General features: G+C 36.5%; 3 protein-coding genes and 1 long non-coding RNA gene across 4 annotated transcripts; 3 read left to right on the top strand and 1 right to left on the bottom strand.

Moving 5' to 3' along the window:
- The first annotated feature begins 74,684 nt into the window (after window positions 1–74,684).
- LOC149215137 (uncharacterized) lies at window positions 74,685–105,897 on the top strand. Its single transcript, XM_089389630.1, has 2 exons — window positions 74,685–74,705; window positions 105,238–105,897. The coding sequence occupies exons 1-2, from the start codon at window positions 74,685–74,687 to the stop codon at window positions 105,727–105,729; spliced, it is 513 nt and encodes a 170-aa protein (XP_089245756.1). The 3' UTR covers window positions 105,730–105,897.
- Window positions 105,898–109,794: 3,897 nt separating this feature from the next.
- Window positions 109,795–110,330, top strand: LOC149215136 (uncharacterized). The gene has a single exon (XM_089389629.1). It carries the CDS (start codon window positions 109,795–109,797, stop codon window positions 110,314–110,316), a length of 522 nt encoding a protein of 173 aa, XP_089245755.1. The 3' UTR covers window positions 110,317–110,330.
- Window positions 110,331–110,611: 281 nt separating this feature from the next.
- On the top strand, window positions 110,612–119,441 carry LOC149215135 (uncharacterized). The gene is made up of 4 exons (XR_016250453.1): window positions 110,612–110,677; window positions 118,793–119,048; window positions 119,138–119,199; window positions 119,286–119,441. It is a non-coding gene; the product is annotated as an uncharacterized LOC149215135 (long non-coding RNA).
- LOC149215134 (uncharacterized) lies at window positions 115,917–119,755 on the bottom strand. The gene is made up of 2 exons (XM_089391041.1): window positions 119,474–119,755; window positions 115,917–117,070 (listed from the first exon to the last, which is right to left on the bottom strand). The coding sequence occupies exon 2, from the start codon at window positions 116,742–116,744 to the stop codon at window positions 116,202–116,204; it is 543 nt and encodes a 180-aa protein (XP_089247167.1). The 5' UTR covers window positions 116,745–117,070; window positions 119,474–119,755; the 3' UTR covers window positions 115,917–116,201.
- Window positions 119,756–144,179: the final 24,424 nt, after the last annotated feature.

Raw genomic sequence — 144,179 nt, 5'->3', positions numbered from 1 at the left:
AGAGGGCATTGATCACACAAAGCAAGACTATGTTAAAAAATGCATGAATTTTACCATTTGTGATGCACAACAAAGTAATTTTTCGTGTTCCTCCTTTCTTCTATTATTAGGATGGACTACCACTAGATGTTCCTCCTTTCTTCTATTATCTATGATATTTTAGTTATTAAAATTTCTTTGTCCTATGATAATTACATACCCAAAATAATTTACTACATTATATCAAATTTATTCTTAGGAAAAATTTTAAGAATGGAAATTTATATACAAATTTAGAAACTTTGGTGAATCTTACTAATCCCTAATACGCAAACTACAAAATGTTTAATACATGTGTCTTTCTTTCAACCTTTCCATGTTTTATCAATAAACAAGTTACATTCAATTATTTGTAGTTGTGAGCAACACACTATTTTTCTTATTTCAAGATGATTTGAAAAATTGTCCATGGGGTTTTGGATAGACGGTTATTGGGTGCTCTGTTCAATTTCCTGCCTTTTCATCAAAGACACTTTGGTGAATGGTTAGCATAAATCCATGGCAAATTTTATAGAAATGTGGATGGAACTTAGATTCCCACGGTATGTCATGATAGATATGGATAGGTTTAATGTCCTCTATGGTCCATTTCCATCATATAGATGTAAAATAGGAGGTGAAATATATGGCATCCATTATATAGGCGCTCATATAAAAACGAGGAAAAAGTTCGGGAAAAAAATAGTATTTTCTCCTATAATTTAATATTTGAGTGGCTAAATTGTGAAGTAATATGTTTCCCCAATCCATAATATAACCATTAGATGCAACATCAATTAGTGGTACCCATTGGTCTGAGAATTTCTGGGTATTAGGGTAACCATAGATTCTACACATCATAGTAGCTCTATAACATAATGGTCCAGCAAGGGAAGCAATAACATACATACCCTTTTCCTCATGCTTGTGTTTGTTGGGATCTCTTCTCCATTCTTTGATGGGTTTTGACTAATCCTCATGTTCACTCATGAATATATATACAAATTGCTTGTTGTATTTTTTCTAAGGCTATGGCAAGATGATACATCTTGCTCAAATCACTATTGATAAATGACCCAATGATCTTCCTCTGAGTCATGAAATTTCTATCTACAATATTCATATGTTCAATAACCTATTTGACCATATTTGTATAGGGCATGATTTAGGTCGGGCCACAATCCTATGTAGGAATGAATTGACGACGTCACTGTAGGTAGTTTCCGAAACAGGGTTATAATCATCAGTTGTGGTTGTTTCTCTTTCACCCTAGGTTCTTCATCTTCAAAGAGTTTATAAATGGCTTCCAAAGAAGAGATTCCATCATCGGGAGTACAAATGTAGGCATTTTAGTAGCTTCAGGGGAAGGAGCGACTAGTTGTTGAACAACGAGTTTCTTCCTGGGTTTAGTTGCCCTAGACATTTCTGCTGAGTTTTTCTTATCAGGGATGGCCTGCAGAGGAAAACACAGGAATAAGTAGAGACTTCCTTAACTGAATAATTCCTTAGAGTGAATAACCAACTTCATATCAATTCATATCTTTATGAGCAAAACGTAGTGATATCAAGCTGCAATAATCAAATCGTTTAGAACTTCGAAATCATAAATTCTTTACATTTGGAAATTAAATGATAAAACGTGGGTTCAAATGGGCTTTTGTACATCATATCAGAGGATTATATTTGAGAAATATTATGGTTGTATATTTGAAACATGCGATATTATTACTTTTTGATAGGCTTTTATTATTAGAACATAACGACTAAAAATATAACTGAGAAGTAATATCGGAGGTCTTGTATCGGAGGTTTGATATCGGGGGTTGAAAAGAGTGACATTCGGTAGGAAATTCAGATATGAAAATTATGATACATATAAGAGGGGTTTATCAGAGGATTGGAGGCTTAAGAATAATGGAGATCAGCAATATGAGGATATCGAAGTATTAGAGATGTCATATATCGGAGGATGGGTGAAAAGAGATATCAGAGGATCAAGATATCAAAGTATTTTGAGTGATGCTTCTATGAAAAGTTCTGATATTCAAAAGTTGTGATAATTATACGTGGAAATCCTATGGGGTCAGGCCTTTTATTATTATATTCACAAAGAAGCGCTTTATTACATTTAGACTTAGAATATTTGAAAACTTTAATCAGGGAGGGATTTATCGCAACGTATCCTATGGGACATGTTACAATATTGAAATACTCCGATAAAGTTCTTCCGATAATACATTTTAAACAAAATCCTATGGGTATCTTATTTATGAATATGTGTTATGAGCCTTAACTCCGATAAGGGAATTTTCTTATTTAGTCAAGTTTTTTTATGACAAAAAACTAATATTGTCTTATTTTTATTAAAACTAAGGGATTTTATTTAAATTTAAAAGGGTCCCCATTATTTATTAGTTCTACTATTAACCTTAATGGGGGGTTGTTGAGTAGTACAACACATCCTTATCTAGAAAAATTTGTTATTGTATTCAATGATGACATCTTGATATATTCTAAGAATGAGGAAGAACATGTAAAACATTTAGCATCATTATTGAGATATTCGAGAGAACATCAGTTTTATGCTAAGCTTAGCAAATGTAGTTTCTTACAGAAATAGGTACATTACTCGGGGCATGTGGTTTCCAAGGAAGGCATAACAGTGGGTCCAGAAAACATAAGGGCCATCATTGAGTGGGAAACTCCTAGAAATGTGGAAGAGGTAAGATCATTCATGGGGCTAGCGGGTTACTATAGAAGTTTCATCAAGAAATTCTTTCGCATTGCATATCCTATTACATCACTGCAGAGGTAAGGTAAGAGATTTGAATGGACAGAGGAGTGTGAAGCAATTTTTTAGTAGTTGAAGCAGTCATTGACGAATGCTCTAGTGTTAAAGATTGCAAATCTTGACAAAGAGTTTGTGGTATGTACAGATGATTACAAGAGAGGACTTGGTGGAGTCTTAATGCAAGAAGGACAAGTAGTGCGCTATGAGTCACTGAATTTGAAAGAGCACGATAAGAATCATCCAACACGTGATCTTGAGTTGGCAACAATTATCCATGCATTGAATATGTGGAGGCAATATCTTATTGGTAGGAGGTTTGTATTGATGAGAAATCACAATGTGTTGAGGTACCTATTTGACCAACTAAATCTGAATGTCAGGCAAGCTACATGGTTGGTCACGATTAGTGAGTTTGAATTTGAGATCAAGTTCATTAAGGGAAAGGAAAATATGGTTTCATATTCTCTTAGTGGGAGAGTACATGTGAATCACATAACCACTATGAGTTCTTATGGGACAGACTTATAAGATCGGATCTTACAAGCAAGACAATAGGATGACAGGTACATGGAGCTTATGCACATCTTACAACAGGTTATAGGTGATCGGGGTGTGGACTATCATCTTGCAACATATGGTTTGATCAAATTTAGGGATAGGATATATATGTCGGACAACAGTGAGCTCAAGAAGACTATCTTGAGAGAGTTTCATGCAAAACCGTATTCAGGTCACCCAGGATACCAAAATACATTCACAACAGTGAAGACATTTTATCATTGGCTGAACCTGAAGATGGACATGGTAGAGTTTATGGCTAGATGCTTAGACTGTTAGCAGGTGAAAGCAGAGTGTAAACATCTAGGTGGACTGCTACAACCGATTACATTTCCAGGGTGGAAATGGGAGGTCATTTCCATGGATTTCATTACAGGTTAGCCATGACATATAGACAATATGATTCCATCATGGTTTTGGTTGATAAGTTGAAAAAGGTAGCACACTTCATTCCATTGAAGTCTACATATTCAGTTAATGATGTACCACAGGTCTTTATAAAATATGTAGTGAGGTTGCATGGTGTCTCGAAGAAGATTGTGTTAGATAGGGATGCTAAGTTTACTTCTAGATGTTGGAAAGAGTTGTTTGTAGGTTTGGTTGTAGATTTGTCCTTCGTCATAGCTTATCATCCGCAGACAGATGGGCAGACAAAGAGGGTCAACAAGATATTGGAGGACATGTTGAGGATGTATGTGATGCATTAGTAGAGGAGATGGGAGGAGTACCTTCTGTTGGCTGATTTTGCTTACAACAATGGGTACTAGGAGTCACTGAGGATGAGTCCATTCAAGGAACTGTATGGGCAAAGTTGTAACACTCCCATTGGTTGGAGTGATACAGTGAAAAGAGTGTTGAGAGGACCATACATGTTGTAGAGATGGAACATGAAATACAGGTAATTAAGAAGAATCTGAAGGTAGCACAAGACAGGAAGAAAAGTTATGCAGATCGAAATAGGTTATCTAAGGAGTTATAGGTTGGGGAATAGGTGTACTTGCGCATAAAGCCCAAGAAGAGATACTTGAGGATTGGATCATGTACCAAGTTGGCACCTCGGTTTTGTGAACCTTTCAAGATTTTGGAAAGGATTGGATCAGTAGCCTATTGCCTTGCATTCCCACCGATAATGAAATTCCATGATGTTTTCCATGTGTAATTGCTTAAGAAGTATGTTAAAGATGTTGATCATGTCATTGAATGGTTTGTATCACAGGTGGAGCCAAAAGGAGAATTTCAGCTAGAACATTAGTGTATTTTGTAGAGAAAGATGTTCATGCTTCGGAACCGAGCAATCAAGCGGGTTTAAGTGTAGTAGAAGCACTTTGGGCCCAATGAAGCTACATGGGAGATGGATGATGAGATGTGGGATACATATCCTTCTCTATTTGTTGGTTAAGCGAATGTTTTTGGCATATGTTTGGTGTGATGTTTTGGTATATGTAGATATGTATATGAATGTAAATACCACCATGAGTTGCGTTATAAAGCTCCCATAAGCAGTATGGATGTCATGTCATTGGGGTTGTCATGTTATTATATTTATCATGTTGGTTTTCTTCTCAACAGGTTGATGATTGTAAATACTGCATCGAGTTAAGTTATAAAGCCCCATGGGTAGTATGTTTTTCTTTTCAACGGTTTTGTTGGTTGTCGGTGTCATTGAACACCAAGGACGGTGTTCCCCTAGGGGGAGGGTTCTATAACAACCCTGGTCAAAATTTCATATAAATAAAGTTAATAAAGGAAAAAATAATAACCAAGGTCATGGGACACGTATTCCAAGATGAATTTTGGGTAAAACATATTAGTGTGGGTATTCATTTTGTTTATTATGGCTAAGGGAAATTGGCAAAGGCAATGGAGAAGGCTTTGGAAAGGAAAAATGGAATTTTTGGCCATTTATTTTTGAAAATAAAGGAAATTAGGAGAAAAGGAAGGTGAAACATCACAAGTTTCATGTAAGGAGGAAATTGAAGGAAAAAAATGGAAAATTCAAAAAATAGGGGCTTCATTGAGAAAAAGTCTTCTGAGGATCAGTTCACAACCTTTTGTCAATTCAGTTTTGGAGCTCACTCTCTATTCTCTCTCACACACTCTTGGACACTTAGAGCAATATTGGAGCACTCTAGCATTGGAGGAAAGAAGGAAAAGGAGGAACAAGAAATCAAGAGAAATAAAATATTAAGCAAGGACGAGCAAGATCAAGAATCTATAATGAGATTACTTGTAGGTTTCAATTTTTATGTCTGATTTCCTTACTAGTTTTGGCATGCATGGCACATACATGTGTGTTTTGGTTCTCTTGTTGTCATTGACAGATGAAGGCGAAAATACATTAGGATTACACAAAGCCTTAGCTCTCACAGCTAGCCAGCTCTTAGTGCAATCCTCCTGGATGCTCACAGGCAATCAAGACTTCTCCTAAGCCTTCTCCTCTGCCCTCCAAGCCTCCTATTTCCTTGTGCAGTTTTTCCTGGGTGATCCTCTTGTTACCAAGTGTAACACTGATCTCTCACGCTGATCTCACACCCTGTAAAACTGCACAATCCTCAAGGAACCTTAATCCTTTTGCTTGGATGATTTTCCTTTATAGGAAAAATCCATCCAACTGATAGTACACTGTCCCTACTCTGATCTCAACTGGGTCTTTCTCTGAACTAACATGCATGAGTTATTTATGAGAGAATATTCAGTTATCTAAAGTGCAACAGTTACATGCATGCAAGCATTAACGAACTGAGCTCACATTAATTTAAAAAACTTGTTAAATTAATCTAATTGGACTTGACTAAGTTAAACTAAGTCAACTGATCCTCTCAATATAGAACTCATCCTTAATTCCTCAATCAGTGGATCAATCAAGGACACATTCCCCAATCAGTGGAGAAATTATTGCATGTTCTCACAAAGACCTCAAGTTTGATTTTCCTTAACTAATTAACTCAACCTGAATTAATTAATTAATATTCAACCTGGTGGTAAGACCAAATTCGAATTTTACTTCCTATTTCTAGTCCAGAGACTGACTAAAATAGGAATTCACACTGCACTGCTAAAAATAGGATGCTATTTTTAGCGCTTCCATTTTTCATTCCCTATTGCCCAATCCAACACTGGTACCCAAACTGCTATTTTTAGCAATTTCTTGTTACCAATTTTCAACACTAACACCCAGATATATTAGCTTCTCAATTCCTTTACACCCCATTATGTCCAAAGATTGAAGCATTTGATCTGAATTTGAAACTACTTGAAATTTGTTTGCAAGGTATTCAATTCAGAATTAAACATGTTTAAAAGATTTCCATGTCTTGCAGAAAGAAAACACATGAAATTTTCAGCTGTTCATGACCCATTTAAGCATAGCAGAGTTATTTCCTTTTACTATTTAACACATTAAAATGAATTTGTTCTGCAAAATAAATCAACCACAAATGAAAAAGAAGTTGATAAAGCAGTTCACCCCCTCCAGGGCTACATCTGCTGGGTCCAAAGCTCCCAACCGGGCTTGTCCTTGTTTTTATTAAATGATCAAATTGAAAATACAGCTGAATAGAAGCATCTACAGGAGAAATAGATGGTAAAAATGGATTCAGAACACTTGAATCCTTCAAGATTGACTATTGGATCACCTCCAATGGATACCTGCAACCCTATACAGTCTTCACAAAACTGGGCCCTGGTGGCTCCTAGAACTTTCACAGCTCCAAAACCTCTGCAAATGACCTCAAATGGCTGTAATACCTACACCAATGGCTTCAGAAGGTCGAAAATACCTAAAATAAAAAAAATAAAAAAATTCATCCAAAACCGACTTTCCTAGCTAAAGTTATGGCCATTTAAAGTTTCTCCAGTTTGCCCCTAGAAAAACTCGAGCTAACTTTACTTAACTCCAAATTTGGCGCTCCTGCCAAAATTCTGCCAACTTAACTGCAGTTACATTTAATGTTTGGTGGTTGCCTCGGATTTCGTGCCCGGTGGAATATTCCTTTTTTAATTTTTTTTTGAAAAATTAAAATTTCTAATGTTATGGACAAATTCTTCTTTTTGCCATAACTTCCTCATACGGCCACCGTTTTTCGAACCGTTTGCGACGCTGGAATCGAGAAGATGAGCACTTTCCAGTCATTCAACTTTGAACCAATTCTAAGCACTTTAAATTTTAAGCATTTTACGACACTTAGGACATGAGCACATGATCACGCCTCCCCATTGGGAAGCTTTTGGACCCCAAAAGCCTTCAACTACCTGTTAAAGAGGTGAAGGTACAACTCCCTCACTCTGTCTACCTCCATCCACTTTGCCTTGTTCGGTTTGCTGCCTTTGAAACCAACCCGAACATAATCTACACTGCCCCTTCTTGAAGTGCGTGTCCTTCTGTCAAGGATTGTATCTTCTTTCAGCTCATCTAAGAATTCTGGCGAGAAATATTCTATAGATGGCAGTTGAATAGCATTTTCATGATCAGCAATCAAAGGAGGTTCATACAAACGTAAGTTCTCCACATTGACAACAGAATACATTTGCATGTAGGAAGGCAAATCTAATTGAAAAGCATTATTTCCAACCTTCTTGAGGATTTTGAATGGCCATAACGAATAGGCTTCAACTTTTTACCTTCTCCTTGCATGCTTTCCTTACTAATGTACAGCCATACCTCATCTCCTTCTTAGGAGGCAAACCTGTTGGCTCCTGAAACATCTCATGATATGCATCAACTACATCATACAGATCTGATTTAAGTTTTGGATCACAGTTGTCAAATGACTCATGATTCACATCAACCTTGGGCTTAATCATAAGAAGAACAAAATTCTTACTTGAATTGACCAGCGTTTTTACCTGTCCTGCATTCACCATCGCTATATTTGTCTTTTTGCGATGAGCTCTAACAATGAACTCCTTGCCATCTTTGAACAGATGATATTTGTTTTCATGGCAATGAAAGATAGCTTTCCTGTCAAACAAGTAAGGACTTCCCAAAACAATTCCTGCTATATCAAAAGGTACCACATCAAGTTCAACTGTGTCAATAAAATGTGCAGTAATTGCAAAGCGCAATGTGCACTTTCTTGAAACTTGTAAATTTGCATCCTTGCAAATCCATCCAAGTGGATATGGCTTCGGATGTGGAACGGTCTCAAGTTTAAGCTGCTTGACCAAGTCCTCTGATATAAGGTTTGCTTGTGACCCACTATCAAAAAGTGTGTCAATTTTAGTATGTTTTGAAATCACCCTCACATGAAACAGTTCAATTCTTTCTTCCTCATTAGGAGCTTGTACATGGCAGTTTGAGGTACTAGTGCTGGCTTGAGTTTCAATTTCTTTTTCCTTCAAGTTTTTCAAACCCATGGCTGTAATTTTGGTTTCATCACATGAATCTTCCCCTAAATCTTGTGGTGTAGATGTAGTAGCAGCAGTTTTCTGTTTCCCAATAGATTTGTTAAATTGAGGTCTTTTTTCAGGATATAATTTCCAACATTTTTTCTCCTCATGACCTGGTTTAGAACAGTGTTTACAGATCACTTTCTCACTCTCCTGTTTGTCAGATGCATTCTTTTTGCTCTTTACCTTGGAGGTTTTCTCTTTGTTTTTCCCCTTGGGGGGCTTGTTTCTACCCTCTTCAAATGTGTTTTTTCCCCTTGCCTCTAAATGGGTAGCTTGGACACAAACCTCGTCCAGGCTAGTAGGGTTAAACATCAAGATGGTGTGTCTAAGGTAGCTATGCAAGCCACCAATGTATTTCAGCAAGGTTTCCTGGGTTTGCAAATCTACCCCTAACAAGAGAGCTCTTCTCCTGAATTCTTGGGTGTAGTCTTGGACACTCTGACCCTTAAGTTGTCTGAAATTTTGCCAATTCATAATGGCCTTCTGCATGTGAGCAAGAGGATAAAACTGTTTTTTAATGGCTAACAGAAATTCAGGCCATGTTAAGGTAACCTTACCAAATTTTTTGATCTCCTCTTTAGTCTTGGCCTCCCACCAGACCAGTGCTGCTCCATCCATTCTCAAAGAAGCCAACTGAATCTTTGTGGCATCATCATGCATATTTTGGATCCTCAAGTAAACTTCCAACTGCCTAATCCAGTTGTCAAGCTTTTCTGCATTCACTTCACCATTAAACATAGGTAATTCGAATTTTACATCAAGCTTCAAAAAAAGACTTTTTCCAGAGGATCTATGCTTATGAACAGAAGAAGACAAGGATGAAGAGGAAGAAGGTGAAGATGGGGGTGGTGGATCACCATTTCCTCCATGTCCTTTCTTGGAATGATCATCATCCTTCTTACCTCCTGAAGAGCCCTCTCCTTCATGTGGATGTTTGGACCCTTCTCCAGCCAATTTCTCATTTCTTTCTTGGTACAATATCCTCACCATTTCAGTGAGGTCCAAGAAAGCCTTTCTGAAGACTCTTTCTTCTTCTCTTGGATCTGTCTCTATAGGAATTTCTCCTTCATGTTCAGACATCCTTGAAGCTTCTGCTGAGACTCTTGAGGGTGAAATTGAAGGTGGAGGTGATGGCTCTCTGGCCTTCCTTGACTGAGGATTCTCTCGTTCTCTAGTCAACTGTCCTTCCCCTCTTTTGAGTTTCAACCTGGTAAGCATCAATACTTTGCAAGACAGTTAGAAGATCTTTGCACAAAACCCTAAGCTCTGATACCAACTTGATTTGAATTTGAAACTACTTGAAATTTGTTTGCAAGGTATTCAATTCAGAATTAAACATGTTTAAAAGATTTCCATGTCTTGCAGAAAGAAAAGACATGAAATTTTCAGCTGTTCATGACTCATTTAAGCATAGCAGAGTTATTTCCTTTTACTATTTAACACATTAAAACGAATTTGTTCTGCAAAATAAATCAACCACAAATGCAAAATAAGTTGATAAAGCAGTTCACCCCCTCCAGGGCTACGTCTGCTGGGTCCAAAGCTCCCAACCGGGCTTGTCCTTGTTTTTATTAAATGCTAAAATTGAAAATAAAGCTAAATAGAAGCATCTACAGGAGAAATAGATGGTAAAAATGGATTCAGAACACTTGAATCCTTCAGGATTGACTATTGGATCACCTCCAATGGATACCTGCAACCCTATACAGTCTTCACAAAACTGGGCCCTGGTGGCTCCTAGAACTTTCACGGCTCCAAAACCTCTGCAAATGACCTCATATGGCTATAAGACCTGCACCAATGGCTTTAGAAGGTCGAAAATACCCAAAATCAAAAAAAAATTCGTCCAAAACCGACTTTCCTAGCCAAAGTTATGGCCATTTAAAGTTTCTACAGTTTGCCCCTAGAAAAACTCCAGCTAACTTTAGTTAACTCCAGATAGCTCCGCCAATTATGGAGAGTCCGCCAAATTTGGCGCTCCTGCCAAAATTCCGCCAACTTAACTGCAGTTACATTTAATGTTTGGTGGTTGCCTCAGATTTTGTGCCCGACAGAATATTCCTTTTTAAATTTTTTTTTGAAAAGTTAAAATTTCTATTGTTATGGACAAATTCTTCTTTTTGCCATAACTTCCTCATACGACGATCGTTTTTCGAACCGTTTGCGGCGCCAGAATCGGGAAGACGAGCACTTTTCAGTCATTCAACTTTGAACCAGTTCTAAGCACTTTAAATTTTGAGCATTTTACGACACTTAGTACATGAGCACCTGATCAGCTTTAGTAGGCCATGAAGGCTTATTACTTTCTTTAATGCACAAAAAATCGACAATTTCAAATGTTGTTAGTGTTGTCGGAAATGCTAAAACCTCCATTAACTTATCACAACCTACGAGATTGCGATCTTCAAGGCTAGGGAAAACACCTTCACCAAAAGTTATTTCAGTTATTCTCGCCATCAACGGGTCAACCTTTGTGCAGACAACAATTATATTTCCGCCACAATTCCCTAAACAACCACTTTATTGATATTCTTAAACCCCTATAGGGAAAACCTAAACTTTAGTTAACCCACTATACTAGGTTCACAAGTTCTACAATTGTCCATAAACATATGTGTACACACAACATTCTACATGTGATGAGGTAGTATTTTTTAATAAATTTATAAACAAAAATTCAGCGACAAATCTATGCATGTGTATATATTGCACATATTTTCTTGTAGCCTAGACATATTTAAACATGTTTAATATTTAGGTTTAATTATTTTATCTTAATTTTTTTTAATGAAAATAGATTGAATAAAATTATATTTTTAATCTTCTAATTGAACACCGAAAAATAAAAGATATACCAAATTTTATTGTAACAAATCCTTTAAGGTTTTGATACCAAAAATGTTGGATATCTTAACCCCATTAAAGCCCTCAAACCAAGGGTTTGTTCACAATCAAATCTAACAAAGTAAAATTAATTTAATTTAATTAAATCCATATCTTTAATTGTCTTATGTCCATACCTTAAATTTGTTTTCCTACTACCTTTCCTTTCGATAAATTAGTTTGGTATCTATTCATTGTAGTGGTTTAGTAGCTCTACCCTCTCTCCTTTGTGTTATAGATGGGATCTCATGAGGGTGAGGGTGAGGGGACATCTACTTTATTTTATTAACAAATTTTCGCATTCCCCTCCCATTAAGGGAGGCATGGAGAACAAGGATTTCTCACTCATACCATTAAAAATATCGTTAATTATTTTAGGGAATCACTACCCATATATATATATATATATATATATATATATATATATATATATATATATATATATATGGAGATCATTTTACAATTTTAACCTTGTAATTGTTTCTAACAAACCAAACATGAATGTTAGAAACAATGCACACACTCATATGATTCCCTATGGTAAATATTCATCAAAAATACAAATATTTATATATCTATTTCACATTTCAAAATTGATTTATATTATCTATTTATTTTCCCATCAAACCTACAATACTCTCCAACAATCCAAGTTTATGAAACTAATTTTCTATCTTCTGATGACTTTAGTTTCAAATATGTAAAGCACATTTACACAAAACAAGCTGGAGAACCACACATTAGATGATAAAAATAAAAGAAACCGTGTACTTCCCAAAATAATTGGATATATGAAACTTGAATTTTCTATCTTCTGAAGTTGTAACTCTAGTTTCAAATAAGTAAAGCACCTTCATATGAAACAAACTAGAAAACCACACATTACATGAAGCGCAAAATAAAGGAAACCCTACACTTGCCAATATAATTTTTAGTGAAATAAAAACTAAAACCAAGTATGTTGGTCTTACAAACAAAATAACTATAAAATAATATACACAAGGCTCATTTCTTTGAGAGAAAATGCTAACAATCAAATACTCATATTGTAATAAACTAAAATAACAACAATTATAATTGTGGACATAATAGGATAGATAACATATGAATTGAAATCAAATTAAGAGAAAATCAAGAATTAACAACACTAAACCAGAAATCTTGCAATCCTTGAAAATAAGGTACACCTCTAATGATGATAATTGTACACTAAGCCTAATCAATTTCTAAATTGCTAGCCTAGGTATACATTAAAGTTCAACAATAATCTCCCTTTAAAACCTACTTGGCAGGATTTCTCTAAGAACACCAACAACTTGACTAAATAATTGCCAAGCATGTAAACAAGATATAGATAAACTATTTTATGCATTTATGACTACAAAACTTGAAATATTTAGACAACTCAACTTAATATTAAAAAACACAAAAAAAAATCATTAAACTTCTAAAAAATGTTAAAAAAGAAAACAAACAATTACTTTAATGTGTTCAGTATTAATGAACAACAATACATAAAATTGACTTTATTTGAACAGCATCTTAATATTTTCAGTTGTTGCTGGGACGAGACTTTAGAGACCCGGTATCTCCGAGAAATCCTTTTTTATTTTAAATGTTATAAAATGATTATTTTTAAAAGTGGATTGAGACTTTAGAGATGCGGTATCTTCGTGAAATTCTTTTTTTAAATGTTATAAAATGATTATTTTTAAAGGTGGAAGGAAAACCATCGAGTGGAAATTACCTGAGAAGTGGTAAGCATTTCACCACCGACCCACTACCTTTCGTGGAGCCCTCAAGCCACCGACAACGCATGAGGGATTGAGTAGACATCACAGGCCTTTGATCGCCTTCCACCAATCTTTTCTTGTCGTATCATAGCGAACAAGTGTCACGCATGGACAAAAAATATTAAAATTAATATTTTAATAAGAATTTGGTGGTGATATTTATTAGTTTCGGTTTATAAAGTGAATACTCATCCAAATAAAATCATAGTGGCATAAATGAATTTTTAAATCTCTTCAAAATTTCTTATAATTTTTTTCCAATTCACACTTTCAAAACCTTGGTAAACAAAATAAATTAAATTATTATAAAGCTTTGCTTCCTTCAATATTAAATGAAAAAATAAAATAGAACTTTAAAAATTAAAGTATAAGCCAATTCCTTATTTATAAAAAACTTTTCAATCGTTCATTTTTAATACACATCTTCAAAAAAAAAAATTATAATAAATAATTTGAAAAACAGTAGAATAAAAAAATTCGCCAACACTATTTTATAAAATAAAATTTTACTTCAATTTAAGTAAATATAACTTTTTCTTCCATATATAACTTCCTAACTCTTCGGCCTGGAGTATGCCGTAAAAATGCTTCTGCTTGGCTAAGAGCTCATCTTCCTCAGACGTAAGGGAACATGTTAACGGCCCAAGACCTAAAGGCATCTCGCAGGAGTGAAAGCCTGCTCCCTTACGGACCACTAGCGGATTATTACAAGTGGCGTGGTTTTCCTTGATAACAATGATGAGTCAAACCGACATTCGCGGATAGCAACCAGAGATGTTGTCCTCACTGTTGGTTTGACACCTAAATTTGATAAGTTTTACCACCTTTGGAAAAAAAAAAAAAAACTAAAAACTAAAAACTATTTACAACATTAACAATAAACCAAACCTTAACTTTATAAATGGTGAATTTGTTTTCTCATTAAATTGAACACATATAACATTAATCTGACCATTCCTTTGAAAAAAACTACTTACAATATTAACAATAAACTAAACCCTTACAATATTAACAATAAACTAAACCCTAACCTAATAAATGGTGAATGTGTTCTTCTCATTAAATTAAACGGGCATAGTAGTATTAATCTGACCATTCCTTTTCAAAAAAACCACTTTTGAACCCTGCATTAAGAAAAAACCTAAACAACGGGTGCTTACTTATTTAAATATTAAATTAAATAATATTGAAGAGTAAAAAAAATAATAGAAATACGTATCGAAACTCCACCTCCTATATATGCAGGAGACTTCACTTCTTAGAGCTATATTACTCGTAAAATTAATGCTCTTTCAAAATAAAATGAGGTAAGATAAAATAATTTATCAATGCCCATTTGTTGTAATCAAACCCAAAATTTTATTAAACATTTTATAAAATATTATTCATCACTTCTTCTGTAAAAAAAAATTAGTAATTAAATAATTAATCATATCAGATCACATGGATTTATCATATTCAAATTTTTTATAATAAATTTAATATTTTTTAACTATAATTTAATATTTTTAATTTTCCAAAACTTTAAAACCGTCTTAATTTAATTTATAGATAAGAATGGATTTGGCTTCCGATTAATGACTACGCTCATATGTTTAGAGCAAGAATAGTGCTGTCCCTTTCCACATCTGAAATGTATCTCTTTTATTTATATTTTCAATTGGATATAATGTTATAAAGGAAGTTGTTTTTAGTTTGATTTTTTTTAGAAGTTGTTTAGGTGGGCTTTTCTGATCTAATTTCTCTAAAATTTGAGAAGAATTTATTGAAATCACAAGTTTTATAGATAATATTTGCACAACTGAAGTGGCTTAAAAGGGTGTTGAATCTATGTATAGTAAAAAACAAGTTTAAATAACACAAATCAAAATTTCACCGCAAAATTTTCACCAAATTCCAGCGCCAAAAATTCCAAAAAATTACACGAAAGACAATTCCATTATAAAAACTCATAAACATTGAGTTAAGTTAAATATCTAAACATTTAGAAAATAAAATTTTGAAAAAATTATTATAATGAAAAAATGTAATTATAAACTAATCTTGGATGAAATTTAACCCGCAAATTGACAGCTTAATTTTTATTTTATTGCACATAACCCCACCCTCGAAACGTTATTTGAATTCATTGCTATGGTCAAACCCAAACACCTCAAACGCGTTTGTGGTCTCTATTTCATACACAGCCGTGGATCCCATTACGATCCTTTGGCATATTTTAAATGTTTAAAATTTTGTTTTTTTGGGAATATTTATTGCAAATCTGGTTAGGAAGTGATAAAATCGTAATTTTAATTATTGTTTTTGTTTTTTAGTTTATCGCGTTAAATTTATTTTTATATTAAAAAAAATAAATAATAAAACATCTTAATTTTATTAAGAAATTTAAGAAAAAAATAGTTTTTAGACTTTTCCAATTTCTTTTATTCACTGTATTTGAAATTTCCAATAGCATCTACCTATCAGTGGTTGTGTACATTTCATATGTATTATTTTAAATTTTATAGAAATTTATAATCTCATTATTTTATATAATATAATTAATATTATAACTGGTCAATTTATAATATCATTATTAGATAAGTTTTTATTTGCATTTGGTATCAATTAAAAGTTAAATACAAATGGTAGTCATGTGTAAGTTGTTTTTAGTTGCGCAACTTTTACGAAGTTTTCATTTAATTTTTCGACATTCTAGTAGTTTGGGGAGATGGAGCAATGGATTGTTGGATTATGAATAAATAGGTAGTGATGATGCTTTGTGATGAACATAAATGAATACTTGTGTTTACGATATATGTGATGTCTATGTTTCTTTCATATGGGTCACTCTTGATCATCTTTCGCTTCAATATTTTTCCTAATACTATCACTACTCCAAAATTCTTGCTTGTTTATGTGGGAAATCACTATGGTACTTAGCCTATAACATATGTAAGAAAACTTGGGTAAAGTCAAGCTTAAATTTGTTATAATATGGCATGAGATGATACATCAAGAGGGTGTGAATCCTAAAACAACATGAAACATGCTAGAAAATGCATGAAATAACCAGAACCATAAGAAACAAGACATATCTATATCAAATGCGAAAGATTGAAGAGGGCATTGATCACACAAAGCAAGACTATGTTAAAAAATGCATGAATTTTACCATTTGTGATGGAAAACAAAGTAATTTTTCGTGTGCAACCCTTCTTAAGGGCTTGTGCCAACATATTAGGATGGACTACCACTAGATGTTCCTCCTTTCTTCTATTATCTATGATATTTAGTTATTAAAATTTCTTTTTCCTATGATAATTACATACCCAAAATAATTTACTACATTATATCAAATTTATTCTTAGGAAAAATTTTAAGAATGGAAATTTATATACAAATTTAGAAACTTTGGTGAATCTTACTAATCCCTAATACGCAAACTACAAAATGTTTAATACATGTGTCTTTCTTTCAACCTTTCCCTGTTTTATCAATAAACGCGTTACATTCAATTATTTGTAGTTGTGAGCAACACACTATTTTTCTTATTTCAAGATGATTTGAAAAATTGTCCATGGGGTTTTGGATAGACGGTTATTGGGTGCTCTGTTCAATTTCCTACCTTTTCATTAAAGACACTTTGGTGAATGGTTAGCATAAATCCATGGCAAATTTTATAGAAATGTGGATGCAACTTAGATTCCCACGGCATGTCATGATAGATATGGATAGTTTTAATGTCCTCTATGGTCCATTTCCATCCTATAGATGTAAAATAGGAGGTGAAATATATGGCATCCATTATATAGGCGCTCATATAAAAACGGGGAAAAACTTCAGGAAAATAATAGTATTTTCTCCTATAATTTAATATTTGAGTGGCTAAATTGTGAAGTAAGATGTTTCCCCAATCCATAATATAACCATTAGATGCAACATCAATTAGTGGTACCCATTGGTCTGAGAATTTCTGGGTATTAGGGTAACCATAGATTCTACACATGATAGTAGCTGTATAACATAATGGTCCAACAAGGGAAGCAATAGCATACATACCCTTTTCCTCATGCTTGTGTTTGTTGGGATCTCTTCTCCATTCTTTGATGGGTTTTGACTAATCCTCATGTTCACTCATGAATTTATATACAAATTGCTTGTCGTAATTTTTCTAAGGCTATGGCAAGATGATACATCTTGCTCAAATCACTATTGGTAAATGACCCAATGATTGTCTTCCTCTGAGTCATGAAATTTCTATGAATACAAATTGCTTGTCGTAATTTTTCTAAGGCTATGGCAAGATGATACATCTTGCTCAAATCACTATTGGTAAATGACCCAATGATTGTCTTCCTCTGAGTCATGAAATTTCTATCTACAATATTCATATGGTCGATAACCTATTTGACCATATCTGTATAGGGCATGATTTAGGTCGGGCCACAATCCTATGTAGGAATGAATTGATGACGTCACTGTAGGTAGTTTCCGAAACAGGGTTATAATCATCAGTTGTGGTTGTTTTCTCTTTCACCCTAGGTTCTTCATCTTCAAAGAGTTTATAAATGGCTTCCCAAGAAGAGATTCCATCATCGGGAGTACAAATGTAGGCATTTTAGTAGCTTCAGGGGAAGGAGCGACTAGTTGTTGAACAACGAGTTTCTTCCTGGGTTTAGTTGCCCTAGACATTTATGCTGATTTTTTCTTATCGGGGATGGCCTGCAGAGGAAAACACAGGAATAAGTGGAGACTTCCTTAACTGAATAATTCCTTAGAGCGAATAACCAACTTCATATCAATTCATATCTTTATGAGCAAAATGTAGTGATATCAAGCTGCAATAATCAAATCGTTTAGAACTTCGAAATCATAAATTCTTTACATTTGGAAATTAAATGATAAAACGTGGGTTCAAATGGGCTTTTGTACATGATATCAGAGGATTATATTTGAGAAATATTATGGTTGTATATTTGAAACTTGTGATATTATTACTTTTTGATAGGCTTTTATTATTAGAACATAACGACTAAAAATATAACCGATAAGTAATATCGGAGGTCTTGTATCAGAGGTTTGATATTGGGGGTTGAAAAGAGTGACATCAGATAGGAAATTTCGATATGAAAATTCTGATACATATAAGAGGGGTTTATCGGAGGATTGGAGGCTTAGGAATAATGGAGATAAACAATATGAGGATATCGAAGTATAAGAGATGTCATATATCGATGGATGGGTGAAAAGAGATATCAGAGGATCAGGATATCAGAGTATTTTGAGTGATGCTTCTATGAAAAGTTCTGATATTCAAAAATTGTGATAATTATACGTGGAAATCATGTGGGGTCAGGCCTTTTATTATTATATTCACAAAGAAGCGCTTTATTACATTTAGACTTAGAATATTTGAAAAATTTAATCAGGGAGGGATTTATCGCAACGTATCCTATGGGACATGTTACAATATTAAAATATTCCGATAAAGTTCTTCCGATAATACATTTTAAACAAAATCCTATGGGTATCTTATTTATGAATATGTGTTATGAGCCTTAACTCCGATAAGGGAATTTTCTTATTTAGTCAAGTTTTTTTGTGACAAAAAACTAATATTGTCTTATTTTTATTAAAACTAAGGGATTTTATTTAAATTTAAAAGGGTCCCCATTATTTATTAGTTCTACTATTAACCTTAATGGGGGGTTGTTGAGTAGTACAACACATCCTTATCTAGAAAAATTTGTTATTGTATTCATTGATGACATCTTGATATATTCTAAGAATGAGGAAGAACATGTAAAAAAATTAGCATCATTATTGAGATTTATGAGAGAATATCAGTTGTATGCTAAGCTTAGCAAATGTAGCTTCTTACAAAAATAGGTACATTACTTGGGGCATGTGGTTTCCAAGGAAGGCATAGCAGTGGGTCCAGAAAACATAAGGGCCATCATTGAGTGGGAAACTCCTAGAAATGTGGAAGAGGTAAGATCATTCATGGGGCTAGCAGGTTACTATAGAAGTTTCATCAAGAAATTCTTTCACATTGCATATCCTATTACATCACTGCAGAGGTAAGGTAAGAGATTTGAATGGACAGAGGAGTGTGAAGCAATTTTTTAGTAGTTGAAGCAGTCATTCACGAATGCTCTAGTGTTAAAGATTGCAAATCTTGACAAAGAGTTTGTGGTATGTACAAATGATTACAAGAGAGGACTTGGTGGAGTCTTAATGCAAGAAGGACAAGTAGTGTGCTATGAGTCACTGAATTTGAAAGAGCACAAGAAGAATTATCCAACATGTGATCTTGAGTTGGCAACAATTATCCATGCATTGAATATGTGGAGGCAATATCTTATTGGTAGGAGGTTTGTATTGATGAGAAATCACAATGGGTTTAGGTACCTATTTGACCAACTAAATCTGAATGTCAGGCAAGCTACATGGTTGGTCACGATTAGTGAGTTTGAATTTGAGATCAAGTTCATTAAGGGAAAGGAAAATATGGTTTCATATTCTCTTAGCGGGAGAGTACATGTGAATCACATAACCACTATGAGTTCTTATGGGACAGACTTATAAGATCGGATCTTACAAGCAAGACAATAGGATGACAGGTACATGGAGCTTATGCACATGTTACAACAAGTTATAGGTGATCGGGGTGTGGACTATCATCTTGCAACATATGGTTTGATCAAATTTAGGGATAGGATATATATGTCGGACAACAGTGAGCTCAAGAAGACTATCTTGAGAGAGTTTCATGCAAAACCATATTCAGGTCACCCAGGATACCAAAATACATTCACAACAGTGAAGACATTTTATCATTGGCTGAACCTGAAGATGGACATGGTAGAGTTTATGGCTATATGCTTAGACTGTTAGCAGGTGAAAGAAGAGTGTAAACATCTAGGTGGACTGCTACAACCGATTACATTTCTAGGGTGGAAATGGGAGGTCATTTCCATGGATTTCATTACAAGTTAGCCAGGACATATAGACAATATGATTCCATCATGGTTGTGGTTGACAAGTTGAAAAAGGTAGCACAATTCATTCCATTGAAGTCTACATATTCAGTTAATGATGTACCACAGGTCTTTATAAAATATGTAGTGAGGTTGCATGGTGTCTCGAAGAAGATTGTGTTAGATAGGGATGCTAAGTTTACTTCTAGATGTTGGAAAGAGTTGTTTGTAGGTTTGGGTGTAGATTTGTCCTTCTTCATAGCTTATCATCCGCAGATAGATGGGAAAACAAAGAGGGTCAACAAGATATTGGAGGACATGTTGAGGATGTATGTGATGCATTAGTAGAGGAGATGGGAGGAGTACCTTCTGTTGGTTGATTTTGCTTACAACAATGGGTACTAGGAGTCACTGAGGATGAGTCCATTCAAGGAAATGTATGGGCAGAGTTGTAACACTCCCATTGGTTGGAGTGATACAGTGAAAAGAGTGTTGATAGGACCATACATGTTGTAGATATGGAACAGGAAATACAGGTAATTAAGAAGAATCTGAAGGTAGCACAGGACAGGAAGAAAAGTTATGCAGATCGAAATAGGTTATATAAGGAGTTCCAGGTTGGGGAATAGGTGTACTTGCGCATAAAGCCCAAGAAGAGATACTTGAGGATTGGATCGTGTACCAAGTTGGCACCTCAGTTTTGTGAACCTTTCAAGATTTTGGAAAGGATTGGATCAGTAGCCTATTGCCTTGCATTGCCACCGATAATGAAATTCCATGATGTTTTCCATGTGTAATTGCTTAAGAAGTATGTTAAAGATGTTGATCATGTGATTGAATGGTTTGTATCACAAGTGGAGCCAAAAGGAGAATTTCAGCTAGAACATTAGTGTATTTTGTCGAGAAAGATGTTCATGCTTCGGAACCGAGCAATCAAGCGGGTTTAAGTGTAGTAGAAGCACTTTGGGCCCAATGAAGCTACATGGGAGATGGATGATGAGATGTGGGATACATATCCTTCTCTATTTGTTGGTTAAGCGAATGTTTTTGGCATATGTTTGGTGTGATGTTTTGGTATATGTAGATATGTATATGCATGTAAATACCACCATGAGTTGCATTATAAAGCTCCAATAAGCAGTATGGATGTCATGTCATTGGGGTTGTCATGTTATTATGCTTATCATGTTGGTTTTCGTCTCAACAGGTTAATGATTGTAAATACTGCATCGAGTTAAGTTATAAAGCCCCATCGGTAGTATGTTTTTCTTTTCAACGGTTTTGTTGGTTTTCGGTGTCATTGAACACCAAGGACGGTGTTCCCCTAGGGGGAGGGTTCTATAACAACCCTGGTCAAAATTTCATATAAATAAAGTTAATAAAGGCAAAAATAATAACCAAGGTCATGGGACACATATTCCAAGGTTAATTTTGGGTAAAACATATTAGTGTGGGTATTCATTTTGTTTATTATGGCTAAGGGAAATTGGAAAAGGCAATGGAGAAGGCTTTGGAAAGGAAAAATGGAATTTTTGGTCATTTATTTATGAAAATAAAGGAAATTAGGAGAAAAGGAAGGTGAAACATCACAAGTTTCGTGTAAGGAGGAAATTGAAGGAAAAAAATGGAAAATTCAAGAAAATAGGGGCTTCATTGATAAAAAGTCTTATGAGGATCAATTCACAACCTTTTTTCAGTTCAGTTTTGGAGCTCACTCTCTATTCTCTCTCTCACTCTTGGACACTTAGAGAAAAATTGGAGCACTCTAGCATTGTAGGAAAGAAGGAAAAGGAGGAACAAGAAATCAAGAGAAATAAAATATTAAGCAAGGAAGAGCAGGATCAAGCATCTATAATGAGATTACTTGCAGGTATCAATTTTCATGTGTGATTTCCTTACTAGTTTTGGCATGCATGGCACATACATGTGTGTTTTGGTTCTCTTGTTGTCATTGACATGGGTTTTTCAAGGTGTGGCAATGTTCTTCAACCTTTCCTTTCCATTTATGGATAGCCATCGTGTGGTGGGTTCGCTTCTATTTGGTTGAGATGGATTTCCAGATGGATTTGAAGTTGAGTGGGGTGGTCTTGGATTATTCACAAGGCCTAGGAATCCCGAGATGGGATAAACGTTAAAGCCTGGATATGAACAACTCCATTGAGCCTAGGAATCCCTTGACTGATGAATGGCGGGATACACAGTAAAGATCAGTGGTGAATGCCCTTGATTAGGACTATGAATCCCTTGACCGATGATGGAGGGATACACGATAAAGCCAAGAGGTTGAGACAGAAAAATTCTTCATGGTTTAGGTGGAGAAATATGGAGCATCCATGCTTGTCTAGGGCCTAGTGATCTGGTGGGGATTGCAGTAAAGCATGTTTCTATTGATGAGGGTTGAGGTGGTTTGGCCTCAGGAAGACCTGGTTGATTTTTTTGTAGGTCCCACATTCATGCTTGGAATATGGCACGGGGGTGATTGGCTAAAAGAAAGATTTGGTTTAGGCAATCTATGGTCAGGTGGTTCATAGAAGTCCCAAACCTGGTTGGATTATGAATTCATTAATAAGATCTCCTTCTCCTTGGTATTTCATTTGTAAATTTACTGGTTCATATATGGTCTTTTAGGATGTTATATCATTGTTACTTCTGTTGGTCATATGTTGGTTATAAGCATGTTTTATGACATTTATGATGTATGGCTCTCATCATGTTTTGATTAGAAAATGAATGTACAATGAATATATTACCTAATAGATTATAATGCAACTATTGGGATAAGGCATCAATTCTTCCTTACGAATATTAGATAAGTATGAGACCCCTATAATCAAATATGTTGTTATGACTTGCAGTTTACATATTTGTGACATGTTTGACAAAATGTATGTCATGGCTAGTAGGGGTCAAGACAATTTATTGATCACAAGTTTGCATTAATACCTTTTTTTCAATTTTATTTATCATTTCTGGAAGTTTCATGAAGTTTTGGGCAGTGCATGAGTTATAGGCCTAAAAAATTGGCACAATATCCAGGGTCCTTGGCTCAGAACTATCTAGAAAAGGCCCTAGTCACTGCCATGCCTTATTGTGGGAGAAATTGGAAGGCTTTGGTCGCTTGCATGCCTTTTCATGGGAGCGACTGACACTCTAGGATAGTGAAAAGGCAAGTTTCCTCAGGGGTTGGGCACCTGGAAGGGTTGGTTACCTCCTGAACGGTTTGTAGCTCCTTAGGGACATCAAATTGGTTTTGTTTTGTAGGTTCCACTTTGTTAGCTTTACATTGGTAGTTGAATCACATCATAGTAGCTTCTCGTCACATGTTTACCCTAGTGGACTAGTTAGCTTGGGTAAATGTGGGAGGAGGGTGTTACATGCTCCTTCCATATTAAATGACGTAAAGACTTTACTTATTAGAGCTATATCACTTATATAATAAATGCTATTTCCATATAAATTAAGTCAAAATATAGGAATTTATCAATTCCAAATTGTTAGAATCAAACCCAAAACTTTATTTGTAAAAATATTAAACATTTTATAAAATATTATTAATTTTATCTCACTTTAAAATAGTAATTAAATAATTAGTAATATCAAACCACACCAATTAATAATATTCCAAAATAATTAAAAATTTTATAATTTTAATGTGATATTTTTAACTTCCCAAAACTTAACTTTGAAATCGATTTAATTTATAGTGAAACCTGTATTTGGCTTCCAATTGATGACTACACTCACTTGTTGAGGCAACTAGGATATTGTTGTCCCTTCCCACATTTGAAATGTACCTCTCTTATTCATATTCAACTAGATGCAAAGTTTTTTTCTTTCTCTTTTTAAGGTTTGGTCGATGATACATGTTTGAGGGGTTTGAATTTCTGATCACTTGGATTCACAAGGGCTTTCCAACATGCTTTTTGCCAATTGTGCTACCACATGTGGACCAACTAGATGCAATGTTATGGAAGCATGTAAATTTCATTTAATTTAGAGTATAACTCAGAAGCTTTGAATTTAATTAAATGTATTTAATCTAAAAACATCAAATGGAAACAATCAGAAAAATAAATTTATATATTAATTTTTTGAGAAAATTCATAGTAATGGAATTTGATAGGAAAATGTTGTGACAAGATGATTTACACAATTGTTTAAAATGAGATAATTTAGTCGATATGTTTAAAAAATTTATAACATCGCCAAGATTATTCGGGCCAGGGAAAATCATGAAGTTCGATGGATAGTTTTGTTGTAAAATTCCAATCCTTTGAGTTCGAGGTGCTCCAACTTGGCATTTCACTCCACGATCTTTGTATGAGTTGAATAACCTTTTTTAAAACATCGCTTTCAAGATTTGTTGCCTCAACCAACAACAATATTCTCTTCATATTCTCGCATGCAGATGTCTAGAACTTCTTAAATGATATCAACATTTCCAAACATGGCAGCTCTTCGACTGCATAATGCCTTGTCATGTACAAATATTGAAGCTTTGCAAAGCCAATAAGCCCAATTATTTCCTTAATGCATTTCAACGATCCAAGCCCAATGATGTTAGTGTTCTTGGCAATGTTCCAACCTCCACTAGCTTATCACAACCTGCGAGATTGAGGTCTTCAAGGTCACAAAAAACACCTTCACCAAATAATTGTTATGTATTAAAATACAAGGTAAATAAGACAATCATTGACACGATATGTAGAATAAATCACACATAAAGAACACCAAGAAATACCCAAGGAAAACCCCAAATCTAAGGAAACACCCAGCATAACAGAAATCCATTAGTCCTTAAACCAAACCCTAACCAAGCTTGTTGAGGAGCCCTACTCAACCATTGGCCCCTTACATTGGATGAAGATACCTGCTCAAACCTTGGCACCTTTGCCCGTGGCACATTAGAATGGAGATAAATAAGCCTATTTATAGGCCTTTTTCCAACCAAATACAACTGTCATAAAACGACGGGCCACAAAACCATGTGCCTGAAACCACTAGTTGTAGACAATCATTCTTGAGTCAAGGTTAATCCTAACTATTATGATCAAAGATCACCAAGAGAGGTGTTGTCTAAATCCCCCAATTTTTTGTTCTCGGTGGCCACTAAGATGATTTAACATGAGTATGATTGGCCTTTAAATAGGCTACATCAAATATGAATACCCTGGGAAAAACCATGGGTTCCCATAAACTCGAAGCCCAAAAACCACTAGTAGCTTGACCGAGTCAACTTTAAAAGGACCACCCTAATAATCCCCTCCTCCTTAAACTTGAAATCACAGAGATTGACTGAATCCAAATCACTTTCTATTGAAGTCTATACAAAAAAGTTTCCATCTACTATATTATATGGGTAACTACTCATTGTATCCACTAGATATCTAGGACACCTTTTCATGTACAATAACTCTCTTCCCATGTTCATGCATTCCTTATCCAAATCTAAAAAATTATAAATCTCCATAACCAAAAGCTACACTAACATATATGGATCTCTAGAACAGTGAATTATGCATGAAGATGTGTTGTTGGTCTCTCTTAACAATAAGGGATTTTCCTACTCAACCCAATTCATCCTTTACACTCTTCACACCTGATAATTTCCTGCCATTTTTTATGTTTTGGCTCTAGCACAATAAACTAGAAAACACCTAATAATATTTATTCTCATGCACTTCTCAACATAAAACAAATACATGTCAAATCAATGGTGAATAATAATTACTCCTTGAGCCTCAGCTAACCAAATTGATGACGGCTATGATCCTCTCTAATGCATACACCAACTACAGGTACTTTCGCTTCTCGGCCAACTTGTTCAACGTTGCTTCGAAAATAGTTACCTCTATTATCCATCCCCGTGATCATATCCTTTCTTCTGCAGTCGATCACGAACCTTCTATAGGCATTACTTCTTAGTATTTTTTGCTTGGTCGCCACTTTGTCTAGGGCTTTCCTTCATATAAACATAATCATACATGAGGGTGTCTCACCTTTTTTGACATACTGCCACCAGAAATGTTTTTGTGCGTTAGTGTGAGTTACGTCACCTTACCGGGTCTATGAAGCCAACACGACCGATCAATTGTTTGATAGACTTCAACACATGTTATATCACCACAATGTTTAGGCAGTGCCACGTAAAACACCCTATTGGTGATGTTTTCATATTTGTCGGCCTTAGATGCCTCCATCCTTAACTCACTCAATATATCATGTGTAACCTCCTCACGCATTCAACACTTTTTGGATGAACATGTTCTTGCTGCAAGCCTCCATGTTGTTTTTTCATGCAGTGAATCCACTACAACAACTGTAGGCTCCTTTATTTTATGATTCCATGAGAACTCCATCACACGACCTCTACCTCACCACTCATTTCGATCACTATTATGGAGCTTTCTCTGCAACATCCCTATTGTCCTCATTATTTTTTCTACATGCAACCTACTTAGCTACTTCCATTCTCTTAGACCTCACACAACCCAAACTTTATACTCTTATATCATTGAGCACCCATCCATTATATACTTAGTGGCTTCTGCTTTGCTACTTTGAGTGCAGCCTCATGACCTCTTGGTCAAACTCTGTTTGAGATGTGCTTAGAAATAATTTCTTGTGCTTGACTCTCCTCGTCCTAGCTTCAACCCAGCTTTTTCGGCACCTTCCATAACACTACCACCCATTCACTTCGCCTCCTTATGGTCTATTTCCCTTGATAGATTATTGTTGTCACTGGTTTGAAAGCTCTCATTGCCAATAAGGATACGTTGTCACAAGTATATAACCACACACTCCATTAGGACTCTAATAACTGCTTCTAACACCTACAAGTCTCTTCTCAAGCTTGATATGGGCATGACTCTCACTCTTTTCCATCTCACCATTCTCGTATTGAAAAGTTATATCTTCTAAGGGCAGAAGGATTCCTTTAGTGCCCCCAACTTTTTTTCTGCCAATATTTTGATCTATGCATCTATCATTACTCACGAACTCAATGAATGATCTATGGTTTCTGGCTGCACTATGTCGTTGGCTCTAGCCTTTCAATATTCTCACCATGACCATAACGAATACACATCTGCATAACTTCCATGGATTTTTACATGGCCTAGCCCGGATCTGCTACGTCAGTTTCTCCTCTATCGCCCATCTCTCATCATTAGCCACTTTCTTCCCTTTGGTGGCTCTCGTCTCCTCTATTATTTCATGTTATTCATGGTTATATGTGCCAAGTGCCTTATCTAATCAAATCAAGGCAATCTCTTTCACCGACTCACCATTGTTGTGCCCTCAATACGTCTTTGTCAAGGCTCCACAACGTAGCCATCATGGTTGTTAGCAAGCCTGCAATCAATTTCATTGTGTTCATTAGGGCTTTGTCAAACATATTTCATCTCCCATGCTGCTCATCCACTTGTTTTGTGTTGGAGAAGTCCTCAATATAATATAGTTTTTGGGTCAATCTCTTAATCCACACAAGTCGCTTATTACATCATCTCACACCTTGGCTGCCAACACCTTGGGCCTCATTCTCATCATCCTATCACAACATTGCACCTTATTCCAAATCACTACTCCACCATATTGACTTCTTCCAGAGACCACTGCATTACTTATCTCAGACATGTTGTCATTACCTTGGACTCTTATACTTACCACTCTAGCTCTAATACCATTGTTAGGATCACAAAGCACCAAGATAAGCAGTGGTGTCTAAAGACATTGTCGTTTTGTTCCTAACAGCCATTAAGATGATTTAACATGAGTTTGATAGACCTTTCAATAGACTACATCGAGGTGAATACCATGGGCAAAACCATGGGTTCCCATAAACCTGGAGCCCAAAAATCACCGTTAACATCACCGATTCAAATTTAATGAGACCACCCTAACAATGATATTTCAGTTATTCTCGTCTTCAACATATTTAATCATCCAAGTTTAGCCATGCACTTGTCAGTAAAAGAGTCTACCAATCTGTGACCTCCTTGAACCTTTTCTACACGAGCAAATGGAAGTACACCACCAATTGGGCATTCTTGTACATTCAAATATGTATGATTTTGCAACACGCTGATGTCAAAATATGATGGTTTCTCTATTCCTTTACACTTGCTCATGTCTAGAGATTAAAGCTTTGCAAGACCACAAAGCCTTGTTATTTTCTTTAATGCACAACAACCCTTCAAGCGCAAGGATGTTAGTGTTGTCAGAAAAGCTCCAACTCCACAAGATCATCACAACTTGAGAGATCCAACCTTTCAAGGACTGGCTAAACACCTTCACCAAAATGATATTTCAATTATTATCGTCTTCAACATGTTTAACTCTCTCTGTCTAGGCATGCACTTATCAATAAAAGAGTCCAATAGTCTACGAACTCCTTGAACCTTTTCTACATTTGCAAATGGTAGTACACCACCCGTTGAGCATTCCAATAAATTCAAATCTCTAAGATTTTCCAACTCCCTGACACCCAGATATATCATCTTCTCAATTCCTTTACACCCCTCTATGTCCAAAGATTGAAGCTTTGGTAGGCCATGAAGGCTTATTACTTTCTTTAATGCACAAAAAATCGACAATTTCAATGTTGTTAGTGTTGTCAGCAATGCTAAAACCTCCATTATCTTATCACAACCTACGAGATTACGGTCTTCAAGGTCAGGGAAAACACCTTCACCAAATGTTATTTCAGTTATTCTTGCCATCAACGGGTCAACCTTTGTGCAGACAACGATTATATTTCCGCCATAATTCCCTAAACAACCACTTTATTGGTATTCTTAAACCCCTATTGGAAAAGCCTAAACTTTAGTTAACCCACTATACTAGGTTCACAAGTTCTACAAGTGTCCATAAACATATGTATACACACAACATTCTACATGTGATGAGGTAGTATTTTTTAATAAATTTATAAACAAAACTTCAGCGACAAATCTATGCATGTGTATATATTGCACATATTTTCTTGTAGCCTAGACATATTTAAATAGGTTTAATATTTAGGTTTAATTATTTTATCTTAATTTTTTTTAATGGAAAATTGATTGAATAAAATTATATTTTTAATCTTCAAATTGAACACAGAAAAATAAAAGATATACCCAATTTTATTGTAACAAATCCTTTAAGGCTTTGATACCAAAAATGTTGGATATCTTAACCCCATTAAAGCCCTCAAACCAAGGGTTTGTCCACAATCAAATCTAACAAAGTAAAATGAAATTAATTTAATTAAATCCATACCTTTAATTGTCTTAAGTCCATACCTTAAATTTGTTTTCCTACAACCTTTCCTTTTGCTAAATTAGTTTGGTATCTATTCATTGTAGTGGTCTAGTAGCTCTAGCCTCTCTCCTTTTTGTTATAGATGGGATCTCATGAGGGTGAGGGAGAGGGGACGTCTACTTTATTTTATTAACAAATTTTCACATTTCCCTCCGATTAAGGGAGGCATGGAGAACTAGGATTTCTCACTCATACCATTAAAAATATCGTTAATTATTTTAGGGAATCACTACCCATCAATCTATATCTATATCTATATATATATATATATATATATATGAAGATCATTTTACAATTTTAACCTTGTAATTGTTTCTAACAAACCAAACATTAATGTTAGAAATAATGCACACACTCATATGGTTCCCTATGGTAAATATTCATCAAAAATACAAATATTTATATATCTATTTCACATTTCACATTTCAAAATTGATTTATATTATCTATTTATTTTCCTATCAAATCTACAATATTCTCCAACAATCCAAGTTTATGAAACTAATTTTCTATCTTCTGATGACTTTAGTTTCAAATATGTAAAGCACATTTACACAAAACAAGCTAGAGAACCACACATTAGATGATAAAAATAAAAGAAACCGTGTACTTCCCAAAATAATTGGATATATGAAACTTGAATTTTCTATCTTCTGAAGTTGTAACTCTAGTTTCAAATAAGTAAAGCACCTTCATATGAAACAAACTAGAAAACCACACATTACATGATGCGCAAAATAAAGGAAACCCTACACTTCCCAATATAATTGTTAGTGAAATAAAAACTAAAACCAAGTATGTTGGTCTTACAAACAAAATAGCTATAAAATAATATACACAAGGCTCATTTCTTTGAGAGAAAATGCTAACAACAAATACTCATATTGTAATAAACTAAAATAACAACAATTATAATCGTGGACATAATAGGTTAGATAACATATGAATTGAAATCAATTTAAGAGAAAATCAAGAATTAACAACACTAAATCAGAAATCTTGCAATCGTTGAAAATAAGATACACCTCTAATGATGATAATTGTACACTAAGCCTAATCAATTTCTAAATTGCTATCCTAGGTATACATTCAAATTCAACAATAATCTCCCTTTAAAACCTACTTGGCAAGATTTCTCTAAGAACACCAATAACTTGACTAAATAATTGCCATGCATGTACACAAGATATAGATAAACTATTTTATGCATTTATGACTACAAAACTTGAAATATTTAGACAACTCGACTTGATATTAAGAAACACAAAAAGAAATCATTAAATTTCTACCAAAAAAATGTTAGAAATGAAAACAAACAATCACTTTAAATGTGTTCAGTATTATTGGACAACTATACATAAAATTAATATATATATATATATATATATATATATATATATATATATATATATAGATATATATATATATATATATAAAATACATTTTCAAATTACACTTCTATCTATATATATATATATATATATATATATATATATATATAATTTGAAAATGTATTATATATATATATATATATATATATATATATATATATATATATATATATTTTCAAATTACACTTCTATCTCCAAATAAAATCATAGTTGCATAAATGAATTTCTAAATCTCTTCAAAACCTCTTAAATTTTTTCTCAATTCACACTTTCAAAACCCTGGTAAACAAAACAAATTAAATTGTTATAAAGCTTTGCTTCCTCCAACATTAAATGAAAAAATAAAATAAAACTTTAAAAATTAAAGTATAAGCCAATTCCTTATTTATAAAAAACTTGTCAATCGTTCATTTTTAATACACATCTTCGCAAAAAAAATTATAATAAATAATTTCAAAAACAGTAGGAAATAAAATTTTACTTTAATTGAAGTAAATTTAACTCTTCCTTCCATACATAACTTCCCAACACTTAAAAAAAAACGAGACCACTAAAGACGAGTGCTCTGATACGTACTATCTCTTTCATCCAATAAAGACGAGTCCACTAGCTGGTCGACATAATAACTTTATTTTTAATTTTATTGCATATCACCCCACCGACCACAGGTAATTTGAATTCATTGCTATGGTCCCAATCACCCAACCCACCTAAACCCACCACAGGTTGTTTGAATTCATTGCTATGGTCCCACCCAACCACCTCAAACGCGTTTGTGGTCTACCCGATAAATGTTTCAGACGATATGACCGTGAAGGGATTATTTACCCGATAAATGTGTGTCTTACTTTGAAGGCAACGTCTCATCTCGAAAAATTCTCTGCGTGGAGATCCGGAAGGATCTTTTGCTCTGATACGTACTGTCTCTTTCATCCAATAAAGAGATAGTACGTATCAAATAATATGTTTCCCCAATCCATAATATAACCATTAGATGCAACATCAATTAGTGGTACCCATTGGTCTGAGAATTTCTAGGTATTAGGGTAACCATAGATTCTACACATCATAGTAGCTGTATAACGTAATGGTGTAGCAAGGGAAGCAATAGCATACATACCCTTTTCCTCATGCTTGTGTTTGTTGGGATCTCTTCTCCATTCATTGATGGGTTTTGACTAATCCTCATGTTCACTCATGAATTTATATACAAATTGCTTATCGTATTTTTTCTAAGGCTATGGCAGATGATACATCTTGCTCAAATCACTATTGGTAAATGACCCAATGATTGTCTTCCTCTGAGTCATGAAATTTATATCTACAATATTCATATGGTCGATAACCTATTTGACCATATCTGTATAGGGCATGATTTAGGTCGGGCCACAATCCTATGTAGGAATGAATTGACGACGTCACTGTAGGTAGTTTCCAAAACAAGGTTATAATCATCAGTTGTGGTTGTTTTCTCTTTCACCCTAGGTTATTCATCTTCAAAGAATTTATAAATGGCTTCCCAAGAAGAGATTCCAACATTGGGAGTACAAATGTAGGCATTTTAGTAGCTTTAGGGGAAGGAGCGACTAGTTGTTGAACAATGAGTTTCTTCCTGGGTTTAGTTGCCCTAGACATTTCCGCTGAGTTTTTCTTATCAAGGATGGCCTGCAGAGGAAAACACGGGAATAAGTGGAGATTTCCTTAACTGAATAATTCCTTAGAGCGAATAACCAACTTCATATCAATTCATGTATTTATGAGCAAAACGTAGTGATATCAAGCTGCAATAATCAAATCGTTTAGAACTTCGAAATCATAAATTCGTTACATTTCGAAATTAAATGATAAAACTTGGGTTCAAATGAGCTTTTATACATGTCAGAATATCAGAGGATTATATTTGAGAAATATTATGGTTGTATATTTGAAACATGCGATATTATTACTTTTTGATAGGCTTTTATTATTAGAACATAACGACTAAAAATATAGCTGAGAAGTAATATCGGAGGTCTTGTATCGAAGGTTTGATATCGGGGGTTGAAAAGAGTGACATCCGATAGGAAATTCCGATTCTGATACATATAAGAGGGGTTTATTGGAGGATTGGAGGCTTAGGAACAATGGAGATCAGCAATATGAGGATATCAAAGTATCAGAGATGTCATATATCGAAGGATGGGTGAAAAGAGATATCAGAGGATCAGAGGATTAGGATATCGGAGTATTTTGAGTGATGCTTCTATGAAAAGTTCTGATATTCAAAAGTTGTGATAATTATACGTGGAAATCCTGTGGGGTTAGGCCTTTTATTATTATATTCACAAAGAAGCGTTTTATTACATTTAGACTTAGAATATTTGAAAACTTTAATCAGGGAGGGATTTATCGCAACGTATCCTATGGGACATGTTACAATATTAAAATGTTCCGATAAAGTTCTTCCGATAATACATTATAAACAAAATCCTATGGGTATCTTATTTATGAATATGTGTTATGAGCCTTAACTCCGATAAGGGAATTTTCTTATTTAGTCAAGTTTTTTTGTGACAAAAAACTACTATTGTCCTATTTTTATTAAAACTAAGTGATTTTATTTAAATTTAAAAGGGTCCCCATTATTTATTAGTTCTAATATTAACCTTAATGGGGGGGGTTCTTGAGTAGTACAACACATCCTTATCTAGAAAAATTTGTTATTGTATTCATTGATGACATCTTGATATATTCTAAGAATGAGGAAGAACATGTAAAACATTTAGCATCATTATTGAGATTTCTGAGAGAACATCAGTTGTATGCTAAGCTTAGCAAATGTAGTTTCTTACAGAAATAGGTACATTACATGGGGCATGTGGTTTCCAAGGAAGGCATAGCAGTAGGTCCAGAAAACATAAGGGCCATCATTGAGTGGGAAACTCCTAGAAATGTGGAAGAGGTAAGATCATTCATGGGGCTAGCAGGTTACTATAGAAGTTTCATCAAGAAATTCTCTCGCATTGCATATCCTATTACATCACTGTAGAGGTAAGGTAAGAGATTTGAATGGACAGAGGAATTTGAAGCAATTTTTTAGCAGTTGAAGCAATCATTGACGAATGCTCTAGTGTTAAAGATTGCAAATCTGGACAAAGAGTTTGTGGTATATATAGATGATTACAAGAGAGGACTTGGTGGAGTCTTAATGCAAGAAGGACAAGTAGTGTGCTATGAGTCACTGAATTTGAAAGAACACGAGAAGAATTATCCAACACATGATCTTGAGTTGGCAACAATTATCCATGCATTAAATATGTGGAGGCAATATCTTATTGGTAGGAGGTTTGTATTGATGAGAAATCACAATGGGTTGAGGTACCTATTTGACCAACTAAATCTGAATGTCAGGCAAGCTAGATGGTTGGTCACGATTAGTGAGTTTAAATTTGAGATCAAGTTCATTAAGGGAAATGAAAATATGGTTTCATATTCTCTTAGCCGAGAGTACATGTGAATCACATAACCACTATGAGTTCTTATGGGATAGACTTATAAGATCGGATCTTACAAGCAAGACAATAGGATGACAAGTACATGGGGATTATGCACATGTTACAACAGGGTATATGTGATCGGGGTGTGGACTATCATCTTGCAGCAGATGGTTTGATCAAATTTAGGGATAAGATATATATGTCGGACAACAGTGAGCTCAAGAAGACTATCTTGAGAGAGTTTCTTGCAAAACCATATTTAGGTCACCCAAGATACCAAAAGACATTCACAACAGTGAAGAAATTTTATCATTGGCTGAACCTGAAGGACATGGTAGAGTTTATGGCTAGATGCTTAGACTGTTAGCAGGTGAAAGCAGAGTGTAAGCATCTAGGTGGACTACTACAACCGATTACATTTCCAGGGTGGAAATAGGAGGTCATTTCCATTTTTTTCATTACAGGTTTATCCAGGACATATAGACAGTATGATTCTGTCATGGTTGTGGTCGACAAGTTGAAAAAGGTAGCGCACTTCATTCCATTGAAGTCTACATATTAAGCTAATGATGTACCACAATTCTTTATAAAACATGTAGTGAGGTTGCATGGTGTCTCGAAGAAGATTGTGTTAGATAGGGATGCTAAGTTTACTTCTAGATTTTGGAAAGAGTTGTTTGTAGGTTTAGGTGTAGATTTGTCATTCATCATATCTTATCATCCGCAGACAGATGGACAGACAAAGAGGGTCAACAAGATATTGGAGGAAATTTTGAGGATGTATGTGATGCATTAGTAGAGGAGATGGGAGGAGTACCTTCTGTTGGTTGATTTTGCTTACAACAATGGGTACTAGGAGTCACTGAGGATGAGTCCATTCAAGGAACTGTATGGGCGGAGTTGAAACACTCCCATTAGTTGGAGTGATACAATGAAAAGAGTGTTGATAGGACCATACATGTTGCAGAGATGGAACAGGAAATACAGGTAATTAAGAAGAATATGAAGGTAGCACAGGACAGGAAGAAAAGTTATGTAGATCGAAATAGGTTATCTAAGGAGTTCCAAGTTGGGGAATAGGTGTACTTGCACATCAAGCCCAAGAAGAGATCCTTGAAGATTGGATCGTGTACCAAGTTGCTACCTTGGTTTTGTGAACCTTTCAATATTTTGGAAAGGATTTGAACAGTAGCCTATTGCCTTGCACTGTCACCGATAATTAAAATCCATGATGTTTTCCATGTGTAATTGCTTAAGAAGTATGTTAGAGATGTTGATCATGTGATTGAATGGTTTGTATTACAGGTGGAGCCAAAAGGAGAATTTCAGCTAGAACGTTAGTGTATTTTGCAGAGAAAGATGTTCATGCTTCGGAACCGAGTAATCAAGCAGGTTTAAGTGCAGTAGAAGCACTTTGGGCCCAATGAAGCTACATGGGAGATGGATGATGAGATGTGGGCTACATATCCTTCTCTATTTTTTGGTTAAGCGAATGTTTTTGGCATGTTTGGTGTGATGTTTTGGTATATGTAGATATGTATATGGATGGAAATACCACCATGAGATGCATTATAAAGCTCCAATAAGCAAAATGGATGTCATGTCATTGGGGTTATCATGTTATTATGTTTATCATGTTGGTTTTCTTCTCAACAGGTTGATGATTGTAAATACTGCATCGAGCTAAGTTATAAAGCCACATGGGTAATATGGTTTTCTTTTCAACAGTTTTGTTGGTTGTCGGTGTCATTGAACACCGAGGATGGTGTTCCCCAAGGGGGAGGGTTCTATAACAACCTTGGTCAAAATTTCATATAAATAAAGTCAATAAAGGCAAAAATAATAACCAAGGACATCGGACACATATTCCAAGATGAATTTTGGGTAAAACATATTAGTGTGGGTATTCATTTTGTTTATTATGGCTAATGAAAATTGGAAAAGGCAACGGAGAAGGCTTTGGAAAGGAAAAATGGAATTTTTGGCCATTTATTTATGAAAATAAAGGAAATTAGGAGAAAAGGAAGGTGAAACATCACAAGTTTCGTGTAAGGAGGAAATTGAAGGAAAAGAATGGAAAATTCAAGAAAATAGGGGCTTCGTTGATAAAAAGTCTTTTGAGGATTAGTTCACAACCTTTTGTCAGTTTAGTTTTGGAGCTCACTCTCTATTCTCTCTCTCACTCTTGGACACTTAGAGCAATATTGGAGCACTCTAGCATTGGAGGAAAGAAGGAAAAGGAGGAACATGAAATCAAGAGAAATAAAATACTAAGGAAGAGAAAGATCAAGCATCTATAATGAGATTACTTGCAGGTATCAATTTTCATGTGTGATTTCCTTACTAGTTTTGGCATGCATGGCACATATAGGTGTGTTTTGGTTTCTCTTGTTGTCACTGACATGGGTTTTACAAGGTGTGACAATGATCTTCAACCTTTCCTTTCAATTTATGGATAGCCATCGTGTGGTGGGCTCGCTTCTATTTGGTTTAGATGGATTTCCATATGGATTTGAAGTTTAGTGGGGTGGTCTTGGGTTATTCACAAGGCCTAGGAATCCCAGGATGGGATAAACGGTAAAGCCTAGATGTGAACAAATCCATTGAGCCTAGGAATCCCTTGACCAATGACTGGTGGGATACACGGTAAAGCTCAGTGGTGAATACCCCTGATTGGGACTACGAATCCCTTGACCCGTAATTATAGGATACATAGTAAAACCCAAAGGGTAGAGACCTTGTAGGCCTAATAATCCCTTGACCGATGATGGAGGGATACATGATAAAGCCAAGAGGTTGAGACAAACAAATTCTTCATGGTTTAGGTGGAGAAATATGGAGCATCCATGCTTGTTTAGGGCTTAGTGATCTGGTGGCGATTGTAGTAAAGCATGTTTGTATTGATGAGGGTTGAGGTGGTTTGGCCTCAGGAAGAGCTGGTTGGTTTTTTGTAAGTCCCACATTCATGCTTGGAAAACGGCACAAAGGTGATTGGCTAAAAGAAAGATTTGGTTTATCCAATCTATGGTCAAATGGTTCGTGGAAGTCCCAAACCCTGTTTGGATTATGAATTCATTAATAAGAGCTCCTTCTCCTTGGTATTTCATGCGTAAATTTACTGGTTCATATATGGTTTTTATGGATGTTATATCATTGTTACCTCTGTTGGTCAGATGCTGATTATAAGCATGTTTTATAACATTTATGATGTATGGCTCTCATCATGTTTTGATTAGAAAATGAATGTACAATGAATATATTACCTAATAGATTACAATGCAACTATTGGGATAAGGCATCACTGCTTCCTTACAAATATTAGATAAGTATGAGACCCCTATAATCAAATATGTTGTTATGACCTGCAGTTTACATATTTGTGACATGTTTGACAAAATGTATGTCATGGCTAGTAGGGGTCAAGACAATTTATTGATCACATGTTTGCATTAATACCTTTTTTTCAATTTCATTTATCATTTCTGGAAGTTTCATGAAGTTTTCGGCAGTGACTGAGTTCTAGGCCTAAAAAATTGGCACAAAATCCAGGGTCCTTGGCTCAGAACTACCTGGAAAAGGCCATAGTCACTTCCATGCCTTATTGTGGGAGAAATTGGAAGGCTTTGGTCGCTTGCATGCCTTTTCATGGGAGCGACTGACACTCTAGGATAGTGAAAAGGCAAGTTTCCTCAGGGGTTGGGCACTTGGAAGGATTGGTTACCTCCTGAACGGTTTGTAGCTCCTTAGGGACGTCAAATTGGTTTTGTTTTGTAGGTTCCACTTCATTAGCTTTACATTGGTAGTTGAATCACATCATAGTAGCTTCTCATCACATGTTTACCCTAATGGACTGGTTAGCTTGGGTAAATGTGGGAGGAGGGTGTTACATGCTCCTTCCATATCAAATGACGTAAAGACTTCACTTATTAGAGCTATACCACTTATATAATAAATGCTCTTTCCATATAAATTAAGTCAAAATATAGGAATTTATCAATTCCAAATTGTTAGAATCAAACCCAAAACTTTACTTGTAAAAATATTAAACATTTTATAAAATATTATTAATTTTATCTCACTTTAAAATATTAATTAAATAATTAGTAATATCAAATCACACCAATTAATAATATTCCAAAATAATTTAAAATTTTATAATTTTAATGTGATATTTTTTAACTTTCCAAAACTTAACTTTGAAATCGTTTTAATTTATGGTGAAACCTGTATTTGGCTTCCAATTGATGACTATGCTCACTTGTTGAGGCAACTAGGATATTTTTGTCCCTTCCCACATTAGAAATGTACCTCTCTTATTCATATTCAACTAGATGCAATGTTTTTTTCTTTTTCTTTTTAAGGTTGTGTCGATGATACATGTTTGAGGGGTTTGAATTTCCGATCACTTGGATTCACAAGGGCTTCCAAACATGGTTTTTGCCAATTGTGCTACCACATGTGGACCAACTAGATGCAATGTTATGGAAGCATGTAAATTTCATTTAATTTAGAGTATAACTCAGAAGCTTTGAATTGAATTAAATGTATTTATTCTAAAAACATCAAATGGAAACAATCGGAAAATAAATTTGTATATTAATTTTTCGAGAAAATTCGTAGTGATGGAATTTGATAGGAAAATATTATGACGGGATGATTTACACAATTGTTTAAAATGAGATAATTTATTCGATATGGTTAAAAAATTTATAACATTGCCAAGATTATTCGGGCCAGGGAAAATCATGAAGTTCGATGGATAGTTCCGTTGTAAAATTCACTAGAAATTCAACTGCAATAGATGTGGCCTAGTAATAATTTTTTTTTGAGACACTTGCAACAATTATCCTTCAGCAAATAGATTAAAAAAATAATCCACAAATATAGCTTATTTCTCTAGCAAAATATATTTTACTACAACAAAATCACAGCTCCAACAAATAGAAGAATTCAATATTGCTTCCTCTGGAAATAATTTTCTTTTGGCACCTCCAATATGAACCCTCAAATAATATGAAATTAAAACCCTCAGGATGGAAGGTAAACCAACTCTGATATCACTGTAATGTCCCAAATATAAAATTTGCACAAAATAGCTTCAGAAATTTAAGTTGTCAACACCATAAACAATTTGCACAAATTAAACTACAAGATTTACGACAAAAAGGGGAAATATTATTTGCAACTGAATAATAGACAATATAAAAATGCAGAAGATATCAACCTTATTTAATTAATATGTGAATAATCTAGTACAAGAGCAAGAATATGGTTGAAATGATGGCCCCAAATAGATCTACAATAATGTTGCAATTGGCTTCCAAAAAAATTTGAAAATCATTAAATTACAACTTGTGAATCCTTAATGGATCCACCAAGGGAAGAGATGGTTGCTCGCCCACTCTCACTGAATCACCGAGGGTTTCCGTCTTGGGGCTGCTACTGAAGTAGAGAACCAGGTTCTGAAAACCTCACCACGAATACAATACATAAATCCAATATGTCTCCAAATGACCTCCTCCTCCTCCTTTTATATCTCTGACGGATAGATCTTCAAGCCTCTAGAAACACCTTATTTTATTATTTTTTATTATTCTAGAAGCTCCTCCATCGACTTTATCTTAAGTGACTTTTTAATTTTATTTTATTTCACTTAAGTCACCTTTGGGCCTTTCCTACAATTGATTATTTTTCCTTAATTGAATGACTAATTAAATTATTTTTTAACTAACAAAAAATGGTAAATTGCCTGCCATACTCTCTTTGGCCACTGGAATTCATTTCTCAGCATCCCATCATGTAGATCTTCTTGTTTCATTTCCAACAAATTATTACACTGAGGTCTTCCCTCAAATAATCTTCTCGGAATGCCATTTCAAGCATAATTAATTAAGTTAGGCCCCATAATAATGTTAATTTTTGAAAGTTGTTAGAATGCAATGAAACGAAAGAAAAAATGTGTAGGTGTTGGTGTTGGAAATAATACTGAGAGGGGGGGTGAATCAGTATTATCTAGCAATTTACCAAATCTTCCTTATTTGATCTTTTGAAATATTCTTGCATATCAGTACCATAAAACAATGAGCATGAATAAAGAAAAATACACCAAAGAACACAAGATGTAAGGTGGAAACCCAATGCGGGAGAAAAACCACCTGCTGCAATATGTCTCTATCTTCTTTCAAGAAATTCTTTTTACAATGATTTTGTACTGGTGCAGTCCTTTACCAGCACGCAGGCTGCAACCTGCAAAGAGCTACAACTCTTTCTCGTTTTCCAGTTTCTCCTGGAAGGGAGCTACAACCCCCTACTTCTTTTCATGAAGAATCAAATGATCAACAAGTATACAACAGATACAGTCTACTACAGATATCAGATCAGTAATTACATAAACAACCCAGAACACCTTATGAACAGAAATATACAGTCAACAGATCATCTTAAGACAGGGACGCATATTTTCTTTCTGTGGCCTGCGACTGGACGCAGTATACCTTATGCTGTTCTGCGTGCAGACGCACTGTTCCTTTTTGCTTTTCTGCGACCGACGCCCCCAGAAACACTATCGCGCCGCGTCTTTCGCTTCAGAGACGCACCCAATACTACAGTCGCGCCGCGTCCTTTGCCTCAGAGACGCATCTGAGTCTTTACAGTACTGCGTCCCGGCGCACTTTCCCTTCACTGAATCTGCGTCCCTTCAGATATAGAAGATAAGAGGACTTCAGAACCAACCCAAACACTCAGATCCACAGATCTGATCATGCGCCATATAGATCGTAGTCCATTAGAAGATTTACCCTTAAAGATATGGACTAGATCTCACCAAGAGATGTTCAACCAAGATAATTCTTAATCCAAATGAACTCCTTTGCTTTATATAGGCAAGCTTCTCCCCAAAGCGTGGAACAATACCACGAGCCGACACCATAGAAACACAAAACCGTCGGCTAGATACCACACAAGAAACCCCCACGTGCTTTTTCCTACCTTGAAATGTGTGCACTGGGCGGACGCACCTCCTGAACGGCTGGCCTGCGTCCCTGGACGCGGGTTCTGTATGGTATACCTGCGGGGACGCACTTGCTGAACATATTTCCTGCGTCCTTCTTGATTTACCACCTGAAAGAGTTTGCCATCAAGGACAACACCTGAATCATAATGCCAACAAACTCCCCCTTTGGACTTGATGGCAACCACATAATCTTCAGCTTCATCATTCTCCCCCTTTGACATCAAGAGCAAAGGGTATGCTCCCCCTATGCTTATGCTTCTCCAGATCTGTAACCAGAAATCCATCATGAAGGAGACAGAGACATATTGCAGCTATTTCCAAGATCTCCTACTCCATAATGCCAACAAGGCATTATGTGCTCCCCCTGAGCCTATACCATCAATAGGAAGATGATCAACAGTGAGATGATGAATCAACAACCCCCAGCTTTTGCCTGAGGTATTCAAAAGTGTCCCTGGGCAGTGGTTTGGTAAAAATGTCAGCAACTTGTTCCTTAGAAGGAACATACTCCAACTTGACCTTCTGTTCAAGTACTTGTTCCCGGAGAAAATGGTACTTGATTGGTATGTGCTTGGTTTTTGAATGCATAACCGGATTCTTTGAGATGCTGATTGCACTTGTGTTGTCACATAAGATAGGAATAGGAGGTGTACAAGTGATTTGATAATCCTGCAAAGTCTGCATCATCCAAAGAAGTTGGGTACAACAAGATGCAGCAGCAACATATTCCGCTTCAGCTGTAGACAAGGCAATTGAACTCTGTTTCTTGCTGAACCAAGATACCAGTCTGGGACCCATAAAGAATGCACCACCACTTGTGCTTTTCCTGTCATCCACGCTTCCGGCCCAATCTGCATCTGTATAAGCATGAAGAGTGAGATCTGTATCTCTAGGATACCATAGGCCATAATTTTGAGTCCCTTGAAGATATTTGAAGATTCTCTTTACTGCTTGAAGATGATTCTCCTTTGGATTTGCCTGAAACCTTCCAACTATTCCAACTGCATGCATGATGTCTGGTCGGGTACCTGTCAAATATAGTAGACTTCCAATCATAGATCTGTAGGTTGGTTGATGAACTGCTGCAGATTCGTCATTTGCACTGAGACTACATCCTGTGACCATGGGTGTACATACTGGTTTTGCATCTTCCATGCCATATTTCTTCAAAATCTGCTTGAGATACTTGGTTTGAGATAAAAGGATTCCTCCTTTCTTTTGTTGGATTTGCAAACCAAGGAAGTATGTCAGTTCTCCTAGCAAGGACATCTCAAATTCTTTCTGCATGACTGAGGCAAAGCTTTGACTCATAGCTTCTTCATTACTGCCAAAAATAATGTCATCTACATACACAACAAGTATTAGTAATTTGTCATTTTCAACTTTTATATAAAGATTGCTATCTGTTGAACCTTTTGAAAAACCTTGTTGATGAAGATATTTGTCCAACCGGTAGTACCAAGCCCTTGGAGCTTGTTTGAGACCATAGAGAGCCTTTTTTAATCGGCATACAAGATTTGGATCATTTCCAAGAATGAAACCATCTGGCTGTTCAATGTACACTTCTTCATCCAAGTCTCCATTCAGAAAGGCTGATTTCACATCCATTTGAAATACTTTGAAGTTCTGACAACTTGAGAGAGCAAGAAACATTCGGATGGCCTCAAGTCTTGCAACAGGAGCAAAAGTTTCTTCAAAGTCTATTCCTTCTTGCTGTGCATACCCTTTACAAACAAGTCTGGCTTTGTTTCTAATTACTTCTCCATTTTCATTCAATTTATTTTTGAAAACCCATTTTGTTCCGATAACATTCTTATCCTTTGGTCTAGGAACCAGCTCCCAAGTGTTGTTCTTTTCGATTTGCTCAAGTTCTTCATCCATTGCTTTCACCCAACATTCATCTTTGCATGCCTCTTTCACATTTTGTGGTTCAGTAGAGGAGAGTAATGCCAAATAACTTGAAGTTTCTGCAACTGTTCTTCTAGTTTGTATACCTGCTTCTTTTTGTCCCATGATCTGAGATTCTGGATGGTTCTTTTGAACATATCTGGATGGAGTCTTTTCTTCTATTCTTGTTCTTTCTTCTGCTTCTTCGTGAGGTCCTTCTTGAGATTGCTCTTGCGGTTCTTCTTCTTCATCATTCTGTCTTTGAGGGTAGCTTTCATCTTCTTCAATGTCTTCACGATGTATTTGCCTAGGAATGTATCCCTTCTCATCAACCACTACATCAATGCTGTCAACAATTCTGCCAAGTCTTTTATTGTAGCATTTGTATGCTTTGCTATGTGGAGAGTAGCCAAGAAGAATTCCTTCATCTGCTCTAGGATCAAGTTTGCCAAGCTGCTCCTCAGTATTCTTGATATAGCATTTGCTCCCAAAGATTTTGAAGTGCTTTACCGAAGGAGTTTTACCACTCCAGAGCTCATGAGGAGTTTGAGTGCTGTTCACTCGGACATTTGTCTTGTTGAGAATAATAACTGCCGCATGTGCAGCTTCGCCCCAGAAGGTTGCAGGAGTTCCTGATTCATCAAGCATAGCACGAGCCATTTGCTGGATTGTTCTGTTCATTCTTTCCACTACTCCATTTTGCTGGGGAGTTCTAGCTGTAGAAAATTCTCTCCTTATCCCATGTTCTTCACAGAAATCGAAAAATTCATTTGAAGTAAATTCTCCACCTCTGTCGGATCTGAGGCATTTAATCTTGTGACCTGATTCATTTTCAACCAAAGCTTTGAAGGATTTGAATTTTTCGAAAGCTTCATCTTTGTGCTTCATAAGTCCTAACCAAACAAACCTGGAGAAATCGTCAATAAATAATATCAAGTATTCCTCTCCTCTAGGTGTTCTTTTTCTGAATGGTCCACATACATCTGTATGTACTAGCTCAAGAGGCATGCTGGCTGATCCTTCTTTCTCTGGAAAGTTAGTTCTGGTCTGTTTTCCAAACTGACATGATCTGCATATGGTGTTGTCAGGAATTTTGATATCTGGAAGATCGCGAACTGCCTGATATTTGCAAGCTTTCCTTATTTGTGAGAAGCTTAGATGTCCCAACCTTCGATGCCATAACCAGTGCTCTTCATCCTTGCTTAGATAGCATTGTTGTTGTTCTTCATCAAAAATGTATAGATTATTTGAAGTTCTTTTTCCTTTGAGAACTGTTTTACCTGTATCAAGATCACGAACAAGACATCCATTTGATCTGAATATAACCTCGGTTCTTTGATCACACATCTGGCTTACACTTAGAAGATTATGCTTTAGTCCATCAACAAACAAAACATTTCCAGCCTTAACATCTTCTTTTAAAGGAGCAATACCTTTTCCTTTTATAGTTGCAGGAGTATCATTTCCAAAAGAGACTTTCTTTCCCTTTTCTAAATTAGAATAAGATTCAAGTTTTTCTTTATCACCTGTCATGTGCTTTGAACATCCACTGTCAATGTACCATAGATTTTCTTGTCCTTCTGCATAGAATGCTATCCCACATCTTTCTGTTTGAGGTTCCTTTATTTTCCATGTTTTGGTGCCTGAGGTTTGTTCCCTTTTTTGTTCTTGTACCTTTCTTTCCGGAAACCTGCTTCTGCATTCAACATCTTCATGTCCAAAATTATTGCAAATAGAGCATTCAACTTCATTTTCAAGAGCTGAAAAATTGTTATAGGTCCTTTTTGTAATCCCTGTCATGCTTCTTTGTTTTTGAGCTTCCCTAGTCATGATTGTTTTATACGCAACACATTGAGCTGCTTTGTGACCAAAGTTATGGCAAGAAAAGCATTGTCCATTGAAGAAGTTTCTGCGATTATTGAATCTACCAGCCAACTGATTGTAATTTCTATTTTCATCTATTCTTGAACCAAATTGAGAAGATTTTACCTGTGGCTGGTTGTGGCTTTTGTTCACCCTTAAGCTGGATTGCCCCTGATAGTTTGACGTTTGTCCCTGCTTTACCTGATGATCTTCCTTGTGTTCTTGCTCATTTCTTCTTGCTGCATCAAGATAACTTTTTGAAGTGGATGCTTGAGAAGTTTCTCCATTGTAGCCCAGACCTGTCTTATTTAGTGGAGACCGCTGCACACTGATAATCTCATTCAACGTTTCAGATCCTTTGACAAACTTGAGATTAATAGTTTTTGTTTTCTCAATTTCTTTTCTAAGACCAACAATTTCACCTTCTAATTTTTCAAGATGTTTTTCCTTTTCATCAATCTGAAATTGTAGAGTATCAATAATCATGTTCTTTTCTTCTATACATCTCTTGAGTCTAGTAATTTCATCATAAAGGTTATCCACATCTACAGCATCCTCATAATCATCATCTTCAAATGCCATTAACAATCTATATTTGTTACCTTGTTCATCTTCATCACTGTTTGATAAGCCATCGCTATCTTCATGGGTGTAGTAGCTTTTCTTATTTGTACCCTGTTTCTTGTTCCATCTAACTGGTTCCTTTCCTTTATCCTTATAAGAGCATTTTGCAGCATAATGACCTACTCTTCCACAAGCAAAACATTTGAAAGGTAGCTTACCTCTGAACCTTCCAGAACCCCTTTGAAGATTTCTGACAAAATTTGATTCTTCTTCCTCTTCTTCTGGAACATGACTTGCTTCATAGTGATCTTCTTTGCCTGATGCTTTAAAAGCAGCTTCCCTTCTGTCTGATGGACCTCCCTTTCTCATTTCATAAGCAGTTAGAATTCCATGCAGCTGAGACATAGTGAGAACACGGAGATTTTCCTTTTCTTCTACTGCAGATACTTTAGATTCAAACTTGGGGGATAAAGATCTTAGAATCTTTTGAACTACTATAGTCTCTTTTATTTCTTCACCCAAGTTTTTCATACAATTAACAATCTCATCTACCCGAAGAAAATAATTAGCCACACTTTCATCATTATACATCTTGAGAGTCTCATATTGAATCCTGAGAGTTTGAAGTTTAGCTTCTTTTACCTGTTCATCTCCTTCATAGCTAGTGATCATTTTGTCCCATATCTCTTTTGCTGATTTGAAGTGCATGACCTTCATGAACTCTGTTTGAGATATGCTTCCTAATAAAGTACTGACTGCTTTTGCATTTGTTTCATACTGCTTTTTCTCAGCTGGATCTGTAGGAGTAACTGAAGGAAAGGCATAGCCTGATTCTACAATGTTCCAAACTTCTGTACCAAGAGATTGAAGATATGCAGTAACTCTTACCTTCCAATAATTGAAGTTTGTCCCATCGAAGACGGGTGGCCTGATTGATGCTTCTCTCTCGTAGTTGCTCATGATGAATGATCTACCTTCAAGCGATCAAGCTTTTCTGAAGGACCTGCTCTGATACCAATTGTTGGAAATAATACTGAGAGGGGGGGTGAATCAGTATTATCTAGCAATTTACCAAATCTTCCTTATTTGATCTTTTGAAATATTCTTGCATATCAGTACCATAAAACAATGAGCATGAATAAAGAAAAATACACCAAAGAACACAAGATGTAAGGTGGAAACCCAATGCGGGAGAAAAACCACCTGCTGCAATATGTCTCTATCTTCTTTCAAGAAATTCTTTTTACAATGATTTTGTACTGGTGCAGTCCTTTACCAGCACGCAGGCTGCAACCTGCAAAGAGCTACAACTCTTTCTCGTTTTCCAGTTTCTCCTGGAAGGGAGCTACAACCCCCTACTTCTTTTCATGAAGAATCAAATGATCAACAAGTATACAACAGATACAGTCTACTACAGATATCAGATCAGTAATTACATAAACAACCCAGAACACCTTATGAACAGAAATATACAGTCAACAGATCATCTTAAGACAGGGACGCATATTTTCTTTCTGTGGCCTGCGACTGGACGCAGTATACCTTATGCTGTTCTGCGTGCAGACGCACTGTTCCTTTTTTCTTTTCTGCGACCGACGCCCCCAGAAACACTATCGCGCCGCGTCTTTCGCTTCAGAGACGCACCCAATACTACAGTCGCGCCGCGTCCTTTGCCTCAGAGACGCATCTGAGTCTTTACAGTACTGCGTCCCGGCGCACTTTCCCTTCACTGAATCTGCGTCCCTTCAGATATAGAAGATAAGAGGACTTCAGAACCAACCCAAACACTCAGATCCACAGATCTGATCATGCGCCATATAGATCGTAGTCCATTAGAAGATTTACCCTTAAAGATATGGACTAGATCTCACCAAGAGATGTTCAACCAAGATAATTCTTAATCCAAATGAACTCCTTTGCTTTATATAGGCAAGCTTCTCCCCAAAGCGTGGAACAATACCACGAGCCGACACCATAGAAACACAAAACCGTCGGCTAGATACCACACAAGAAACCCCCACGTGCTTTTTCCTACCTTGAAATGTGTGCACTGGGCGGACGCACCTCCTGAACGGCTGGCCTGCGTCCCTGGACGCGGGTTCTGTATGGTATACCTGCGGGGACGCACTTGCTGAACATATTTCCTGCGTCCTTCTTGATTTACCACCTGAAAGAGTTTGCCATCAAGGACAACACCTGAATCATAATGCCAACAGTTGGAATAAGATAAGAGAATTCCATCAGATCCCATAAAAAATCCTCTAGGACCCCTGATGATCTAATCTTGCTCCTGTGGCCTTGCCATCACATACCCTAGAAACTCATTGTGGTTGTACTATAGAGGAAAATAAAAATGGTGACATGACATTCTCTACAAGGGTTGAAAGAAAAAAAACATTTCAAAAAATGTACTCGTATTTTTTTTCTGAAAGAAACCCAATTGCGGCTAGAGAAGTCATGAATGGAATTTACGTTCTTACAACTAAAGAACAAAGGGGAGCACACAAATCACTATCAACTAGCAGCAAGAGGGTCAAGGCATGCCAAGAGGCACTTTTGTCAAAAATATCTTGATGATATTGTCCACAACACAATTAGAACAAACATCATCTCTATAAGAAGAAAGAGGAGGATGAGTCACCATAATTTGATTACATAGTTTTTGCAATGAGAATAGTTTTGATGAGTAAACCACTCATCCCAAAGTTTGCTCAAATCATTACTATGAGCAATAAAAAATAATGGAAGAGATTATGACACTGATTTATCAAATTTGTATAACCTAGTAATATTGTCAACATTTCTATTTGACAGGACATGCTTAGGATATCTTAAATCCTAGAATGCAACTTGGTGAGGTGAAAATTCTATTTTTTTTTAATTTCACATGAATGAATGATTCGATACACTAATAGAAGTTTGTCAAAAATTCCCTTAAATATAGTACATAAAAAACAAATATTATCTAGCTAAGATGTTCTAGACCCTATAACACTAGGAGATCTATCATCGCCAATAAATATTTATTTGATATTACACATACAAAAATAAAATATGGATTTATCCTAATCCATATGCTAATATTTTATAAAATCAATAAGTCACTCATTTGAAGGAGTAGACATTACATTAAAGGAAAAACTAGAAGCTCAAAGTGCATGCCCATGAGAAGAATTATTTAGAAGAAGAACAATTAAGATGGATGTTGTGCTTCCATTGCTACTTCTAAGGTTTCCATCTTCTTGGAACATTTAGATCATATATGATCATCTGTCTTACAAAAATTATAATGTCTCATAGTCTATTTTCCTTTCTATTTACTCCAATTATCATTATTGGGAGTATAAATTGTTGATAAGGCTTGAGATCATTATTGTGTTTGTTTTTGCAAGGAAATTACTTCTTCAAAGTCTTGACCCTTGTTGTGCCACTAAGGATACGTTAGATGTACTTGCAGTGTTAATCACTCCAAGATGTAAGAGACTTGCCCTTAAGTTAAAGAATTAGAAAAAGTGGGTATTTTGTAAGTATCCCTTTGACTAATAAGATATGTGGAATGAAAAATACCTAAAAAGTTAGAATAAGAAATGTTATGCCTAGAAAATACAGTACATCGATTTCATTATATGTTCATTGTTTTACATATTACAAGTAAAATTCCAAGTTTTTTGAACTTAGATATAAAATATTCAATCTAAGATATATCACTGGAATTTAAATCAATCAATTGATTTTCAAAATGATAGGTTGAATTTCATTAGGTTTTTTCCATATTCGATTTGGAGTTCCAATTCCTTTAAGGTGAAATTGGTTTTGGCATTATGGCTAATGTGTTGGCCTTGATATCAAATCGTCACATCATGTCATCATGGTTTTGTCACACTATGACACCGTTGGTAAGCATGCAGAATTGATGAGCCTAGCTAGGTCATGGATGGAAGATGTTTCTCAATTATTATAAAGGTGTTGTAGGATTATTGATGATTACAAAGGTGGTGAAAAGGGTTACACAAGGTCTAGAGTAGTTGTAGGAAGATGGACAAGATTTGTTGGCATTCATAAATGAAATTCTAGGCAAGAAAACTGTAATTATACCACAGAGTAATGTAGGTTTGTAGTTCAAGACAATTGTTACTAACTCAATTCCTGAAGGGGAGAGGTGTGTTACTTCCCCTAAGCACAAAAAAATAAAAAACATCCTACTAAACCATGGATTTTCCTAAGGTATTTGTGTGTGGAAGGTCGAGTCAAAGATCCCATCAACAAATCCCATGGATTTTCCTATGGTATTGGCAAGGAAAAGAGGCTATAAATGAACAAGGATATGGATCAATTGTTTGTGCATTTCTGATCATATATCTTTGTGATTTGGTTTGGAATAGGTGTGCACCGGGGTGCAAGAAGGAGGTCTAGCATTAAGAGATTTAAGGGAAAATAGATTTTCTCATTCTAATTTGTTTACAACATGTGGAATTAAGGGAAAATGGATCTATACAAAAAAAATATCTACAATGAGTTATGTATAGTATTTTGTGTATGAACTTTTAAGTAATGAATGATATCTTGTTCATATTAATGTGCATATGTTTTGCTTGAAGTTCATTTTAAACCATTGCACACCACTCTTTTAGATGTGCCTTGTATGTATAATGTTTCCATTCGTGTTTTTTTGAACTATAGTCATTGACCGCAAGATCAATGTGTTGTAGGAGAGAGATTACTGAGTTGTTTTGATTGTATATATAGAGTTCACTATGTTTCTTTTACAGTGCAAGCAGAGGTTATGTAGAGACTGTTAGAGATATATAGGATGATGTTGATTTTCTTCTAATTCTTGATTTGTCATTGAAGGATTGACATAAGTTTTATGTTTTTTAGTTGCTACTTGACTTGAATGGATATATTGGCGTTGAAAGAGGTTTTTGTGCATTGTATTTTGACTGGCTTGAGGGTGTTGTAGAGATTTTCATATACACTTATATGTTGTAGTGACGGAGTTACATCATTTGATCAACTTACATCTATTCCTTTTTTTAATGACAATGTATGATGAATGTGGAGGTTGTATGTTTCTAGTAGTGAATTGAATGATGTATACAGAGACTTATCTAACGAAATCTTGTATAATAGATGTTATATATAGGATGAAAGGGAGAGGACAAAGACTTATGTTGTTGCTCGTTTCTTATGTGATATTGTTGCTTATCCTTTGAGATTGTTTATATGGATACCTATTGATGAGATTGAGAGTTTTCATTAGTATTCTTTGAGTTTCCTACTATTTATATTATGCAGAGTTATTGTTATAGGAGCAGTGTGTTGATTCTTGGATTAGGGATGTTGTCTAATGATGAATGGCATATTGCTACTAATGGTCATCAATAGTGTGCAGAGATGATTTTGACACATGTTTGTTATGGTTTCATTGATTGGCTCATGAGGGATCTTATTGTACCTACTGTTGGGTCACAGAAAAGGTATGTTTGTACCCTTACATTACTTAATAAATCACTTTCTTTTATATATTTGTCTTCATTCTTGGAAAGGATTTGGAAGAAAAGATTGTGAAAGTTAGGTAAAATCAATCATTAACAAATTGCATGTTTTTAGCACGAAAATACTAACTTTTGCTTGTTTTTATGCACAGAAAATCAGAATTGGACAATTCTTGTTCAATTGATAGAACGACAACACTAAACCAGGAGAAAATTATTCCTTGGTTGTGTGGGCTAGCAAAATATAGGAAAGGGAGTGCTAATTCGGAAAACAGAAATCCGATCGTTTAGCCACGAAATCCTGAGGATCTATCAATCCTCAAGATTCACTTTCATCCATTAGTTTTCCATTAGACTATATGATGCCAATGGGTGAAAAGGATAAGACAATATGAACTTTTACCCGTTATTGTATCTTTGTATTAAACAAATCATATTTTGACATTACAGTAATTATGTACTTTTATTATTTCAATTAATGAGAAATACAGAGATTCTCTCTTAATCGTGTTCTGAGCTTTATAAATGGTAAATTCTGGAGGCTTTGGGCCTGGTCACTAGAAGATTCATTGCTCCTTTGTGTCATAATTATTTCCTTATTTTCTGCAAATATTTTTTACTGTTCTTTTAGAGAATCAAGTTATTTTATAATTTCCTTTGAAATATATCTTTAAACATTGTTTCTTTAATAATGTTCTTTTAACGAGTTGTGTGGATTAGGCCAAGTATTACAATTGATTGATGTTCTTTTTTATTCATATTAAATATTGAAGTAGTTACTTGTTGTCTATTGTTGTAGTATTTCTTTCCATTTACTAGATCAGACAGTAACACATTAGGTATTGTTTATTTTAACGCATATGATTGAAATTCATTTCCTTTGCAAAAAAGTTACGATTGGATCTAGATTTATGGTTTGAGTTTTCTTTAATTGAACTTCGAGAATTAAGGATTTGTTAATACATTCTTGCAATGATTTGATGAAGTGTTAGACTTATGTAGTTACGTAACAACCTCTGACCTCTATTGCACACATAGTGATGACATCCTTGAAATAAACAAATGAATCCTAGGTTGATAATGTAATGTAGGAATTAAGGTTGATTTAAATAGTCATCTTAGTGCACCAACATTTTGGTGCCGTTGCCAGGGAAGTTGTCAAAGATAATAGTTAATTTGTGTCCCTAAAGGGAATTGGGTATTGAAAATGGGAGGTAAGAACCTACGTACATAGCAAGCAAAATGCTTGCTCCTAGTGCTCGCTCTCAGAAGATACAGAGAGGTTGTCTGGGAATGAATGACTAGGGGAAAAATATAACAATAGATCAGAAAACACTACCAAAAACCACAAAATTCGAGGGATTGGCGACCCTTGGGAGACCAACCTTCATAGATGAAATCATTCAGAAAACTGAATCTCAGGTGTCAGTAAGACCCCGTACAGTATCTAGAAAGTGCTCTACTTCGATCCCTTAAGCAACAGAATCACCAACTGCAGCTTACACTGAGATCCATAACAAGACTGAAGGGTCCGAGCAAAGTTTCCAAAGTCCAAATCACCAATAATCTGGTCCTTCACAAGAGGGAAAATCATGTAATTAGAGAGAAGGAGAGGGAGAAACCAATGGAGCTGCTAAGGTAGAGCCACAACTGTATGAATTAGGATCTCCTATGATTCCATATCTGAGCAGTGCAGTAAAGCCCCTTCGAATCATGAGTTCTCCATTCACTCAGATAACACCTAGTGACTAGGGAATCCCTGAAGGATATTGGCATATATTTGACCAAATGGTGAATAAACCACCTCAAGGTCAGACCTCGACGTTGGAATATCCCATCGTCTACCCAGTAGCCAACGCCCTGATGAAAGTTATTCCTTTACAAACTATCCCAACCTTTCATGGGATGACCTCAGAGGATCTGAATGCTTTCTTATTTGAGTTTGACGTCCTATGTAGAGGTTATGATTATAACACTGATCCTTAATAATTGAATTTGTTCCCCTGTACCTTAAAAGGAGAAGCTTTGCAATGGTTTATGGGTTTAGGTGAATGCACCATTAACTCCTGGGATGACACGAAAACTTCTTTTCTCTCTAAATATAAGAATTATTGTAGGATTAGGGAATTAAAATATGAAATATTTAAAATTTCTGCGAAGGATAATGAAACTCTGGAGGAATATGTTGAACGGATTCAGCACAATTTGCAGAGATCCCCTCACTCCACATTACCAAAAGCAGTCCTGAAAGCCATTTTAACAAAAGGGATGAAAGAAGAATGGGTAGAAACTTTAAATCTGATGGGGAAAGGTGACATTTCTCAAGAAGATTATGATGAAATTGTTTGATTGTGTATCAGATGTTCATGAGGTAACACACGCACCGGGTTAGGAAGTCGAGACTCCATGACTAGAGGAAGAAAACCTCCTAGTGGAGGCATGATGAGAATAGACATTGGAAACCTCCTGAAATACTTCAAGACAAATATCTTAGGCATGGTGACTACACAGTTAGACATCTTACATGCTAGACAAAGACAAGCTGAGGTAGAACAAACACTAGCCATATTCTGCCCACGATGTCGAAAGAAGAACAGTCAAAGGGAATGTACTTTGGAAATGATCCAAACGTGCTCTATATGCACCAAGGACCATGCCATGGATCAATGTCCATTGCTTCTGGGGTTAAAAGCAGTATTCAAAGAAGTTGAAGAAGGAACAGAGTCGGCATACTTAATGGCACAACATTAACAATGGCAAGCACGACCCTCTGGTATGCCGCAAGACCCATCCTTGATCTTTCCTACAAAATATCATCAACAACAAAATCTTGGAGCATATGGCACCGTCAACCACATTTCTCTGCCTGGAAATTCCAAAAGTAATATACGTCACATTGTTCAAACCAACCCTTCCCAGGAGTTGGCTGGCCAAATCCGTAATGCTCTGCCCCTTTCTGGAAAAGTTCATCTAGTAAACCTTACGTGGGCTGCTTCCACCTTATAGAACCTGAATTAGCCTTAAAACTGGCAACGCCCTATGGGGATGAGAAATTTACCCATGGGAGCTAGTTCCCAACCTCGGCCCACATTGCCTAGTCCATTTCAAAACCATCAACCTTCAGTATGCCCCCAACTGCTAGCTCAACCAAATATGAATCCTAATAACGATAGAACATTCCAATATGTACAAATTCTTGAGAGTTCGAATAATGAGGCAGAACCATTAGAGTGTAATGAGCTTCGACTGAGGTCAGGGCACATTATTTCCACATAATAAAATAAGGAAAATGAAAAACAACTTGAAATAAATCCTTTGATTGTGGTTGCTACGGAAATAAAATAGGGAGAAGACACAACTGAGCAGCAGAATTTAGATAAAATTATAATTTCTTCTCCCCCATTCCCCAAAAGACTAGCAATAGCTAAACCTGCTTTCTATCCCGATTTTGATATATTAGGGGAATTAAAAAATTTGTGTATAAATATCCTGCTCCTCCAGGCCATACAAGCCATCCCGATCTATGCAAAAAGCAATTAAGGAATTATGCGAGAAGAAGCTTGGGAGCAAATTGAAAATCCACCAATAGTGCATGTGGTAGGAAATTTATCTCACCCGCTTCTAGGTAAACAAGAGTCGATTACATACAAAGACCAATGGAATCCTGTAGTAACCGTTTAAATACAGGGCTACACCTTTTTGAACACATTAGTAGATCTTGGAGCAACCATTAATATTCTGATTACTGAAACTTGCAAGGTTTTGGGCATTACATCTTTGGAACCCACCTCAACCTTATTAGAACTTTCTGAAAGATCAGTAGTCAAACTTGAAGGGACCTTATAGGATGTAATGATTTCTGCTAATTCCATGAAATATCCTATGGATTTCCTATTCATTAACCCAAGGAGTAGGCTAGATGGACATCCTTTGATATTGGGTCGACCATGGTTAGCGACGACAGATGCCTATATAAGATTTCGTACATGGAGCATGACTATTACACAAGGAAGTGTTGTAAAGAATATTGTTTTGTATCCTCCCACTAAATCAAGTCTACCTATTGTAAATACTTAGTTTCACCCACCTAGATACTTGGAAGAAAACATCCACTCTCCTCTCACACTGGAAGAATCTCTTGAATTTAAGAATCAGACAGAGGATGATGTGATTAACAATTTCATTAATAGGCCAGTTTTCATGAATAATTTGGCATGTCAAGTATTAAAATCCATTCTTGATAATGAGGCACATGGAGATCCCTCTAAGGATGTAGACGATCAAGCTATACCCACGAAAATTTTTATAACATCAGATCAATTGAGATTGAACCAAGTAAAACACTTAACATTAATGATAACCTGGATAGCCACCAACAATAAAGGATTATTCAATAAAAAAATATTTCGCCTGGGAATAATCAGACATGAAAGGTATAGATCCCCAGTTGTGTACCCATCATATCTACATCGAGAAGGATGCTTGCACCATTCGGAAACCCCAGAGAAGATTGAATCCTCATCTTAGGATATTGTGAAAGAGGAACTTAAAAATTTGCTCGATGTAAATTTTATTTATCCTATCTTAGATAGCTAGTGGGTCTCCCCATTGGTATTCGTTCCCAAGAAAAATGGGAAATAGTGAATCTGTGTGGACTACAGGGAACTAAATAAAGCCACCTAGAAGGACCATTTCCCTCTTTTGTTCATTGATCAAGTTCTCGACACCTTAGCAAGGCAACAAATTTTTTCCTTCCTCGATGGCTTCAGTGGCTATAATCAAATCTAGATCACCCCTGAGGACCAGGACAAAACCACGCTTACCTGTCCATGGGGCATGTTTGCATACAGATTTCTACCCTTTGGTTTATGCAACACCCTGGCCACATTTTAGAGGGCAATATTGAGCATTTTTTTGTGATCTGATCAACAAAGGGCTTGAAATTTACATGGACGATTTTACCCCCTATGGGAATGATTTTGAGCAGGGCTTGTGAAATCTAGAAAAGGTACTCGAACAATACATTTCCACCAAGTTATGATTGAGCAATGTAAAATTTCATATGATGATGACTGAAGGTGTGGTTTTGGGACACTATATTTCTGCGACAGGAATATAGGTAGATCCAACAAAAATAGAGGTAATTCTTGCATTGCCCACACCCAACACCCAGACCGAGGTACGTAGTTTCATTGGATATGTGGGGTATTACCGTAGATTTATTGAAAACTTTTCAAAACTTGCTACACCGTTGTATGTCTTAACCAGTAACGTTGAATTTAATTGGTCTAAAAAATGTGATGTTGCCTTTGTAGATATGAAAATGTTGATTTCAACTACACTAATATTACGAGGACCAAATTGGGAGTTACCTTTCCATATTTCCATAGACGCATCAGACACAGAAATAGGCGTTGTTCTTGGACAAGAGGAGTTTTATATTACTATTAAGGACTGACTATGGAAGGAACATGCAATTACGGATTTTCTGTCTCGGGTACCTAAAATGAACGATCTGTCGGCAGTGGATGACCAATTTCCAGACGAACATTTGTTTGTCGTGGAAGTAAAGGCACCTTGGTACATAAACGTGGGAAGCTATCTAGCGGTAGGAAAATTACTAAGGCACCTGTCAGCTAAAGAAAGGAAGCTGATTTTCCAATGCAGTGCCCGATTTTGTTGGATTAGTGGATATCTTTTCCACACGGGGTTTGATATGGAGATACAACAATGTATTCACGAAGATGAGATCTATGACATTTTGAAAGCTTGCCACGACGAGCCTTGTGGCGGACATTTTGCAGATCACAGGACTGGACACAAAATACTTCGGATGAGATTCCATTGCAGCTGCAGTTGGTAATGGAGCCTTTTGAACGATGGACATTGGATTTTGTTGGCCCATTCAATCTGCCATCAAGTGAAAAAGCCTACATACTGGTTGCTACAGTCTATGTAACAAAGTGGGTAGAAGCAATAGATTTTCCAAGGGCTACAGAAGAAACTGTAATTAATTTTCTGTTTGAGTTATTTGTGCAATATGGTTTACCCATGGAAGTGATAACATATGGGGGGGCAACAGTTTATAGTACATAAGCTTAAAACCACTCTACAGAACCATCATATTACACATAGAATCACTTCTCCATAGCACCCGCAGGCGAATGGGAAGGTTGAAAGCATCAACAAGGTCCTTGAGGTGATCTTAACTAAAATAGTTTCAACACACCGACAGGACTGGGTTGCTAAACTGCCAGAGGCCTTGTGGGCCTATCGCACAAATTAGCCAAACACTACTAGTTATTCCCCATACCAACTTGTGTTTGGTAAGGAATCTATTTTTCCTATCGAATTTGAAATAAAGACTATCATAACATCCCAGGAAGTGGGACTAGATATGACAGAGGCCCAAATGAAACGACTTCAGCAATTAAACGAATTGGATGATGCATGACTACGTTCTCTACAACGTACAATGATTAGTCAACAACAAAGGGTTAATTGGCACGACAACCTTATTAAGAAGTAAACATTTTAGAAAGGAGATTGGGCACTCCTCTATGATTCCAGGTTTCAAGACCTTCCAGGCAAACTGCACACAAGGTGGCTTGGCCCGTATGAGACTCATGAGGTACACAACAATGACACTATAACTAGTATTACCATTGATGGGTCTGCCTCTCCTTTTCAAGTGAACAGACATCGGTTGTGACTTTATCAGAAGCCACTCACCAAAGATTCTTTTTGCCAACAGGTACACAATGATCCCACTATGCAAATTTTAGCTGCAGGGGGTGATGATCCGGCAACCTTACTTTCAAGAAAATTGTTCCTTTTTAATTGTAAATAATCTATATATTTTCTGCAAACATATTTTATTAATTTGTTTGTCTTCTTTTCTTTTTTTACTTGCATGATTGAATAGAGAAAACATTGTTGTATGAATGAGTTGATTTTTTTTATAGAAATATGCGTTGTTTACAATTGATGTTCCTTTTGGACGAACAACTGTTTTTCCATTTTTCGGGCAGTTGTTATTCTTTTCCAAAAGAATGGGTGTTGTTCCTTTTTACCAACTTTCACACATACGGCTATTGTTTTGTTGCCATTCCACCAAGCGAGCAAGAATTGTTCCATCAAACGAACAACTGTTGTTCTCTCCAACAACTAGTTGTTGTTTCATTCCTGATTGAACATTTGTTGTTTCATTCCTGACATAACATTTGTTGTTCCATTCCATATTAAACGTTTGTTGTTCTGTTCTTGATTGAACATTTGTTATTCTGTTCCCGATTGAACAGTTGTTGTTCCATTCCCAATAGAACATTTCTTGTTCCATTCCAGACAGAACATTTTCTGTTCCATTCCCGATTGAACATTTGTTGTTCTATTCTCGACTGAACATTTTTTGTTTTATATGATAGAACGATAGTTGTTCCGCCTATATAGTCATCTGTTTGGCTATAAATTTGCATTGAAATCTCTTTTAAAAGACATTCGTGCTGATTACATTATGATTTCTTTTAACCATTTGGTGATTACCTTTATTTTTAATCTAACATGGTTCATCTATAGAATGACTTGTTGTATATCTTTCCTTTGGATATATTCTTAACTTGATTCATCATCAATATCAACAGCTTGTTGGTTCTCTATTTTACACTTTCAAATGGAAACTTCCTTTTGGCACAATGCAAGGATATCAAGCATATCTTTTGTAGGCATTCTTTTACTTCTTACACCATCCTTGACTCTTAAGGAGTTAGTGAGCCTCCCTCAAATTATAATGTAAAAAGTAGAAATAAGATAAATCTTTCTCAAAGAGGATAGGAGGTCTCATCATGAGTCGGCCTACCATGATCATAAGGTCTTAACACAAGTGAAATTCCCATTCTAGCTACCACACCAGGGTAATGGCCTTTAAGACATTATATATGTCTAAGGACAGGAGGTCTCATCAAGAGTCGGCCTATTCACTTTGTTCTGCCATGGTGAATGTAATTGTGGTTATCTGGTTACCATGCCAACACAATGGTCTCTTTGTAGAAGTATGTAAATAATAATAATAATAATTCATAAGTTGAGGATACTCGATCATTTTTGGGTTTAAGTGGAAACACTATCAAGGCTATAGACACCTGTTGGCAGTAGTGGCTCTGCCCATGGTATTGGAGTAGTATTCTATATTGCAAATTCTTTAGTATGTTAATACTTCCTATTTAATTAGTCCAAAAGAAGAAACCAGCATCGAATAGTGTTTATACTTCTAAAAACCAGCATAACCATTGAAAATCCATTGAATGAATCAGTTCAGCACCGCTCAATCAGTTGATGCCAACATTCACTATTCTTTTCATGCCATGTCAGATTTCACTTTATCAGTCACCAACGTTAAAATTAATGCTCATAATGAATATTTACATGATTTAATATTTTTTTATCATTCTAACCGCTCGTACGATTGTTAATTACTTCGCTTTACTCCACCTTCCAAATTCCACCGCCAACTTCATGCCATATTAATGTTGTCGTGCGTACTTCTCATTTTCCCGTACTCCAAGGATGAGGACCCCCTTTTCTTATTGGAGGGGGAAGGTTATGCGCTATAATGATTTGACAAGATATACTTATCCAACTCCTCCATTAATTTCTAATTGAACAATTAATTAGTATCGCATTTATAAAAATATTTTTCCGATTCACCGATCATTATTATCGCATTTATATAAAAAAAAAAAAAAATCTTTGATTGAAACTCTTGCATGCGGTGTATTCATTGTTGTTCAACACCAAAACCATAGAAGTAAGGTTATGGCATGTAGAGTAGTGAAATTGTTACAAGAGCACAACAAGCATGGGAGGCAATGCCATTCGCAACGAGCTTGCACTATTGCAATTAACAGAATAGGCTTGAGAAATTCTCGAATGCGTCGAGTGGATATAATACCTGGTCAGGTTGCAGGGATTTCATAGTGATGTTGCACTAGAATTTTTGCAAAACTTACAGAATGGACACACAACCATAAGAGGAAGAGCCATAGCAGTCTCCGAAGAGCTCATAGCTGAAGTCTCTAGACTTGCGATAGAAGGCATAAAGTGGACTGTGAAGCATGTACAATTGCATGAAGCTATTGAAGTATTCAAAGAGACGGGTGAAGAACTAATACGCAAAGGCAAGGGCATCCAGCCTGTGTCTTTAAAGGATCCATGGCGAGAATTGGAAATAATTGTTCAGAAATATATCAATTGAGATGGCCAACAGGATGTGATGCGGTCTAGACACCTTAAGCTGTTAGCAATACATAGGCAGAAGATTGTAGTTAATTTACCCCTCTTTTTAAATTCTTTACTGCATGATCTTGTTATTCGAGTCAGGAAAGCTAAGAAACCACAAGCTACAATTAGCCATCATGGTCTAATTAAGCTCATTGTCGCTTGGGAACTAACCCAACAGTAATTAACCTAGTATAATTTTGTAAACCCTGTTGTACCCTCATTAGAAGAAAACCCAGGAAATGCACAGGGAGCAGTTGTTGGCCAAATTGTAGAGAATGTTAATGAACCAAATAATGAATGGCAAACTTTAGAGGCAACAGTCTCAGGGAGGGCACGAAAAATGAAAACCTATTCCTTACCTCTTGACCCTGCAAAACGAAGACATTCTAAGAGGATAAGTTCACAATAGAGCATTACAGAATTGGTAGAGGAAGCGAGACTATCTCATACACCATTTGCAACTCCAAAAAATGTTTTCCACAAGGTGACGAAGAAGAGGTGGCCCAAGTTTTGGAAAACTTGGGGATGCTCTTCGAAGAGGAGACTCAATCTGGATATTTACAAGATCAAGACTGCACCCCTAGCCAGTCTTCCTTTGCCAATAGTTCTGGTCACACAAAAATTTTACCATCCTCCAGAAATATGGATGAAATTCAATCTGGACATTTACAATATTAGGACCACACCCCTAGCTAGTCTGCCTCTGCCAATAGTTATGGTCACATAGAAATTTTTCTGTCCTCCCGAAATATGGAGGAAAGTCAATCTGAACATTTACAAGATCAGAACCACGCCCCTAACCAATCTGCCTCTGCCGATAGCTCTGGTCATACAAAAATTTTACCATCCTCTGGAGATATGGAGGAGTAACAGGAACAAGGGGGACAAATCTCCTCTATAAATAGAAGCCTCGAGCCAAAAACTCAAGTAGAAATAATCCCTGAGCCAGAAACTCAGTCAAGAGATACTATTTTTTTGGAACGAGATCCTACTAATAATATAACCCCTCTTTTGCCCAAAACAAATACGGTTGTTTCTTTTCCAATCAAATGCCTCACTAAGAAGGAAATGAAAGCAGATAGTGCGAGGGTGAATCTATCGAGAAAAGAGAATACGAAATTGAAGAAAAAGATCAAACAGTTGAGAAAGTGGTTGAAAGAAACAAGCAAGGCTCCCAGGAACAAAGTAGAATTGAAAACTGTTGGTACTCAAAGTGAAAAACTCCTTTAGACCACTGGAACGCAAATAGAAGAAACCCCTGTGAATTAAATTGGAATTCAAACTGAAATGCATCATACTGAAATTGCCGAGACCTATACTGAAGATATTTTCACCTACTCAATGGAGACTCAGACATATTTTTCTCTTTCTGCGGATTTGATGGATGTTGTGGTTCAAACAGATTTTCCAGATTACTCTCAAATAGTCGATACAACGGAAACAGTTGTTCATACCGACTCGGTGGTAACCTATGATAATGCTTACCATACTGAGGACACACCCCTATATAATCCTTTGGCAAGGGAGGCCACCATACGAAAGTTACGGAAAGAACTAGCGGACTTACAACATACTCTAGCACAGGATCAAAGGGAAGTGGTACCCCTACAGATTCATAAGGATTTATTGAAGAAGTTTGATGAGTTGACTGCAATAGAGGATGAAACTTATGTTAGTCTTAGAGTTTAGCAGAAGAAAGTAAAAGAAGTACAGAGTCAGTTTCAGAAATCTATGGAGCAAATTAATATTGTCTGCTCCATTTATTCAGATGCCTTGTCTTGTAGGTCACCTACTACCAATTATGCATTGTTTTTTCTTAAGAGGTATTTGTTGTTAAAGGTTAAGACTATCAAGGCCAATAAACCCGTTGAATTGAAATTGACCCCAAACTTTATTCAATGTCGCAAATAGCAAAATGAAAAGGTGAGGCATCTCCTATGTGAATTATACTTACACAACGTTTACCTGGAAGACGAGAGGGATGCTAATCCTAGCCCCTTCATAGGAGATGTTCAATTTCAAGCCTTCATTTCTTTTGTCTATAATCAGATTAAGTGGGCTAAGACATATAACATTTTCCAGAAAAGGGAGCATGAATTAGATATTTGGGTTAGGGGAGAACATACAAAACCCGCACACCTTTTTGTACAACATAAAAATTTTATGGAGCAACCGAAGGTTGTGGCCTCTTTAGGTCCCCTCCATAAAGACACTGTAAAAGCAGGAGTGGAATATTTCTAGGATATTAAAGAAGAAGCCCTACTTTCTGCAAAACAGAGGTGGATGGATTCCTCCAACATCATTAAAAACAAACAGTCGTCCGATTACAGAAATTTCAAAGATATTGTTGCTCATTTGGTTAAGTTCAACAATCTTATTTTATGCATGGGCCCTACATGGATAATCTACCGATATAGAAGCCTTATTATTTAGTATTCGCCTGATGGATATCATATTTACTATGAATTGGCAGAATGCCAAGAAGGCTAAGCATTTGCAATTCTTAAAAAGGAAAATGGTTTTCAGTTATATGCAGAAGAGACCTATCCTGCCTACTCCTTAACACAATTGCATGTTAATCATCTCCTTTCACAAGGACATGCAAAAAGGTAAGCAGGGGAGTATGTTGGATCACAGAAAAGGTATGTTTGTACCCTTACATTACTTAATAAATCACTTTCTTTTATATATTTATCTTCATTCTTGTAAAGGATTTGGAAGAAAAGATTGTGAAAGTTATGTAAAATAAATCATTAATAGATTGCATGTTTTTAGCATGAAAAGACTAACTTTTGCTTGTTTTTATGCAAAGGAAATCAGAATTGGACAATTGTTGTTCAATTGATAGAACTATAACACTAAACCAAGAGAAAACCATTCCCTGGTTGTGCGGGCTAGCAAAATATAGGAAATAGAGTGCTAATTCGACAAACAAAAATCCAATCGTTTAGCCACAAAATCCTGAGGATCCCTCGATCCTCAGGATTCACTTTCATCCATTAGTTTTCCATTAGTCTATATGATGTCGATGGGTGAAAAGGATTAGACAATAGGAACTTTTACCCATTATTGTATCTTTGTATTAAACAGAGTAAATTTTGACATTACAATACTTCTATACTTTGATTATTTCAATTAATGAGAAATACAGAGATTTGCTCTTAATCACGTTTTGAGCTTTATCAACAATAACTTCTGGAGGTTTTGGGCCCTGTCACTAGAAGATTCGTTTCTCCTTTGTGTCATAATTATTTCCTTATTCTCTACCAATCTTTATTATAGTTCTTTCACATAATCAAGTTATTTTATAATTGCCTTTGAAATAGATCTTTAAATGTTGTTTCTTTAATTTTGTTCTTTTAATGAGTTGTGTAGATTAAGCCAAGTGTTAAAATTAATTGATGTTCTTTCTGATTCATGTTAAAGATTGAAGTAGTTACTTGTTGTCTATTGTTGTAGTATTTCTTTCCATTTACTAGATCAGACAGTAATCGATTAGATATGGTTTCTTTTAGTGCATATGCTTGAAATTCATTTCCTTTGAAAAATAGTTACGATTGGATCTATATTTATGGTTTGAGTTGTCTTTGATTGAACTTCGAGAATTAAGGATTTGTTAATACATTCTTGCAACAATTTGATGAAGTGTTAGACTCATTTAGTTACGTAACAACCTCTGACCTGCATTGCACAGATAGTGACGACATCCTTGAAATAAACAGACGAATCCCATATTGATAATGTAATGTAGGAATTAAGGTTGATTTAAATAGTCATCTTAGTGCACCAACACCTAATGTAGAGATGGTTTTAGCATTGATGGAATATGATGATTTATTGTGAGTATTTGTTGTTGATGGTTCATGCGCATGGTATGGCAAAGACTCATATACTAATTTTCATTAATATGAGCCTATTATAGACTTCATGATGCTTTGAGCTTGTTTATATTAGTATTATGCAAAGAAATGCCTAATAATTTTGCTACGCATTGTCATGTATTCAAATTGAGTTAATGACTAGTTTATGAGGGATCTTGTTGTCAGATCGGGTTATGGTATTGTTATCTTGTTGAGTATCATGATTATAGATGAACATTGGCTTGATGTTTGATAATGCTTTTAGGTAAAGTGTTTTCACTTGATATTTGATAGTATTGATGAGTAAAGAGCATTGATGTCCTATCCAAGCTATTTGTTTTATCAATGATTTATTGCAGAGAGGTTTTGGTATTTAGTTATTTAAATTAAGCATAATTTTTTTTGTGGGTCCATTTTGAAAATTGGATGAAACATGGTTTGCAATTCTTTGTGTTTTTATTTATTCAATTGGATCTAGTTTGAAATATTTTGAAACACACGTGGTCCACAAAGGAACTAAGGGTTAGAGCCTTCAGTGAGGGACTAGTAGCTTCCTTTCAGTAGTAGATGGTAAACTTAATCAGGGAGTAGTAGCTTCCTTCCAGTTGAAGCTGGAGAAAAAATAGGAGGTGTTAGCCTCCAACAGGTAGTATCCTGCACACTGGCAAGAGTTTGTGCGTGCAAGATGTAAGAATATTTTCTTAATAATAATAAGAAGAAAAAGACAAAAATAATGATGGTTTTCTTCCAATTGGGTTTCCACCTAAAAATTTGTTGTCCCTATGCATAAATGTGTTGATGATGTATTTCATTCTTATGGTTTATATCTTCCTATGTTTAATGTTGCTCGTGGTTTACTGAATATGCCTAGATCCATGACACATTGTGCTACTAATGAAATAATGGATTAGATAAATTTGAAAATGAAATCATAAAGTAAGTAAAGTTTGATTAGACACGAAATACTAATTCACCACCCCCAGTATTTCTAACAATTGGAAATCATTAGAGATGATCATTCTAATTAATCCACATGCTTCATCATTTTTATTATACCATTTGGATTTCTTTAATGCATCTAGTTAGACACTTTTTTCCAAAGGTAATTTGGTGAAACCCCTTATTTTATGGTATATCCTCCATACATGGTTTCCATGAGAAGTAGTTTGAATTGGTAAGTATGAGATCAATTGGATTATCCATATTAAAATATGCATGTAATATAACTTCAAAAGTAGAAACCAACTTTCTAAATATAATCCCATAAAAAAATATGTAGTTTAGAAAAAAATAAGACACCAAAAATGAACTTTGAATGTCAAAGTTATGGCTTTTTAAAAAGGCATAAAAAGAAAGCAATGTACATCATGACAAGTGGAGGTTCATTAATGGTTTGTTAGGGCTATGTAATGAGGTTTTTATGTGAAAGAGATTCATGTTCCTTCTTTAACTATCCATATAACCTTAGTTTTATAAATAAGTTATTTTTTGAATGTAATTATCTTACTTTTATAACATATATGATAATCATTTTTTTAGTAAAAGTATTATATCAATTAAAATAGTATGCAAAAAATAACTTTAAAAGTATTAAAATAATATTATGAGGTATTTACTTTTATAATTTAAGTGAAATGCACTTTTCAAGATATCTAATTTAATAAAGTAATTTTTAACCAAGTATGTTATTGAAAAATATATAACAAATGTTAAGAAGGAGAAGTGAGGTTCTTTCATTATTGATTATTTGTCTTGATGTGCATGCTTATACCAAAATCCCTTGCTTTTATTTGCAAAAACCTTTAACATTGATCATATAAAAGAAAACAAAAAATTCAAATAAAAATTTATTACAAAGTGTGTAACTTTATAAGATTCAGGGTAGATAGAAATTAGTTTACCTAGAAAATGCAAGTTTTCTCACTATCAATCTTACATAGCAAAGAAAAGAAAAGAAAAGAAACACTTTTCACTTTATTTCAATTTACCAAGGTTGTATAAGGTGTATGACAAAGAACATAAACAATATCAAAAGGGAGAAAACCAAACCAAAAATAAATTAAATTAAATAAACTAATAAAACAAAATGAAAATGATCTTAAAACCTTGATGAAGGAAACAACACAATTGATTCAATAAAATATTTCTTTGGCTCAAAAATATTTAAATATTTTAGAATCTAGAAGTTATTTGATGTATGTAGTGATAGAGGTTCAAAATCTTGAACAATAATTGTAGTCATTCTTCTAGGGGATATGATATCATCCTAAATAGGGTATACACACACATTTCAAACACTTTAAAATAAGTACTCACACAAATAGATGAAATATCACTACACTAACCTATTACATGGTTAAATCCCTCAAATAAGGAAATAGTCAACAACTCTAACAAACACGACCACTTGAGACATTATCTCAAAAAAAATAAAAAAAATTAAAAACTTAAATAGGAAGTTTCTCGTCGCTCATCATTATCAAATAAGCCTCCATTATATTTAATTAGAGATCATGAACCAATTGGTTGTTAAACTACATAACAATGTAAGTATTAGTAAAATAGGGAAGATTAACATCAAATCATTTTATGTATAAAACATAATTATAATATTGAGTTAAATAATTGCAATTTATAATGAAGAAACATACTTTAACTAAAGAAAACATCTTTTTTTAGCTAAATGTTTAAATATCTTAAAACTTTCCTAATAAATTCTAGTTTAGTTTTTAATTTTTGAAATCCCTCTTAAACATTTATATTTTTATTTTAATTTCATAAAAACTATATCTTTGTGACAAAGATAAAACTAAAATATTGTTTGATATATTTCAATTTACATTTTTGCAATTATAATTTTCCAGTTTAATTTATATTTTTGCAAAACATCACACACCACATGAAGGTACATTTACAAGCCACAATACATGTGACTCTCTATATCATTTGAAATGCATTGAACATTTGAATATGATCGGTGCATCAATTTATTGCAACAATAGGTTTGGTATGGAACTTTACAAAGAACAATTTGTGGGGGTACATCATCCGCTCATGTGCATCAAAAAAACGTAAGTAGTTATTTCAGTGTATGCAATGTAAGCATGGATGACTTAGAGTATCATCATTAGTGCCATGTTGGTGTATTCCCATTTTTTTTTATTGAATTTACATTCACACATGACACGATATGCATTAGTATGGATTAATTGCATCATTTTCCAATAATACATTTTATTTCACATGGACATTAGTATGGATTAATTGCATCATTTTCCAATAATACATTTTATTTCACATGGACATTTTCCAATGATAGCATTAGATTGTTATGGAAATGCATGTAGGGATGACTCATCATGTTTTTAAAGGTGCGACCATCTCACTTTGGTTAACCACTTCATATATTAGATGTGAAACCTATTTACTATAGGCTAACGAGGACTAGTAGTACGGTGTATTCATGACTACTATCAATACACGTGCAAAAAATATTATGACTATTCACGTGAATATTTAGATGCACTATTAATTAATTACATTTTTAAAAAATATTACTTGCATAGGTGCATCTAGGGATGAATAAGTGTATTGCTTATGATGTTATTATATGATTTTATTAGCGCATTGCATTGGTGGGGCAAGTTCTTCACTCTCACACTGTGGTGATGTGGTTCAGCAAGAATTGTAGTGTAGTTTAGTCATGGATGTCAAGTCATTTCAAGTTTAGGGGATTTTGTTGAGTATTCATGATTGTAGTGATGTTATTATTTCTTAAGGTTTCTAGTATCACTAATTTTTTTGTATATGTTGTAGAATGTTTGACTTGAAGTCATGAATGCTAACTAGTTGAATAAACCAACTTAGTAGACATTTTCCCTATATTTATCTTGATGAAAAGAGCATGAAAAATAATTTGGTTAGATAGTATTATCAAAGATTCTTCCAAAGGCATATGAGACTTTTCCTAACTCCCAAGGAATGCGAAGAAAAATAATTTTGAAGTGAAGCAGTTTAGGATAGGTTCTAGTCTGGTCAAATTTTCAAAATCTAAGTCATTCGAGGATGCACTAAGGCATTTGGGAATTCGTTCATCTTGGATGCATCATATTGTGGATCAGTTGAAATGAGTCGAATATCGAATTACCCAGATTTATCTATACTTTGAGGCCATTTGTGCATCCAGGGGTTGTTGAAGGAAAACACCTTCGAGATAGGTTGGATGCCAGATTTCTGAAGTAAGGTGGACACACTTATAGGTGGTAGAGGATGAACTAATGTGGCATAAAGGTGGAAATGACATGGCATATAGATGTCAAATTGATGACATGGAAACAAGATAACATGGCACATGGCACCCATGTGGTGGTACAAGTCGCATCCAGGTGGTATCAGGTGGGAGTGACATAGCACAACTGATGACATGGAACTCTAAGGTAATGACATGTGGCATGTGGATTTGGTATCTTTTGGTGGCCAAGTGGTCCATTTTAAAATGAAAAGTGGTAGTGGCATGGCCATGATGTGGCATGACAGGTGGCAAACAAATGATGTGGCAAGTGGATTTTTGAATCTTTAGTTGTCCAAGTGGTTCATTTTCAAATGACAAGCAATAGTGACATGGTCATGACGTGGCATGACATGTGGCAAAGAAACTATGTGGTAGGTGACGTAGCATGACAAGTGGCAGTTGGATGATGTGGTAGATGATATGGCAGTGACATGGTATATGATGTGGTAATTCTTAGGATACACGCCACGGATTTGGTGTGGCAGAGTTTTTCTCTGTATTTAATTTTTTCAAAGTGGGCCTTTACATTCAACATTATGCATTTTATTCAAGCATATTGTCCTTTAGTGTTGAAGCAAGCATACACAAGAAACTTATGCCTGGATCCATTTTCAAGAAAATTCAATGGGTTCGATAAAAGTTACAACTAGGTGTGGTTTTTGGAGTGCGAGGAGTATCTAGGAATTTGACCATCTATGGTGTCAGCCTATGCTACAACCTCAATTAATTCTAATTGTTGGATGCTAGATCACCGAATCTAGGACTTAGTGCTCAAAGAATTATCGACCTCTCCACTCATCTGGTGGTGAACTCATTCAATCACTCAACATTTAGCCTCGATTCCCAGATACTAGATACGTTGGAGAGAAGCTTGTTTTAAGGACATGGTTCTAGTGCTACGTCACAAGGAGACAATGGCTCAACACCCAGTGCTAAAGGAAAAATGAAAAGGAAATTTGGATATCCAACATCCACCTATTATAGCTACAAAGGAAGAACTTAAATTCTAGATAATAGATGTTAGGGTCCAACCCTAACCCCTTTATTTATGTAATAATCCCAATGGGCCAAGTCAGAGTCATAGTTAGTTAGAGAGTCAATAAATCTTGTATTAATAATTGTAATTGGTTGACCCGCATTAGAGAAAGGGACCACGGTTAGTTGTAAACGGGCCATAGTTAATAAATAAAGTGGTTAACCCATTGTTGATTGGAAAAAAGGACCCTTTCAACATTCTAAGAGAGACCACCCAATTAGGAACTTAAAACAATTCCTTTTCTGTTGAAATGGTGGTTCCGACTAATTAGACTAGGTACAATTACCTTTTCTCTTTATCTATTGGATTAACGTATGTCTTTTAATTACCAAAAGAGAAGAGACGTCATATCGATTATTCTTACTGTTTAGGCAAGAGAATGATCCTTAAGCTGACTTTGTGGCCCATCCAAACCACTCTAAACTTTGCCTCTTTGGGAAGAGGACTTCTAAGATTCAGAAACAAGAATTAAAATGAAAAAATTAACTTATGATGAACTTATCCTAGACTTATCTCAATTGAAGGGAAGGATAGTCTGCATCAGATCCCTTTAATTTTGATGAAATAGTGACTTTTATATTCATAGGTTTAATCATGATGCAAGTGTCCTTTGACTGGGTTTTACCTTGGTACTAGATTACTTTTGTTCATTTAGATTTATCCTTCGCTTAGAAGGAAGTCCTTAGCTATTTATTTGCATAGATTAATTATCTGATGTGATATTCCAAACAAGGAACTGTAATTATGTATTGTTTTTTCCAATACATTTTGGAAATAAGTTCATCTAAATGAGAAGTACCTAGCGAAGAATTATCACAATCGGTCATGTCGCCATGATAACGAGAACCAGCCTAAGATTGGGGCTTGTTCTTTTTTGGAAATGGCTGAGGATTGGTTTCCAAATGATCCAATGGAACATCCACGGGGATAATTTTATGCCTAACCCTTCTAGCTTGAGCAATTCTCCTTTGAAGTTTCTTTATCTTAACCATATCTTATTTAATGTCCTTTTTTTTATAAATTTACTATTCTTGTGCAGACTAGGTTGACTCTAGTTCATGCCGAGGAGACTCTATGGAGGGTTTCAAATCATGGGTTTTTGTTGCACTTCTGGTAACATGGAGGGAGGTTAAAAATTTTAAGACTTCAACCTGACTATCATCCAAACAAGGTGACCCTAGTGCTCGAACAGATGCCTCACACCCGTCTTGTCAAATTTCATAACAAATATTGATGGATTTAAACCGATAGGAGAGGGTTCAGGGAGCATTGTAGCAGAATATTGAGAAGGATTAAAAGGTAGAGGCTTATCATATCCATTACGAGCAAGAAAAGAATCCCAATTATCACCAAGTTGAGCCAAATGATGTTTAAGTAGTATGCAAATCGAATTATGGTAGAACAAGGACCTTTTAGGGTTCTTGTGGTTTGCTTGATAGGACCATGACATTTTTGTTAAACTCTTCATCAAATAATACGGAAACTTAAGCTTTCAGCCTAGGAAAATAGTTAAAATCCCGATATGATACATAAACACTATTTTATACCACCCTTCACAAGATATATACTCACGAATTAAGTGAAACAAATCACACTATTTAAGATTCAAAGATGATATGGGAATACCTTTGACATGGTAATCACAACCCTTGCTGGTGTGGAGCTTCCTCTATGGAACATTTCAAACTGCGACATTTTTAGACCATCATTCACCTTTAAGAGTAAGGTATGTGGTTGTTGCTATGAATTCCAGGTTGATTTTAATTTCCATGTTGCCCAAATGGGCTCTCCTCCCATTAAAATGGGTACAAAAACCTTTAACGACCTTGTTACTATGTCCCTAAAACAACTATATAGATTCCCACCAGCTGACTCGGCAGAACAAAGCCATTCGTTCATCATTGGATTCAACAAGTTTTTCCCCAATGAGCTCGGTTTGCAGAATAGGCGGCATGTTGCTGAATCTTAGTGGATTTTTGAGGTCTAAAATGGGCCTCCTAAGGAAATTATAAAATAATAGTGGAAATAATAAAGTATGATTAGATTACATCATTAAATTTTAGAGGGAAAAACTAAAAAACTATTTTTTCAACTTATCTCCCTATGGGTTTACTCAAATTTCGAGTGGAAAACTCATTGGATGCAAAATTTGATCATGCTTTTTCACTTATTTCTCATTTTCCATGTAGCAGGCGTTGGGAACGGGTCCCCTAAAGTCAATTTTGGGGTTAAAATCCCAAGTTTTAGGGCATAAAACCCAAGTTTTGTATAAAAGAATGTAAAATCTCCACATTTTGTGGTCGTGGAGTGCGAAGTTGTAAAGAGTCATTAAGGGTTTCTGCCCTTTGTTTATGTAAGTCATGTCAATCTTTGGAGATCTACCCATGGTCCACGGAACATGGGATTGTATAAAAAGAAGTCTTAGAAGAGTCTTTTAGTAGAGATCTAAGTGTGAATTGATGTAATGGGTCTGTGAGAGATAAGCGCAAAGAGTCTTAGCATAGGAAAGAGGCTCTGTAGCTATGTGCGTAGAGGCCTAGGGTAGAAGTCCGCAGATGAGTGCATAGACCCCTACAGCTATGTGCACAGGGTAGTTAGAGTCTGTACAAAAGATCTGAATTATCAATAAAGATAGTTATTTTGGAATTACATGTGTATGAGCTATTTTACTTCTGTTATAAATGCATACGACCATGTTGTGATGAACATTGGGTTTATGTTTTAATGCTATATTGATACGCGAATCTATATGTTCTTCTTTTTTATATGAATGCAAGTAGGAATATCTATTTACGTGAAGATAATTGCAATGCGTGTTAAAGTTATCCAATACTTAAGATAATTGGGGTAAACACAACAGTAAAGTAATTACAGAAGCACGTAAGTGTCTGAATCACCTAGTTAGGGTATGCGAAGGACGATCGTAGACCTTCGCGAAGGTCTGAAGGACGAATCATAGAAGTATATCGATAAGCCCTAACAAGAGTATCGATCTGCACGAAAGCAGTTTAAAGGTATAAAGCGACATTGCTACCATCTCAGGGTGCAGAAACTTGGTTCCAACATCCCCCCATACTGCTTCGGGTGAGACTTCAGTCCACGCTCCACAGATTGATGCTGAAAGGGCCAGTAATGTAGGGATTTGCTAATGGATGCAAGTATCCACGCCATGATCAACTGCAAGTCGCAGCTCTCACCAACTGTCTTTGAGCAGTTGTCAGAATATGTGGAGTTCAAGGCAAATTTCCACTGCGTTTCCATCAAAGCTTGGAAGGACCTTGAGCAAAAATGGTATGATCTTCCATACCTGGCAACGGATGATGCAATTGTCATGATCCTTGAGAGCTGGCTAGCAGAGTGGTGCACGGTGTCAGACTTGTCAATTGGGTCCAGTAAGTCTGTAGCAAAGTGGAAGAAGGAAGAGGCCACATTAAAAATGGAGCGGTTGGCCGAAAGAAGGAAAAATGAGGCCAAGGAAAAAGCTAAAGCAAAGCGCATTGCCAAGAAGTAGATAGAAGAGGAGGATGAAGAGGAAGAGCACAACTCTGACAGAAGTCATAGGTCTCCTTTGCCACAGACAAAGGAAGAAGAGCAGCAATTAAGACAAGGAGGTGTAGACCTAGAGACTATGCCATTCTAGGTTAAGTGCATGAGGGAGCAGGAAAAAGTAGGGGCGTAGAAGAAGTCCAAGGCCAAAAAATCATCACTTGACCCGATCATTTTGATTGAAGGTGATCTGAATGATATCAAGGACACAGTGAGGGACGCGGCCATGGAACTGCTGGAGCAGTTCGAGAAACAACAGAGTCAAGCTTTGGTAGCCATTCATACGGGTCTACATGAGCTGCAGATCTAGGCCACTCAAGTGCAGACCAATTTGGGACAATGCAACGCGATGTCAACTAGCTTGGCGCCTGGGACCTCAAAAGCAGCAGAGCTGGTCTACTCCTTGGATCCCTAGATCGTCGTGCTTCTAGACAGAGCATTGACTACAGAAGTGGAAGCTGACAAGCCCACCATTAGTGCTCTGAAGAAGGTCGGCTTGAACTTGGTTTCGCTTCCAAGTGAAGCCCTTCACACCCTGGAAGACAACGTGATCGCATAACTTCGGGCCTGCGAGCAGCGCGCCCTGAATGTGATCAGCGAACAAAAGGTTAACAATGCCTAGATGGTTGTATAGAAGATGTCTGTGATTGATCTCCTTAAGAATATCACCGAGAATAATGAGCGCACCATAGTTGTAGTAGCTGAGGCATGCAAAAATGTTCCAGAGCTGAATATTCCTTAAGATGCGTTAGTCGATGCTACAATTCGGAAGCTTGTTGCAAGTGTGTGTGACGCAAGAATAGAGATGGCTACGTTTTAGTTTGAGCTAAACCTTAAGATCATGGAGCTCAAGTTGAGAACATAGCCTTCAAATCCACCAGAATTCAGAGTAGCGCAAGGCTACTATTAAAGATGTCGTTGCAGTAGTAGACACTGCAGTGAAGGATTGCACTGCGCTCTTTGAGCAGGCGCTCGAAGTAGTTACTAGTCTGCAAGAAGCTCCCAACCTGCAGAGGCTAGAAACAGAGGTAGGGAATTGTAGCAGAAATATGACGAGGTCAAAGCGATGGCACGCACCATCGCCATTACACAGAGGTTAGTGAAGCTGCAAGAGGAAAAGGCACTAAAGGAATAGGTGGACGCAGCACAAGGGAAAGAGGGCTTTCTCAAGGCTAGAATAGGGCCTTGATTAGATGAATCATATGTGCTCATAGCCACCATTGAAGGAAAATTGTCTAGTCTGTAGGAAACAAAGCAGAAAATACAGGCAGATAGTGCAGGACCAGCGATGGAGCAGCTGGTCGAGCAGGTAAAGTAGGCAGCAACATAGTGCACCTCTAAATTTGCAGTGGTATAGGTGGAGCTAGGAGGTCTTCGCAACAAGATCTTCGCGCCAGCAGAGTGACTCAGGGGCGAGTTACCATATTTGTGTTGGGGGCCTATTGGGAACAGGTCCCCTAGAGTCAATTTTGGGGTTAAAAGCCCAAGTTTTGTATAAAAGAATGTAAAGTATCCGCATTTTGTGGTCGCAAAGTGGTAAGTTGTAAAGAGTCATTAAGGGTTTCCACCCTTTGTTTATGTAAGTCATGTCGGCTTTAGGAGATCTACCCATCATCTGCAGACCATGGGATTGTATAAAAAGAAGTCTTAGAATAGTCTTTTAGTAGAGATCTAAGTGTGAATTGATGTAATGGTTCCGTGAGAGCTAAGAGTGAAGAGTTTTAGCATAGGAAAGAGGCTCTGTAGCTGTGTGCACAGAGGCCTAGGGTAGAAGTCCATAGTTGAGTGCGCAGACCCCTACAGCTGTGTGCGTGGGGTAGTTAGAGTCTATACAGAAGATCTGAATTATCAATAAAGAGATTTATTCTGGAATTACATGTGTATGAGCTATTTTACTTCTGTTATAAATGCATACAGCCATGTTATGATGAACATTGGGTTTATGTTTTAATCTTGTATTGATGCGCAAATCTATATGCTATTCTTTGTTATATGAACGCAAGTAGGAATATCTGTTTATGCGAAGATAATTGCAATGCATGTTAAAGTTATCCAATAATTAGGATAATATGAATAAACACAACAGTAAAGTAATTACAAAAGCATGTAAGTGTCTGAATCGCCTAGTTAGGGTACGCGATGGACGATCATAAACCTTCACGGAGGTCTGAAGGATGAATCAGAGAAGTATACCGATAAGCCCTAACAGGAGTATCGATCTACACGAAGGCATTTTAAAGGTATAAAGAAACATTGCTAGTATCTCAGGGTGCAGAAACTTGGTTCCTGCATCCCCCCCTATTGCTTTGGGTGAGACCTTAGTCCACGCTCCGCGGATTGATGCCAAAAGGGCTAGTAATGCAGGGATTTTCCTGGCTGACTAACGTTGAACCTGGGTCAAGGCCCATCAAGCTAACAGTAGGGTCCACTGAAAGTATGAAACATGGGTACTCCTTGGATGAGGAATTAAATTTTGCATCCAACGAGTACTCTCGCTCGAAATTTGAGTAAAAACTTAGGGATATAAGTTGATAATACAAGTTAAAAAGGTAGTTTTATTATTTTACTATTTTTTAATCTTTTTACTTTTTTACTCAAAAAATGGTGAATCATCCCCCATGGTTGACATCATTATCTTGAATCCTATTGGTTCTTATAAATTTTATTTTGGTTATACACTTTTCTTAGGAGACCCATTTTAGACCTAAAAATTCCCCTAATGAAAAAGACTACAAACATAGTGAAACAAGGTTCGAGAAAACGTAAAATACCAGATATCGAACCCTAAATTGTAGAGCCTTCAGGACCAAAATGATAAGGGATGAAATGAGGTTTTTTGGAGAACCCTCTCGGAAAACCGATTAATGAATTCAACAATTGTTAAGTACTAGCTCGAGTCAGGGCCATAATGACGTTGGGATATGAGCAATCGGAGAGGTGGTCATAGGATAACAAGCCATATGACAGTTGGAATCATCATAGGATGACACTCAAGACTTAGGATTCCAGGTATGTCAATAAATATGTGTCAAAATGTAACACAACACTTGAAACCAGTGTTTGTCTTAAGTGTGAATCCATGAAAAAAATCACCAAAAATACTATATTTAACTTGATATCAATGGATCATTAATCGATGGACGTGACATGATTGAACAACTAAATGATGTAAAAGAAACATTTAAAAACTTACAATGCCAAAAATATAGGGCATATACATTAGTTTATCACCATTGATTCAAACATTGAAACATTTTTAAAAAATCACACATCACACGAAGATAAAAGGATTATCATAAGAGTCAATATGATAGTTTATAGAAGTTATCTTATTAGCATTAATATATTAATTAGGGTTGTTACAAAATCTTGATTATGTAGCGTTCCTTAAACTTAAACATTTTCTTGTTATTAGGAGCAATGATAATTTCACTAACCATAACAATCAAACAAAATAACCCTTACATCACCGATGAATGAAAGAATGGACCATATAATTTTACACATATCATTAACAAAATTTGAATTCGACATAGAGATCAAAATGATGATTACAGGAAAAGATGCAAAAATCAATCCAATACCAATCCAATCAAATCGAAACAACAAAATTATAAAAAATTCTAAGAAGGGTGCTTTAATTTTTCAAATAAAAGGGAGTAGGTTGATTTTCCAAAAAGTATATTGATGTAGTGTCTTTTGATCTCAAACCAATTAAGCTTATTTCTGCATACATTTTTCTAGCACCTCGTTGATTTACAAACTCCCTGTCAACAATTTAATGAAAAAAAATTTACACAATTAAATTTCCCGTCATTTTTGTCATCGTTGTGAAGGAATTAGGTCTTGGTTGATTTTATGTTTGATTATATTTTCTCAATTGCAGTGTCTAAGCATCCTAGAACACAGAGTGGCGGGAGCGGTAAGACAAGAGGTAAGAACTTGCACATCCACATTTTTTGGGTTGCTTGCCTCACTAGATCTAGATGATGTTGGTATTGTATGAAACAATGAATAAACTGGATCATTATGTACAATTAACTGGTGACAACAAGCCCTAGTAGCATGTGGGCATCTAGGTACATGCTAGATCTTGTTTTGAATTTGCTTTCTTTTCACATATTTCATTTACTTCCTTACAAATTTTTGGGTGCTATAATAATCTCCCAATGTACTAATACACTTTCACAATAGGGATTAACAACCAGCAATAAGGATTCAAGAATGATCAAGATCTTGATAGAAGATGTTACTCCAAAAACTCTCTGAAATTGTAGCAGTAATTGATGCTTCTACATCTCAGGAGGAGAAAATCCTGACAACAATCAAGATATATATGTATTCTAAGAAGTAATAGTAGAGAAATAATTTTACGAGAAATATTTAGAAGAAGGCCCAGAAGAAATCAAGCAACCATGGACCACAACTGATGATGGGCAGATTTTAGAGCCAGATATCAATGATTTTTTCTCATTTTTATCATTAGGCCACTTGAGTATCCCAAAATGTGATGAGGAGCAGATAGAGGAACTTGATAATGAGGAATCTCAATCATGCCTACCTTTATATATTTTATGGACCCAAGAGACTAGATAACAACTCGTAGAAGATCCATGTCGCATGCCAAAGGATAACATGCAAATTTGTACTGATGAACAAGCAACCAAAGAGCATTACAACTATATTGAGCATTGGTTCCAAATAGTTATCAGGCTAGAGCACCACTCCCTTCTTCAATAACTCTTGTCATCATATCAAACGAAGCATTTGATTCCTCATGATTTGGTAAATGTTAAGACTTATATTTGAAACTTGAGTATGAATGTATTCCTACATTTGTTACACACATAGTTGCACTAGAATTACTCCTACAATTGAAGTAGATCTTCCTTTGTTCAAATAAAATAGGGTAGGACAGTATAGAAAAATAAAATAAAATAAAATTGTTGTAGTTACTAATTATTCTTGTAGTTGAAACTCTTTAAGATTCAGTTGCTACATATGGAGGCACAATCGCTACAACTTATTTTTGATGGGACATGTTGCAACTTCTTATGGTTCCTTTTACCACTACCATCATTAGATTGACCACCATTAGTTATTGTTTGTGTAGACATCAAACATTCCTATGGTAAGTCTTGTCAGGTATGATTTTCTCTTAATTCCTCATTATTTTGTAAAGTGGCTATGATTGTTTATATGTTAATACTTCTCCACGTCACCTAGTTGGGATCATCCACTGAGTCAGTTCGGGGCGAGGGGGAGTGTGGGGGGGTTTTCACTTGCTTACATTCACAAGGTTAAAATTATGTGGTGAATTTAGGGGTTTAATAAGAAACACCATTACTTTTAGGTGAATCAATCATATAAGTCTAATTTCTCTAAAAAGTTGTTATCCAATAAATCTTTCCAAGTTCCTCTAAGAGGTATTGTTGAAAAATCTCCTTTGGTAGACCATTCATGTATAACATTAATAGGTTTTTACAAGAAATCTAGCATGATCGAATAGAGGGGCCTTTTAGTTATTATCCAAGATGCTTCATTTAACTACGCATTAAATAAATTTTAACTACACATTAAATAAATCAGATTTAAGACTATTGTGAATGGTGTCACCATTGGTCTAAACTTGAATGATGATTTATGTGCCTAAAAAATATAAAATACATGCATACTAGCTGAATTCCTTACACTCTAAAAACTACCAATGATCAATATACATTATCTCAGATATATATATATATATATTCTTCACATAAATAAAGAAAAAATAATAAATGGAAGTATCGGGAAGTACATGTAAACCTGTCGAGGTATTGAACATGCTTGTTGGCACTGGGTTATGCTTGTATGGTACCAAGGTAAACCGATCGGGGTATTGAAAAATTCTTCTGACAATGGAGCTATGTCAGGTAAGAGAGATAGGGAACACACATTGGAACACATATAACTCACTCCAAGTGAAGGCCCTGGGTCACATTCTGAAACAATTGTCATTAAATTTAAAGCTAGGAAGAATAAACCTAATATCTCAACTTTCATAGAATGGATTTAAGATCATTAAAGTATTTTTCTTTGAAGTTTATCTTTTAAAAAATAAAGAAGTTGTCATGGAAGTGGGACCCTTAGTGTAGGTGATTCACTTTTCTCATATAAGGGGACTTATATTATACACTTGGTAAGTCTTTGAGAGACAGAGACAAAGATCACTAGTTCGTCTTGGGAATGTATATTTTGTCATCCCTTTTTCCCTATTTTATATCCTCTTTTCATCCCTATTTAATTCCATCCCATTCAAGTAACTTTTATCTATAATGAGGTTATTAAGGTGATGAATTGCTGACCTAGACTGCTCAGGAGATGTTTTGTAGAAATTTTGATGGAAAGGAAACTATTGTTACAAACCATGATATGGTAAAAATGAATCTTATAACAATTCAACAATATATTTTCATCCATTTTTCAGTGGTCATCAGTCTCTAGATCCACCATTACAGTGCTTCAGTATTGATCAACACTATATGGTTAGCTTCGAAATTTAGCATTCAACTATGCATGGTTAGCTTTCTTTGATCAACAAAATTATACAACCATCATGCATTAACATCATCTTGATTTGGATTCATTTCATACTCAACTTTATTATCAACGGTTACTAGCCTCACACTCTTCAACAATTAACATCAGTTTTAGCACCCTGATTTGGATTAGATACATGCTACATAAATCTCAAACTCAGGAATGATGATAAGAAAACCATTGTAAGCATTCACTTTTTCCCATCCCTCTTGCTTTGAAATTTTCCAATATATTTCGCCCCTCATCATTTATACCATCATCAATTACTTATTATGTTCCTTCATTTGTAGCCACCTCTTTCATTTGCAGTAGTTGCTAACTTTTTCCCTCATTTTAAGGCCTATATCATTTTAAAACACAAAGACTTTTTCCTACAGACATTCTTGTTTGCTTTTGCAAAGGTTTGTTTTTATACACAAGCCTCAATAAACTAAAAGTTTTAGTTTTGAAGTGGGTGACTGCCTTTTTGTTCATATTGGACCATATGTTGCAATACAGGATCGAGCTTATTATAGGTGCTCAAGATGCTATTGCTATGATAGGAACCTTAATTGCTTTCAAGCCTAAAAATATAACCCGAGTTGGTGCAGATGTTATGGATAACAATTAAGAATATCCTTTGGATGATATGACAACAATTGTATATTAAAATCATAAGTGAATGTGTAGTACAATAGTGGTGAAGATTTTTTATGCTCACGATACAAGTTAATAATATTTTGACTATTTTTTATTAGCAAGTCATTCACTATGGATAGTACCACATATGTCACATGGAAATAGAAATTGACAAAAGGAATGAAAATAAGCCACTTGTTTGTTCAAGACATTATGAAATTTTTGCAAGCTTTTGAGTACTTGGTGAATTCTTCCTTGTTATTCCTTGTATCTGTTGTATCATAGTTGTTAGAAGAGAGAAGTGGAGAGATTGGTTCTATTTTGTGGATGATCTAACTCTTGATGTTCTTGTATCGGCTAGGCTTGTATATGAGTATATTTCAAAGATTCCAATGACCTTTATTTCTCAAATTTTAGAAAATAGTTGTGCATCATTACATATGGAGTGCAAGATGGATGGCCACAAAATTTTGAGGGGAAAAGCATTAAGGTATGATGCAAAAACCTAGAAAATTTCAAGCAAACCCAGTTTATAGTATTTAATAAATTTAACATAATCACCTACAACTATTTTTCCTATAACTTAAGATCTATAGATAATATGGCTCTGACTTTTGTTGTGAGAAGGAATTAATATGGTAGAAACATTTTTGGAAAATTTCGTTGAATTTTGGCTTATATTTTGTGAGAAATTCATTAATGAAGTTTGTTTTTATTAGGTCTTGCAGTTGCAAATGGATTTTTGAAGGGTTTGTCTAAATAAAATAGGAACTACCTTATCCATTCTCCTTGCATTGAATACATTGATTTAGAGTGATAAGTAATTTGGTATTGTACTTATTTATTATGTTCTTTTATGTTTCAAGATTTCTTTATCTTTGGACTTTATTGGTAGTTACAGGAACACTTGTAATTAAACAGTGCAATGCAAACAAATTGAATTTTTAGGAAAATTCCAGGACAAGCTTGGTACATGCCACCTACTTTCGATTTTATTTTATTTTATTTTTATTTTTATTTATTTTTTCTGACTTCTATATGTCTGAATCAGTTTTAATGCATCTTTAGGGTTGTGTTCATGGTTCCACAAATAAAATAATCTTGTTCAAACATTGTCTACCACCCAAAACTTTTGTTTTAGTAGTTGTTTGTTTTTTGTTTTTGCCTCTGGTTTGAAACAAAATAATTCTTTTCTGAAAAGAGGAGTAATGAATGTGTGAAGGCAATAAATCTTTCAAAAAGAGAGGAAACAATTTTTAAGCTTAATTTATTAACTGTTGAAATTACTATATTGTTTTGATGGAAGATTGCAAGAATCTATTTGAGGGGATCAAGGAGTTTGTCGAGACAAATGATGGTCTCAATTCTAGAAGTACATTTATCTTGACTAGATAACCACAGACCTTGTGTGCATGTGGAGCATCCTTCTCAAAGACAAAATGATGTAATAAATGTGGTTCACTATTATATGAATGCAACATTGTTTGAAGAAGAATGGTTGGTATGAAGTCTCTTTAAGAAATATGGGTACAGTACAAATTAGTTTCATAGTCCAAAACACTGAGAAAATCATTGTTTCATTCAACATGATGCTTAGGGGGCCTCAATAAACTAGATCGTGGGTAACGGAAGATGATTCCATGAAATAATATGAAAATTTTGGAAACGATGAATGTCAAAATAACTCATGTCAGATAAGATATAATACAAGTAATAATGGTTGTGAAAAGTGTTAATGAAAGTGCCATGGTTACAGAAATGAAGGGAGAGAATAGGATTGTTAATAAGATTACTGGTACAATCATGTAGGTTGGTTTCATTTGAAATACAATTATGGGATTATCTATTGTCAACTTTATCTTGTTTGCATGAGGACATGCAGAAGTGCGGGAATGGGGGGATGATGAGTCTCTAAATGGCCACCTTTTTCACTATTTTAGGAACCCATTTTTAGTCATTTTATCATGCTCCTTTAACCATCTATTACCCATCCATTTTCTCTCTTAACCATTTTTTCCATAAATATGTCACAATAAATCCAAGAATGTTGAAGTAGTTAATTATTGTCATTTTCCTTTATTTTTAATGAATTAAAGAGGATACTACTTGATTTATTTCTAATGACAATTTTCCTAGCTTGGTTCCTCTTATTTCTATGTATCCTCAATGGTTATCAGGTGTCACTCTAAATATCAGCAGCACATGACACTCCAACTACTAGAATCATAAAACAATATGACTACTGAAAGTGTAGAGTGCTCGAGTTACTGGAAGTGTACACGCTATGCAGTTAAACTATCATAAGCAGTCGAGTTACTGAAAGACGGGATGAACTATAATAGTTGTCATATGTTGGGATGCACTATTCTGGTAGTTGCACACTTGTAGGTGACCATCAAACATGCGATTGCCGGTTGAGATATTTTCATTCCAACTTAGCGCAAATCAAGACACACGTTATCTATGTATTCACCATATGTAGATTCTCTCCTATCCACGTGGTTGTTGGGCCCAACTACAACATGAAATTTACCTTTTCATAGTATGGATTCGTTACTCATGATTTTTTTATGCTTCAACAAAATTCTAAATCCCTGTTCTAAAACAAGGATGTTCTAGTATTTTGTTAATGGAACATACACACCATTGAAATTTCTAACAAAATATAATAAAATCTAGCTAAGCCATTAAAGCATGTTACTTGAAATGTACTTCTTTGAATTGGACACTCGAAAATGGCTTTTACTTTATCCAAATCCATGTTCAACCCATTTGATGTCTCATAAATCCTAAGTAGACAAATCCGTCCTTTATACAAGAACATTTTGTATACTTGTAAGCCTGAGATGACTCATACTCTCTTTCATCTTGTTGAAGAATTAATGTCATCCAACTAAACCACTATAAAATTACCCAAGTAATGTTTCAACACTTCATTCGTTAGTCTCATAAAAGTTTTGGGAATAGTTGTCAACCCAAATGGCATAACTAGCTACCCACATAGTCCTTCTATTGTCTTTAAGGATATCTTCCACTCCTCTCCTTCATTGATTTGAATTTGGGCATATTCAAATTTTATTATTAAAGAATATACATATAGTAAACATGGCATCAATAACAAGAAATAAGTTCATTTATGTTTTCAACATACATCTACTCTAAATTGTAATACATAGATTTATCAACTAAATTAGAGGAATGCAAATGGGAAAACATGCACCTCAATAATGATGTTTGTCATTTAAAAAATGAGGAAGAAAAATATTGTCAAAACATTTGGATATGACAAACTCAAGATCTCAAAAATAAATTTGATAAGGACTTACTAAATAAAGAGGAAGAAGTGTACTATCAAAGAGATATAGAACAGTCGATGAAGGAGCGCATTGTTAAGGCGCTCCGTAAGCAAAGGTCACCAGTTCTAGTCTCGCCGATACTAAAAAATCCAGCATGGTTTTCATTGGTGCGGCTCAGGCCGGGTGCGATCCCCGGGTGACTTTGACGGCTTAGATGCCCCTGAGTCGTGGCCTCTCAGCCACAGGGTAAGCGTGATTTTCAGGATTCACCCACTTATCAACCAAAAAAAAAAGAGGAAGAAGTTTACTACCTAAAGAATAATTGTCAAAACCTACTTACAAAATTCAAGAATTCAAAGAATAAGAAGCAATGAAATTTGATAAGGACTCAATAAAAAAGAGGAGTAAATTTACTACCTAAAGAATTGTTATTAAAACCTACTTACAAAATTGAAGAAGTGAAAGAATAAAAAGCAATGAAATTAGAAATTAGAATAGAAGAATGAAGATCTTTGTAGGAAAAATATTGAGAGGGGCGGAAAGGGGGGGTTAATCAATATTTTTAATTCACTTTAACTTTTCATTTCTTATTCTAAACTATGTACGCTACTTTTATTTATGCAGCTTGCGTGTGTATGTGACTTCCATGAAGGAAAATAATGTATATATAGGTTAATTATTTTTCATACTTTCCATCTGATGTTTAACTTTATCATTGCATTATCATCAGTCATTAACAATGTAAACTTTGAAACGGGAACTATAAACTCAAAACGGGAACTCTGGCCCAAAAACCCCAAAAAAACCACAAAAACAGTGCTCAAAACGAAAAGTGTGTATACTGGAACGATGTTTTTTTTTTAGGTGTCAATTTTGCGGTTGTTTTAAAAATGGCAGCGACTACGAAATTTTCTACGAAATTTTCCTGCAAAATATAGCTTCAGAATGAAAGTGTTGATACTGGAATAATGATTTTTTTTTTAGGGTCAATTTTCATACTTTTTAAACAATGCTAATAAAACCAATTTTTTATGTCTCAAACAAAGTTAACTTTTAAGGAAAAACACATTAATGTTTTTGGTAGAATATCATTTTTCTTTCCTAAGTATAAATTTAACATGTTTTCAACCACAAAACTAAAAAAACATGACATTATGAACAAATTATATCACTGAATGAATTCAAAAGTCTTTATTTGTACACTGAATAAAAGAGACATTATATCTCTAATTTGATATTGCATTGTAGATATTTAAACAATAAAATTTATCATACTTCAGACATAATCCAATAACATAAAAATGCTTCATAACTTCTCATTTAACAAAATATGGAAAACATTAATTTTATTTGAAGATACGATGCATACATCAGTTATATAAACTGTCTTAAACAATTATTCAAAATCACTCATATTTTCTTGCACACCATCAAAATTCACATCTTCAGATGAGTGACTGGATGCTGACGAAGTTGTTCCATATTCTTCTCTGTCATCAACTGGTGCCCCATCTGAGTCCACATGCATGCCCAAGATTCCAGGTTTCAAAAGTCTTCTAGATCTATGACTGGTTTCAGCAGAGTCCCATGTCAACACTGTTCCTTCTGGTAACAACCTTTTCAGAATCTATGTCGTCTTGAAGCGAAGAGTTCCTCTCTTTGTTAAATTGAAGTCATAAACAAGTATGTCAACATCCTTCAATTGTAATATGTCTGTGCGGCGGCGATTTATATTTGTACCCTTTCTTTTTCTTTTTCCACCATTTTTTTTCTCAACTACCATCTCTGGCTTATACACACCATTGAATGGGTGTGTATTTGTGGCATACCAATGTACTTCAACACCTGTAACATCCTCATTTTCTGTAAAGACCTTTCAAACTTTAGCAACCCAAAATGGATAGCCATTGGGATCTCCATCTGCTAGCACTGCAATCTTGCAACCCTCCTTAATATCCTGTACTGAACCCCTATAAAGGTCTTCCATGGCTTCACGTTGTGCACGAGATCTTCTAGAACCTATATACATCTCTCTTTCCTTTGCCTGTGAAGAATTAATAATACCTTGAGATTGTTGTTGTTCAACAATGTTTACTTCCTCATGTTCATTCGACACATTTTATGGCCAAATAAATGGATTTTTCAAAGGTATATCTTCATTTATTGTTGTCGAAATGAGATCACTTTGATTAATGAAAAACGACTCCCACCAGACTGAATCAGCAATGTCAAAGTACTCATATGTATATCTAATACATTTTTTAATTTCTTCCAGGCAATCAGAATAATTTATAGCCCTGTTCTGTCTACGTGCATTCTGAACTTCACCAACTGATTGTAACAACAATATTTTTGATGCAAATATTGGATGATCTGGAATGAACTTCAAAAATTGCAATCCTGATGACGGTGCCCACTCTGTAGTAGTTGAATACTTCCTGCCCCATATTAGTGTTTTCCCATCAATTTTTTTGATACGAAATTGATGTTGGAAGCTAATGTCATTAAGTTGTTCAATGCATTTCCCCTCACCATATGATCCCAGAATAAACCTTTGCATGTCAACAGTTTCTTCCAACACTTCAAAAGCAGGCTCTGGCATGTATGATTTCTTAATACATTCAATTAGTGATGGCAAGCTCCCAACTTCCTTCCTCCTCAATGTGACTGAAAAACGACTGAACATTTGATCAATATGGTCATGAGTATGCCCAACAAGAAGGAAACCAACCTTTACCTTTTGAAAAATTCTCAATTCAACAAGCATGTTCAGATACCCAAAAACAATCTGATTTTTGTAGATACAAAACTTCAGGAAGATTACCAGACCAATGAGAAATCACATCATGAATTATGGTTATGGTCAGATTTGCATCATTATGAATATTTGGAGCTGTGAAGTACACCCTTGGCAACATTTTCCCATTGAAGACCATACAACCGACCAAGTGAAACTGAATAAAATTTTCCTCTTGTAGATTTTTGGGTGTGCGAACAAAATGTGGTAAAAGTGTTTTCTTCTGGTCCATACCATCAATTATCAAACCCAAATATTTATTTGGATTATCATAACACTTCTTTCGATGCTTGTACAACTTCTTCCTTTCATTTGTTTGTTGTTCGCGATGCTCCTGAAGTTCTTTGACAATTAAATCTACACAACATAAAAGAAATTCATTAAGAAATATGTTTTCATAGTTGATGACTATACAATTTTAAAAGTAAAAGTTATGAACACTTACCTCTTTCTAAGCCTTCACATTTGTCCCTTTTTGATTTAAGAGAAGCACATGTGCTGCAAATCCCCATCCTTGTCTTCTTAGGAATACGAACATTATTGAATTCTTTCTTCCATATCTTCACAAAATATTGATATGTAATAAAGTGGCCTTGTCCCTCAGCACTTTCTACATATTCTTTGTATAAGTTGTAGATTTCTCGTCTTGAAAAATTATCTGGAATATGTATTGTCTCTCTATTTGGCATACACTCTCCATGCTTTGAAAAGAAATCTTTCATCCATGACATTGCAGTATTTGATAATGGCCCAAACTGTCTTTTATAACGTACTTCTGAATAAAATGTGGGATCCTTTTCCAAATTTTCTTGAATTCTCGAGAGACGAAAATTCCCAATTGAATGAAACATTTTGAAAGCTTTTCTACACAATAAAAAATTCCTAATATGATAATCATAACCTGACAATGTAGATTGCATGCAGCCAACTAAATATGAGTTTTGCATGCTTTTATTCATTGACAAATATCTCTTCCTGCTTTCTAATGCAAATGTGAAATCCATACGTTTCAAGCAATTTTTTTGGCAACATTCACTTGAAATGAGAGCGCTGATAGAACTTCTTCTCGTCAGATATTCTACTCTACCCCTTGTATAAATAGAATAGCTTGCATCGATACGAAAAGGTCTACTCCTACTCCTCGATACAATATTTCTTGGCAACATCTCCATCATTGGATCATCATTTTTATAAGGACTTTCATCATCATTAAGAGGAACGTTATCCACACTATGATCTGCTCTGATTTTCAAATTTTGACTGAGAGGATACCCTTCATCTTCCCCTTCTTCAGTGCTACTATCATAGTCCTTAGAATTCAGACTAAATGGAAAATCTGACTCGATGTTTAATGGATATTCTTCCTCATGTACATTGTCAATGCTACTCTCATAGTCCATAGAATTAGGACTATGTTGAAAATGTGGCTGTTTACTTATTGAAGATGCTACATCCTGTCCTTTGTCACTGCTACCTTTATACTGATTAGAATTAGGACTAACTGCATCATCCTATTCTTCATCACTGTTGCTCTCATAGTCCTTAGAATCAGGACTAAGAGGACATTGTGATACTCCAATGTTTTGAAAATCATCATCCCGCGCTTCATCACCGCTGCTCTCATAGTCCTTAGAATCAGGACTAAGAGGACATTGTGATACTCCAATCTTTTGAAAATCATCATCCCGTGCTTCATCACCGCTGCTCTCATAGTCCTTAGAATTAGGACTAAGAGGACATTGTGATACTCCAATCTTTTGAAAATCATCATCCCGCGCTTCATCACCGCTGCTCTCATAGTCTTAGAATTAGGACTAAGAGGACATTGTGATACTCCAATCTTTTGAAAATCATCATCCCGCGCTTCATCACCGCTGCTCTCATAGTCCTTAGAATCGGGACTAAGAGGACATTGTGACACTCCAATCTTTTGAAAATCATCATCCCGCGCTTCATCACCGCTACTCTCATAGTCCTTAGAATTAGGACTAAGAGGACATTGTGATACTCCAATCTTTTGAAAATCATCATCCCGCGCTTCATCACCGCTGCTCTCATAGTCCTTAGAATTAGGACTAAGAGGACATTGTGATACTCCAATCTTTTGAAAATCATCATCCCCCGCTTCATCACCGCTGCTCTCATAGTCCTTAGAATCAGGACTAACTGGACACTATGACACTCCATACTTTTGAAATTCATCATCATGCTCTTCATAACTGCTTCTCTCATAGTCCTTAGAATTAGGACTAAGTGGACACTTTGACACTCCATTTTTTTGAAATTCATTATCACATTCATCATCACTGCTGCTCTCATAGTCCTTAGAATTAGGACTAAGTGGACACTTTGACACTCCATTATTTTGAAATTTTCCATCATGCACGTCAAAACTGCTGCTCTCATAGTCTTCAGAATTAGGACTAAGTGGACATCGTGACCCTCCATTCTTTTGAACTTCACCATCACATTCTTCAAAACTGCTACTCTCATAGTCCTCAGAATTAGGACTAAGTGGACATTGTGACACCCCATTCTTTTGAACTTCACCATCATGCTCCTCATCACCGCTGCTTTCATAGTCCTTAGAATTTGGACTAAGTGGAATCTGTGAATCTTTATTAATTTGAAATTCTCCATCCCCTCTTTCATCAGTGTTGCTCTCGTAGTCTTTAGAATCAGGACTAAGTGGAAGAATTGACTTTCTATTCATAGTGGAAGAATTCCCGCTATATTCATCAATATGAATAGAGTCGTTACGCGATGAAGATGTTGATGGTGTATAAACCGAAACTTCACCATCAGAGCAATCCATCACTTTCAAATAGAAAATGTTGAATGATACAAATGGAGTCTCCTAAGAATATTATATAGCTTAAAGAATGAAATATTCCCTCCAAAGTTATTCTCTCCAAAAATTTTCGCGAAAATATTTCCCTCCAAAAATTTTCGCGAAAATATTTCCCTCCAAAAACTTTTCGCAAAAATATTTCCCTCCAAAAGTTTGTTAGATTTATTTACCTTTATTATTTTATTCTACAATTGATTGAAAAACGTAAACTAATTTATTTTTATGAAATAAATCACTAAAATTCAAATTGTAAATCACAACTTGTACATTAATTATTCTAATAGTTAAAGTATATAATATTTACTTAACAATTATTTTTTTCTAATTTTTATAATATATTCTCAAACAAATTAATCCCACATTCAATCCGTTGTAAAACAACTCTACAACATTCTCTCTATAATAATGTAAAACAAACTATCCCACATTAATCGTATGGAAAAACATCTTCGTAATTTCACTTATATAATAAATTTCGCTATCACTATTACTCTCCTCACATCTAGGTTTTCTGAAGTCCCTTGAAAGACTCATGAATTTGTGGAGCAGCGATATTGCTATCAACAATATATACAACGAAGAATTGTCGCAATTGAAAGGTAAGTACAATTATTTTTTCGAAATTTTCATATTAAATTACTTTAATGAAAAATATTTTTTTTTTTAAATTAAAAAATTTTCCAAGCCAATTTTTTTTTTTTTTTTTTTTACCACACGGTGAATCGGTAACTGTCTAGCCTAATCTTGCTATTTACGCCACACCTCCCCCCTTCTCCAACCCCTGCCCCCCTAACTCCCTCCCCCTCCCCCCATATTTTTTTTCAAATTAAAAAAATTTCCAACCCGCCCCCACCCCGAGCCCACCCGGCACCCGCCCCCACCCCGGCCCCCCTGCCCATCCCACACCCCACCCCGGGCCCACCTGGCACCCGGCCCCCCTGCCCATCCCACCCACCCCTCCTCCCTCCCCGGCACCCCCGCCTACCCCACCCCCACCGGCGCACGGCCCACCCGGCGCACACCCCCGCCCCGACCCACCGGGCCGCCCCAGCCCCCACCCCCAGCCGGGCCAGCCACCCCCGCCCGGGCCGCCCCACCCCCCTCCCCCTCCCCCTCCATCCCCCCCGGCCCTCCCCCGCCCGGGCCGCCCCACCCCCCCCCTCCCTCCCCCCCCCCCCCCCCCCCCCCCCTGCCCGGGCTGCCCCACCCGCCTCCCCCTCCCCCTCCCTCCCCCGCCCGGCACCCCTACCCGGGCCGCCCCCTCCCCCCTCCGGCCCCCCCCGCCCGGGCCGCCCCACCCCCCTCCCCCTCCCTCCCCCGCCCAGGCCGCCCCCCGCCGCCCCCCCCCCCCGGCCCGGGCCGCCCCACCCGCCTCCCCCTCCCCCTCCCCCTCCCCCTCCCTCCCCCGCCCGGCCACCCCTGCCCGGGCCGCCCCACCCGCCTCCCCCTCCCCCTCCCTCCCCCGCCCGACCACCCCCGCCCGGGCCGCCCCCTCCCCCCTCCGGCCCCCCCCCCCCCCCCCGCCCGGGACGCCCCACCCGCCTCCCCCTCCCCCTCCCTCCCCCGCCCGGCCACCCCGCCCGGGCCGCCCCCTCCCCCGTGGCCCCCCCCCCGCCCGGGCCGCCCCACCCCCCTCCCTCCCTCCCCCGCCCGGGCCGCCCCACCCCTCCCGCGCCCCCTCCCCGCCCACCCTTCCCCCTCCCGCATCCCCTCCCCGGCCCCGCCCTCCCCTCCCCCTCCCCCGCCCCCTCCCCGGCCTCGCCGCCCACCCCGCCCGAGGGCGGGGCGGGGCGGCCCTGCGGGGGAGGGGGCAGCTCGGGCAGGGGAGGGAGGGGGAGGGGGAGGCGGGTGGGGCAGCCCGGGCCGGGGGGGGGGGGGGGCGGGGGTGGCCGGGCGGGGGAGGGAGGGAGAGGGGGGTGGGGCGGGGGGGAGGGGACGGCCCGGGCGGGGGAGTGAGGGGGAGGGGGAGGCGGGAGGGGTGGCCCGGGCGGGGGGCGGGGGAGTGAGGGGCAGGGGGGTGGGGCGGCCGGGCGGGGGGGGGGGGGGGGGGGGGCGGAGGGGGGAGGGGGCGGCACGGGCGGGGGTGGCCGGGCGGGGGAGGGAGGGGGAGGGGGAGGGGAAGGGGCGGCCGGGCGGGGGTGGCCGGGCGGGGGAGGGAGGGGGAGGGGGAGGGGGGTGGCTGGGCGGGGGAGGGAGGGGGAGGGGGAGGGGGGTGCGGTGGCTCGGGCGGGGGGCCGGGGGGTGGAGGGGGCGGCCTGGGCGGGGGTGGCCGGGCGGGGGAGGGAGGGGGAGGGAGAGGGAGGGGGAGGGGGAGGGGGGTGCAGCGGCCCGGGCGGGGGGCCCGGGGGTGGAGGGGGCGGCCCGGGCGGGGGTGCCATGCGGGGGAGGGAGGGGGAGGGGGGAGGGGCGGCCCGGGCGGGGGTGGCCGGGCGGGGGAGGGAGGGGGAGGGGGGGAGGGGGTGGCTGGGCGGGGGAGGGAGGGGGAGGGGGAGGGGGGTGCGGCGGCCCGGGCGGGGGGCCGAGGGGGCGGCCTGGGCGGGGGTGGCCGGGTGGGGGAGGGAGGGGGAGGGGGAGGGGGGAGGGGCGGCCCGGGCGGGGGAGGGAGGGGGAGGGGGAGGGGGGGTGCAGCGGCCCAGGCGGGGGTCCCGTGGGTGGAGGGGGCGGCCCGAGCGGGGGAGGGAGGGGGAGGGGGGCGGGGCGGCCCTGGCGGGGGTGGCGGGGGCAGGTGGGCGGCCGGGGGCAGGTGGGCGGGGGCGGCCCGGGCGGGGGGGGCCGGCCCGGTCGGGGGAGGGGGGTGGGGCGGCTCGGGCGGGGGCCGGGGGGTGGAGGGGGCCGGCCCGGCCGGGGGTTGAAGGGGCCGGCCCGGGCGGGGGAGGGAGGGGGAGGGGGGTGGGGCGGCCCGGGCGGGGTGGCCGGGGGGGTTGGGGCGGCCCGACCGGGGGAGGGAGGGGAAGTGGGTGGAGGTGGGGGATGGGAGGGGGCGGCGGCCCGGGGGGGGGAGGGAGGGGGAGGGGGGGGGGGGGGCGGGGCGGTCCCAGGGGGCCGGGAGGGGCAGGGTGGGGCAGCCCGGGCGGGGGGAGGGCGGCTCGGGTGGGGGGAGGGGGGGCCGGGGCGGCCCGGGGGCCCGGAGGGGGAGGGGGGCGGGGCGGCCCGGGCGGGGGGCCTAGGGGTGGGTTGGCGGGCGGGTCGGGGGAGGGGAGAGGGCAATTTTGGTTATACAAATAAAAAATTTATGGTATATTTTTGTTGTTAATTTAAGTTAATATGTTTTTTTATTTACTAATTTATGTGTTTTTTTTAGGAAAATGGCATCAAGGAAAATTTCTGTGAATCTTTCTGGAGCAAGGAGTCTTAAAGGTGTATCTTCAAAAAACGTTGGTGAACGAACTCCACCTGAGCTCATACCTACAAATATGTCAACTACTTTAAGTGATAAGAAGCTAATCTCAGATTGGAAAAGTTCAAAAGAGGTGAAATTTCCATCAAGAGCCTGGTATGTGAAAGAAAGAGAGAGCACAACTGTGAATATATATCTATACATTGATACACGCAATAATAATGAAAATTTGGAGGTGATGGGAAAAGTCATAGATATGTGTTCGGTACCAAACACTGAAGTTGTTTACGTACTTACAAAAGCTGCCAAGTCACATGAAAGGATTAAATACCGACTATCATATTCATTATATGACAGGAGAGAGGTATCTACAAAGTTGTGTAAACAAATCTTAAATGATATGACACAAAACACGGTAAGTATTGTTATTTGTATTTTTATTTTGCGTTTTGAAAATGTCTCGCTATATTTTTTAACTTTGATTATATTAACATATGATATTTTGTTTGGCAGAATTTTGTTGAAAACTGTTCAATTATGTTGGGAGGCATTCATTACATAGAGCATGATATCATGAAAGTTGTCAGCCATTTTTACTCAGTGTCAGAAGAAGATATGCAAAACATGGAAAATGTAGTAATTGATGATGCTACAAAACTACATCCAAAGAATCAGAAAAAATGGCCTCTGGTGGATAAATCTAGCAAGGGTAAACAAGTTACTTTTGAGGACGATGAAGTTGAAATTGACAATGAAGCATATGTTGCCATTACTGAAGATGACATTGAAATTGTGGAAGGTCGTAAAAGACCAAAAGTAACAATGCCCAAGAATAGATCTCTTGAGAATGTTAAGACGAAAAAAAGTAGAGTTGAAGATCTTGAAGTAGTCATTACCAGCAGTCAAGAACCTAGTGAAACTTCAAAAGAAAGTAGAGAAATCATTACACCAGGAGCTGATTTAGGTGATGGCATTATCAAAACAAAACAAAATGCCATTCGACAGAATTTGACAAAGAGAAATTTAGTTGATGGTGGTCGTACATTTCAGTTAAATGTCACACAAACCTATAAGGCAAGTGAAGGATAATGCCAATATCAAGTCAGAAAGCCACATCATCTGCATGTTCACAACTTGAAGACATTGATGAGGTACAATCCATATGCTCATGTGGTTAGTTATGTGCTTCTTGTTGATCCACTTCAAGTTCCCAACAAAGAAGCATTTGATAAGTCAAAATGTTTTGAATACAATTATTATGTGCTTGGGGGGAACCATTCTGTTGAAGCTCAAAGACAATTGATGGAGGAATATCCTAATAAACCACGTTTTGAAACGATGAAATGTATCATTTATGCTGGTTTAAATGAAACAGAAGCAAAGTTAGTGGCATGGGATCATAATTCAGATAATGAATATAGGATGTCTATGACTTTGATCCAAAAGGTTAGATTTATTCATAGTGAATTCCTAGAAAAATGTGGTGGGGATAAGATCAATATTACTACAGATTTCCGAAAGGAATGTTGTATGGAAATAGGCTATCAAATTGAAGATAAAGGCAATTCAAAAAATGGAAAAGACAATAGATCTAGCGATTTATTCAGAGGTGTTGATAACATTTTCCAATTGGCATTTAGAACTGGAGATATTTGGAATTTGATTGATGACATTTTTAGCATGTGGGAAGACATTCGCATTAAAAACCAGAGGGTCAGAAAGTCTAAGCCATTGATATGTCGCAACAATAAATCAGCGCCTGAACTGAAGCAACTTCCAGACGATATGACCATCACGCCTTGGAGGGCGATGCAAGGAGTGAAAGATGAAAAAATTGTCAAAACAATATTATCTCGTGTGAAGTCGGGGGAATTATCATTGGAAGAAATGTCTGAAGAATTTCAAAAGTAAGTTTGCTGAATTATTTTTACTTATTTCCAGGATTATAGTTATCTTTTAACTAAAACATGTTGTTATTGGTAGTATTTGTTATACATATCAATATATTAGCTTTTTCTTACTTTATCTATGCAGTCACAAAGTTTACATGAAAATTCAGGAACAAATGGTTAAATTGTTGAATGAAGATAGTTGGGATGATGTTGTACGCAACTATCCAGATTCAAGTTCTACATCAACATTGAAAGCTTTTTATCTTGCATTTAAAAAGGTAACTTGATTTATACATTCAGTTTTAATCATCTGTGTACTATTTTTAATTTAAAACTTACACATACATTTGTTTGTTTGGTAAAAGATGAAGAAAGAAGATAATGGAGCACCAGACAGTTTCAAGACTTTTATTGAAAAAATAAAGATTGAAAGACTGAGAAAGCAACGTATTAAGAATGTTGAACTTGATCCAACTCTTAATCATTTCATTTGGAATGGGCTAGACACTATTCAATATCAAGTAATACAAGGCGACTGTGAAGACATTGCGAAACTCGTACCAAAAAGGGATTATGCCCTGGTTATTGCAGATATTCCCCATGGTTTCAATATTCCAAACATTTGCTATGATATTGACCCTTATACTTATCAAGCTTTTAATAAAGTGGTGGTGGGATTTAAGGAAGTGACGTCATCACCATTATGGAGATTTGTGACATTTCATTCAGACACACAATTGGCAATGTTATTGTCAAGCTTCAAGGGGAAAACAAATTCAAGGATGAAACTTACATGGTAAGATGTTTAAAGGTATATTTGATTAATGTTGAAAAATTAATTTACGTACAAGTTAATTGAACTTTTACTATTTTATGTTACAGGCAAAAGTCAAATCTTCTTGACAATGAAGATCAACAATTTATAAATGACTGTGAGTTCATTCATATTGATAGTTGGGCAAAAGATGATAGCCATATGTCTATGATTTTTAATCGGGTGGACAAAAAGAGTCATAGCCAAATACTGACTCATGATGCTGTTGTGAGAAAACTAACATATGAAGACAAAGAAATGAAAGGAGAGATAGTTAACATTTATCAGAAACCACAATTATTGATTAACTATCTTATAGACATATGTTCAAATGAAGGAGATTGGGTTCTGGATTTATTTTCTGGGTCAGGTACGTTTTGCCACATGGAATTGAATTTCAATATGTTCTTTTTTTTAATTAATATGTCATTGTACTAATTTACTTCATTATTTTTTTGTGCTTGATAATTAGGTACAACACTAGCATGCTGCCTTCAAAAAGGAAGAAATTGCATTGCAATTGAGAAAGATCCATTACAATGCAATTTCATTCAGCAAAGAATTAATGCTCTTCAATTTCTTCCAGATGCAATGCAAGAAATTAGGTTGAAGAAAGGGGACTTTAGTGAATCACGTGTGGCAAAAAAGGCAAAGGAACCCCAACCACCATTACATGGAATGTATGGAAAGACACATATTGGGGGATTTGCAGACATGAAAGACCCATTAGAAGAGGAAAATGAGCAAAATGAAACAGAAAATATTGTGGAAGAGGACAATGATGAAACTCTAGAGGACGAAGAGTTTGGATTACGTGACATTCTTGATTAAATTTAAGTTATGCTTGTAACTCAAGCTTTGCAATGTTTTGACCTTGACATTTTATGAGAAGAATAAACACTCAATTAGGGTTGTTATACGTTCAATATTGGTAATATGTGATTTTTGCATTGATTTTTAAGTTAATCATTTTTTTTTTGAAAAAAAAGTAGTTATTATTATCTTTTTGACATGAAATTCATAAAAAAAACTATTATTTGACCATTTTTAGTTAATATTTTTGTATAAAAATTGTGATTTTGACATGTTAATTCTAGCAAAAAATTATCAAAATGTTTAGTTTTTTTGTTATATTTATGCTAAAAATGGTTATTTTTTATGTCCATTGTTAAAAAATGTTGTTTTTTAGAAACAATTATTTCATGTGGATTGAAAAATTAATTAAGGATGTCTAAATATGTAGATTATCTAAAATTCAAACTATCGACTTTCTAATTTAAAAACGCAAAACAATAAAAACCCCACTAAAAAAAAAAAATTAAGATAGAGAACAAGAAAATATGAATACAATGACGACTTCGAAAACTATCAAATTTAGAAAATAATTTTTTACATTTCACACACTAGAAAATTTAAAGTCAAAAAATAGGTCTTTTAAAAAAAGGGTGTGATGCAGAATACTCACTTTTTAAAATCAGGATGAAAATCACTACCATTCACTACCATTCTAAAACTTAATGCACATGAAAAAAATTAAAGTTCCAAAAACCATGTTCTTAAAAAAACATGTGTATTCTGCATCAACACTTTTGAAAATCGGGTCATTTTTTTGCCACCTCTACAAAACGGGTAACAGTATCAGTTCTCGTTCCAAAGTTTACATTGTTCATTTAGTATGCAGTAAAGAGAAGATGAATCACAACACATTGAGACATATGAACACCAAGATTTAGGTGGAAACCTAATGTGGGAGAAAACCACAATTGTCATCATCTTTTTCTTCTTTCTTATCATATAAAAAAAATATTCATTACATCTTGTATTGGTTCAGACTCTTACCAGCATGAAAGCAACCACATGCAGGAGGTTACAACCTCCACTTGTTCTCCAACACCTACTGGAGGGGAGCTCCAACCCCCTAATCTTTACCAACTCCTACATGAAGGGAGATCCTACCCCCTTACTGAAGGTGACAACCCTCAACACCTTGTAGACCACATTTCATAATATTTCATAAAGGATCCACCTGTCAATCCACCATCAAAACATGTAGGTCACCTTTCATTAATTTTTCACACTGGACCCACACCCAACATTATGCTCACCAAACTGAAATACTAAATCGGAAATACAATCATTGAAGCATTGTAAACCAACTGAATCATTTTAATATCATCCCACTGAATACTGAAGAAAACCAATCATTGAACTGAATATCAACTAACCATTACAAATAGATCGAATAAATGCATAACCAATCCAATCAACATTGTCAGATATAGATAGACGTCATTGACAAACAACAACAAATAGAACATACATCATCAATGTCATCATCATCAAGCAACAAATCAAACCCTAGTATATATATGTGACCTTCATAAAATAGATCTCCATATGTATGTGAATACCATGCATAACACCTATATATATATATATATATCAACATACCACATAAATTATTACCAAATTTATACGCGACAGTACTAAACTAGATCTGTGTATATAATCATTCATACTGAATGAAACCTACATATATATCTCAAATGATTGAATTAGATCTTCATTGCAAATCACAACATCAATTAAACCTAGATCTTGACACACATCACTACATACAGACCATACCATCATCATAGGTACAAATATAACATTGTTAGCTATAAGCATAAACAGATCAGGCAAGTATATTCATTAGTCTTCACTACACTTTCAGATCTATCAGATCTGATCCATCTCCTTGCTTTCTAGTGCACGCCTGTTCTAGATCAAATCACACAAAATAAACATTTACTTTCACACACAACAACTTGACCTCCATCTTCTTATTTAAATTTTTCCTTAGCCAATACCTTATCTAAATCCCTTGGTAATGTTGTTAGTATTAGTTGACGAAATCAAATAAATGTTGTTGCCACAATTACTATGGGAAATTACCATGGTAATGACCCTTAGTATCAAGATTTTCATTGTTCGAATTATGTGTGCTACCTTTTTCCACATAACCTGTGTATGTACGCGACCCTTCTTCTCAGGAACCACATATGCTTTTCAAACTTCACATCTTTTATCCATATGTAACTAAACAACCATTTCTATATCCTAATATCAGAATTAGTTCCACAATCATAATATTATCACTATGTTGACATCAAGGACATCATTGTCAAACAAGTTGCCATCAAGGACAACACATTAGTCATAATGCCAATAGATCTAGATAAGAAATTCAACAAGACATATCAAAAAATGATGAGGAAAATTATCTCCTGCGAAACCTTAATCAAAGGTTAATTGAATTAACTAAAAGAATAAAATCCAAAAAATAAAAATAAAAAAATAAATAGGACAAGTCAGTAAATGATGAATAATGTTCTTCCCTAAGCCTAGCATAATCATTATTTTCTTACATAAATCAAGAACTTAAATGATGAAAAGAAGAGACAATAGAAAAAGTTAAATCAACGTGTTAACAAAAAAATGTAGATCAAGAGTTAGTTAATTTGGGAAAATCGTTAGAGCTTAAAATCTAGAACATAGAGAAAGAAAACCAATACAAATCCAATTAATATAATAAATTAGAATGTCACTTATGTTAAAAAGTTATCAACCAATAAATCATTAAATGTGACAAATGGAAAATTCTCTCACACTGAAATCAGAATATGAGATATGAGGGCGCATAGCTATCATTCATCACAAGGGTCATCATCAAAAATGAAAGAAACAATATTAATATGAAAAAATATTCTTTATATATTTAGAGAAGCCACAATTTGGAAATAGTGTTGGGACAAAACAAACACCTTGTTTAGAAGCATTAAATAAAAAGCTACATCCAAACAAACAACCATTAATAAGTGAAGTATAAGTTATAAATAAGAAGCTACATCGAAACTGATAGAAAATAGAGGGATGAGGAGAGAGTGATTGCACAACAAAACACAAATCACACTATCGTATTATTCATCACAACAATTACATATATATAAGACATAACACACTGACTTCGACGCATCTAGATCATGACTCCAACTCACTACATATCTGGATCATGATTCTAACTCACAATATAGGAATAAGTAGCTTCTATACTGACGCCTAGAGACTCGCGATGACAACTACACATGACATGGAAACATTACTTCCAACAAAAAAAACAACCATTAATAAATAAAGTATAAATTACTATAAATAGATTTTAGATAATTTTATTAAAACTATCAAATAAAAATTAATATTGATATAAACCATATTCTTTATACACAAATAGAACCATGTAAAGACAAAATAAACAATTTTTTTTTGGAAACATTGAATAAGAATCTATATCCAAACAAGAAACCATTAATAAGTAAAATATAACCTTAAACAATTTTGTTAAAAATTCTAAGTATTCAATTTTAATAGAATGCAAATAAAACTAAACATGATAAAACAATGGAATAATGTAACAATTCTCTCAAATAAAACTAAACATGATAAAACAATGGAATAATGTAACAATTCTCTTCAAAATATAAAAATTCTATTGAAGGTAACAATTATAATCTTTTGGTGTTTTTCATTTAGTGTTCTCTCATGTATTCAATCATTACAATTTCAAATTAAGATATTTCAAAACTAAAACAAAAAGTTATTTTTTGTTATTTTAAAAAATTAAAAAAAAACAATATTATGAAAAAAAACTATAGAATATGTAAATAAACATTGTATTCAATCATTACAAATTAAAATTAAGATATTTCAAAACTAAAACAAAAGTTATTTTAAAAAAAAAACAATATTATGAAAAAAAACTATAGAATATGTAAATAAACATTGTATTCAATCATTACAAATTAAAATTAAGATATTTCAAAACTAAAACAAAAGTTATTTTAAACCATTGAAAGGAAAAACAATATTACGAAAAACAACTATAGAGTATGTAAATAAACATTGCATTATAATAATACTCTTCAAACATTTATATGGAATTTCTTAAGCAGAAATAACTTTAAAATGTAAATAAATAAATCATTATAATAATGTTCTTGAAACATTTATACGGAATATCTTACAAAGATATAACTTTAAAATCAATATGATTTATAATAATGTTCTTGAAACATTTATTTGGAATTTCTTAGACAGGCATAACCTTAAAATCAATATTACGACTAATATTATTAAAGTAAATAAATAAACCATCAACTTATCATAAATGCTCTTTTTCAATAACATTTCCTTGGAATTTTATTAAATATATAACATTTAAAAACAATTTTATAATAGTATTGAATTAATATAGAAAATGACTTTGGCATGGGTTCATTTTATATTAAATTCTTTAATTGCCTTCACCTAGTGTGGGTCCATATTATTATGTGCTTTGAAATTTTATTGGTATAAGAAGGTTTTCAATTTAATGTAAAAGTTAAGATTTTTATGGATTCAAGGATATTTTTAAATTTCGGTTTAATGCAAAAATAAAAATAATAAAATTTAATTTATTATATTAAAATTTAATTTATTATATTTTGATTTTGTTATTATTAATAAAATTATGAATAATGTTTTAAATAAAAGATTTATTTTATTTTATAAATTAAAATAATGATTCCATAATAATATTTAAATTTAATTTATAAATACATAATAACTTAATACTTATGATAAATGTATTATATGACAAGATTTTTAACTATAGATATTCACCCAACTTTACCATTAACTTGTAAATAAGCTTTGTTACAATACCATAGATTTATCAACACCACATGCTCAAAACCCAAAACTTACTTCACAATAAAAATATTTAATTTCAATTTAAATCTAAGCAAAAAATGTTTCACATATATATATATATATATATATATATATATATATATATATATATATATATATATATATATATATATATATATATATATATATAATCTTTATCTTCGCTACTACTAAAATATTCTAATAGAAATTTAATCAAAGTTCTAATAAAATTAAAAAATGAATTTTTATATATAGAAATGTGAAATTTATATAATATAGATAATATTATTAAGAATTAATGATCCATGCCATGAAATAAAGCAAATCGCAAAGTGACTAATAATGATAGAAAAAAGATAACACGTAATTATTTTAATTTTTAATTTTTTGACATGATTAATCCAAAATATAAGTTTATTATTTTACAACCAATTGAATTTTTTTATTTAGATACTTTCTTAAAAACAATACAATGGGATCAAATTTAAAAGAGGGGAGGGAGATAGCGATGGAGTGCTAAGAGAGAGAAAGAGAGAGTGTGTGATGGGGGAGAGATCTAGAAAGAGTTTGAGATGGGGCGAGATAGAGGGGGATCCAGGTGGGAGAGAGAGGAGGGGAAAAGAAGGAGAGGGAAGGAAAGAGAGGAAAAAAGTGGAAAGAGAGGGAGTGACAAGGGAGATGAAGAAAGAGTGGGGGAGAGAGGGAGAATGGGAGGAGAGTGATAGGGAGAACAAGAGGGGAGAGAGATAGACATGGAGAGAGAGAATGGTTTGGAACTCATATAGAGAGATAGTTGGAGGGGAGAGAGAGGGAAGAAGAAAGAGACATAAAGAGGGGAAGGAAGAGAGTGATTGTGTGTGTTTGAGATGAGATATAAAAGAAAGTTGGAGGGATATATAGATATAGATGTTGTGGGAGGGATGGAAAGAGAGAGATAGGGGGGGAGAGAGATGGGGAAAGAGGGAAAGAGGGGGATGGAGATAGACACATAGATGAAGGGGGTGAGAGAATGAGAGAGACACATTGATGAAGGGGAAAAAGAAAGAATAATAGAGAAAAGGAGAGAGACATATAGATGAAACGGAGAAAGGGAATAATAAAAGACACATACGGAGAAAGGGAATAATAAAAGACACATAAAGACAAATATAGATATTATATAGTATTATATAATCAACCTAGGTCCATCTTAACCCTAGATCTAATATAGATATTACATAATATTATATAATCAACCTAGATCCATCTTAATCCTAGATCTAATATAGATATTATATAGTATTATATAATCAACTTAAGTCCATCTTAACCCTAGATCTATCATGCACCAAAAGGGATCAAATCTCTTGCACTTAAAAAGATCAAATCTCTTGAGGTGAAAACCATTTCACCTAGAGAAATTTAATCCATCTGAGTGCATCATCCAAGATTAGATTAATCATCCAAGCTTAAAATAAATGTAGAGTGATTAGTCTTATACACAAATACACCTAGATCCATCTTAACCCTAAATCTATCATGCACCAAAAGATCTATCGTGCACCAAAAAGGATCAAATCACTTGCACCATAAAAGATCAAGAGCAAATCTCTTGGGGTGAAAACATCTTTGCACCTAGAAAAAAAAATTTGATCCCTCATCCAAAATTAGATTAATCATCTAAAATTAAAATGAAATCCAAAACTAGATAAAAAATTTGATCCCTCATCCAAAATTAGATTAATCATCAAAGATTAAAATAAATCCAAATTAAAATGAAATCCAAAATTAGATTAATCATCAAAGATTAAAATTAATCCAAATTAGATTAATCATCTAAGATTAAAATAAATCTAGAGTGATCAATCTTATATACACATAAGAACAAGCAACATGAGTGGTGATTTTACTCTGGTCAATCAAATGTGTTGATGTTCTCATTCAGGTTCGAAAGCATAATCAAGCGTTTTTCTCATAAGGGCAATTGGGCAATCAATATGTTGAATAGTTGAGTAACGAAACTAACTCAAGAACCTTTTGAATACCTTTGTCTCTTCTTTTGGTAGTGCGAGGATAATCACCTTTCACGGATTTAGCTGCTTCATATAGTTCGCTAACCTGATTCTAGGGTGGGCTTTTTTCTGTTTTGAAAAATTCAGCGACTAATGATGAGAAATATATCTCTGAAAGGTGAAGATTAAAATATAATATATATATATATATATATATAAAAAGAAAAAAACATCACAATTCTATATAAAATATTTAATAAAGTCTTACCATTATCGATGTGTAACACAATTCTTAAATACCGATTCCTTAACTTATTTAAATCTCCAGTAAACTTAACTAATGTAACATAATTCTTAAATACCTATTCCTCATCTTATTTAATGTATTGCCTTTTAATATTAAGAGGGCGGTGCTTTTTAATGTTATATACAGATTCGTATAACTCCAGATCCATGTAACTCCGAAACTTTTAAATTCCACATGTGCATACCTTTTTTCATTATTCTATATATCAAAGAACAGTAAACATACGACTGCTTTATAAAATTGCTACTGCTTTAGAAATTGCATTTCTATTTTTTCCAAAAATATATATTTTTCCCTTCACTTAATTAAATTTTTTCCTTCCAATTTTAATTGCTTTTTTATTTTTTTCCTTTAAATTTTATATATTTTTCCCTTCACTTAATTAAATTTTTTCTTTCCAATTTTAATTGCTTTTTATTTTTTTCCTTTAAATTTTACATATTTTTTTATTTTTTTATGATAAAAAATTATCCGTTTTCCTTAATTTAATTAATTTTTTTCCTTCAAATTTTAACAACTTTTTTATTTTTTTCCTTTAAATTTTAATTATTTTTTTATAATAAAAAAATATCTATTTTTTAATTTTACTTATATTTTTGGACGGAATCACACCTCACACATAATTTCTTAAATATTTGTTCCTTACCTTGTTTAGGGAATTCTTAAATATCCATTCCTTACCTGGTCAATTGTTCACCTATGTCGCGTAAATACCTGAACATTCAAACGACGAATGTGAAGAAATATCTCAGTTAGTAACCACACAAAATTATCAAAGTTTTAAAAATATATATATATATATATATATATATATATATATATATATATATATATATCAAACTAGATGGAATAACTTGGATGGTTGAATAATTTAGAATTTTCATTCAAAATTAAATACATAAAAAATATTGATTGAATAACTTGAATGGTTGAGTAATTTAGGCATCGTGTTCCAAGCATCGAATAAGCAATATATGCATCAGAAATGATCTCTAATGGTGAGCATGATTGGAATTTACAGAAAAATATAATTTACACACGTAACCGCTCCGAAAATATATGCATTAAAAAAATACGTGAAAACTATGAATCGAGTTTAGGTAAAACTATCTACAGACAGCTTCGTTCCGTTCCCATTTCTGTTCATTGAATGTAACTCTGGCCGGTAATATCAGCATCACGGTCCCTGGTAGAGGGCAAGAGCTAACCAGCTATACATTGGGTATTAAATGCTCAATGTAGATTGGCCCACCTACATCTATGTATATGTCATGGAACGCATCCATGTACACCATGTCTGACATCCCGATCCCCTGCGAATTCCCGGCGACTCCACCTTTTTTATTCAGCGGGCGACTCCACCTTTTTTATTCAGCGATAGTTTATTTAATGCGGTTTAAGAGTATTAGTGAAAGCAGCATGATTTCCATTACTTCTCATTTATTATCAGCAGATTCCCATTTATATTTCCCACTTCCGGAGGCCATTTGAATTTGAAATTTGTTTTCCCGCTTTGTTTTGAAATTTGTTGTTCCACCTTGTTATCGCAGGGCATGCTCCCTTTCATACACTTGCGGCATGCTCTTTGGCAGACCCTGTGGAGACTAGATCACGAGATCGACGAGCTCTTGCTGTGGCCATGGTAACGGGGCCTCGGATGGCTGGCATGGCAACAGCGAGGCTTCCCGCGCCGGTTCTGGCAGCGGTGCTGGCTACGGAGAAGCCGGGAGCGGGTACCCGCGTTCCGGTTCGGGTAAAGGAGCAGAGTACTATTCAGGAAATGGTGTTGTGAACGACGATAGTGGATACGGTGAAGGGTCTGGCGACAACAGTGGCTATCGTCAGTCACTTGGCAATACTTATGCCCCATACCCGCCTGGCTCTAATGGTGGCTATAGAGAAGGTGGTAAATACGGCTCAGGCTACGGTGAGCGTTGGGAAAAAAACGGTGCCTACGGTTCAAGGTACAGTGGTGGCAGCTATGTCACAGGCTCTGGTAATGAAAAAGGCTACAAAGCTGGCTCTCGCTATGGCGCTGGATCTGGCAACGACAACGGTGAATTCGGTGCCAACAATGGTTACGATAAGGAAACTCCTTAACTTTATATATTTGTCTCCGCAGCGCGTGCCCCCGGAGTTTGTAATAAAGCAATGTCTCTTAGTCAATTATAAATATTAACAATTTAGGCACGGTGAATGCAACAACGAACGCCTTACTTTTGTCTTTGTAACATGGTGGTGGAGTTTGTAATAAAGTCAGATTTCTTTATCAATCTTAGCTATTAACAATATAGCACAGTGAATGTAGGGGTCACTCTTTCGAGAAAGAAATAAGTTAGTCTGATTTGGTATTGAAGCTCTTGGCAATGACTAAATTCGGTAAAGATTATGGACTTCTGTGTTGTTTAATGCGAAGACTGCCTAGCTTCGTACTTCTTACGATGTTGTTTACTCTTTTCTAAAAGCAACGACTTTCATCATACAACGATATTGTGTTATCATCTGATAAGCTTTTGAAATTAATGTGTTACATTTACTTTGTATTTTTCCTTTTCTTGTATTTGAGATAATAAGATATATCCTATTTAATTTTTATAAAATATTTTAAAATACTTTAAAAATAATTACATATCAAAAGTTTATTAAATATTTTAAAATACTTTAAAAATAATTACATATCAAAAGTTTTCTACTACTTTTTCTCAAGTAAATTGATCATATTAATATGTATATAAAAATGTTTTGTGTTTTATTAACCTCATTTGTGTTTTTGGAGCCTGCAATATCAATAAATAATGTATTATTGGATATTGTAATAAAATATATTTATAAGTTAAGAATTTTTATAATAAAATAGTAATAAAATATATTTATAAGTTAAGAATTTTTATAATAAGATAAATATTAAATAATTTTCATAACCTAAAATAAATCATAAAATAAATATTTTAATATTTATTATTATTTACTAATTATTTAATTTATATTACTGTATTAATAAATAAATTTTTAAACATAATTATTATTAAATATTAATTATTTAATTCAAAATAATTCATCAATAATTACATTTTTATTTTCCATAAATATTATAGATAATATTTAAAGTATTATTTGTGAAAATAGATTGAAAATAGTATTATCAAGCTTCCATAGAAAAATAGGAAGAGCAAGAGGACGAGGAAGAACAAGAAAAGGGTAAGAGAAAGAGGGAGGAGGAGTGGAAGGAAATGAATAGGTAGAAAAATATGGAGAGGTTAAGGGAGAGAGGGTGTGACGCCCTCGAGTCTCGGGCAGGCGTGCACGATGGGCGGGCGCCCCGGGGCACGACGACGGGCGCGTTTTGGCACAACGACGGACAGTGCGACGAGCGGATGGGCGAACCTCCGACACTTGGGCGACGAGCCGAGGCGCAGGTGCGGTCACCCAGAAAGCCGACGAGCCGACAGTTAGGCATGGCGAGCTGAGGTGCGGTCACCCGAGCTGGCGATTAGGCACGACAAATCGAGGTGCGGTCACCCGAGTTGCGGATGGGCGGCGAGTTGATATGCGGGTGCGGCCACCCGACGAGCCGGTGCGATAGTTTAACGGGCGACCCGTGGGCGACCCGCGCACAATGGGTACCAAATCCTGCAGAATACCGTGTACCAAATCCTCCTCGACCGTGCCAAGACTTCACATAATCCAACCCCAAGATATGCGAACCTTCTTATTCTTCATGCGCATGAGAAATGCGCATTTCTCTAAGACCTTCGCACTTTTTCTCTTGTCTTTATGCGAAGACACTTGAGCGAAGATTGATGGAGATAATGAGCTCCATCTCCACCAATATATACGTATGCTTCCTTATGTTTTAAGAGGGGTGCCCAATTCATGGCCGACTCCACTTTTTAACACATAAGCCCACGCATTATATTATTTTATTTTAATTAATCACACACACACACACACACATATATATATATATATATATATATATATGTGTGTGTACAAATCTCCATATAATATATGTTTATGTGTTCATTCGTTGCTTCAAATGAGCCCAAAGCTTTTATGTACATACGCACTCCATTGTGGGTTTATGGAAGGGTGTCTAGCCTTAAGGCCGACCCCTATAACTCACCCCATACGCCCACAACATACATAATAACACATCGGCTTTACTCCTTTTGACAACGCCTATAAACACTTAGCCATTTTCCAAATGTCGCATTTCTGTCATGCCTTCGTCGCAAGCGACTCGCTGTTTCGTCGCACCGTACCTGCAGCTCGTCGCATCATCGGGTGGTCGCACCTGCTCGTCGCGTGACCGTGCCCGCGTCCGCCTGTAGAACCGCAGAACCGCGTCCACCAACTCGTCGCATCGCGCCCGCCTTGTCGAACCTTGCCCGCGTCCAACCATGTTGTCCACCGCATCGTTTGTCGCTCGGGCCGCCCGCCCATCGGGCGCGGGTCGCCCACGGGTCGCCCGCCCATTGTGCGCGGGTCGCCCACGGGTCGCCCATTAAACCATCGCACCGGCTCGTCGGGTGGCCGCACCCGCATATCAACTCGCCGCCCATCCGTAGCTCGGGTGACCGCACCTCGGTTTGTCGTGCCTAATCGCCAGCTCGGGGAAACGCACCTCAGCTCGCCGTGCCTAACCGCCGGCTCGTCGGCTTGCCGGGTGACCGCACCTGCGCCTCGGCTCGTCGCCCAAGTGTCGAAGGTTCGCCCATCCGCTCGTCGCACTGTCCGTCGTTATGCCAAAACACGCCCATCGTCGTGCCCCTGGGCGCCCGCCCATCGTGCACGCCTGCCCGAGACTCGAGGGCGTCACACCCTCTCTCCCTTAACCTCTCCATATTTTTCTACCTATTCATTTCCTTCCACTCCTCCTCCCTCTTTCTCTTACCCTTTTCTTTTTCTTCCTCGTCCCCTTGCTCTTCCTATTTTTCTATGGAAGCTTGATAATACTATTTTCAATCTATTTTCACAAATAATACTTTAAATATTATCTATAATATTTATGGAAAATAAAAATGTAATTATTGATGAATTATTTTGAATTAAATAATTAATATTTAATAATAATTATGTTTAAAAATTTATTTATTAATACCGTAATATAAATTAAATAATTAGTAAATAATAATAAATATTAAAATATTTATTTTATGATTTATTTTAGGTTATGAAAATTATTTAATATTTATCTTATTATAAAAATTCTTAACTTATAAATATATTTTATTACAATATCCAATAATAATTCTTAACTTATAAATATATTTTATTACAATATCCAATAATACATTATTTATTGATATTGCAAGCTCCAAAAACACAAATCAGGTTAATAAAACACAAAACATTTTTATATACATATTAATATGATCAATTTACTTGAGAAAAAGTAGTAGAAAACTTTTGATATGTAATTATTTTTAATAGTATTTTAAAATATTTTATAAAAATTAAATAGGATATATCTTATTATCTCAAATACAAGAAAAGGAAAAATACAAAGTAAATGTAACACATTAAAGTCCATAATCTTTACCGAATTTAGTCATTGCCAACAGCGTCAATACCAAATCAGACTGACTTATTTCTTTCTCGAAAGAGTGACCCCTACATTCACTGTGCTATATTGTTAATAGCTAAGATTGATAAAGAAATCCGACTTTATTACAAACTCCACCACCATGTTACAAAGACAAAAGTAAGGCGTTCGTTGTTGCATTCACCGTGCCTAAATTGTTAATATTTATAATTGACTAAGAGACATTGCTTTATGGCAAGAGCTAATCAGCCATACATTGGGTATTAAATGCTCAATGTAGGCTGGCCCATCTATGTATATGTCATGGAGCACATCCGTGTACACCATCTCTGACATCCCGGCGAATTCCCGGTGACTCCACCTTTTTTATTCAGCGATAGTTTATTTAATGCGGTTTAAGAGTATTAGTGAAAGCAGCATGATTTCCAGTACTTCTCATTCATTATCAGCAGATTCCATTTATATTTCCCACTTCCGGAGGCCATTTGAATTTGAAATTTGTTTTCCCGCTTTGTTTTGAAATTTGTTGTTCCACCTTGTTATCGCAGGGCATGCTCTCTTTCATACACTTGCGGCATGCTCTTTGGCAGACCCTGTGGAGTCTTTCATACACTTGTGGCATGCTCTTTGGCAGACCCTGTGGAGACGAGATCACGAGATCGACGAGCTCTTGTTGTGGCCATGGTAACGGGGCCTCGGATGGCTGGCATGGCAACAACGAGGCTTCCCGCGCCGGTTCTGGCAGCGGTGCTGGCTACGGAGAAGCTGAGAGCGGGTACTCGCGTTCCGGTTCGGGTAAAGGAGCAAAGTACTATTCAGGAAATGGTGTTGTGAACGACGATAGTGGATACGGTGAAGGGTCTGGCGACGACAGTGGCTATCGTCAGTCACCTGGCAATACTTATGCCCCATACCCGCCTGGCTCTAATGGTGGCTATAGAGAAGGTGGTAAATACGGCTCAGGCTACGGTGAGCGTTGGGAAAAAAACGGTGCCTACGGTTTAGGGTACAGTGGTGGCAGCTATGTCACAGGCTCTGGTAATGAAAAAGGCTACGAAGCTGGCTCTCGCTATGGCGCTGGATCTGGCAACGGCAACGGTGAATTCGGTGCCAACAATGGTTACGATAAGGAAACTCCTTAACTTTATATATTTGTCTCCGCAACGCGTGCCCCCGGAGTTTGTAATAAAGCAAGGCAAGGGCTAACCAGCCATATATTGTGTCATTAATGCCCTTGCCAGCTATGTATGTGGTGCAAACTTGGGATGGCATACATATCCATAGGCATCGGACTCCGGCGGCCACCTCGCGTTTCCGATGACCCACGCGGGACCCACCCCGTCTCGTTCAATAACATAATTCTGAGAAATACTTTCGCGCGCCAATTTAACTCTGCAACCAGAACCCGTTTTCTCTGCAACCCAGTGCCCGCAGGACTGAAGCGCTGCGCGCATTGAAACTCTGCAACCCAGTGCCCGCCGGACTGAGCTCTGTTACCTCCTGGTAAATTCCTGCACCGTCTCTGCAGTCGTCAAATCGTGGTTTTAATGCCCTTCATTTTGTTTTAAATCTGTTTTAAAGACTGCTAAAACCCTCGCATTCTCTCAACATTCTGTAATTATAAGTTATAAAATGGTCACAAAAACCTGCCTACCTGAAGTCTTGCAGAGATCCTCGCCGCACCGCTGAGGAAAAACATTAAAATCAGAATATGTAAACCCAATCTACACATAGCAGAAATTTGGAATTAATTCAACGAAGCATTGCGTGTTCTCCTCTTTAGCTGAAAGCTATGGAAAATGGATCTTTAACAGTTTTGGAAAGACCATCTGTCATCTCAATCCTTTTCCTGTTACACATGTTGAAAAAAGATGGTAAAATTGTTTTGTGATGAACTAGACTTCCTCAAAATCGATCTTAACATTTGTCTTTCCATAGTGCATGCACTCTTCATCTAGTTTATTACCATTTATGAATCACATAAATTTGGATGTTGTTTACACATTTTTCCATCAGCAAGAAAGAGAGTCAACTTTAAGGTCACGAGCTTTGAAAATTTGTTAATTGAACTCTGAAATTTGTTAATGGTTAGTTCTTTCTCTAGACCGGCTTTAGACTGAAAAAATAAGCATCTCTTAAAGAAAATTATTCCACCAGCTCCACTGAATTGAGGTTGTCCCTGAGCAACATCATCAAAAAAAATTCCTAAGCCATTGATTTATCAATTAGTTGCACAACAATCTATCTTGGGTAAAATATCTGGGGGGTTTGTTATCTTTCAACTGTTTGAAAAAACTAAGATTGTTCAGTCCTTGCTATGTAGATTGGATTATTAGGGTTAATTTATTCTCAAATAAGCTAATTAAACTCCCCAGGCAATGATAGTAAGTAAAGCTTCAAACCACTTCACAGTATGATTTTCACACCAATGATTTAATCAGTCTTCTGCAAGAGGACTCCTACAATGAGTCTTCTGCAAGAGGACTCCTACAAACATATCTTGCAAGCCCCTCTATCTCTTTCCAAAACTTGAATAGCGAGAAAAGGACAGAATATAAAACTTGAATAGTGAGAAAAGGACAGAATATAAGCAAATGATGCACACTCTCTTGTTCAACCTTGTTCCAGGTGAAAACATTATTGTCCAAGTTCTAGCTAGTGGAAAACCCTTAATTGTAATGAACATTTCATTTTCCATATCACCTTGAAGTACCATTTAAAGCCCCAAAAACCCTACTTTCACCCAAAAAAAATAAAAATCGAGACCCAATATTGGGAATATAATGCTAACCAACTGGTCTCTTTGACCAAATAATCTCGTCTGGCTAACCTTTAATCCTTACATGAACATCACAGGGATGCAATATATTTCTCTCATTCCAGGGCATCGTCCCCATATAATCCAAGCTCCTAAGTAGATTTCCATGCTAGGCCCCAATTGACATATTCATAGATATGTTCTCTGATTGAGAGTAATGAACCTTTTATCGTGCAACATAAAAAAACTAGTGTAACGTAATACACTATTCAACCATTTTGATGATTATGTTATAATTCAATTTGTATCATTTAAAGACTAGTCAATATGATTTTGCAAACTTAGTAGAAAATCCATGACTCCTAATTCTTGTTGTGGCTGCCCTGGTTGAAGCTGTTGGTTCCAGCATGTGATAGTCGATGTTAATTTCAAGTATAAATGATAAATCAAACAGTAGTAAATGACATTTAATCAGGATTGTTCATGATGAGTGCAATCCTATGAGCAGGAGAAATTATTACAATCTTTATAGTTTAATCATTATTAAATAACTAACTAGCTGAACAAAGGACAGGAACTCTGTGAAGGGATTGGTTGATTTGCAGACATGGTAGAAATGCATAATTGTAATGTGTACAATTGTTAGTAATGGTTCTAACTAATAGGCCACAACACTGAAAGTAATAATATTAGCCATTCATGCCACCAAAGGCTGAGAATGACAAAGAATGACATAATGGGGTTTGGGTTCTTTTTGAGGCTGAGCTGCTTTAGCTGGGCTTTAATTTTTAGCTTCCTCACTTCTTTTGCATCATCAATTAGAAGCTCTTGCAATAATATTATTGATGTGCTGGATGGCATTGCCCAAGTAGCTAGAAGTTTTCTCCTTAATTCTGTTGGTATTAATCTTGTTTAGTTACATGCTTTGATAGGTAAGTGATACGAACAAAACTATTTTTCTTCTGTATTTCAAGCTAAAGCAAACTTTTGTTTAAAAACATACAAATGTACACGGCCTGTTGTAGTGGAACATGTGTAAATCCAATAACGACAATAAAGGCATATGTTATGTGCACTGAACAACTTTAGCTAATATATGTAATTATCTCTATATAAACGATCTTCTACACATATCACAATCGGTAATTTAGTTGAAGTATACGCATTCCTATCACCATGAATACAAAAGCAAATTGCTATAATAAGCATGAACAAATAAATAACAGAGACATTAATATTGCAGAGGGAGATATTTCTTGAACTCTCTGTATCCAGTACTCATAATAACATGATGATTAAGAATGCAAACTTGATTTGTACAAAGTTGTATATGCCAGATTAGAATGCAAACACTAAGCAAAATCAGAAACAGAGATACACCCATGAAATGAAAGTCTGAATTGGCTAACATGTAAAGTCATTTGCCCAGCAATAGGCTAATAGTTGTATTTTAATTGCAAAGTAGACTGATATCAAAAAAATAAATCTACATAAAACAAGATAAAGTAATCCATAATATGAAAATGAAGGGTTACATATAACAATTCTTAGCAGTAAAAAATCAAAAACCATGCCCTTGGTTATTTAATCTCAGGCTCAACAAAAGAACAATAATCAATGCCACTTTCCAAAGTAAATTTTGAAAACTAATCCGAGCATACACAGCAATATAATCAGAGCATTGCTGGTGGTGATCCTGGCATCTATAACAGATCAGTACTTGGAGAAACATTTACATTTCATATCTTTGATGATAAGTGGACCTCTACCACTCGGGAAGGGACAGTTTACTGCCCCTGTTGTAGTAATATATGCACTGCATAATTTTACCATACAAGTATAGTAAAGGGGCAATTATACATTATCTGGGTTGTCTGTGCTTTTGGTGGTTTTTATTCAAAATTAATTCCAATTAAGTTTATCCTGCAACAATATGAACATTATGATTCTGATTGGTGATAATAACTTACATTACTGTTAGTGTGAATTCTCTCGAGAATTTTTCCTTTTGCTTTTGGCTAGAATATCTTAACCAGGAGTCTCAGTCACCTGCCCTCACATTCTGATCTCTCACTTATCTTCAGGGGCAGGATAACAACCCAAATGACCTTTCTTATTCTTTTGCTCTCTCGTTAACTAAAAGATAAAGTATTGTTTCACAAAATAAAACTTAATGCCTGCTGTTGAGTTTTTAATCTCTTCAATTGCATGCCTCTTTTATCATATCCTGCCAAACCAAATCAGTTACCATGAACCTTTTATGTCTTCAAAACATGCTTAAAAATTTATGTCTTCAAAACATGCTTAAAAATTTGGATTTGTTTTCTCTTCATGGGACGAGCTTGTTTTTTCTTGATGGGACGATCTAGTGGTTGACACAATGGGATATATTATCCCCTTTATCCAGTTTCAAAATTTCAAATCCTCTTTTCAGTGGTTGGCACAATGGGATGTTATCCTCTCCACCCGGTTTCAAATCACACAGGGGCATCTTTAGCTCCTTGTGATAAGGCTCAAAGAGTAGGCTCCCCCACTGTCGTGGAGTCTCAAATCTTGCTAAATCAAAAATTCCTGGTATATTTGGCTATTGAATATACCCTTGGCATTATAATGGCAATCCCTAGATTTGATCTTAGGCCTCACCTAGAAATTGTACTCACTTTTGAAAAATCATCATTTCAATTAAATCTGTAAATTAAGTGATTATTAATTTGCAGAAACTGGCCACTCAATTGAGAGGAAAACCAGTGTTACCGAAAATTGACAACAGATTGGTGTTGTTCATGTCTACCATTGAAACTGATCTCTGATTTAATGTGTATACCGTCATCTCAAACTGATGTTCCATTCAACAGTTTTCTTTAATGGAGCACACCCTCTTGAAATCTCCTCCAATGTGCTTCCAACAATTTGTTTTGAGAAACTGACTGATGCTTCTTCCTTTTGCGTTCCATTCAGTTATTTTAATTAGATGGGATTTCTATTCCCTCCATACAACGAGAAATATTAGTACCCAGGGAATAACCAAATGTCACATATAGTGAAAATTGAAATGATTCAAGAACAGGTGAGTTTTTCATCAACGTGAATCAGCCATTTACTGTGTGCCAGTTCAACTGAAATTCAGAACTTTAATCATGGTTCTGTTTGGACCTATGACAATTTTATATTCGACCATGTCCCAAGGGTTTTCAGGGTCTCTGGAAGAACCAATCTGACATAAATGGTTAAACGAGCTGTGATAATCATGTCCATTGATGCACAACAATGGGAAGCCCGTTCACTTTGTATGCCTCTGAATGTTTCAAAGATCCCACTGTCCTCATTTCATATAGCAATGGGAAGCACAATTTCTTTGGTCATTCTGGAACCTTGCAAAAATTCTGTTACAGTGATTCAGGCTTCCAATAGAATGTCAGAGTTGCCATAATACACTAGTTCTTATCACACCAATATGACACTGGTATCGTTAAGTTGTTTCCTGCAACATCATATGCAGAGATGCATATACTTTCTAGTCAACCAAGAGATTAATGATGCCAATCATTTTACAGTGCTGGATTGTAGTTTATATTGCTGATGGTTGTGCCTACCGAGAGTTTCATAGCATGAGGGTACTGTCAAGGAAGCATTATCTTCCTCAATAATTACAAAATTACTTCCTTATCAACAATTCCAGAGTTTATTAGGTTTTGTAATATATTGTCTGCCTTGACAGCTTCAAATGTTATATTTTAGACATTTCTGTGCCTCTCAATCTCCACCTGAATTATGGTGTGCTATCAATCCAAACTTCTTTTAAGGCCTGAAAATATGGATGGAAAAAGAGGTTTGATATAGATTTGACGACAATGCTGACAGAATAGACTAGAAACAGTGCAGTACTCCTAGAAACTTGCTTGGAGAATCACAGGTCATCAGCAGCCAAAGTTCAGGACCAAGTGGGAAATGTGTATAATTAATGAAAACAAGAAAAACTCAGAATTTGAAATAATTAAAAGAGTTCATGAATTTTTCCCTTAATAATATTAACAGAACTGTTTCAATGGTCGCAAAAATGCAGAGCTTTTGATATTACAAAGACCAAGTTGGTTTGCCTGCGAAGGAACCACAAGCATAGTTAAACATACAAATAGAAGGAAACCAGTTTCAATGCCCTAACTAGCCAACAAATTTCACCAACCACTAAGAAGTTCAAGTTATTCAAAACTGTCCCAAGAGATTCACACATAATTATGTTCCCTGTCAACCTTTTAAATGCTCAATAAATCAAAGCTGGAGGGCCAAATCAGGCTGTGAATCAACCAGCATTCCAGAAGACTGCCTAACTGGAGACCTTGGAGACTGTTTTTCTACATTCAAATCTGGTGGAATCGAATTTGAAAATTCAGATGTCTGTTGAGAAGGCTGTTTTGAAGGTAAAGACTTCCATAGTTCTTTTTGAGATTGGGATGTATCAGCTCCCATTGGTATCTGCCTGCAATTAAAAGGACTCTGTGTGGTTGAATTCGGCAATTCTAACATCGAGTTTACACCTCCCTGAGAAGTGGCATGAGATGACAGATTCTGACGATGCATCCAGCTCAGCTGTGAACGCATATACAGAGGCATGTCCATGGGTGCCTGCTGTTGAATAAATTGAGGAACACTACTAGAAATGCCTGATAGTTTTGTATCACCATATGGTTCCCTGGCCACACAATTGGAATTACCATCCAACCTTCTATCAAAACCAGTGCTGCCAGAAGTTGTCGTCTGGACACTTGAAACAGGTTGCACATGTTCAGCTGGTTTGGCAGATGCCCATTGCATAAGTCAGTTACTTCTGGAGACAATCTCAAGCAATTTTGACTGGGATACATCTGAGGTAAATTTTGCACCTGCCAGATTGACTTCACTGGATTTAGCAATTGATGAAGCTGATTTCAACTCACTCTGTTTGACTCCTTGCAAAGGCGTTTGAAAATTTATATTGTTGGCTGACTGTGAACTCATAGATAGAGGAACATGTAACCCAGTAGATTGAGACAGAGATACTAGTCCTGTAGATTGAGCAACTGTTGCAACTGTAGATTGAGCCAAGGTCTGTTGATCCTTGATCTCCTCACGCAATAACAAAGCACCAGGAGGAGCTTCAGCTGTAACAAAAAAGAAAAAAACACGTTGTTATGCAATCGCATACCCGCCATGGCCTTATATAACAAAACGAGCCAATTATATATATATACTCTTTGTCAGCTCAAAATTTATAACCATATTGTGTATGTAATTGTGGTTATCCATATATCAATTTAACTTGAAGTAACCATTTTTCCTTTTTCTGTTACTAGTCTCATAATTCAAGAATGCTTACACAGCCTTGTGAATGATCCGCATTAAGTAGCCAGAACTTATTATTATTAAAAAATGTTAATGGAAACCTCTAATTTATTGCAGTGTAATAGAAAAGAGCATACAGTTTGTATATAGAAATTTATAAGCATATTGATGCACTTTTACTGTTCAGCTTCATCTCTCCTTCAAACTTTCTTTCAAATCATTTCAAGGATAGTGATCCAAAAAGTGCTCATAACCAAAATCGCTATAAGTTAAATCAAAAGTGACTAGATGAAAGTCCAGTTCAGAGTTAATGGAAACCTATAAGTTAAATCAAAAGTGACTAGATGAAAGTCCAGTTCAGAGTTAATGGAAACCTCTAATTTATTGCAGTGAAATAGAAAAGAGCATACAGTTTGTATATAGAAATTTATAAGGATATTGATGCACTTTTACTGTTCAACTTCATCTCTCCTTCAAACTGTCTTTCAAATCATTTCAAAGATAGTGATCCAAAAAGTGCTCATAACCAAAATCGCTATAAGTTAAATCAAAAGTGACTAGATGATAGTCCAGTTCAGAGTTTCCAAACTATTGTGAAAATTTGGATCGTGAAGGAATTGATAGTTTTAGGGGTAACTCAATTAATTATGGTTATAAAAATAAGTGTTATATATAAGGAGGTTTGAGATTTAAATCTTGTCTGCTGAAAAAGCATATGTACGTGCCTAAGTTATAGTAGCAACAATTAGAATCAATTTTGTGTAATACAAAACAAAACGAGCCAATTATATATATATACTCTTTGTCAGCTCAAAATTTATAACCAAAAATAAATAATCAAAATACAAGCATTATCCAAAAGGAAAAAGTGTACTGTAGATGTTATGAAATCAGAGTAAACAATCTCAGGGATCTGAGCAATTGTAAATAGTGTGATCTTATGAAATAAGAGTAAACAATCTCAGGGATCAATGCTCAGAGCACTAGTTTGGTGACTTGCGGGCCTAAATGTTAAGTTCTAGTAGATTCGGACAAACAATCAAGGGTGAATGTTCACTCCTAACAGTCCAGGCCAAAAAAATCATAAAGCAGTCGAGGCCAAAAATAATCATTTATACAAGTCCCTGGGGGAGTAGCTTCATGTGTCTACAAGCTGGTGTTGCACATCCACTTGCTAATATTGTGTATGTAATTGTGGTTATCCATATATCAGTTTAACTTGAAGTAACCATTTTTCCTTTTTCTGTTACTAGTCTCATAATTCAAGAATGCTTACACAGCCTTGTCCTATATAAATATTTGTAAAGCTTATTCTCTGTTGGAAAGTCCAGTATCCTCAACTAAACTAACCATTTTAAATCATCTATAGTTTAGATGATCTCTTTTTATCTGTCATGATTTGTTGTTTATGGTTAATTCAATAACCAATATCTTTTTCCTCCTCCATTGCGGATGCAAGTATCATTAAGGGCTAATAGTAGTATTGTCAAAGAACTGAGCTATTACTGTCAAAGAACTGAATTCTAAATTTACAATGGCAGGTATGGGAAGTGAAGCTTTGGAAAATCTTTGCCTCCCTGTTTTCCTCACAAATAGATCCTTCCAATTTGCCTGAGAAATCCCTTATGGCAGTTTCAAGGGTAACATTCTTATCTGGTATGCCGGTTCCAGAATCTGCACAAGGGGCTACTGATCATTCACATAAGTTTATGCGAGTCTCTTGAATGGAAGGGACTATGTTTTTGTGTACGAGGACAATGAAGGAGATCGCATGCTTGTTGGAGATGTGCCTTGGGAGTAAGCATCATATGTTATCATCCCCTTCTCTTGTTTTATCATCGTTACAGGCAGATTTCTGAATGGAAAAATGCTTTTATTTTTTTCAGCATGTTTGTGAAGTCTGTGAAGAGATTGCGAGTAATGAAGAGTTCAGATGCTCGTCGTCTAGGTGAGAATTCAAGATTTTTTGCAGAACGTTCCATCTTAAATGTGAGTTGGATATATTCTCATAACCCTTATTTGTGAATTTATCAGCAGCAAACAGGACCCAGTGATCCAACTGCCTAATGCTGCTGGAATCAAGAGGGGAACCCTAGCAAGTTTATCTCACAGTAACCCTAAGAAAGAAGATGAACCCAATGTTCCTTTTCTCTGAGAGAGTTCATGTGCCAGATTTCGCAGCAGACAAATAGCAGACTTGTCAAATGTAGTCAGATAAATACCTGTGATCGCAGAGCAGTCGTAGAGCACGTAGCAGAGGACATGCGAAGCAGGATGCAGCGGTTGTTAGCAACGGATGCGCAGAGCAGGTTGCAGAGCCATCGGCGTTCGAAAATCAATTTTAATGAAATGGGCGCGAGGGAAGAGTTTCATTTGAAAATGGATCCCGTGCGCTGACGTGGATAGCGGGAACGGAGGGACGGGGCGGGCGGGCCCTCGTTGGTGGGTCCCGGGTATGTCACCGGAAACGCGAGGTCGCCCGCCGGAGTGTTTATGTATGCCATCCCAAGTTTGCACCACATACATAGCTGGCAAGGGCATTAATGACACAATATATGGCTGGTTAGCCCTTGCCCACCACCACAGGGTATTTGAATTCATTGCTATGGTCCCACCCAACCACCACCACAGGTTGTTTGAATTCATTGCTATGGTCCTACCCAGCCACCACCACAGGTTGTTTGAATTCAGTATTTGTGTAGATTTCATATGTATTATTTTAAATTTTATGGAAATTTAGAAATTTTATTATTTTATATTTAATTTTAAAGTTATTTATAATATAATTAATATTATAATTGGCTAATTTATAATATCATTATTAGATAAGTTTTTATTTGCAATTGATATCAATTAAAAGTTAAATACAAATGGTAGTCATGTGTAAGTTGTTTTTAGTTGAGCAGTTTTTACCAAGTTATCATTTAATTTTTGGACATTTAGTAGTTTGGGGAGATGGAGCAATGGATTGTTGGATTATGAATAAATAGGTAGTGATGATGCTTTGTGATGAACATAAATGAATACTTGTGTTTACGATATATGTGATGTCTATATTTCTTCCATATGGGTCACTCTTGGTCATCTTTCACTTCAATGTTTTTCCTATACTATCACTACTCCAAAATTCTTGCTTGTTTATGTGGGAAATTACTCTGGTACTTAGCCTATAACATAAGCAAGAAAACATGGGCAAAGTCAAGCTTAAACTTGTTATATTATGGCATGAGATGATACATCAAGAGGGTGTGAATCCTAAAACAACATGAAACATGCTAGAAAATGCATGAAATAACCAAAACCATAAGAAACAAGACATATCTATATCAAATGTGAAAGATTGAAGAGGGCATTGATCACACAAAGCAAGACTATGTTAAAAAATGCATGAATTTTACCATTTGTGATGGACAACAAAGTAATTTTTCATGTGCAACCCTTCTTAAGGGCTTGTGCCAACATATTAGGATGGACTACCACTAGATGTTCCTCCTTTCTTCTATTATCTATGATATTTTAGTTATTAAAATTTCTTTCTTTGGACCTTTTCCTGTTTTATCAATAAACGAGTTACATTCAATTATTTGTAGCTGTAAGCAACACACTACTTCACTCGTACATTCATACTCATATTAGTCAAAAATAAAAATAAAAATTTACTCATCATTGTCAAAATAAACTCCTTTTTACACCTCAAGGGTTTAAACTTATTTTAAAGTTTAATTTAAGACAAATCAAAATATTTTAAAATCTCTAAATTAACTATTTGCCAAAGGTTTCAAACCATTTTAGAATTTCCATTTAAGATTAACCAACAAAAAATAATAATGAGATGTTTTTTCTATCCCTTTCTTGAAATATGTATATAATTTTATTTTGTATTTATTAAATTTAATAATTTTTCTTATTTCAAGATGCTTTGAAAAAATTGTCCTTGGGATTTTGGATAGACACTTATTGGGTGCTCTGTTCAGTTTCCTGCCCTGATCGAGATGATAGATTGAAGACTATGAAAATGTAGTCCTGCCAAACTTAAAAGAAAATGAAAATGAAAAAGATGATTTAAAAAAATACAATTTAAATGTTTTATGTTATCACATTTTTGGTTGAAATTTGAGGATATAATTTCGTTGAACTCTTATTCTTTTGTTATATAAATTATATTTTTCAATGTATAAATATATTCAAGTTGTTAAAAATTCTCTCGCACATCTATATAAAATGTTGAGCAAAATTGATTAAAAATATATATATTAAAAAACACAAAAAAAAATTGTTAAATTGTTAAACTAAGTTTTTAATAATATATTTTATTAGTTTTTATTTTAATAATATTGTTTTTACTTTTTAAACAAAATATGATAAAAGATGTGTTAAAATTGGCAATTAGGCCAAATTCCACATTGGGACAACTCATTTGATGGAGATGATGCTTGCATTAAATTCCTCTTTTCGAGAGGTCCAAAATTGATATAAAGATCATCTAATTTGGACAAGCAGAAGTGTGATATTGAATTTATGCCCTCACATGTGCAAATTGTTCATGTCAGTCACATCATCATGTAGGCTCATGAGGCCCTATGGACGTGTCTATTCAACCTCATCGAATTGTATAAATACAAGTGACCTCTCACCTCATTTGGAATCATCATCACTCGCACATTTTCTCTCTCTCTCTCTCACATGTGGCACTAGGACGAATTTCTGGACATAACTATAGGGTTGAAAATTTCATGAGTTGACCAAGTTTGACCAACATTGACCAAGGGTTAATTGTCTAATTTTGACTGTGATTTTTGGAGGAATATTTTTTTTGACCTGCATTGGTTGGCATAGAAATTGATATTTTCTGGGTTGTTTGACCTGTATTGACCACATGGTTGACTTCAATTTGACCGCAGATTTTGTGATTGTTTTGGGTTGACTTTGACCATTGTTGGAGGCCGAGTTTGACTACCTTTGACTGAGTTTCAAAGGAGAAATTTGACTATTGCATTGACCATCTTTGAATTTATGGTTAGGTCTGAAGTTTGACTGCATTTGACTGCAGAAATTGACAGGGCAGTTTTGACTTTGGATTTGGCTATTCTCTCTCTGCTGAAAATTTTATATAATAATAAGAAGAATTGATCAAAGGGTTTTCCCCACATTGGGTTTTTTCCCTGGCATCCGTGAAATCTGGTGTCCTCTTATCTTGGCTTGTCTTTTGCATTTTTGTTTCATCTTCTATCTACTTTTATTGTTAATGTGATTACTATTGGAAATTGTCATTGGGTTGCTAAAAGAAAATTGAAGTAATTGTGCTAAGCATAGAACATACCATTGTTAATTAAAATTAACATGTTATCAGAGCCCAGGTAAAGACAAAGCCCAAGCAAGAGAGAGAAAAGAAATCACTAAGAGAGAGTTGTTAGACAAGAATATTGGTCTAGCTTCAATGACGGCTACATCTTACTTCAAATATGAGGATAAGATCAAGGAGAAATATGACTATCATGCATGGAAGATGACTTTGGACTTGACTTTGGAAGGGCATGATGCTATGGACTATGTGCAGGGAAAAGTGGTGGAGCCTCCTTCCAATGCACATGCTGCTGCAAAGACAAAGTACAAGAAAGGTGAGGTCAAAGCTAAAAGAATTATCATTGAATCCATTCAAAAGAATTTGTTTGCCTATATTTCTGATTAGGGAAGAGCCAAGGAGATGTATGATAAGCTGTCTGGAATGTTCAAATTAAATAATGCAAGTCAAATCCTCTTTCTCAAGAACAAGTTGAAGGGAATCAAGATGGATAAAGGGGAGTCTATCTAATCCTACTTCATGAGGATTACATAAATCAAGAATGGCCTTCTATGTATTGGAGAATTCGTTGTTGACAGGGAGACCACTCTCATCACTCTTGGAGGTATTACAAGAGAATGGAACGTGTTTAACACCACCATTCTCAACAATGACAAGATTCCTAGTTTCGATGAATTATTGGCTAGATGCACTCAAGAAGAGATAAGAATGGTGGAGAGAGACAAGCCTTCAAATGGAAATGAACCTACTGATTTCTCCACTCATGCAAAGAGGAAGAACAATGTTGGTCCAAAGAGACAAGGTCAAGGATTCAAGTAAGGATTCAAACAAGGAAGAAAAGGAAGGTGCTACAATTGCAACAGGTTTGGTCACTATGCTAGAGAATGTCCTCACAAGAAGGATACTCCATGGGATTATGACAACAACAACAACCACAACAATTTTAACGGCAACAACGATCAAAGCAACAATAGGTTAAACAATAAAGGAAAGAGGAATGCTCCTATTGCTCGAGATGGAAGTGGTTGACCTCCAAAAAGGACTAGAAATTCAAGGTATGAGGAAAGTAACGTTGTAGGAAAAAAAAGAGAATTTTATCTTATTTCTGCTCTATCTACTACCTCTCCTCCGGATACTTTGGATCATTAGTTGATTGATAGTGGAGCCTCAAGGAACTTCATTGGGTACAAGGAGGCCCTCTCAAATTTGTTTGGAAATAATACTAATTTGGAGATCATACTTGGAGACAATGCCACCTACCCCGTGAAGTGGATAGGGGTTGTCAATATTCACTTGAATCAAGGTCAAACCATTCATTTACAAGAATTATTGTATGTTCCTGATTTGAAGAAGAACATGTCTATTTTTGCGATGGAAGATAAAGGCTTCAAGGTACCATTCATTGATGGAAAGGTAAGTATTTGGAAAAGGAACCCTAAAGGTGCATTCACTCTTGGATTTAGGATTGAAGGTCTCTATCAAGTTGGAGGAAGTCCTTTGGGATCTATGACTTGCAATACTTCTCTTCAATCTAGATTATGGCACTGAAGATTTGCTCACCTTCATTACAAAGCCTTACCTTGGGTAAGGAAGATGGTCACAAGTATGCCCGAATACAACATGAATCATGAAGGGGTTTGTCAGGGTTGTGTATTTGGGAAACTTACAAGGGGACCCTTCCCTTCAAGTGAAATTCAAACTACCAACATTCTTCAATTGGTCCATTCTGATCTATCTGGTATGTTGCCTGTAACATCATTAGGAGGATACTTATACTATGCAATTTTTATGGATGACTTCTCTCACAGAACATGGATCTATTTCTTGAAGAACAAGGACGAAGTGTTCAAATGGTTCTATTCTTTCAAATCCTTGGTGGAAAATCAAACAGGGAAGAAGATTAAAATATTGAGTACTGACAATGGAACCGAATATGAACCAAATGAATTCAATGACTTTTGCAGAGAGGGTGTGATTAAGAGGGAAACAACCATTCCATACACTCCTAATCAAAATGGAGCTGCTAAAAGAAAGAATTGAACAATCATGGAAGTCACCCATGCCATGCTCCATGACCAAGGCCTACCGATGTTCTTATGGGGAGAAGTTTCCAACACTTTCCTGTATGTTCAAAATAGGATCCCACATCAAGAATTGGATTTCAAGACACTTGAAGAAGTTTTAACTAGTAAGACACTTGATGTTTCTCATTTAGAATATTTGGTTGTCCTGTGTACTTTCATGTGACTAAAGAGAAAAGAAACAAGTTAGAAGCATCTGGGAAGAAAAGTACATTTGTGGGCTATAGTGAAAATTCAAAGGCATATAGAATCTATGTGCCTAGTCAAAGAGAAGTGGAAATAATCCATGATGTCACTTTCAATGAAAATTATACCCTTGGGAAAGTCAGAGATCTCCCTATCCCAAGGAAGGACAATGATAATGTTGCAGGAAAGTAGGATGAACCTCCGATAGATGAATTGATGCCTGATGTTGAAGGCCCGTTGGATCCCATTGATCCTCCACCTGGTGATCCCTCTAGCTTAAGAAAAATACCTTTGTGGCTCAAAGACACTCTCAAAGATGTTGAAAGACATATTGCTCCAAGAGGAATATTCTGAGAAAGTAAGAAGCCGGCTTTTGAACATGTATCAAGGGTACTTAGCTTCTATGAGTATTATTGTTCAATCTGAGCCATGTACGTTCGAAGAAACCATAAAAAATCAAGTATGGAAGGATGCGATGAATGAGGAGTATGAATCAATCATGAAGAAACATGTCTGGGACGTTGTTCCTAGACCCAAGGAAAAGTCTGTGGTCACTTCTAAAGGGATTTACAAAATCAAACACGGAGATGATGGGAGTGTTGAAAAATATAAGGCCAGGTTCATTGCTCGAGGCTTCTCTCAAAAGAGTGGACTATCATGAGATATTTGCACCGGTTGTACGATATACAACTATCCGATCGATTATAGCTCTCACTGCCTCAAGGATGGAGCCTACAAAAAGTGGATGTTAAGTTTTTTTTCTTGCATGGCTCACTTAAGGAGGAAGTCTACATGGAACAACCTCAAGGGTTCGAAGTACAAGATTGAAGGAGACACGTATGCAGGTTGAAGAAAGCCATCTATGGGTTGAAACAAGCCCCTAGGGGTTGGTATGCGAGGATTGATAACTATCTTATGAAGATGGGATTTATAAGGAGTGATGCTAATCCTAACCTGTACTTCAAGGTTGAAAAGGAAATGCCTCTCATTCTAGTCCTTTATGTAGATGATCTCTTTCTAACAGGTGAACACCCTCTCATTTATCAATGCAAGAGGGAGTTGGCTTCTGAGTTCGAGATGAAGGACCTAGGTCTGATGCACTACTTCTTAGGCCTGGAGGTCTTGCAAAAGCCAAGCGAGATTTTCCTTTCTCAAGGAAAATACATTTTGAAGCTACTTGAGAGATGTAGGATGGTGGATTGCAAGTTTGTGCCTACTCCATTGGAACTCAACTTTAGGAAGATATGTGGAAGTGTTATTGGACCCGCATTGGCAAATCCTTTCGAGTATCGAAAACTTGTGGGGGGCCTAGTGTTTTTGGTAAACTCTCATCCATACATATGCTTCACTATGAATACATTGAGTCAATTTATGGTCGAGCCTCATCACATATATTGGATTTCTCCTAAGAATATATTGAGATATATCTGTGGCAGAATCAACTATGGACTGAGATACAATGCCAAAATTTGAGGCTACATGGATATTCTAATTCTAACTGGGCTGGCAGTGTGGTGGATCGTAAAAGTACGTCTGGATGTTGCTTTTCATTGGGGTCTTCTTCGATATCTTCGATGAGAAGGAAACAAAAATAAGTTGCTTTAAGCACCACTAAGGCCGAATATATTGTTGCTAGTATGGTTTGTTGTGAAGTTGTTTTGTTGAGGAATCTCTTGAGTGAGCTATTTAAGCATGTGTTGGATACCACTGTGATCTACTATGACAACCAAAGTGGGATTCGTCTTTTAGAGAATCTCTTGTTCCATGACCACTCCAAGCACATTGATATTACATACCACTTTATCGGGATATGGTACATCAGTGAGAAATAAGGCTCTAACACATCAAGATTGATGAGTAGGTCGCAGACATCCTCACGAATCCCTTAGGGAAGGTCAAATTCTTAACCTTTCAAGAGAGACTTGGATTCATGGAAAGACCCTCCCATGAGTATCTTGCTTGAGGTGGAGTTTGAGCTTTGGGATCTCCTGGGGGCTTGGGTACTTCTTGGAGATATGAGCAACCATAGGGTCAGTGGTTCACCTTCCCCTATTGGTGCATTGTGCACGGGGTGAGTGGTTCACCTTACCCTATTGGTGTGTTGTGTACAGGGTGAGTGGTTCACCTTCCCTTATGTTACCCCATGATGGTTGACATGTGTGTAGGGTGAATTTTTCACCTCCCCTTACGATTGAGGACACATGTGTCTACAGTGAGTGTTTCACCTTCCCCTACGATTGATATATAAATAGGATGAGTGGTTCACCTTCTCCTATGGCATATGAGCAAGATGAGTGGTTCACCTTCTCCTACTAATGCCCCAACATACATCCTACCCATGTAGTTTGGGACTCATGGGAAGTACCTCTCATCTGGCCAATGAGTTGGGAAAAGTGGATAGGGACCATAGAGTTTTACCGATGAACACATCATGTATTGTCGTACTTCCTATGTCTAGGATGCATGGTGTTCAACAACTTGATTTGGGATCAAGTCTAATTGAGGTTCTACCTCTGGACTAACTTTTGTCATTGGAGAGTGATAACGTCTTGTCACTCACTCTCCATCAATTCTTATTCATTATTCATATCAATGTTTAGAAGAGAACATATGAGATGAGATTCATAGATGGTTCATGATGACAGGATGGCATGATGATCAGGTGCAATTCTCCCTAGTTTAGAGGGAGTGTTAAAGTTCTCGCTAATTATAGTTATGTTAACCTTGACTTCGTGGATAAATGTAGTTTGAATAAAGAAGTGCTTGTAGAATCTAGGATTGTGCAGTTGGCTATAGTTATAAAGAAGAGAGTTCATCATTGGGTAAGAGCTTGTGCATTTGGATTGAATGGTATGCCTACCTCATCACATTTGAATGTATTGTTGTTGGGATTGTATAACATGTTGTTGGGTATGGACCGGATATATCTTCATAGGAATAAGGTAGACTTCTATGATGAGGCTATTGATTGATTGGATGACAATGGAGAACAGAGGATCTTGCAGGGTAAGAAGAAGTAAACGTCAGTTAGAATGGTGACAACTATGCAGACAAAGCATAGTCACAAGAAAGGATGTGTGTTATTTGCAGTGCATATTTCTAGTGATAAAGGTAAGGAGGATGAGGATGCAGAGGTATTGAGCAGGTATCTAACCTCGCAACAATTTCAGGATGTGTTTCTAGTAGATATTTCAGAGTTGTTTCCTCAGAGGGAAGTGGATTTTTCTATTGAGTTGGTACCAGGGGCAACACCAGCATTAAAGGCACCGTACAAGATAAACACTCTGTAGTTAGTAGAATTGAAATTGCAGTTGAAGGAAATTCTAGATAAGTGATACATCAGTCCAAGTGTATTGCCTTGGGGCCGCATCGATATTGTTTGTGAAGAAGAAGGATAGTACTCTCAAGTTATGCATTGATTACAAGCAGTTGCAAAATGTGATGATTAAGAACATGTATTCATCGTTGAGGATTGATGACTCGTTTGACCAGTTGAAGGGTGCAGTAGTGTTCTCGGAGATTGACTTGAGATTAGGATATCATCAGTTAAGCATTAAGGAAGAGAACATCTACAAGACAACTTTCCAGACTAGGTATGGGCATTCTGAGTTTGTTGTAGTTACATTTGGTTTGACTAATGCTCCAACTACTTTTATGTGCTTGATGAATAGTGTGTTGCTTCCTTATCTAGAAAAATTTGTTATTGTATTCATTGATGACATCTTGATATATTCTAAGAATCAGGAAGAACATTTTGAACATTTAGCATCAGTGTTGAAATTCCTGAGAGAACATCAGTTGTATTCTATGCTTAGAAAATTTAGTTTATTCCAGACATAAGTACATTACTTGGGGCATGTGGTTTCAAAGGAAGGCATAACAGTGGATCCAGAAAAGATAAGGGCCATCATGGAGTAGGAAGCTCCTAGAAATGTGGAATAGGTAAGATCATTCATGGGGCTAGCAAGCTACTATAGGATGTTCATCAGGAACTTCTCTCGCATTGCATATCCTATCACATCACTGCAAAGGCAAGGTAAGAAATTTGAATGGACAGGGGAATGTGCAACAAGTTTTGAGCAGTTGAAGCAGTCATTAATGAATTCTCTAGTGTTAAAGATTTCAGATCTGGACAAAGGGTTTGTGGTATGTATAGATGATTGCAAGAGAGGACTTGGTGGAGTCTTAATGCAGGAAGGAAAAGTAGTGTACTATGAGTCATTGAAGTTGAATGAGCATGAGAAGAATTATCCGATACATGATCTTGAGTTGGAAGCGATTATCCATGCATTGAAGATGTATAGGCACTATATTATTGGTAGGAGGTTTATATTGATGATAAATCGCAGTGGGTTGAGGTACCTATTTGACCAACTGAATCTAAATGCTATGCAAGCTAGATGGTTGGCAACGATTAGTGAGTTTGACTTTGAGATCAAGTGCATTAAGGGAAATGAAAATAGGGTTACAAATGCTCTTAGTAGGAGAGTACAGGTGAATTACATAGCCATTATGAGTTCGTAGGGGATAGACTTACAGGATCGAACCTTATAGGCAAGATAGTACGATGACAAGTACATGAAGCTTATGCATAGCTTACAATGGGGTACAAGTGATTAGGATGTGTACTATCATCTTGCAACAGATGGTTTGATCAGATTTAGGGACATGATATATGTTCCGAACAATAGTGATCTCAAGAATAATATCTTGAGAGAGTTTCATGAAAAAACATATTCATTTCACCAGGATACCAAAAGACATTGACAATATTGAAGAAATTTTATCATTTGTTGAATTTGAAGAAGGACATGGCATATTTTGTGGCTAGATGCTTGGACTGTTAGTAGGTAAAAGAAGAGTGTAAGCATCCAGGTGGACTACTACAGCCGATAATGATTCCATAGTGGAAATGGGAGGCCATTTCCATGGATTTCATTACAGGTTTGTTGAGGACATCTAGACAGCATGATTCCATCGTGGTTGTGGTTGACAGGTTGAAAAAGGTAGCACACTTCATTCTAGTGAAGCATACATATTTAGTTAATGATGTAGCATGGGTATTTATGAGAGATGTAGTGAGGTTGCATGGTGTCCCGAAGAAGATCGTGTCAGATAAGAATGCTAAGTTTACTTATAGATTCTAGAAAGAGTGGTTTGCAGGTTTGGGTACAAAATTGTCCTTCAACATAGCTTATAGTCCGTAGACATATTGACAGATAAAGAGGGTCAACAGGATATTGGAGGACATGTTGAGGATGTATGTGATGCATTAGCAGAGGATATGGGAGGATTACCTTCCGTTTTTTGAGTTTTCTTACAACAATGGGTACTAAGATTCACTGAGGATGAGCCTGTTCAAGGCACTGTAAGGGCAGAGTTGTAACAATCCCATCAGTTGGAGTGATACAATGAAAAGAGTGTTGATAGGACCGAACATGTTGGCAGAGATGGAATAGTAAATGTAGGTAATTAAGAAGAATATGAAGTTAGCACAAGACAAGAAGAAAAGTTATGCAGGTCGAAATAGGTTGTCTAGGGAGTTCCAGGGTGGGGAACATATGTACTTGAGCATCAAGCCTAAGAAAAGCTCCTTGAGGATTGGATTGTGTGCCAATATGGCACCTCTATCATGTGCTCATGCTTCGGAACTAAGAAATCAATCAGGTTAAAGTGTAGTGGAAGCACGTTGGGCCGATGAAGCCACATGGGAGATGACTAATGAGATGCGGGCTATGCATCCTTCTCTATTCACTGGTTAAGCGAATGTTTTTGACATATGTTTGGTAATGTTTTGGCATGTGTATATGGATGTAAATACTGCCATGAGTTGCATTATAAATATCTAATAAGCAGTATGGGTGTCATGTCATTAGGGTTGTCACATTATTATGTTTATCATGTTGGTTTGCTTCTCAGCAGGTTTATCATTGTAAATATTGCATCAAGCTAAGTTATAAAGCTCCATGGCTAGTATATTTTTCTTTTCAATGGTTTTGCTAGTTGTAGCTGTCATTGAACACAAATGACGGTGTTCCCCAGGGGAGAGGGTTCTGTAAAAACCCTGGTCAAAATTTCATGTAAATAAAGTTAATAAAGGCAAAAATAGTAACCAAGGTCATGGGAAATGTTTTCCAAGCTAAATTTTGGTAAAACATCTTAGTGTGGGTGTTCATTTTGTTTATTATGGCTGAGGGAAATTTGCAAAGGCAATGACAAAGAATTTGGAAAGGAAAAATGGAATTTTTGGCAATTTATTTATGAAAATAAAGGAAATGAGGAGAAAAGGAAGGTGAAAGATAACAAGTTTCTTTAAGGAGGAAATTGAAGGAAAATAATGGAAAATTGAAGAAAATAAAGGCCTCGTTGATAAAAAGGCTTATGAGGATTAGTTCACAACCTTTTGTCAGTTCAGTTTTGGAGGTCACCCTCTATTCTCTCTCTCTCACTCTTGGAAACTTAGAGCAATATTGGAACACTCTAGCATGATTGGAGGAAAGAAGGAAAAGGAAAGAAAGAGGAAGCAAAGATCAAGTAAGGAAGAGCAGGGTCAAGCAACTGCAATGAGATTACTTGCAGGTATCGACTTCCATGTTTGATTTATTTACTAGTTTTGGCATGTATGCCACATACACATGTGTTTTGGTTCTCTTGTTGCCATTGGCATGGGTTTTTACATGTGTGAGTTCTCCAGCCTTGCCTTACCATTTCCGAATAGTCATGGCATGGTGGGTTCTATTGTATTTGGTTGCAATGGTTTGCTGAATGGATTCGAAATTGAGTGGGGTGGTCTTGGATTATTCACAAGGCCTAGGAATCCTGGGATGAGATACACGGTAAAGAATGGATGTGAACACCTTGATTGAGCCTATGAATCCCTTTACCAATAGTGGCGGGATGCATGGTAAATCTCAATGGTGAATACCCTTGATTGGGACTAGGAATCCATTTACGCATAATGGTGGGATACACAGTAAAACTAAGAATGTGTGTTGGGAAAAATAATGATATGGGGGGGGGGGGGGTGAATCAGTATTTTAAAAACTCACAATAATAATTTTATTTTTTGAAATATATACACAATTTTGCTGAACCCAACTCGCGTATGTACGTGACTATTGTAATAGAAACTAGCGTATGCTTAGTAAACTTGTAAAGCAACTAATTCTTTATCAGTTAAACTTAAACTAGAATGTAAGAGATTTATTAGGCATTTGATAAGCAGTAAGAAGGTGCAGTAAGAACATAATAAATTATCACACATAAAAAACACACATGAACACCAGGATTTAAGGTGGAAACCTAATGTAATAAAAAACCACCACCACTGTTGTCTCAGTCTTCAAACTTATTAATATCAAAATCTTCTTACATTCTTGTCCTAGTGCAAACTCATGCCAGTATGCAGGCAGCCACCTGCTAAAGGCTACAACCTTCACTCATTCTCCAGTTCCTACTAGAAGGAAGCTCCAACCCCCTGATCTGATTACCAGCTACTATTGGCAGGAAGCTTCAACTTCGTCACTGAAGGCTCCAACCCTCAGCAACATCCGTGGACCATGTTTCATAAATTTTCACACTGGCTCTACCTGCTTTAATACATCACAACTTATAGATCAACTGAAGCAAACACCAACTTAATTCAAATAAAATAGTGAAATCACTGTAACCAGAATATAGAATTGAACTCAGAATACTGCATCAACACACAGAATCAACTGCAACCCTAATCATTCATATGCCAACATGTATACACTACTTCACTTAAGGCAACCCGTGTGTATACACGCTTTTCTATAGAGAAACCCGCGTACAGATCTCAATATACTAAAAACTTGTAATTCTAAATCAGACACAGAGTTGACCAGAGTTATTCTGAAATATTATGTTAACTTAGAAAACCCTAATACAATTAACAACATCAATAATATTTTCAACCAATCAACATGTAACCAAATTCAACTTCATCATTCAATAAGTTATACTTTAGAAGTTATCACTCAACCCAGATCAACATGAGGACATGATCGACATTTAGAAAATAAAATTTTATATATTAATGAAGAAATTATTTTAATGAAAAAAATGTAATTATAACCTAATCTTGGTATGAAATTTGACTAGCAAATTGACAGGTAAATTGATTTTAGACGATATGACCATGAAGGGATGATTTACCCGATAAATATGTGTTTTAATTTCAAGGCGACGCCTCGTCTGGAAAAATTCTCTAGGTGGAAAGCCGAGAAGATCATTTGCTATGATACATAGTGTCTCTTTCATCCAATAAAGACGAGTCCACTTGTTGGTCGACATAATAACTTTATTTTTATTTACTCGATAAATGTGTGTTTTACTTTTAAGGCAACGTCTCATCTGAAAAATTTCTTTGAGTGGAAAACCAACAAGATCTTTTACTTTCATCCAATAAAAACAGTCCACTTGTTGATCGACATAATAACTTTATTTTTATTTTTATTGCATATAGCCCACCTACCATAATTTGTTTGAATTCATTGCTATTGTCCAACCCAACCACCTCAAACGTATTTGTGGTCTCTATTTCATACACAACCGTGGATCCCATTACGATACTTCCTAACCAGTGTTCCACTTACCCGTTGATGTGTCTTTGGCATATTCTAAATGTTTAAAATTTTGTTTTCCTTTGGGAATATTTATTGGAAATTTGGTTAGGAAGTGATAAAATTGTAATTTTATTTATTTTTTTTGTTTTTCAATTTATCATGTTAAATTTATTTTTATGTTAAAAGTAAAATTTAAATAATAAAACATTGTAATTTTATCTAAAAAATTAATAATAAAAAATAGCTTTTAGACTTTTCCAATTTCTTTTATCTTACTGTATTTGAAATTTCAAATAGCATCTGTCTATCAGTGGTTGTGTACATTTCACATATATCATTTTAAATTTTATGTTAATTTATAAATTTATAAATTTTATATTTAATTTTAAAATTATCTGTAATATAATTAATAACTTGCTAATTCATAATATCATTATTAGATACATTGTCTATACTTCATATTTACTTAATTAATAATTTATTAATGTAATTAATTCTAAAACTTAAGTATATTTACTTACTTCATTAATAATTTGTTAATGTAACTAATTCTAAAACTTAAAATTAAGTAGAAAACCCAAATAAATTAACCCAATAAATCGATATTTCTACACACCATAACCAAAACAAATATATATCCATACTAATTACTATTCTTATAAAAATTTATAGCAAGTTATCTAAATACTTGTACTCATTATTATAATACATGTAAAAATAAAAATTAATAATAGGTAACCCAAACCTCTAAAAAAATCGATGATTTTTTTCTATTATCATATTTAGCATAGCAAAATTTATATTGACTTGGTAAATACATTTGAAACCCTATAAAAGTTCTACATGACATCAAATTCCAAGTATCCAACCAAAGGTAAAACCACCGTGGTTTGAATAATTGCATCTATATTGTCAAGACCCCGAGTTGGCACTAGGGCCAATAGGCACCCATGACTACCCACGAACAGCTAGAGAGTTGAATAACCGAAGTTGGGACCAATTTGAGGGGATCACACGATGCGCGGGCGCACACAAAGTCAAGGTGCCCACTTATGCGATGAGGGCGACTTGGTGACGACTTAGCAAAGAGAAAACGTTAGAAGGTGAGTTAAGGGGCATGAGCATTCTATAGCGGAGGGAACCTACACAACTCAGGCAAGGAGTGCACACATCATAACATGGAGGGAATGAATCGGTGGACCCGTGCCCATGGGCACGCCCACACCAAGGGGCACCAAGGCACCAAGGCATAACGAGCAGGCAGGTGTGACACAACGACAAGGTAGCGAGCATGTGATAACCCCACACTGTGGCGACTTAAGTCCACTGTGGGCACTGTTCAACATCGACAAGAGACCACTTTTTCTTAAGATAATGTCACCCAGACTACACCTACTCCCAACACTTAGTCAATTTTTCATTCAAGTGTTCTTCAATTATGTAGTAGAATTACAATTCATTTACTTCACCTTTATTCGTTGTCATTTACTTCTTAAACATGCAATAACCATTAACCCACAGTATACAACAACGATGCGATATCACAAATACACAAATACACAAGTAAACAAAACATTCTATGATGGGAGGGGAAAACTCCCCAAAATAGTTCACCCCAATCTTTACTACTTCTGCAAATATAATACAAGGTATATTTTACAAAATTACAAAGGCGTGGCAGTTTCTTGGCCCAAACCAGCAAAGTCATCTACCTTGGTTACAGAGTCATACAACCTTCTCCTGCATTATGCGACCTGTCAAGAAACCCCAAAAATTATGTCCAGAACGAAGACCAACTTTAGCTTAGTCATGCAGGCTTTCTAGGCGAGCCTCACCTTGCCCCTCACATTTCTATTGTGTCCCTTCTTTCCTTGTGCAAACTTATGGTTTTCCTGGGATATCGCAAGCTCACCTAAGTGCGACTTGCCTATGTGATATATCCCTTTCTTGGTCAACTTGCTTCTGCCCTCATTGGCCAAGCTCCTCACTTTTATTTATACTCCTTCTTTCCATGTTCATTTATGTGTTTGTTGCCCCTTTGTGTTTTTGAGTTAACCCACAAGTTTGTTGAACGCTCTTAAGGCGACCTACTTATGGGTAGGTGGGTACCCCTTAATGGACGGCTGCGCCCCTGGACCGACCTGCCTATGGGAATGTGGGCGCCCTTGTTGGGTGGGCGTGCTCCTTCCTAGGTGCTATGCCTTACCTTGTTGCACACACTACCACGCTTGGTCGCTCAATTGAGTAACACATCACGTCACATGCTGCCCCGCACCCTCGCAATTTTGCTTTCACCCGTCGCGTTCCTTGCCCACTACGTCGTGGCCTCACTAGGGTGCCCCATGGTGCGAGCGTGCCTGTGGGCATAGGTCACTATGTTGTGCACACCTTCATTTTATGATGTGTGTTGCCTCTACGGGCTCTTCGCTATGGTGGGCGCTCTCCCCTATGACGCCCTCCACTATGTGTGTGGGCAGGTGCACCCTGTGTCGTGCCTGCTATTCTTTTCCTGGCGTTGTGCTCGACACCTTGCCTCTGTGCAGGCACACCGTTAGCACACATCCCACCAGCTTGCTCGTGTTCCCCACCATGTTGACCTGTGCGCCTTTCCTCCTTGTGGGTGCGCTCGTCACATTCCAAGTCAGTTTTTTTCCACTTCATAATATGTTCGTGGATGATCATGGGTGCCCGTTGACCTTGGTGCCAACTCAGGATCCTGACATCCTCCCCCACTTTAAAAAGCTTTCCACCCTTGACAACACCATCTTAGTAAATTCCTTTGGCCAATCTTCCTAATCGCGACAACCAGATAACTTCATCAAAAATTTGCTCCATGCCTATAACCCGTCGTAACCCTACAAGAACATCATGTGCTGGTACCCCCTGTGTTGGTGACTAGTCAGGTAACTAATCTGACCATAATGCCTCCTCCACAAGAATGCATGCATCCTAGCATCATGACAACTGTCATTGCATCATGATGTCATAAGATCTCCTATCTTCGCCACTGTGGTCTTCTCATTACTTTAAGGGGTATCATTGCGGCCTTGAGCAGATGACAATGAGCTCTTATTTCGTTCTATGCTCAGAAAGAGGGTGGGGTGGGGAAGGTCGATGGCCTCACATCTCCCATCTTCATCCTATCCCAACATCTCTATCCAAGTGTCCACATATTCTTCCTCTAATTTCTGCATGTAATCCTCTCTGACTTCCTCCTATTGGATCTCTGACTTCGCAACCTTCCATTCTGTTGTGCCTTCTTCCATTGCCTCTAGTCTGCCTTCCAAATCCAGAATGTTATCCAACAATGCCCTCATGATTTCTACCTACTCCATGAGTTTTACCTTTTCTTGGTTCAACCTCTCATAGATCTTGTTCTATTGACCTTTCTCCACTCTCATTATTGTTATCTTGAGTACCTCTCGTCGCTGTCCTGGTTTGAACACTCTGTGGTTCTTCCTCCCTTCCATTGTATATGTACAACTTCTTCAAGTATGGTACTACCAACGATTCAAATTACTTCATGAATTTGATTCCTAAGAGTACTTCAAAATCATCCATCTGAACAATCGTAAATCCTACTTTACCTTTCCCACCGTGAACCTTTAATTCTATTTCTCTACCACTCCAATCACTTTGTTTGGTGGAGAGTTTACTGCTTTGAGGTGTGGTTGAGTTGTAACAAATTTCAACCCAATTTTCTTCGCTGCCTCTTCTCTCACAAAGTTACGGATTGCACTGTTTTCCATCATAATGACCAATGTTCCCTAGCCAATATTCATCTCAACATACTCTAACTTATTCCTCTCCGGATTGTGTTTTGGGATGGATTTCGTTGCTACTTCCACTCCCAAAATAAATTACTCCAACCATTGTCTTGTCCTTCTTCTTCCCATCTGAATGCATAATAGTTGTGGCCCCTAGTTTCAAAGGACAAATTTTCACCATGTGGTCGCCCTTGCACAACCAACATTTCAAAAGTTTCTTCACCTTTGGTTTACTATTGAATTTCCATGACCTTGGTGTCTGGGATAGAATCTTAAGATATCTTGTGCTACTAAACCAAGAATCTTAACAAATTTACTTTTGACAATAGATTATAAACAACAACAAATCACACATGCACAATTATCAATAACTTTTTACTAATTTTTCATCCAAAGTTCGTTATGTTAATCAACATATAATACAACAGTCTAGGGCTCTCGTACAAGGGATAATGGCCCTCAAATATTCACGAGTAAAATAATACAAGATACAATGACAATATTGTTTCTCTAGTGCATAATTACAACATCTATGTTGTATCTCTTCTTGTCGGTCCTTCGCTTCCGTTTTGCTCTCTAACTACACTTTAGCGTATCAAGAGACAACACATAGAGACTCCAAGAGAGCTACCACCTGTCACTGCTGGAAGTCACTTCTACTTCAATGAACACAGGGTGATCCAATCTGCTCTTCTAGGTTGGCCAACTCCTAAGCTTCAATCTCCCAATCTACTAGTCCATTAGTCCATCAATATAGTATTTCACATTAGGCTCCAATAACTTCACCCAAACTTCAGTTTTCAAGCTCCCTTTATGAATACTTGTCAAGGGCTACTTTGGGTCACCAATGCACTGCTCTCCACCAATACAATGGCACCCAATCCAACCACTGTAGAATCTACTCCTAGTTAGGGTTTCTAATCACCTAAGGCCAACCAAACACGTGGATCCCATAGGCTGCAACTTGTCCACACTTGCACACCACCCAACTAGTAATCAATTCAACACAAACTAATCATACATACCTTTGGTTATGCATGATTTTGTAGCTATTCTCTGGTTAGGGAACCCATATTATATGTTACAGCCCTAAATTGTTCCAGCAGTCACCTAGAAAATGATGACCTTCCTTCCACGAGACCCTCCTACCTTCGTTGCTTCATTAGGCTTCCTATTTTAGTTTACTAGGGACTACAATCCTCAAAAAATTCACCTATAGGACTATGGCCAGGTCTACATATAAATATTTGGGTTGCGGCTGTCCAAAACAGGGAATATATCCCTCCAAAACCCACACACAACAACTCATATACGCTTCAAGGCATGCAGCTTTCTTTCCTGCTCAAACTTAGTGTTCAGTCAATTTAATGTCTTAAATTGCTAACATAAATTAGCGACCGAGGTTAGTAAACTGATGAAGTGTGGTGCACAATATGTGCTTAGTTAACCTTGTTTCTTACTTCGTTGAGTATGTTTTTATGTTGTTTTGGGGTTTTGTTTCTTATGCCTAAGGAAATTAATCTAAGAAATGAAAGTTATGCTTCTAGATGAAATCTTTAAATGTTAATGGACAAAATCTAATGAATTTTAATGTTGAAAACTAATTTCTAAAGAAGGAATAAAAGGAAATGTTTTGATGAAAGAAACTAAACTAGGAATTACTCTAAATGAAATGATTAAACCATGAAAAAGAAGGAAGAAAAGGAAATGTACTTTAACTAATCTACGAAAAACAGAGCATTAATCTAAATACAATTGCATTCATATGACAATATGAAAATGAAATCACTTCCTTTCTTATCCTTGAAAGCTCTTGATCAAAATCAAACTAATCCTATTCATGGACTGAAAGCAAAAAAACAATGACAATCTAAAACAAATGGAAAATACAACTATGATCTATTGTATGATCAAATACCCATGAACCATTCAATTTAGGAAGCAGCCTTCTTGAAGTGATTAAGTACTTGATTGTACATTAAATGAAAGAAAACATGATCTAGGAAAGCATAAAGAAAGCATGTAAAAACTTGCAATGACTGTGTAATCTAATGTTTTTAAGCAATCAATTTCTGAAGGGTTACCTTCTTGAAATGTTGAACGTGAGATGACACAATAGATAAGAAATTTAATCTAAAAAGCATGATAAAAGCATGAGAAAGCAAACTAAATCATAGTTTGTTCTAAATGCCTCAAGCAATCAATTTTGGAAGAACTACCTTCTTGAAATGCTTTATATAAGATTAACAGTGAATGTAAAACTTAATCCTAAGAAAGCATTGTAAAAACATGTAAAGGAAACTAAGATCATTGTATGCTCCAATGCTTCAAACACAATCCAATTTGGAAAAGAGAAAATTATTTTCTTGAGATGCTTTGATTAGCATAAGATTACACAGTAATTAACAAAGCAATAAATCTTAATCTATGAAAGTAAATAAATCTTAATCTATGAAAACAAATAAATCTCACGCATTGTATATGGCCAATCCAAAAGTATGAGGATGGAAAGTTGAGAAGCTCCAAATGCAAGCCTTCTTCTTTATTCAAAACATGAGCAATTCCCCAACTTTACACATAAAATGATAGGAGAAAACTTCCCCTATTTATAAAAAAAGATGAAAACCTATCTCATTAATGAGAGTCCATGAATCTCTCCCTATATCTCTAGAGTTACAATCAAAATAGGAAATGATAAGACACATATCTTCTTAGAGTTTCACTAAAAATAGGAAATGAGACACATATCCTTATGATCCCATGATCTTCTCCACTCAAATTCGAATTTGGCCTTAGGAAGCCACATAAGGGTCTTTTAGAAGCTTCTTTTGACCTACACATGTCAATAATCTCATCCCACTTGTTAGGTATAAGCATATGCACATTATTTTATAATTTTTAACCATAAATTCACTTAAAAATGCTAAGAATTAATAAAGTTTGGAAAAACATAAATGTGACCCAATAATGATAATGGTAAGGTAAATGTAATGAAATGGAGGTGGAGTGAAGGTGGCAATATGGAAATATAAGTGAAAATGTAATGGAAGTGAATGACAATTTCAAGGCCCAACACTTAGAACTACAGGGGATAAAAAACACATGAGAACAACTTCAGATTTGTCTTCAAGCCTACGACTATCCTCCTGTAGCAACTTAGCCTAATTTCATATGATAATCTTCACCCAATCAAAGACCCAAACATATTTGTCCTTCTCTTCTAGAGGCTCAACCTATTTCAGAGAGTTATATATGAATTGATGCACATTTGGATGAGTTAAATTATCTCTATCACCTTCTATTTATACAAAAAAGAAGGGTTCAATGAATTTCTTAAAGAGACATGTCTTTTGGACAAGTTCACCTAAAGCCTACAAGACTTGATTGTCCAAAATCCCACCATTATCTTTAAAAATTCATATCTCATCGTAGACAACTCAGAATTCAACAATTCTTGTTGAGTTGGATTCTCCTAAATGCCCTCTATCATCTTCATCCATCACATGTCCAACATGCTCCATGGTTTTGTCCCAAACATCAATGGGTGCAAAACCCCAACCTTGGGTTCCAAGCCCACAATGACCTATTGTGGTGCTCCATCCTCCAAACACGAAAACCTAGGGCTTGGAGTACCTCCCAAGCTACTCAAAAATCAACATTTACTACCTACATTTTCCTCGTCCTCCTTCGAAGCTTTCTCTTTCAATTTATCAGGTTTCTTCTTTTTCTCCTCCATCCTTTCGTCATGATGGTCCACCAACCTATCAACTACTGCAAACTCTTCTTCAAGTGTTTTGATCTTCTTCCACTTCACCTCATTGTGTGCCCAAGGTTTCAATACAATGATAAAGTTGAATGCCTTGTCCTTTTCTGCCATATTAGGTAGCTCCAAGATCACACTCACAAATTCGCGTTGATAAGTTTGTAAACTCCTTTTTTGCTTGATGTAGTTGATCTTCATACGAGCATCCCATGTCTCATCTTGTGGGATGAAACAAGCTAACAACACTTCATTTCTTCCCAAGTTGAGATGTCCTCAACATCTCCATGGGCAATCTGATCCACTCTTCATCTCCACCATATCTTGGCATCCTTAGTTAGGAATTGTGCAACTACCTTCACTTTCACTTCCTCAGAGGTAAGCTCCAATCGTTCAAGGTACTGCTCCATATCCCATAAAAATTTCCCAATTGTTTTGGCACTTCTCATTCCATCATACAAATCTGGTTATTTAATCTTAATGTGGGAAGTCCCTCCAATTAGTCCCTACCCAACAAATTTCTTCAAAATCCCAATCCCATTCAGAGCTTTGGAAAGGCTCTTCTACAATTTTGCGATCTCTTCCATGCCTTGATCCTCGTTAGCTTCAAGTCCTTCAACTTCGCTCTAATTTGATTGTATCTCCACTCTAGATAATCATATCACACTTTGAGGTCTGCATGACCTTCTCCCCACTCATCGAAGTTCTCCCTAAGTTCGTCATTCTCTGCCTCAAGCGCATCAATTTTTGTGTTCAATTCATCCATTTGATCCAACATCTTTTTCATGAAAATTGTCTCGGTGTTCATCTTGGATTCAACCATTACCTGTGGTCCCTCACCAACATTTTCCATTAGTTTTCTTTGTGAACAAGTACTGACCATAAACTATTCTCATCACCCTTCGTTCAGTTCGACCCTGATTTCACTGTCTTTCCCCCTCTAAACATCACCCTTCGTTACTCAACTGCACAAAGGCAGTCATGCCTCCAAGTTTCGTTACCCAATTCATTCAGCTCAGCCTTGACCCTGGTGTGCCTATGCCCCTGCTAAACTCGACTTTAATACTTCTATGTGTTCATATAGGCCCTTACTTCACTGTATTTCCATTGTCAACTTATTTTGCTATCACTCAATTTCTCAAAAACAAATCTCCGATACCAACTGCTCATGAAGTGGGCAGTTGTATTTCTTCCTCTAAAAATATAGGATTTGATACCAACTGTCACGACCCCACATTTTGGTGACTTAAGTTGACCATGGGCACTGTACGACCCCTGTAAGAGTTTTCTTTTTCTTAATCTAACATCACTCAGAGTACACCTACTCCCAATGCATAGTAAATTTTTCATTCAAGTGTTCTTCAATTATGAAACAAAATTAAAATTTATCTACTTCACCTTTCTTCATTATCATTTACTTCTTAAACATGCGATAACAATTAACCCACAATATACAACAACAATGTGATATCGCAAATACACAAGTAAACACAACACTTTACGATGGGAGGGGGAAACTCCCCAAAACAACTTGCCCTAATCTTTTATTACTTATGCAAATATAATAGAAGGTATATTTTACAAAATTACAAAGGCATGGCAGCTACCTGGCCCAAACCAACAAACTCATCCACCCTAGTTACAAAGTCATGAAACCTCCACCAACACTATGCAACCTATCAAAAAACCCCAGAATTCCTGCCCAGAATGAATACCAACTCCAGCTCAGTCATGCAGGCTTGTTGGGTGAGCCTCACATTGCCCCTCATTCTTCTGCTATGTCCCTTCTGGCCTTGTGTGAACTTTTGTTTTTCCTGAGATATCACAGAATCACCTAAGTGTGACCTTCCTTTGCGATATATCCCTTTCTTAGTCGACTTTCTTCTGGCCTCCTTAGCTAAGCTCCTCACTTGTATTTATATGCCTTCTTACCATGTTTATTGATGTGGTAGACGACCCTTTGTGTTTTTGAGCCGACTCACAATTTTGTTGAACGCCCTTGGGCTGAACTGCCTATGGGCAAGTTGGCACCCCTTCAAGGGTAGGAACACCCCTGGGCCAACCTACCTATGGGTAAGTGGGCGCGCCCCTGCCTTGGCACTACAAATTTCCTTGTTGTACACACTAACCAAACTTGGCTTCTCACTTGAATCGCATGTCACATCACACGCTTCCTCGTTCCCTCGCTCGCTTGCTTCTGCCTGTCGCGTTCCTTGCCCGCTAGGTTGTCGCCTCGCCGAAGTTCCCTATGGTGCGTGCAAGCCCATGAGCACAATCCACTATGTCATGCATTCCTCTGTTTTATGATGCACGCTGTCTCCACATGCTCTTCGCTATGGTGGTCACTCTCGCCTACAATGCCCTTCGTTATGTGTGTTTGTGGTTGCGCCCCAAGTTGTGCCTATTATTCTATGCCTAGTGCCCCACATTTGTGCAAGTGTGTCCTTGGCACACACCTCACCAAATTGGTTGGTGTGCCTGTCATGTCGACCTGGGTGCTTTTCCTCCATGTGGGCATGCTCATCACAATCCCAGTTAGTTTTTTTCCACTTCATATGTTCGTGGGTGGTCATGGGTGCCCGTTGTCATTTGTGCCAACTTGAGGTCCTAACAGGGTGGGAGAAATGGGTGAGCGAGTAGGTAGTGACATGGATTACGTGGTAAACGATCAACCAAGTGTGGGTTGCATGTATGATGAACGAATGATCAATAGGGCATATTGTGGGCAGCACGACATGGCAAAGTGCCCAAGTAGGGGAGCAGCCACCTAGAATGGATGCCTAGATACCCATAGGCAGGTCACTCAAGGGCCCACCCACCCATGAAGGGGCACCTACCTTCCCATAGATAGGTTGGTCCAAGGGCACCTACCTTCCTATCAGAGGTTTGATATCGGGGGTTGAAAAGAGTGACATCCGATAGGAAATTTTGATATGAAAGTTCTGATACATATAAGAGGGGTTTATCAGAGGATTAGATGCTTAGGAATAATGGAGATCAACAATATGAGGATATTGGAGTATCAGAGATGTCATTTATCAGAGGATGGGTGAAAAGAGATATCAGAGGATCAGGATATCGAAGTATTTTGAGTGATGCTTCTATGAAAATTTTTGATATTCAAAAGTTGTGATAATTATACGTGGAAATCTTATGGGATTAGGCCTTTTATTATTATATTCACAAAGAAGCGCTTTATTACATTTAGACTTAGAATATTTGAAAACTTTAATCGGGGAGGGAT

This window comes from Pinus tabuliformis, chromosome 1_1, assembly GCF_031772625.1.
Source record: "Pinus tabuliformis cultivar Carrire ecotype Pingquan chromosome 1_1, CPIR1, whole genome shotgun sequence".
NCBI lineage: Eukaryota > Viridiplantae > Streptophyta > Pinopsida > Pinales > Pinaceae > Pinus > Pinus tabuliformis.
Note: the sequence above shows the minus strand (reverse complement) of the source record. Positions and strands in the feature narration are given on the sequence as shown.

Bases quoted from the DNA above. Each gene is read 5' to 3' on its own strand.
- LOC149215134 (XM_089391041.1), bottom strand. From the start codon at position 116,744: ATGCAATGGGCATCTGCCAAACCAGCTGAACATGTGCAACCTGTTTCA.
- LOC149215136 (XM_089389629.1), top strand. From the start codon at position 109,795: ATGCTCTTTGGCAGACCCTGTGGAGACGAGATCACGAGATCGACGAGC.
- LOC149215137 (XM_089389630.1), top strand. From the start codon at position 74,685: ATGGAGCAGCTGGTCGAGCAG. The intron at 74,706-105,237 runs GTAAAGTAGGCA...TGTGGAGACTAG, and splicing joins TGGAGCAGCTGGTCGAGCAG to ATCACGAGATCGACGAGCTC.